This window comes from Rhinolophus hipposideros (genome assembly GCF_964194185.1).
Source record: "Rhinolophus hipposideros genome assembly, contig: HAP1_SCAFFOLD_219, whole genome shotgun sequence".
Classification (NCBI taxonomy): domain Eukaryota; kingdom Metazoa; phylum Chordata; class Mammalia; order Chiroptera; family Rhinolophidae; genus Rhinolophus; species Rhinolophus hipposideros.
In genome coordinates, this window is record NW_027668953.1 from 1 (window position 1) to 106,271 (window position 106,271).

A 106,271-nucleotide genomic window follows, 5' to 3' on the forward strand; every position below is an offset into this window, starting at 1 on the left:
GCCTAGTGATTGGAAGCAACTTGCTAGGGCTTGCTTATCAGGAGGGGACTATATCTTATGGCAGTCTGACTTTGCAGAATTCTGTCAGAGTACTGCAGAGATAAATCAGACACAAAACATTCCTATCTCCTTTGATATGTTGGCAGGTGAAGGACCTTATAGAGACTTGCAAACACAATTAAGTTTTGACCCGGCTGCTTATGCACAAACAAGTGCTGCCGCCAGGCGTGCATGGAAAAATTTTCCTATGCCTGGAAAACGTTCTGAGGACCTCTCTAAAATTATCCAGGGGCCTGATGAGACTTTCCAAGACTTCCTTTCGCGATTAATGCAGGCGGCTGGAAGAATTCTGGGAGACTCAGATGCCAGCATGCTGTTAGTTAAATAGCTCGCTTTTGAGAATGCTAATTCTGCATGCCAGGCTGCATTATGACCTTACAAAAATAAGAGTGACTTGTCAGATTATGTCTGGTTGTGCTCAAAAATAGGACCTTCTTATACACAGGGTCTTGCAATGGCCGCTGCTTTGCAAGGAAAGACTGTTAGAGAAATGTTATTCCAACAACAACAACAAAAGAAAATAAAGGGACAGGGCATCTGTTTTGGGTGTGGACAGCCGGGCCATATGATCAAAAACTTCCCTAATAAACAAGGTCAGCCTCAAAGGAAGGAGGGCCCAAAACAACCTGGATTATGCCCAAAATGTAAGAGAGGTAAACACTGGGCCAATGCATGTAAATCTAAGAGGGATGCCTCCGGTAATCCTCTTCTTCCAGGAAACAGGAAGAGGGGCCAGCCCCAGGCCCCGCAACAATGCTATGGGGCGCTGCCGCAGTTGGTCCCCCACCAGGGAAATCCATTCAGGAACTCTTCCCAGCAACCCCAGGCAGCGCAGGATTGGACCTCAGTAGCGCCGCCTACACAGTACTAACACCTGAGATGGGAATGCGAGCTATTCCTACAGGGGTCTTTGGGCCTCTGCCTCCACAGACTGTGGGACTCATCCTAGGAAGGAGTAGTATTACCATGAAAGGGATATTGGTTGCTCCGGGAGTTGTGGATATGGATTATACAGGAGAGATCAAGATTATGACACATTCGCCTGGAGGCACTTCAGTGATCCCTAAGGGCCCACGCATAGCACAATCATTGTTAATTCCACATGTCAAACCGGGTAAAACAGCAGGCCGTAAATCCCGAGGCGACGCGGGCCTTGGTTCATCAGATGCTTATTGGGTCCAGGCCATTCACCACCAGGCCAGAATTACCACTATCCATTAATGGCCGTTCCTTCATGGGCCTTTTAGACACGGGGGCCGATGTCTCTGTTTTAACTGCAGATCAGTGGCCTAGCCACTGGCCAAAGCAGCAAACACTAACCCAGTTACAAGGCATAGGACAATCTCAGTCACCAGAACAGAGCAGTGATATATTGTTGTGGAAAGATCAAGAGGGACATGAAGGATCCTTTCAACCATACATAGTGGCAGGATTGCCTGTCAATCTATGGGGCAGACATGTCATGAGTCAGATGGGAGTTTACCTGTACAGCCCTAATCAACAGGTCACTATGATGATGTTCGATCAGGGACATCTGCCTAGAGATGGCTCAGGTCCCTCTGGACAAGGGAGAAAAGAGCCTATCTTTCCCTCGCCCTTACCACAAAGAGCTGGCTTGGGATATTTTTAACGGGGGTCACTACTCCTCCTGTACCCCATGCAGATGCTATCACTTGGAAAAGCGACACACCTGTTTGGGTAGAACAGTGGCCCCTATCATCAGAAAAGATACAGGCTGCAAGGTTGCTGGAACAGGAGCAACTCGATAAGGGACATACAGCACTTTCTAACTCTCCATGGAACTCTCCCATATTTGTAATTAAGAAAAAATCAGGTAAATGGAGGTTGTTACAAGATTGGAGAAAAATAAATGAGACTATGGAGCTCATGGGGGCTTTACAACCAGGATTGCCTAATCCTTCTGCTATACCCCAAAACACATATAAGATAATCCTGGCTTTAAAGGATTGTTTTTATACCATACCATTGTGCCCCAAGGACTGTAAAAGGTTTGCTTCAACTAACTTACAAGAACCTATGAAGAGATATCAATGGCTGGTGCTGCCTCAAGGTATGGCTAATAGCCCTACTCTATGTCAAGAATGTGTGCCAGCAGCGTTAGAGTCTACCCCGTCTCCCCACATACAATCCTTAATCACACTCTTTGTTCTAAATTTTTTAAACCTGGATGCGCGTGGCAGATCTGCCGCAGATCGCTTCTGGCATCCTAACACTCAACAAGATTATGCCCAAGTGAGATGGCAGGATCCAGTTATTAACCAGTGGCATGGGCCAGACCCAGTCCTAATTTGGGGACGAGGGCATGTTTGTGTTTATTCACAGGACAAAGGAGGTGCGCGGTGGCTGCCTGAGAGGTTGGTGCGGCTTGCTGATGAGCGTCTTCAAGATCCTGCTGGTTGCACAGATCCCTCAGGGTGAGACATACTGGGCATATGTTCCTGACCCTCCCATGCTACACCCCACTGTGTGGAACGGGCCTGAAGTCATTGGTGGGACAAATGACACTAGGCTATTAGGACATCCATTCGCTCCTGCCATCCTACAAGCTGTTGGATTCAATCATAGCGGCTTGGGCTTAGGACTCCTCATATGCTTCACAAAGACTGTCAATGTTACCGGATGTTTCCGTGTGGGCAACCAGACAAGTCACGGAGACAACCAAGGACAGAGTGTCACATTCCATCAGCCAGCAGGATGGAAAAACATCAGGGATAAAAACCCACCTCCACAACAAGCCCATGGTCCTTGCGGTGAGGAGAACAGAAAAAACAACAGATCCATCATTTGGAGACAGTATACCTCCCGGCCCCCAAGACATATTTGGAAACTAGTGGGAGCAGTGGATACAGTGACTATGAGTATGGACGAGGGACAAGGCAAGGTAGAAGGCAATACCACTGCTTGTGTCAAGGCTCCGTATGTGCTTATGATTGGTAATTCTAACATCACCCCTATTGACAGGGTCCAGTTTAATGTATCTTGTATACAGTGTAACCTAAGTAATAGCATCAATTGGTCAAATGACAAAAGTAGAGCTATAGTTCTCCACCGATCATCTTTCATTATGGTACCTGTTAACATTTCAGGTCCTTGGTACTCGGACCTCAGAGGAGAATTCCCCTCCTTTCTAGCTCTGTTCCATTTGCTACTGCCTTTTGTAATAATCTTTGTTGGTGTTCTTCTATTCATGTGTTTTACTCCGTTGCTCAGAAAGATAATACTCAAGGGCTTCATCAATCTCCAAACAAATGTTCATGAGTTGAGATTATCTGCCCAGGTTCACCGTGTCACTGACACCCGTGTATAAAGCCCCTACAATGGGTCGGCAGCCAAAGACGGGTAAGGATTTGGTAAGAATGTACATAACCTAAGACAGGAACCGTTCGCTAGAGGGATGGTCTCCTATGATGGGTAAATGGACATATCTGTACCAACCACCTAAGCCAGGCGCGCGACCCTTGTGTTAATTTTATATATATATATATATATATATATATATATATATATATATATATATATATATATATATATATATAACAAAGAAGGGGGACCTGTGGGAAACCGTGCTGAAGTGCTAGCAGGTGTTGTTTTGTGAAATGTTGAACCTTTGACTTCCTTGAGTGGTTTGTGCTCCCAGCAAGGCAAAACTTGCTACTTTGAGAACACAGAACTAGACAAGGTCAGGAAGTGTGCAGCTGGCCAAAAAACAGGCCCTTGTGTATTACCTTTATTGTAACTACTAGATTGCAGACAGTTCTGTTACTTTTTGATGCCCAGAGTATATAAGCTGCAAAAATAAACTTGGACTGAGGCATTCTACTTAGAACTGCAGCAGTCAACTTAGAACTGCGGCAGTCAACTTAGAACTGCGGCAGTCTACTTAGAATTGCCTGCCCTCCCGATCCCATCTTTGTCTCTCTTCTTTTTTCTCAATCCTCACTCCCCACTTCAGGGAGTGTTCGTCTCATCGGCAGGCACCGACAGGGGAAGACAAATTTGTTTTCCAATATTTGCATAACACTTTTTTTTGTGAATGGCCTGATAGAAAGGGCTTATAACGTGAATAATGTGACAACAACATCACCAGACAGACCGTGTAAAATCAATAACTAAATACCATAGGAAGGGAAAAGACTTTCATGAAACAGTTTTAAGTTATTGTTAATCAACAATATAAAATGTAAATCACATTTTTACACGACTTGAATTGAGGAACTACCAACGTAGCATTATTATTATTTTCCCCCAAAACAGCTCTTTTCTTAAATATTTACTTCAGCACTTTCTATCGTGTTTCCCCGAAAATAAGATGTAGCTGGACCATCAGCTCTAATGCGACCTTTGGAGCAAAAATTAATATAAGACCCGGTCTTATTTTAACATAATATAAGAACGGGTCTTATGTAATATAAAATAATATCAGACCAGGTCTTATACTAATTTTTGCTCCAAAAGACACATTAGAGATGATGGTCCAGCTATGTCTTATTTTCGGGGAAACACGGTATGTTTATTTCTAGGTGAGGAGTGTGTTCAGATGGTGGAAGTAGCTTGAAGTCCAACATGAATAAGGACAACATTTCTGCAGTCTTATTTATACTTTCCATTTATCAAATATATAGAAAGGTGAGAAAATTATACACAAAAAATGTATCAGCAAACTTTAATTCAAAGGATTTCAACTAGAAGGATTTTCTCATTACTGGCAGTTCTCACTAGACTACGTCTCGGAGAAAGCTCAGGTTCCACTGGGGACACCCATGGGATAGCACAGCTTAGGAGTCTGCATCCCTCCTTTAGCTAGGTAGCTCTACACGTCTCTGCTTTGGTTTGTTTTGTGTTAATTGGGGACTACTGAGGAACAGTTTGCTTTTCCTAGATGTCAAATTGTTCTTTTTTTCAATCTAGTTGTGGATTGTACATCTCACTGGCCAATGTGGGACTTGAACCGGTTACCTTGGTGTTATGGGCACCTCGCTCCAACCACTGAGCCAACAGGCTCCCCACCAGCAGCCCTATTCCAAGCTCAACCCATTGCTTCTCACGGGTCTATGTGGGAATCGAACTGTCAACCTTGGTGTTATGAGCACAGTGCTCCAACCACTGGGCCAACCGGCTGCCCACCATGGTTCATCTCCAAGTTCAAGCCATTGTTTTCAATCTAGCGGTGGAGGGCGCAGTTCACTGGCTCATGTGGGAATCGAACCCACAACCTTGTTGTTAAGAACTTGCACTCTAACCAACTGAGGCAACTGGCCACCCTTGGTCTCTGTTTTTATATACCGTGTTTCCCCGAAAATAAGACCTAGCTAGACAATCAGCTCTAATGCATTTTGGAACAAAAATTAATTAAGACCCGGTCTTATTTTACTATGATATAAGACCGCGTATGATATATGATATGATGTGACGTGATGTGACCGGATCTTACATTAATTTTTGTTCCAAAAGACACATTAGAGCTGATTGTCCGGCTAGGTCTTATTTTTGGGTAAACAGAGTCATTAAACAAAAAAAATTTTCTCAAAGAACGGTACTATTCTTTGATAAAAAGAATATTTTTCAGGTCTGAAAGTCACTGATTTAGTGAAAGTCCCTAATTTTGCATAAGAGGCAACCAAGACTCACAGAGATTATATAGGTCACCTGAGGTCACCAAACCAAGGAGCTGCGGGCCAGGAATGGGATAAGTCTCCCTATTGAGGCTAGCCTGCTATGCCAGCTACTACCTCATATTCCGGAAAATTCCATCAATTTCTGAGTACAACTCAAAGAATATGAATATGTAAAACTTTGTCATGTAGCTCAATAATGTTAAAGCATGAGAAACAAAATAGTAGCTTTCTAACTCAAGTATTATCTTTAAAGTCATTAATAAAAATAAAGACAGATTAATATCACAAGTCCTATTAACAGAAGTCAAACACACTCAATTTATAAAGCATAAACATTTCTAAACACAGAAAAGGGAACTTGAAGGAGAAAATCATGAGTTAAAGAAAGCAAACTCAAGTTGAGGAAATTCTTCCTTAAAATGACTTGTCTTTTCCTCAGAATCAAATTTGGCTGACCAATATAAACCAACACAGGTAATATTCATGGTGGGGGTTAAATATAGCGAAATGGGAAACACAAAACAGATTTCTCTTTACCATCTAGTGCACTTGTGTCCAACCTCACATCATCACAACTGCATCATCAGTCTTTCCAGTGTTCCCTAGTGATTTGGGACACTTATCTCTGGATCTCGACAGAGTGGGGCTTTTCCATCTCTTATTCAGCCCTGCATGATTGGGCAACCCAACGCCTCACAAGGGAACAACGTTGGCCTTGGAATGAGGGCATTGACTTTAACATAAACAATTTTCCAATTTATGAGGAAATACTGAAAACTAAACACCTCTTTCCTACCAAAAAATAATTAAAGGAAAAATGTCCACAAGCATATTCTCTCTCATTGCTCCTGCCTTTACACTCTTTCATCTTCTGATTTCTGTGGTGAAACCACTGAGAACATTTTAATTGTGCATCATGCTTAAGAATTTACAGAAGCGTTGGCCATTCACTTTCTTTTTGTACCCAGTCCTTCCTCCAGGTTCACCTCTTTGAAGGACTTGGACTCCATTTAGCCGAAGGGCTGTCCGAAAATCCTTGGCTTTGTTCTCCTATGATTTATTAAGGGGAAGCTAAATGAAAACACAAGGTTGGAGCTCCATTTAGAACAGGCCTGTGCTATGTTTCTCTGCATTAAGAAGGCCACAGTTGTTAGATGGGTGGGGGGGAGGGGGTTGGAGATGGGGGGAAGGGTGAAGGGATTGGGGGGCGGTTGGTGACCACAGGATGGCCTCAGGGTCTTTTAAGAATTACTTTGGGGAACTTACTCAATAGTGTTTGGGGATTTTGTTGGGTGTCCAATGGACATGTGTCCTGTTTGGGAGACCACCTCAGGGATGCGGTGGATGCTTGGTCATGGCATTGTACACCAGAGACTGGACATTAATGAATGCCAACTATAATTTTATGTGTATAATGTGATGGCTCGGTGTGAGGTCGGGGTGGTGGTGGATGGGGAAAGGGGGGTTCACGTTGTGAGGGATGTAAAAATAAAATAAAACTAAAAAAAAAAAAAGGAGGCCACAAAACACCATCAAAACCACAAACCACCTTGCATTGATCAAAATGGATATTCTTTGGAATGATGTAAACATCATGTCAAGAGAGACAACCCCTTTCTATCTCCACGATATCTACAACTCATCGGGCATCTATAGCCCAAGAAAGGATCTTCTGCTCAACACACTACGATTCCTTAAAAGACCACGCATCTGTAAAAGGGAAGGAGGGTGCACTGGATGTGAAAGGGAGGCAGGATGGAGGAAAGCACAGGGACAGCCCACAGCTGCAGTTCCAGGGGGACAAGGCTGAGCCTGAAGCCCCAGCAAAGGCAGTGGCGGTGGAGGGGACGGGGTGCAGCTCCCACATCACTGCCCAGGGGAGGCTAAGCGGGGCAGCAGCAGCATCCCCCCACCCCTCTCCAGATGCAGCAGTGCTGGCACCACCAGGGACCAGTAGCAGCAGCAGAAACAATTCTCCAGGCTCACGACCACACACAGTGCTACCAGTAGACCTAGGGAACCAGGTAGCAGCGCAGCGGGCTCAAGAACAGGCCTCCTCAACCACCCACTACCCCCACCTGCGTGGTGGTGGTGACCAGAGACCCTGGAGACCCGGATACAGTTGCAACACCCATCTCCCTGGTCACCCAGGCTTGGACTCCCACACCCACAGCTAAGCCCCCGCCCCTGGAACCCCCATACTCAAGGAGCACCTGTGGGAGAAAACAGAAACTACACTCTTGTACCATCTACTGAAAACAAAAGAAAGACCCCTAATTATATACCTGTTTAATTGTTCAAATCGAAATGTACCTACATAAGAAAGTATTCACTACTTCAAATGTGCCTGTAGAGGAACAAGCCACTCAGCAGCATGAAGAAGCAAGGTGACATGGTTAACACTGAGAGAAGATGACACTTCTCCAGAAACCAAGTCAAAGTCACGGAAGATTGTGATCTCTGTGACCGCGATTTCAAAACAGCAGTCATGCCCTCTGCTCATCACACAGGGCAGCTAAGAGACTTGGAGGAGGATGACGTGAAGGTGGGCAAACTGGGCGAGCAGGGGAAGTGGGAAGGGAGACGTGGCCCGCATCCATGGCTGCGGAGGCGCAGGTGGTCCCCGGACAGAACAGAGACCACAAGAGCCAGGAGGTGGGCTCTTTCCCTGTGTCCCACAGCTCATCTCCCTGCTCAGAGAGCAGCATATCCAGAGTTTGAGGCAGTCACCTCACTGAGACCTCCAGCTGGGCCCTAGGTAGGACAAAGGAAGTAAGCACCATACCTGGGCCCCTCCCCCGACTCTCCCAATCCTACCCCCACCCTTCCAGAGACTCACGCTGACCCCTGATCTGAGGAGTAGTGTCAGATTACAGAGGACCCATAGTGCTCAGGATCTGGGAGGACCCGGTTTGTAGCTACTGCGACCCAGGGAAGAAGCTGGGAAGTGTGTGACACTGCTGGGCTGAGAGAGAGAAGACTCCTCCATCCCCAGTCCCCACCTTCTCTGACCTGCCCAGGGCAGGGCAATTACAACTGTGGAGACATGCCCAGGGGTTAGCAGTAGGCAGCAGTCGCAGCTCTGGGCTTTCAGCAGCTCAGAAATCTCCCACCACACACGCACACATGCACGCACGCACACACACACGGAAGGAGTGACCTAAGACTCAGGAGACCTGGGCACAGGGCTGGTTGTGTTACTCTCAGTGCGCATATGTGCAGGCAAGAGCAGAAACTGCACTGACTTTGTAGAAACTACCATCCAGACCCAATAGCCCCACTCATCTACATCTGCCATCCCAGGGTCACTCTGGGCACCAGGTGACCGGCTCTGCCTGAACAATACACAGAGGACTCTCTGGTACAGCAGAGGACGGCCTGGAGATTACTTGGTGGGCTTAAGCCAAGACTGGCGCTGGGTTTTTTTTTTGTTTTGTTTTTGTATCTTTGATATTTTTGCCTGTGTTGAGTGTGGGTTACTGGTTGTTTTCACACGTGAGTGTATTTGGTTTTGACTTTGTTGTTGCTGTTGTGCTTGGTGATTGGCTTTGTTCTGAAATTGCCCTACACCAGGGCCCAGCCCAAGAGTCACAAGATTCGACACCTCCTGACACCAACTCCAGACCCAACCAGAGTATTATTGGGTTTGACCTACAAGTGACACACCCAGAGGGAATTCTCTACAGGCACAAGAGCCCATAGAGGCCAAGTCTAATCGGAGTGGTCCACCCTCACGCAGCAGATCATCCACCGAGGGCAGAGCTAAGTCTCACAACTAGGCAGCCTAGGATCAACCCCACCTACTGACCAGCCAAAAGCAATGGAAGTTCAACTTTACACAGCACAATATACACAACACCAGGGTCACCTTTGGAGCACACGCACAGGAGAATAGGGAAGTGGTGCAAGTCAGATATAAAGGACACACACTACATAAGATAAGCCAGCAAAGACCGAGAATCCTAGGGGATCTACCTAATACATCGAAGCAAACACGGAGAGTCAACCAGAATGGGGAAACAAAGAAACATGTCCCAAATAAAAGAACAGAAGAAACCTCCAGAATTGGAACCAAATGAAATAGAAGTAACCAACCTATCAGAGACAGAGTTCAGAACACTGACGATAAGAATGTTTAAAGAGCTTAGTGACGACATAAAGAAGGATAGAGAAATCATAATGAACAACCAGTTAGAACTAAAGAATACAACAAGTGAAATAAAGCACACGCTTGAAGGAATTACCAGTGGGTTAGATGAGTCAGAGAATCGAATCAGCGACTCAGAAGACAAGTTAACAGTGAACACACAAGCGGAACAAAAATAAATCCACGCCTATATGGCCATTTAATCTACGACAATGGAAGCAAGAATTTACGGTGAGGTAAAGACAGTCTTTTCAATAAATGGTGCTGGGAAACCTGGACAGACACATGCAAAAAGATGAAGCTGGACCACCTCCTTACACCATATACAAGAATAAATTGAAAATGGGTCAAAAACTTAAATGTAACATCTGATACCATAAAACTCCTAGAAGACAATATAGGAAGCAACTTTACATATATGACCCGGAGTAAGATTTTTACTGATACATCATCCCCTTGGGCTAGGGAAGTAACAGAAAAAATAAACATATGGGATTACATCAAACTAAACATTTTTTTCACAGTAAAGGAAATCATCATTACAACAAAAAAGGGTCCTACTGAATGGGAGAAGATATCTGCCATTGATATATCCAAACTTTATTAAAAAACTCACTCAACTCAGCTCCGAAAAAACAATCAAACCAATTAAAAAATGGGCAGAGGACATGAAGAGACATTTTTCTAAAGAGGACATACAGATGGCAAACAGACATATGAAGAAATGCTCAACCTCACTAACCATCAGAGAAATGCAAATAAAAACCACATTGAGATACCACCTCACCCCAGTCAAAATGGTTATCGTCAATAGATCAACAAACAACAAGCGCTGGTGAGGATGTGGAGAAAAGGGAACCCTTGTGCACTGTTGGTGGGACTGCAGATTGCTGCAGCCACTATGGAAAACAGTATGGAGGTATCTCAAAAATCTGAGAATGGAACTACCTTATGACCCAGCAATTCCACTCCTAGGCATCGATCCGGAGAAATCCAAAACTCTAATTCAAAAAAATGTATGCACCCCTATGTTTATTGCAGCTCTATACACAATAGCCAAGATATGGAAACAATCAAAATGCCCATCGGTAGAGGACTGGATTAAGAAACTGTGGTACATTTATACAATGGAGTATTACGCAGCCATAAAGAAGAAGGAAATCTTACCATTTGCAACAATATGGATGGACCTAGAGGACATTATGTTAAGTGAAATAAGTCAGACAGAGAAAGACAAATACCTTATGATCTCACTTATATGTGGAATCTAAAGAAAACAATAAATGAGTGAACTAATCAGAAACAGTCTCAGAGACACAGAGGAAAAACTGAAGGTTGCTAGATGGGAGGGGGGTGGGGATAAGGGGGAAGGTGAGGGGATTACAAAGCACAATCGATAACCCCAAGATTGCCATGGGGATACGAAAGTCAATTTGGTGAATGTAATCAATAATGTAAAGATTTTGTAGGGTATCTGATTACACTTGTCTCTTAGGGAGAGCACCTCAGAGATGATGTAGATGCCTGACAACTGCACTGTACACCTGAAGCTGAAGCTGAACAATAATGAATGTTAATGTTAACTACAATTGTTATACACACACACACATATATATGTATGTATATATATGTTTACAAGAAGTAGAGTACAGCCTGAGGGATAGAGGCAGTGGAAATGTAATGGCTGTATGTGATGTCAGAGGGGTCGTTGATGAGGGGAGAGGGGTCATCATTATGTGAGGCATACAAATTATAAATGTGTAACTATTACATTGTTTTGTACACCTGAAACTAATAATAAAAAAGAGTTAAAAATAGTAATACTCATTCACTGAAAAAAAAGAAGACACCCAGAACTAGTTTCTGCACAGTAAAACAAACAAACAAACAAAAATAGCACTTCTTGGTGACTTTCAGGCACATATATAACACCTGTCAATCAGCAATCTGGCCCTCAGCTTAAAATAACCCAGTTCAACACAGTCGAGTCATGGGCAAAGAGAAACAGGGCTGAGCTATTTTCAGCTGTAGCCCCAGCAAGAAGCTGAGTATATTATATACTATATTATATAAAATACTATATGTCAATAGTCAAAAGACATACAGTATTTACTTCTAGGGCCAAAGATTAGCACGAACCAGGGAAAGCTTGTTCACCTGAAACTAACGACATACATTATACTTCACTTAATTTTTCAAATACAAAGGAGATAACAGACTCTCTGCCACATATTATATACTCCCCCATGAAAGAATTATTATTTCATTATCCTTTTTATGCCTACTGCTGCCTAGAGAAAAAAAATCAAACTCACTTAAAGCCCTCCTCAATTTGACCTCCACTAACCGTTTTAAACTAATTTTCTATATTGTATGCTGCATATAAATTAGACCAATTGTTCCGAGCAGATGATTTGTGCTTTCCTTCCTGTATTCTCCACGTTGCTTAAATGTAATAAACATTTTGGAGGGTAAAACAAAACAAAGTAACAGCATGAAGAATGTCACTGAGATATAACAACACTCACAAGGCAGTTCAATGAGTTCAGGAGTAAAATTAATGACCCGGAGGAGAACTTTATCAAAGAGATGGAAACTATGAAACAGAACCGAACAGAACTCCTGCTGGTCAAGAACTCAAGAATGAGTATTTTTAACAACCACGTCACACGAAGAAAACGAGTTGTGATTTAAAGACTCCCTAGCACTGCCACCTTATTCATCAATTACCCAAATGCTGTCAAGACATATAGACATAAGTGAACTTCATTTTAAAAATTCAATTATTTGCTTAATGTCCCTATTTAGAATATGTACAACTGTGAAGCAACTCATTTTAAAACACTGAAATAGATAGTGCTATGAATAAAATAAAAATTAAGGATATACTCTCTTGTTAGAAGATAACATTAACCATAAAAACAGAGACTAATCTTTCTGCAGTATTATAAGTTTGCCGAATTAATAAAAAGGATTATATCTGTTTCATTTAATAATAAACATCCATTTGTGGTTAGGTGTTTGGCCAGCCATCATTCACTTACACTTAGGGGAAGAAAAACTGGGATGCACAAAACTTTAAAATTTTTATGAATCATCTCCAACTAAAACCAATTAAGAAGCCAAAGCATCTCAAAGCATACCATTGGTTATTAGGCAATGATATTTAACATCTGTAATAAAATTTAAAGGCAAATTTTCAAGCATTTTAAATGTATCACTTTAGTTACATTTATTAAATAATAATAAATAACTCAACACATGAGAGCTCTAGGGACTTAAAAAAAGACTGTAAAATTTCTATCTCCTTTCTATGCATATTAGCACACATATTATGCCTTTTACTTCGTGTGCATTAGTCAATGAAACAACTCAAAATTTCATCAACGACAAACAAAGAAACAAAAACTCATAGACACAGACAACACTTAGTGGGTGAGGGGGGAGAGAGAGAGGTAGAAGAGGGAAAAGGGGGTCAAATACATGGCGATGGAAGGAGAACTGACTCGGGATGGTGAACACACAGTGAAATATATACAAGATGTATTATGGAAATGTACACTTGAAACCCATATGATTTCACTAACCAATATCACCCCAATGAATATATAAGACAAAACAAAACAATATTATATCAAAGAAATAAAAAAGAAAGAAATCTGAAACGCAAGGGAAAGAAGCTAATATAACTAACCTTGGGACAGTAATACCCCATGATGTCATTTGAAGCCCGTGCGGTTGACTTAGGAATCACCAAATTTTCTCTTGGAGCAGGATTTCCACTGAGGAGTAACTCAGTATTCAAACTCCCAACACATGGTGGCTCAAGGACTCCCCTCCTAAGAGCAGTGCTGAGAAACTCCTTGGGCTGTTCCTTTGCCTGAAGATCGGTTCTAGCCTCTGCCAGTCTTTCATTAGCACTGTGAAGATTGTAAGACACAAAGCTTTGAATGTTATTTTTCCTGAATGACTTGCATTTTTTTCAAGCTGCCATAATAAATAGTAAAAGGAATTTCCCATTAAACAGCATTTTAACATTGAAAATGCGTCAGGGCAGACCTACCATGCACAAGGATAGGTTTCAAATTATCCTAAACAAGCACATATGTTTCTATGGGGACACCAGACTAAGAAGAAATTCAAAGTAGGGAGGGGAGGAAACGGGCTATCAGTGACATCCACGGCTTCACAGATAATACTTGCTGCCTTCTACAATGGCTGAACCAATAAGATTCTTGAAGATTGCCATGAGACATACATAGCAAACGAGTTTAGAATTTTTAAAAAATCCCACCAAGATATTTTCAAGCCTTTGCAGTCACCGCCCTTGGGTAACGCCCTCATTACCATGAGGACTGAGGTGTCATTTAGAACAACAGCCTCTGGGGGAGAAGGAGGGAGCCTGGTTGGTGATCCTACTGAATGAAACCGCTCAGCAGGCCTGTAGCTTATAATATAACACTGTGGCCAAGGCGCTGGGCGTGGGCTCTGCGCTTCCTGCCTCCACACACCCCCTCAGGCTCACCACCTTATCTTTTTAGCCACTTCTTGGGTTATACTACCCTCACCCCTACGTTGTTAATCCTCTGCTATATTTCACATGTATGCCTTTGTGGACATCAGAAAGACTAGAAAGAAGAGCTTGTCTGAAAGCGACCTCTAGAGATAATAACACAGAGCACAATGGAGACAGTACATGTACCAAGTGCCAGAACATGCGGAGTACTTAACCCTTTGGGTTTAAGTTGTTATCTTATAATAAATAGTTACCTCACTAAAAACTATTTAGGGGAATTCTGACAAGAAATTTTATAATAAATAGCGTTGTCTAAATCATAAAGCTTCAAAAACACTTTGCTTAAAGACTGGTAGATCAGATTAACTGTATGAAAACCGCGAGAAGGAGAAATACAATCATGTAAAACCAAAAATGGAGAGAGATGCAAATGTCCTGAACTAACTAACATTTTAAAAGTAATTTATTCACTAACATCATTTTCCAAAATTATACTATTTAGTAAGCTTTCATTTCCTATCAATCTCGGGAATCTGCCTGGATAAAAATTATACTTTAGAGGCAAATTAATGAGCTCGATTGATTTTCTCTGACTTTGTTTGGACTTACTTGTTTAGTTTGTTTTCCAATGATGTGATAAGTTTTAATTCCTCTAGGTAGAGGTGTTTACATTCTTCCAATTCTATTTTACGAGAAGTTTCCACTTTGGAGAGTTCAGATTCCAGACGTTTAATTCTGAGTTCCATGTCACTTAGGGAAGCGCCATCATGGTCATTTAATGGGTGTACGTTTTTTTGAGATGCTGCTTGTTCCTAAAGCCAACAGAAAGGATACATTTTAAAAATAATTATAAACTGAATAATTACAGTCTATTTGTATTCTTTAGTTTTAAGTCAATGATTTGGACGGCAATTTAAATGTGAAAAAAGCTGAAGTTTAAAATATTTATCATCAATACGGAATAAAATAAATCTGAATCATGAAAATATTTTGAATCATCTCATCTAACAATTCCAATAAGAGAATCAATTTTAAATTTTAAAAATTGAACAATATGACTTAATAATCTAAGAATATGGTGCATTTTATTTTCTGTATTTCCTAATAGTCTCGTTTTATATCAATTGGTCTTAAAAATCAAACGATTTTTCAGAAAGAACAAATCTCAAACATCAACTGAGTGACAATAATGATGGGAACTGAAATATTAAAAAGGAGAAGCAAATACCACCTTTGTTCCAGAAATCTAAAAAAAATAAAATAAAAACAACTGCCATTAAGGGGAGTAGAAGAATCACATACACTATGCATATTGAAAACGTAATTTGCAGCAAAATGAATTAAGACGTGTTAAAAATTAATGAATTAACCTGTAAAAATAGATTTAAAAATTTTTTTCTACTACATCCTGTCTTGCTCAGTCTTCAATATCCCAGAATTTACTGTGTTCTGCTTCACTCTTTTCTACCACATTTGTGACTATATGAATTTTGAGGTTTAATAATTTTTATCTCCACTCTTTTTATTCTCACTTTTTCACATGACTTTTGTACTCCTTTCATAGATAATAACTCTTGTTTAAGATTGATTTTCTTCAATAAGCTATAGATACCTTTTTATAAAAAAACTTTTTAAAACAAATTTTTTTTTTATAACTGGGGAACAGTGTTTTTTCCAGGACCCATCAACTCCCTGTCAAGTAACAGTTTCCAATCTAGTTGTGGGATGCGCAGCTCAGCTCCAAGTCAAATTGTTCTCTTCAATCTACTAGTTATGGAGGGTACAGCTCACTGACCCATGCGGGAATCGAACCGGCAACCTTGGTGTTATGAGCACTGCGCTCTAACCACTGAACCAACTGGCCGGCCGCCCACTGGGGGCTCAGCTCCAAGCTCCAGCCATTGTTTTCAACCTAGTTGTGGAGGGTGTAGCTAACTGGTCCATGTGGGAATCGAACCATCGACCTTCGTTACCAAGGATTGGAACCAGCACGATGCTCTAACCATGGAGCCAACTGGCCACCCCACAGATGGAGACATTCTGAAGATGCAGTTTCCAGTTTTGCTTTGAGAGCCTCATTCTGAATGAGTAAGATAGTATGATTTGGTTACGAAGGAAGTTGACTGAGAATAGTCTAACCCCAAACCAGTATCAACTTGTGAAATAAACTCAGTTGCCATAAAATGTCATCCATACTATAGTAGATCCTTGGAATGTGGAAACTTGAATTACTCAGAATGGAGAACAAAGAGAAAAGCACCAGGAGACTCAAAAATGTATCCTTTATTGTCATCAACTTTGCCACACAACATCTGTACTTGATTTTCTACGATTTCCTGAATGATTGGTTCATGTTTTTCTTCTATAAAATCACTGTAAGTCACCTCTGAGTTGATAGTCTCTCACCTGTTCCCCATTTTAACTGTCCATAATTTCTTACGAAGTTGTAGGGAGTTACGAGTAACTCATCTTGAGATAGTTAGGTCTCCGTCAGCTACAAATGTTTCATGGTAATTTGAATTGCTTTCAAGAAGAAATGATTCCCAAGGTTAAGGAGAAATCACATCTCACACTGTGATGTTTAGTGAGATGATCGCTACATTTTTTTCAACAACAAAAAAGTGTCTTAATTTGATAATGCTATCTTGTAATCCTCTCTTTCCACAATATACAAGAACATCCTAAACAGCAATAATAACAACAAATCTGCTGGAATTTCAGTGATACTGAGTTGGGTAGAACTACTTTCCTGTAGATACAATGCTTATTTTGTAAGATGAGGTGATTGGATAGATGTAGTGTTTTTAAAACATGGCTACAAATTCTTGACATTTCTCCATGAAATTCCCTCCCTTTTAATATGTGCTGGCCTTAGGAAGTAACTGGATTCTAGTGCATGGAATAGGGCAGAACTGCTGTGAGAATGCTATGCCTGCGGCAGAAAATGTGATATAGGTTCCATCTGACTTTCTCTCGGGAAGCTCGCCCTGAGAACCCAGCCACCATGTTGTGCAGATGAAGAAGCCCAGGACACACAGTGAGGCCTCCTACAGATGTTCGCGCTGAGACGGCCCCAGTGGGCATCCCGGCCAAAACCCCGCTTCAACTGCTACACGTGTGTGTAACAGCCTTTAGATGATTCTCATTCGCAGCTTCATGGCAACGCAGCTGATGCCAAGTGGAACAGAAATGAGCTAGTCTGACTGAGCTTCACTCAACTGCATTACTGGTGAACAAAACAGATGCTGTTTTGAGCCACTAGCTTTTGAGTTGGTTTCTTGAGCAGCAATGAACAACTGGCATTGATACTGATATTCAAAATGGTGTGAGCCACAAAGAAAAGCAATCTAAAACCTGTAGGAGTGCCTTTCCACCAGGAGGTAGGTGGAACCCGAAAGGATGTGGAGAAGAATGAGAACGACACCCACAAGAGCCTCCAAGAGACGGTTATTGGGGGCTTGCGGGCCCCTAAAGAGGCTGGCCACAAAGACTTCTCAGCTAGTGAAGAAAATGAGTCTGAAATCCGGATGAAAGGGGACTTTTGCTGTGAAGTAACCAAGTAAAATCCATGAGATACATGAGCTAACGAAAGACTGTGAACTGTAAAGGAACCAGGACTTATTGTGTTCAAATGTGTTTCCCATTACAGCCTCTCCCACATGCCCTGTTGTCAAATCATGCTAAAATAAAGAAATGGCTTCTGAGTGAAGATCAAATTCGCTGTGCTCCCAGGAAGACATGATCTACGGATGAGGACAAGACTGTAAAGCCTTCCTCAAGACTTCGAAAGAGTTAAGGTGGGGCCTTAAATTCCTGGAAGGCTCTTAAGAGGAAAAGAATTTTATAGGCATGGTCCTACAACAGCTACAGGAAGCCCAAGAGCTTATCTCAAAACGATGTATGACGGTGGCTTTTCTAATGGCACGAACCCCAAGAAACTCTCACGCAACTCCAAGTTTTTAGGATAGTCAAGTAGCAAAAAACCACCTTGTTACCTTGGACTAATAAAAACCAAGAGAGTGAAAAATAGAGGAGGCCTGTGGGTCTTAGACATTTGGGTGGAGGAATGACGCTGAGGGAAGAGCTGCAAGCACAGGTCATTTCTTATGAAAAGGACAGAACAAAGAGCTCACAGGGGACAGCCAAGGGCCATGGAGAAGCATTGGCATGATTAGGACTAAGTCCTAATCAAAGAACGGACAGCACACATCAGGCTGTATTTCAGAATTGCTATGGACTAACGTGCCTTCCACTTTCTATTTCTGCAGGGGAAACTTCAGCAGTCGAGCAGAATGTTGGGTGTGTGGGTGGTAGATAACTTGTCTCTTCCTTTCTCATGTTTTCATATTGAAAGGAATTGTCCTCAAGGAGCTTTATCCTAGAAACCAAAACCCAGGCCCTTCACCCCCATTTGCACCAGACTAAGATGGTGAAATCTTAGATTCGAACCTGAGCCTGATGCCATTAAATTGAGACCTGTGGCGAGTATTGTGTAGGGATGAGTGTATTTTCCATGTGGGGGGAATGTAAAGAATTGTGGCCAGTGGACAGATCAAGGTGGTTTTTAAATGTGTCCGTAAATTTTGAAATATTCATTGCATAAAACCACTAGAATATGGGTCAACATTAGTGACTGGCTCCTAATGAACAGAATATGTTGAAAGACATTCCCTGTGAATTCCAAGACTCCTTCACAAAGGACAACACAACTCCTGTTGGTTATGTCTCTGAGGATCTGAACCTTGGAATCCAGCCCCATGTTGTGGGGAGGCTCGGGCCACAATGCGAGCTGGGTGTTCAGGTGTAGGTCTTCCTGCTGTCTGCCCCAAACAAATCTTTTACTTGTTTCTGATTGATTAGTTACTTCCTAATTTTTAACAGCTGTACTCTTGAAATGTTTTCTTTGGATGGGTGAAATATTTATTCCATTAATTATATATGAAGCTAAAGGTACAACTATGCATCTCAATGTGTTTCTGAGAATGTGGGATCTATGCCAAGAACAAGACTGGCACCAGTGTTTCAGAAAAGAACCGGGTCAAACAGAATCTACTTTTCAATTGCAAGATGATGGATTAGAGAGATTTCTAAAGAGGAAAGCAGATGGTCCAAGTTTCATCTTCTCCTTCCTAGACAGTGAAATCTATGGAAGAGGCTATGGATTAGGAGATAGACAAAATGAAGAAAGTTGTCCACCAAGTATCAGATCCTATTACCGACATTTGATGGAAATGGGAGTGAAAGGGAGGCACTGGGTTAAAGATTAATGTTTTGAATGAAGAAAACAAAAGGAATGAGTCGACTTTGTAAGCCTAATATCCCATCATGTCATAAGGTCACCAAGGTCTGCGGGCCACAGGCTCCATCCAGAAGCAAAACATCTCCATAGAAGTGGAATTAAAGATATTCACCTACATTGACATTTTATTATTCCATAAGGCATCTGGTAATATGCAAGATGACTGGGGAAGCGTTCTCATAACATTTGATTTGGTAATGGCGTAAGGACAGATCTATAGACCAATAAATTGGAAAAGATGATCCAAAAATTAACCCTCATATATATAGTCAAGTGATTTTTGACAAGGGTGCCGAAAAATCCAGTTGGGCATGAACAGTCTTTTGAACTAACGATACTGGTTCTACTGGATATCCACATGCAAAAGAAAAATTAAACCTCTACATCATACCATATATAAAATTATTTCAAAAGGTAAAAACCAAAACTATAAAAGCTTTGAAGAAGCTTCATGTCTTCATGACTGGAGTTGGCAATCGTGTCTTAGATATGACAGTACCAAACAAAAGTAGATAACTGGACTTCATTAAAATAAAAAAAAAAAACTCTATGCTTTAAAGGACACCATTGAAAAACTGAAAAGGCAAGCTAATGAGAGGGAGAAATATTTGAAAATCCTATATCTGATAATCGATTTGTATCTAGGATATATAAAGAATTATTACAATTCAACAAGAAAAAGACGAATCAATTTTAATGGGCAATGGAATTGAATCATCAGTTCTTCAAAGAAGTTATACAAATGGACAATAAGCAAGTGAAAAGATAGCTCAGCATCATTAGTCATCAGAAAATACATCAAAACCACAATATGGAGCAGAGAGTTCACTAGTGGTTCCCTAGGGCTAGGAAGAGTGGGAAGGGCAGACGGGCACACGGTGAAGGCTAACAGTACACAGATAGTTTCCAGGGTGATGAAAATGTTGTAAAACTGATTGTGATGATGACTGCATAAAGCTTTGAATACACTAAAAGCCACTGCTCTGCATACTTTAAATGAGTGAACTGCATGCTATGTTCATTACATCTCCTTGAAGCTGTTACGAAAGAAAGGAAGGAAGGAAGGAAGGAAGGAAAGAAGGAAGGAAGGAAGGAAGGAAGGAAGGAAGGAAGGAAGGAAGGAAGGAAGGAAAGAAGGAAGGAAGGAAGGAAGGAAGGAAGAGCAGTGCTGGCACCACCAGAGACCAGTAGCAGCAGCAGAAATACTTCTCCAGCCTCCACCCACAGCACAGTGCTACCAGGGCCACGGGGAACCAGGTGGGCTCAGTGGACTCAAGACAGGCTCTCCCTGACCACCCCCTTCTCCTGTTCCCTCCCACGGTGCTGGTGCCCAGACTCCCTGGTGATCTGGATACAGCGGCAACACCCATCACCCTGGTCACCCAGGCCAGCACTCCCACACTCACAGCTAAGCCCCCACACCTGGACCCCCCAGGCTCAAGTAGCACCAGTGAGAGACAACAGAAACTGTGCTATTGCATCAGCTACTGAAAAACAAAACAGAGACGTCTAATTATCTAGCTGCTGAATTGCTCGAATCAAAATGTACGTAAATAAGAAAGTGTTCACTACTTCAAATGAGCCTGCAGAAGAACAAGCTATCCAGCAGCATGAACAACCAAGGTGACATGGTAACACTGAGAGAAGATGACACTTCTCCAGAAACCAAGTCAAAGTCATGAAGATTGTGATCTCTGTGACCGAGATTTCAAAACAGCAGTCATGAAGAATCTCAATGAGATACAAGAAAACTCACAAGGCAGTTCAACGAATTCAGGAGTAAAATTAACGAACAGAAGGAGTACTTTATCTAAGATATGAAAACTATAAAAAAGGTCCAAACAGAAATCCTGGAGCTGAATGAAGAACTTAAGAAATGAGATTAAAAATGGACATTTTAATAACAATATTACACAAAGAAAACAAGTTGCTATTAAAGATGCCATATCATTGCCACCTCAGTCATCAATTATTCAAGTGATGCCAAAATGTACAGATATTGGAGTATTACGCAGCCATAAAGAAAAAAGAAATCTTACCATTTGCAACAACATGGATGGATCTAGAGAACATTATGTTAAGCGAAATAAGTCAGAAAGAGAAAGACAAGTACCATATGATCTCACTTATATGCGGAATGTAAAGAAAAGAATCAGTGAATGAACTAATCAGAAACAGTTCTGGGGACAAAGAGGAAAAAGCTGAGGGTTGTTAGATGGGGGGGGGATAAGGGGGACGGTGAGGGGATTAGAAAACAGTCGGTAACCACAAAATGGCCTCAGGGTTTTTGAAAAATAATTTCGGGAACGTAATCAATAATGTTGTAAAGATTTTGTAGGGTATCTGATGGACACAGGTCCCATCTGGGAGACCACCTCAGGGAAGATGTAGATGCTTGATCAATGTACTACTGTACGCCCAAAGCTGAACAATAATGAATGCCAACTATAATTTTATATATATAATGTGAAGGCTCGGTGCAAGGTCGGAGGGATAGTGGAAGGGGAAATGGGGGAGGAGGGGTTCACAGTGTGAGGGCAATAAATGATGAACGTCTAAGTATTACCTTGTCTTGTGCACCTGAAACTAATTAAAAAAAATTCTAGAGCTACAACTTCTATTTCTTTTTAATCTCCTTAAATCTCCATTTAAAAAAAAAGATGTACAGATATAAGTGAACTTCATTTTAAAAATTCAAATATTTGCTCAATTTACCTCTTTAGAAAATGTACTGTTGCTTAGCAAGATATTTTATTTTATTATTACTTTTTAAGCAAAACATTTTAACTCATCAAAATAAAAAATGCTATAAGTAAAATAGAAATTAAGGATGTACTATTATGTACAAAGAGAACAACTTTTAACTTAGAAAGAACAAATTAATCTTTTCAGTGTTACAAGTTTGCAGAATTCATAACAAGGATTTACCTCGGTTTCATGGAAATAAGAAACATCAACCTATAGTTAGTGAATGTCAATCATTCACTTACGCTTAGGGGTGGCAAAACTGGGCTGTAGGAAAACTAAAATTGTTATAAACCATCGCCAAATTAAAACCAATGCAGAAGTAAGCCAAAGCATCTCAAAGCATACCATTCGTTGTTAGGCAATAACATTTCATTTGTAAAATCTAATTGAAAAGCAGCTTTTCCAGAAATTTAAAATGTGTCAGTTAATTACATTTATTGAATACAGTTAATGACAGGTAGCTCTTAAAACATGGGAGATGCAGGGACTTACAAAAGATTGTAAAATTTCTGTCTCCTTCCTACATTAACACACATAATTATGCCTTTCACATTGTGTGCATTAGTCAATGAAACAACTGAGAATCTCACCAAGTTAAGAACAAGAATTATATCGGACATCTGAAACCCAAAGGAAAGAAGATAATATAACTAACCTTCATGAAGTAGGTGAACGTGTCATTATTATTAGAAGTCTGTGGGGTTGACCTAGGAATCACCGACTGTTCTCTTGGAGCGAGATTTCCTCGAGGTAGGAACCCATCACTTATCCTTCCAATACAAGGTGGCAGCAGGACAGGCCTCCCAGGAGCGCGGCTGAGTAAAGTGTTCCGTGGTGTCTTCATGAGAAGCTGGGCTCTCATCTCTGCCAGCGTGTCATTAGCACTGTGAAGATTGTAAGAACAAAGGCTTAGTATTTTATTTTTCCTGAATGACTTGCATTTTTTTCAAGTTGCCATAATAAATAGTAAAAGAAATTTCCCATTAAACAGCATTTTTTTTTAATTTTTTTTTATTTTTATTTTTTTTTTGGTTTTTGAGAGCCCACTGGCCCATGTGGGAATCGAACCGGCAGCCTTCGGAGTTAGGAGCATAGAGCTCTAACCACCTGCACCACCCGGCCGGCCCCCATTAAACAGCATTTTAACATTGAAAATGCGTCAGGGCAGACCTACCATGCACAAGGATAGGTTTCAAATTATCCTAAACAAGCACATATGTTTCTATGGGGATGCCAGACTAAGAAGAAATTCAAAGTAGGGAGGGGAGGAAAAGGGCTATCAGTGACATCCACGGCTTCACAGATAATACTTGCTGCCTTCTGCAATGGCTGAACCAATAAGATTCTTGAGGATTGCCATGAGACATACATAGCAAACGAGTTTAGAATTTTTTAGAAATCCCGGGGGAGATAAAAAAAAATGGCGGCGTGAGGTGAGCCTCTGTAACGCTCCCCTGGAATTTACAACGAATCGGACAACAATAACTCCACAAAGGACTCCTTGCACAGCAGACAGGCAAGACGAAGAGGCCGACTACTGAATTCACCTCCAGGTGGGTGAATCGCGCGAGCGGGGGAGGAGGGAGAGGAGAAGTGCGGAGACGGAGCCGCGCGGGCGCAGGACACAGACCTAGCTCAGTGCTCGGAGCCCGCTGCGCCCGGATCTTCCGCAACTGCGGGAGAGGGAAGGACTCGGACTGCTAGGGCTCCTCTTACGGCCCACAGGGCTGAGGGGGCAGCATACAAAACCGCTGAACCCAACGATCACGGCAGACCTCGGAGCAAAGACTGAGGGAAGAGGGCTGAAATCGGTGGTTTAAGCCCTCACTGCCGAGCGGAGAACGGAAGCCTTAGGCACGGAGACTAGCCGCCCCCTCCTTACCCTCCCAGAGCTCGCCCCGCCCCCACCAGCCCGGTGCTAGAAGCGATAAAGTAGCAGTGTCGGATCAAAGGACAGAATATTTGCTGCTCTGAGAACTGTGGACCGCAGACACAGATTCGCAGCTCAACTAGTTCTGGCAAAGGGGAGGGAGCTGTGGAAGCAGGACTGGCTGTGGTGGTGGTCGCCGCCATTGCTCTGGGCCACCTCTCACAACTCACCCCGCCCCTGGCCCCACCTATCTGGGCGGATCCCTGCGGGAGTAAACAGAACTGCTGAAACAAACGGGCTCTGAATCTGGTGCACAAAGAGCTTTGGAACTCCAAAAGCTCTTCGCATACCTATCAACCTGTTGCAGAAGACACTCCTGTAGATGTCTAGGAAGAGAAATAGTAAATCAGTGATTGCCATGAATAACCAAGGCAACAAGATAGCTCAGAAAGAAAATGAAAAGTCTCCAGAAAAGGAACTTAGAGATACGGACCTTTGTGATTTAAATGACAGAGAATTCAAGATCGCAATTCTGAAAAAACTGAACGAGATGCAAGAAAACACAGAAAGGCAGTTTAATGAACTCAGAAACACAATCAAAGAACACCATGAACATTTTACAAAAGAGATTGAAATCTTGAAAAAGAACCAAATAGAATTTCTGGAGATTAAGAACTCAATAGAAGAAATTAACAATAAAATATCCAGCTTAGGTAGTAGAGTTGACCAGATGGAGGAAAGAATCAGTGACATCGAAGATAGGAACCTGGAATTTACACAGAGGGAAGAAGAAAGAGACTTGAGACTTAAAAGAAATGAAAGAACTCTACAAGAACTTTCTGACTCCATCAGAAAGAGCAATATAAGAATAATGGGCATACCAGAAGGAGAAGAAAGAGGGAAGGGAACAGAGAATATATTCAAACAAATCGTCGATGAGAACTTCCCAAAGTTGTGGACAGAACTGGATCCTCGAATCCAAGAAGCAAATAGAACACCCAATTACCTCAATCCCAACAGGCCTTCACCAAGGCACATTGTATTGAAGCTGTCTAAAATCAATGACAAAGAAAGAATCCTCAAGGCAGCCAGGGAAAAGAAGACGGTAACTTACAAAGGAAAGCCCATTAGATTATCATCAGATTTTTCAGCAGAAACTCTACAAGCTAGGAGGGAATGGAACCAAATATTCAAACTATTGAAAGAGAGAAATCATGAGCCAAGAATAATATATCCAGCAAAGATCTCTTTTAGATATGAAGGAGGAATAAAGACCTTTCCAGACATCCAGAAGCTGAGGGAATTTTCTAATACACAACCTGCACTACAAGAAATACTAAAGGAGGCTATTAGACCACCATCAACAGGGACAACTTGTGGCAACCGAAACATAAAAAGGGGGAGCGTAAAGGCCTGAACTGGAATATGGGAATAGAGAAAGTAAGCGTACTGAAGAAACTGGAATACTCTAAATATCAAACTTTCTTTTACATAAACTCAAGGGTAACCACTCAAAAAACATCCAATCTGAAATATATACTGTAATAAAAGAAGAAACAGAGGGAAACATCATAGAATACCACCACACAGAAATAACAGACAACAACAAAAAGGCAAAGAAACAATGGAGACACAGCCTTACCAGAAAACTAAAGACAGAATGACAGGAAATCCTCACATATCAATAATCACCCTAAATGTAAATGGACTGAACTCACCAATAAAGAGACACAGAGTAGCAGATTGGATCAAAAAACTAAACCCAACCATATGCTGCCTACAAGAGACACATCTCAGCTACAAGGACAAGCATAGACTCAAAGTGAAAGGGTGGAAATTGACACGCCAAGCAAATGGTACCCAGAGAAAATCAGGTGTAGCCATAATGATTTCCGATGAAACAGACTTCAGGGTGAAAAAGATAACAAGAGACAAAGATGGACATTTCATAATGGTAAAGGGGACTATACAACAAGAAGACATAACAGTCATCAATATTTATGCCCCCAATCAGGGAGCACCGAAATATACCAAGCAACTACTAACAGAACTAAAGGGAGAAATTGACCAAAACACAATTATACTAGGGGACTTAAATACATCATTGACAGCTATGGATAGATCATCCAAACAGAAGATAAATAACGAAATCGCAGCCCTAAATGACACATTAGATGAATTGGACATCATTGACATATATAGAGCACTTCATCCTAAAACATCAGACTATACATTCTTTTCTAGGGTACATGGAACATTCTGAAGGATAGACCATATATTGGGACACAAAATCAGCCTCAGCAAATTTAAGAAGATTGAAATCATACCAAGCATATTCTCTGATCACAAAGCTTTGAAATTGGATATCAACTGCAAAAAGAAAGCAGGAAAAAACACAAATACATGGAGATTAAACAACATACTATTAAAGAACGACTGGGTCAAAGAAGAAATTAGAGGAGAGCTCAAAAGATACATAGAAACAAATGACAATGAAAATACATCCTACCAAAATTTTTGGGATGCCGCGAAAGCAGTTTTAAGAGGGAAATTTATATCATTACAGGCCTATCTCAAGAAACAAGAAAAATCCCAAATAAATAACCTCATGTTACACCTTAAAAAACTAGAAAAAGAAGAACAAGCGAAACCCAAGGTCAGCAGAAGAAAGGAAATAACAAAAATCAGAGCAGAACTAAATGAAATAGAGAACAAAAAGACAATAGAAAAAATTAATGTGACAAAAAGCTGGTTCTTTGAAAAGATTAACAAAATCGACAAACCCTTGGCTAGACTCACTAAGATAAAAAGAGAGAAGACACTAATTAACAAAATCAGAAGTGAAAAAGGGGAAGTTATCGCGGACACCACAGAAATACAAAGGATTATCCAAGAATACTATGAAGGACTATATGCCACCAAATTTAATAACTTAGAAGAAATGGACAAGTTCTTAGAAACATATAGCCTTCCAAGGCTGAATCATGAAGAACTGGAAAATCTTAACAGGCCGATCACCAGTAACGAAATTGAATCAGTCATCAAAAACCTTCCCAAAATCAAAAGTCCTGGACCAGATGGCTTCACCAGTGAATTCTACCAAACCTTCAAAGAGGATCTAATACCAATCCTGCTCAAACTCTTCCAAAAAATTGAAGAAGAGTCAGTACTCCCTAACTCATTTTATGAGGCCAACATTACCCTGATACCAAAACCTGGTAAGGACAACACAAAAAAAGAAAACTACAGACCTATATCTCTGATGAATACAGATGCTAAAATGCTAAACAAAATTCTAGGAAATCGAATACAACAATGCATTAAAAAGATTATTCATCACGACCAAGTGGGGTTCATCCCCGGGGCACAAGGATGGTTCAACATTCGCAAATCCATCAATGTGATACATCACATAAACAAAATAAAGGACAAAAATCATATGATTCTATCAATTGATGCAGAAAAAGCATTTGATAAGATACAACATCCATTTATGATTAAAACACTTACTAAAATTGGTATAGAAGGAAAATACCTCAACAAAATAAAGGCCATATACGACAAGCCCTCAGCTAATCTCATAATTAATGGTGAAAAGCTGAAGCCCTTTGCTCTACGTTCAGGAACACGACAAGGATGTCCCCTATCACCTCTGCTTTTCAACATAGTGTTGGAAGTCCTCGCCAGAGCTATCAGGCAAGAGAAAGAAATAAAAGGCATCCAAATTGGGAATGAAGAAGTTAAATTGTCACTCTTTGCAGATGACATGATGCTATATATAGAAAACCCTAAAGACTCCACCGAAAAGCTATTAGAAACAATCAATGAATACAGTAAAGTTGCTGGCTACAAAATCAACGTACAAAAGTCTATTGCTTTCTTATATACCAACAATGAAATCTCAGAAAAAGAGATAGAAAAAAACAATTCCTTTTGCAATTGCAGCAAAAAGAATAAAATACCTAGGAATAAACTTAACCAAGGATGTGAAGGATTTATATGCTGAAAACTATAAGACATTTTTGAAAGAAATTGAAGAAGACACAAAGAAATGGAAAGACATTCCGTGCTCATGGATTGGAAGAATCAACATAGTTTAAATGGCCATATTACCCAAAGCCATATACAGATTTAATGCAATCCCCATTAAAATCCCAATGGCATTTTTTAAAGAAATAGAACAAAAAATCATCAGATTTGTTTGGAACCACAAAAGACCCCGAATAGCCATAGCAATATTAAAAAAAAAGAACAATACTGGAGGTATCACACTCCCTGATTTTTCCTTGTACTACAGGGCTACAATAATCAAAACAGCTTGGTATTGGCGGAAAAACAGACACATAGACCAATGGAATAGAATTGAGAACCCAGAAATAAAACCACATAAATATGGACAGATAATTTTTGACAAAGAAGCTAAAAACATACAATGGAGAAAAGACAGCCTCTTCAATAAATGGTGCTGGCAGAATTGGATAGCTACGTGCAAAAGAATGAAACTGGACTGCTATCTGTCACCATGTACCAAAATTAATTCAAAATGGATCAAAGACTTAAGCATAAGACCTGACACAATAAACTGCATTGAAGAAAACATAGGTACTAAACTTATGGACCTTGGGTTCAAAGAGCATTTTATGAATTTGACTCCAAAGGCAATGGAAGTAAAAACTAAAATAAACAAATGGGATTATATGAAACTGAAAAGCTTCTGCACAGCAAAATAAACTATTGACAAAATAATGAGGCAACCAACTGAATGGGAGAAGATTTTCGCAAACAGTTCCTCTGATAAGGGGCTAATATCCAAAATATACAAGGAACTCATGAAACTCAACAACAAAAAAACAAACAACCCAATTGAAAAATGGACAGAGGACCTGAAGAGACATTTTTCCAAAGAGGATATACAAATGGCAAATAGACATATGAAGAAATGCTCAACATCGCTAATCATCAGAGAAATGCAAATGAAAACCACAATGAGATATCACCTCACCCCAGTCAGAATGGCTTTCATCAACAAAACAAATAGTAACAAGTGTTGGAGAGGCTGTGGAGAAAAAGGAACTCTCATACACTGTTGGTGGGAATGCAGACTGGTGCAGCCGCTATGGAAGGCAGTGTGGAGGTTCCTCAAGAAATTACGAATAGAATTACCATATGACCCAGCAATCGCTCTCCTGGGTTTCTACCCCAAAAATATAAAAGCATTTCTCTATAGAGGCACGTGTACTCCAATGTTCATTGCAGCTTTGTTTACGGTGGCCAAGACATGGAAACAACCAAAATGTCCTTTGATAGATGAATGGGTAAAGAAGTTGTGGTACATATACACAATGGAATACTATTCGGCGTTAAGGAAAGATGATATAGGAGCATTTGTGACAACATGGATGGATCTCGAGAGAATAATGCTAAGTGAAATAAGTCAGACAGAAAAAGCAGAGAACCCTATGATTTCACTGATATGTGGTATATAAACCAAAAAGAACAAGACAAACAAATGAGAAACAAAAACTCATAGACACAGACAATAATTTAGTGGTTACCAGAGGGTAAGGGGGTGGGGGGTGGGTGATGAGGGTAAAGGGGATCAAATATATGGTGATGGAAGGAGAACTGACTCTGGGTGGTGAACACGCAATGGGATTTATAGACGATGTAATACAGAATTGTACACCTGAAATCTATGTAAATTTACTAACAATTGTCACCCCAATAAAATTAATTAAAAAAAAAATCCCACCAAGATATTTTCAAGCCTTTGCTGTCCCCGCCCTTGGGTAACGACCTCATTACCCTGAGGACTGAGGTGTCATGTAGAACAGCAGCCTCTGGGGGAGAAGGAGGGAGCCTGGTGGGTGATCCGACTGAACCGAAACCGCTCAGCAGGCCTGTAGCTTATAATATAACACTGTGACCAAGGCGCTGGGCGTGGGCTCTGCGCTTTCTGTCTTCCACACACCCCCTCAGGCTCACCACCTTATCTTTTTAGCCACTTCTTGGGTTATACTACCCTCACCCCTACGTTGTTAACCCTCTGCTATATTTCACATATATGCCTTTGTGGACATCAGAAAGACTAGAAAGAAGAGCTTGTCTGAAAGCGACCTCTAGAGATAATAACACAGAGCACAATGGAGACAGTACATGTACCAAGTGCCAGAATATGCGGAGTACTTAACCCTTTTGGTTTAAGTTGTTATCTTATAATAAATAGTTACCTCATTAAAAACTATTTAGGGGAATTCTGACAAGAAATTTTATAATAAATAGCGTTGTCTAAATCATAAAGCTTCAAAAACACTTTGCTTAAAGACTGGTAGATCAGATTAACTCTATGAAAACCGCGAGAAGGAAAAATACAATCATGTAAAACCAAAAATGGAGAGAGATGCAAATGTCCTGAACTAACTAACATTTTAAAAGTAATTTATTCACTAACATCATTTTCCAAAATTATACTATTTAGTAAGCTTTCATTTCCTATCAATCTCAGGAATCTGCCTGGATAAAAATTATACTTTAGAGGCAAATTAATGAGCTCGATTGATTTTCTCTGACTTTGGACTTACTTGTTTAGTTTGTTTTCCAATGATGATCTAAGTTTTAATTCCTCTAGGTAGAGGTGTTTACATTCTTCCAATTCTATTTTACAAGAAGTTTTCACTTTGAAGAGTTCAGATTCCAGACGTTTAAATCTGAGTTCCATGTCACTTATGTAAGCGCCAACATGGTCATTTAACGGGTGTACGTTTTTTTGAGATGCTGCTGGTTCCTAAAGCCAACGGAAAGGATACATTTTAAAAATAATTATAAACTGAATAATTACAGTCTGTTAGTATTCTTTAGTTTTAAGTCAATGATTTGGACGGCAATTTAAATGTGAAAAAAGCTGAAGTTTAAAATATTTATCATCAATACGGAATAAAATAAATCTGAATCATGAAAATATTTTGAATCATCTCATCTAACAATTCCAATAAGAGAATCAATTTTAAATTTTAAAAATTGAACAATATGACTTAATAATCTAAGAATATGGTGCATTTTATTTTCTTTATTTCCTAATAGTCTCGTTTTATATCAATTGGTCTTAAAAATCAAATGATTATCCAGAAAGAACAAATCTCAAAGATCAATTGAGTGATAATAATGATGGGAACTGAAATATTTAAAAGGAGAAGCAAATAGCACCTTAGTTCCAGAAAATCTAAAAAAATAAAAAATAAAAACAACTGCCATTAAGGGGAGTAGAAGAATCACATACACTATGCATATCGAAAACGTAATTTGCAGCAAAATGAATTAAGGTGTGTTAAAAATCAATGAATTAACCTGTAAAAATAGATTTAAAAACTTTTTCTACTACATCCTGTCTTGCTCAGTCTTCAATATCCCAGAATTTACTGTGTTCTGCTTCACTCTTTTCTACCACATTCGTGACTATATGAATTTTGAGGTTTAATAATTTTTATCTCCACTCTTTTTATTCTCTACTTTTTCACATGACTTTTGTACTCCTTTCATAGATAATAACTCCTGTTTAAGATTGATTTTCTTCAACAAGGTATAGATATCTTTTTTTAAAAACACTTTTTAAAACAAATTTTTTTTTTATAATTGGGGAACAGTGTTTTTTCCAGGACCCATCAACTCCCTGTCAAGTAACAGTTTCCAATCTAGTTGTGGGATGCGCAGCTCAGCTCCAAGTCAAATTGTTCTCTTCAATCTACTAGTTATGGAGGGTACAGCTCACTGACCCATGCGGGAATCGAACCGGCAACCTTGGTGTTATGAGCACTGCGCTCTAACCACTGAACCAACTGGCCGGCCGCCCACTGGGGGCTCAGCTCCAAGCTCCAGCCATTGTTTTCAACCTAGTTGTGGAGGGTGTAGCTAACTGGTCCATGTGGGAATCGAACCAGCGACCTTCGTTACCGAGGATTGTAACCAGCACGATGCTCTAACCATGGAGCCAACTGGCCACCCCACAGATGGAGACATTCTGAAGATGCAGTTTCCAGTTTTGCTTTGAGAGCCTCATTCTGAATGAGTAAGATAGTATGATTTGGTTACGAAGGAAGTTGACTGAGAATAGTCTAACCCCAAACCAGTATCAACTTGTGAAATAAACTCAGTTGCCATAAAATGTCATCCGTACTGTAGTAGATCCTTATTATGTGGAAACTTGCATTACTCAGAATGAAGAACAAAGAGAAAAGCACCAGGAGACTCAAAAATGTATCCTTTATTGTCATCGACTTTGCCACACAACATCTGTACTTGATTTTCTACGATTTCCTGAATGATTGGTTCACGTTTTTCTTCTATAAAATGACTGTAAGTCACCTTTGAGTTGATAGTCTCTCACCTGTTCCCCATTTTAACTCTCCGTAATTTCTTACGAAGTTGTAGGGAGTTACGAGTAACTCATCTTGAGTTAGTTAGGCCTCCGTCAGCTACAAATGTTTCATGGTAATTTGAATTGCTTTCAAGAAGAAATGATTCCCAAGGTTAAGGAGAAATCACATCTCACACTGTGAATGTTTAGTGAGATGATCGCTACATTTTTTTCAACAACAAAAAAGTGTCTTAATTCGATAATGCTATCTTGTAATCCTCTTTCCACAGTATACAAGAACATCCTAAACAGCAATAATAACAACAACAAATCTGCTGGAATTTCAGTGATACTGAGTTGCGTAGAACTACTTTCCTTAGATACAATGCTTATTTGGTAAGATGAGGTGAGTGGATGGATGTAGTGTTTTTAAAACATGGCTACAAATTCTTGACATTTCTCCATGAAATTCCCTCCCTTTTAATATGTGCTGGCCTTAGGAAGTAACTGGATTCTAGTGCATGGAATAGGGCAGAACTGCTGTGAGAATGCTATGCCTGCGGCAGAAAATGTGATACAGCTTCCATCTGTATCTCAGGGAAGCTCGCCCTGAGAACCCAGCCACCATGTTGTGCAGATGAAGAAGCCCAGGACACACAGTGAGGCCTCCTACAGATGTTCGCGCTGAGACGGCCCCAGTGGGCATCCCGGCCAAAACCCCGCTTCAACTGCTACACGTGTGTGTAACAGCCTTTAGATGATTCTCATTCGCAGCTTCATGGCAACGCAGCTGATGCCAAGTGGAACAGAAATGAGCTAGTCTCACTGAGCTTCACTCAACTGCATTACTGGTGAACAAAACAGATGCTGTTTTGAGCCACTAGCTTTTGAGTTGGTTTCTTGAGCAGCAATGAACAACTGGCATTGATACTGATATTCAAAATGGTGTGAGGCCACAAAGAAAAGCAATCTAAAACCTGTAGGAGTGCCTTTCCACCAGGAGGTAGGTGGAACCCGAAAGGATGTGGAGAAGAATGAGAACGACACCCACAAGAGCCTCCAAGAGACGGTTATTGGGGGCTTGCGGGCCCCTAAAGAGGCTGGCCACAAAGACTTCTCAGCTAGTGAAGAAAATGAGTCTGAAATCCGGATAAAAGGGGACTTTTGCTGTGAAGTAACCAAGTAACATCCATGAGATACATGAGCTAACAAAAGACTGTGAACTGTAAAGGAACCAGGACTTATTGTGTTCAAATGTGTTTCCCAATTACAGCCTCTCCCACATGCCCTGTTGTCAAATCATGCTAAAATGAAGAAATGGCTTCTGAGTGAAGATCAAATTCGCTGTGCTCCCAGGAAGACATGATCTACGGATGAGGACAAGACTGTAAAGCCTTCCTCAAGACTTCGAAAGAGTTAAGGTGGGGCCTTAAATCCTGGAAGGCTCTTAAAAGGAAAATAATTTTATAGGCATGGTCCTACAACAGCTACAGGAAGCCCAAGAGCTTATCTCAAAACAATTTATGACGGTGGCTTTTCTAATGGCACGAACCCCAATAAACTCTCACGCAACTCCAAGTTTTTAGGATAATCAAGTAGCAAAAAACCACCTTGTTACCTTGGACTAATAAAAACCAAGAGAGTGAAAAATAAGAGGAGGCTTGTGGGTCTTAGACATTTGGGTGGAGGAATGACTCTGAGGGAAGAGCTGCAAGCACAGGTCATTTCTTATGAAAAGGACAGAACAAAGAGCTCACAGGGGACAGCAAAGGGCCATGGAGAGCATTGGCATGATTAGGACTAAGTCCTAATCAAAGAACGGACAGCACACATCAGGCTGTATTTCAGAATTGCTATGGACTAACGTGCCTTCCACTTTCTATTTCTGCAGGGGAAACTTCAGCAGTCGAGCAGAATGTTGGGTGTGTGGGTGGTAGATAACTTGTCTCTTCCTTTCTCATGTTTTCATATTGAAAGGAATTGTCCTCAAGGAGCTTTATCCTAGAAACCAAAACCCAGGCCCTTCACCCCCATTTGCACCAGACTAAGATGGTAAAATCTTAGATTCGAACCTGAGCCTGATGCCATTAAATTGAGACTTGTGGCGAGTATTGCGTAGGGATGAGTGTATTTTCCATGTGGGGGGAATATAAAGAATTGTGGCCAGTGGACAGATCAAGGTGGTTTTTAAATGTGTCCGTAAATTTTGAAATATTCATTGCATAAAACCACTGGAGTATGGGTCAACATTAGTGACTTGCTCCTAATGAACAGAATATGTTGAAAGACATTTCGTGTGAATTCCAAGACTCCTTCACAAAGGGCAACACAGCTCCTGTTGGTTATGTCTCTGAGGATCTGAACCTTGGAATCCAGCCCCGTGTTGTGGGGAGGCTCGGGCCACAATGCGAGCCGGGTGTTCAGGTGTAGTTGTTCCTGCTGTCTCCTCCAGCTAGAGAGCCGACCAACAGTAGGCACCAACTACCGGACACATTGCTGTACAAACTTTCAAATGATTGCAGCCTCCAGCCATCGAGCTGCCCCAATTGAAGCTGAGGGGAACGGAGACAGATGGCCTTGGCCACACTCTTCTTAAGTATGGATCTGTGAGTCAAATAACTGTTGTTTATTTCAACCACTCCATTGGAGAGTTAAGGAAAAAATAGCCACACCTTCTGGATTAAAAAAAGAGATAATAGTAAACGTAACTTATAAGTTATTAATTACAGTTATCTTCTTTTATTGCACTTTGCTGTATTCTGTTTTGCAACTATGTTTTACAAATTGAAAGCTTTGGACAATCATGCATTTAGCAAGTGTATGAATACCACTTTTCCGACCAAGTTGGATTATGTTTGGCAGTTTAGCAATGAAGTACTTTTTAATTAAGGTATGTACACTGTTTATTTAGACATAATGTTACCACACACTTGATAGACTACAGACTAGTGTAAAATAAATTTATATGCACAATTCTTGTGATTCACTTTATTGGGTTACTAGTGTATTGCTGTGGTTGGAACCAAATCTGCAATATCTCCGAGGTATGCCTTTAGTCTCCTTTATGGTGTAATCTAAGTAATGTGGAGATTGACTTATTAATGACACACAATGCTAAAGAGAAGAAGCAGTGAATACAAAAAAGGCATAAGAAGTTTCTCAAGGGTTCCCTTCAATGACAGCTAGGCAGGTAGGCATCTTTAGAAGCTTCCCTCAACGTACAGGATAAGGAAGACTGGCAAGGAGACATATGATTTCTAGTATGATAGTTGTAAAACTAGAAATAGCCAGTTAATAACCAAAATCAAACCTTTTTCCTGATTTCCATTCCCTAAAATTCTAAAAGAGATAGGCAGCTTTCAATATTTATTCATCAATCTAGTACTCAATCTTCACTTCCTTTTCCTCGGTGAGAAAATAGAGAGCATTATGGAATAATTTTTAATCTCAGTAGTAAAACAATCATAGTGTCCTCTGGCACTATTTAAATACAATCTCTCCTTTACCATACTTCAAGCTTGTTTGTATGAAAAGGGAAGACCATGTCTTCTGAATCTTATACTGAAATGCTTCTCCGTATCACATAAAAAGGCTTTGACATTTTACAATTCACATCACGAATCTATTATTTGTTTCTGATTGATTAATTACTTCCTGAATTTTAACAGCTGTACTTTTGAAATGTTTTCTTTGGATGGGATGAAATATTTATTCCATTAATTATATATGAAGCTAAAGGTACAACTATGCATCTCAATGTGTTTCTGAGAATGTAGGATCTATGCCAAGAACAAGATTGGCACCAGTGTTTCAGAAAAGAACCGGGTCAAACAGAATCTACTTTTCAATTGCAAGATGATGGATTAGAGAGATTTCTAAAGAGGAAAGCAGATGGTCCAGGTTTCATCTTCTCTTTCCTAGACAGTGAAATCTATGGAAGAGGCTATGGATTAGGAGATAGACAAAATGAAGAAAGTTGTCCACCAAGTATCAGATCTAATTACCGACATTTGATGGAAATGGGAGGGAAAGGGAAGCACTGGGTTAAAGATTAATGTTTTGAATGAAGAAAACAAAAGGAATGAGTCGACTTTGTAAGCCTAATATCCCATCATGTCATAAGATCACCAAGGTCTGCGGGCCACAGTCTCCATCCAGAAGCAAAACATCTCCACAGAAGTGGAATTAAAGATATTCCCCTACATTGACATTTTATTATTCCATAAGGCATCTGGTAATATGCAAGATGACTGGGGAAGCGTTCTCATAACATTTGATTTGGTAATGGCGTAAGGACAGATCTATAGATCAATGAATCAAAATTAAGGATCCGGAAATTAACCTCATATGTAGAGCCGAGTGATTTTTGACAAGGGTGCTAAAAAATCCAATTGGATGTGAATAGTCTTTTGAGCAAATGATACTGGATCAACTGGGTATCCACATGCAAAAGAAAAAATTAGAGCTCTACATCATACCAGATATAAAAAGTATCTCAAAATGTAAAAGCTAAAATTATAAAAGCTTAGAAGAAAGCATAGGTATACGTCTTCATGAAAGAGTTCGTAATTGAGTGTTTAAAAAAATAGATTAACTGGACTCCATTAAAATAAAATGCTTCTGTGCTTTAAAGGATACCATTGAAAGACTAAATAAGCAAGCTAATGAAAGGGAGAAATATTTGAAAATCCTATATCTGATAAGCGATTTGTATCCAGGATATATAAAGAACTCTTACAATTCAACAAGAAAGAGACAGTGCAATTTTAAAAGGGCAAAGGAATTGAAACAACAGTTTTTCAAAAAAGTTATACAAATGGATAATAAGCATGGGAAAAGATTGCTCAGCATCATTATTCATCAGAAAAAACTACATCAAAACCACAATATGGAGCAGAGAGTTCACTAGTGGTTCCTTAGGGCTAGGAAGAGTGGGAAGGGCAGACTGGCACACGGTGAAGGCTAACAGTACACAGATACTTTCCAGGGTGATGAAAATGTTGTAAAACTGATTGTGATGATGACTGCATAAAGCTTTTAATACACTAAAAGCCACTGCACTGCACACTTTAAATGATGGAACTGCATGCTATGTTCATTATATCTCAATGAAGATTGGAGCCAGTGCTTTGGGGTCATGCAACGGTGTCCTTCTTGGCTTTAGATCACTAGCCAGGGTTGAGACATAGGAGAGGTAACAGTATGCCCTTTTATAGAAAAATGATATAGAAAATAAGCTATCTTTTTCACTGCTTGAGTCTGTAAAATTAAGAGAGAAATCAGTATTGTACTGCTCAAAGCATTGAGTGGTTTCTATTTCCCCAAATTAAGTGATTTCTGGGTCCCAAACGGATTACAAAGTACCTTCTGTTTTAACCTAGCCATCTGAATATCCATTTCAGATTGATTGGGTTCTAAATCTCCAAGGAAACTAACCTCTCCATTTTGACTGTCATGTAGCATCCTTGTATTCTGAAAGAGGGTCTTCAGTCTGCAGAATTGTAGAAAACGAGTAAGTCAAATTCTTTAAGAGTAAATGTTTAGGAATTATTTAAAGAGATGATATGTCTATCATACAAAATAAACAAATCTATAAATTATGATCCTCTCCTATTTGTTCCAGTATAAGAGTTTGAAAGCATACTAATTAAATTATAATCTTAGGTAAGTAACATAAAACAATTGTGATACATATGATACAGACTTCACATTGTAACAATGTAAGGTTCTTATAATTAAAGTATTATTAATATCCACTTAAGATTGTTAGTATCAAACATATTAAATATCAGCTATAAACCAGAGATTAGTATCCAAGGTGAAGAAGAAAAGTATAATATATGTGGATGTTTTGAAAACACGCCAAAATACCATTCGGTGCCTACTGACCACAGTCTACCAGAAGAAAAGAAAGTACGTACCAACAAGAGATCATTCAAAATAGAAAGAGAAACCGGAAAGAAAAATCTGAAGTCTGAGTGGAGGGGAAAGGAAAGGGGCAGGGCTTTAGAAGAAAGGAAATTGGAGAGATAATGTGTCACAGTCTCTTCGAGTCTGTCTTACGAAGAGATCTTTGCTAGCACAAAGTTAACAAAATGAGAATACAAAACAATGCAGAGAAAGACAGTGACATGGGAGAAAAAACACTGAGGAGAATCAGAGAAAGAACTTCATTCAGTAAGCAGCAAGTAAACAGAAAGCAAGCCACGTGCGGGCTTCCCAGACGTTGGGAAAGATTCCATTATTATTTGAGTGAGATGATTACTCATCTCATTCTTTTTTAAGTTATACATATGGTTTGGTATGTATGACATATTTTATAACTGACAAAAAAGTAGAAAGAACATAGAAGCCAAATCAATAACAATTCTGATGTTGTTAAACAATACCACAGATAGGTTTTTAGACATTAAACTGTTAGAATGCTGAAGGCAAGAACACTACGAAAAGAAGGAAAGATTACCAAAGAGAGCACAGACATCCTGCAGAAATAAAGATTCAAGGGAGACCAGGAAGAGTGCAGTTGACAGTATATGCAAAAGACACGGTCATTATAGTTTTAGGAATCATTCAAAAGTAGGTATAATATTTTGGCATTCACACAAGTTTGACTATGCTGAGTTTCTGATGTAAATTTGTAAGTAGGATAGCTTTTTTAATTATGAAAATTACAGGTATGAAATACATTTGTACTTAGGTTTTCATAAAGTGAGAATTATAATGAAATAGTAATTAATGGTTGACATGATCTGAAATATTAAAACCTTACCTGGTAACCTCTGTCTCTAATTCATCATTTTTCTTCTTTTGTTGATTCATATTATATTGCAGAGATTCTAACTTCTCATAGTACTTTAATTGTTCCTTTTCATCCTCAGACTTTGAAAAACATTTTTAAAGAAAGTTAATTTTAAAAATCTAGAGACTCACTCTTCTTTCTTTAAAATATGATTCCTCATGAGCTCATGAGTAATATGTGTACACAGGTGTATAAAATGTAGTTGTAGACCTGATACCAATAAGGACAGAGTTCAAAAACAATGACATTTCTTAAAGCAGCTGAAATGGATTTTGCAGTGTCATCATTGGTTTCCTGGAATTTAAATTGCCAAACTTTCTTAAAAACAGAGGCTTTTACATGTAAAAATACTAAGTGTTAAAGAATAGATTTAAATAGTGGTTCTCTTTACATTTTAGTTTCAAGAAATGCTCCCAGAGACATTTTCATCAACATTTCAAGATTTTACAGGGTTTATGGAATCACATTTTCGTATGATAATCTTTGAAAACTTCCTGTGCAGTCCCCCTTAGATTGTGATAATCTGACATGAGCATCAGATGAAGACTCTCATTCTCTGTAAGCGTTCTTCCATAGGTTTCAATTTCTCCTTTTCTAGTAAATATTTTTCTCTTTAAAGTTTATCTTCTCTATATTATGTAAAAACATAACTTTTTCTTGATTCCTGTAACTTTTTCTGTCATCCTGTTTTTCTTCTTAGACTCTAACCCTCTTTAATATGTGGTCTCATCCCCAGGTCCATATTTTCGCCACTTATTCTCTTCTTTTACATGAGAGCCTGACTTTCTGTCCTTATAATTGCGCGAAAACATTTTTCAGGGTCATCTCTTTAGTCCTTGTCCTGCTTTACTTCTCAGCAGCAACTGATAAGGATGCCCACACCCTTTCTATAGTCTTCTCAGCCCCACTCATCTCTAAACAGCAGTCCTGGTGGGCAGGCCTTGACCCTTTTCTATTCCTCTTTTTAAATGCTCTCAGGTCCTTAAATCCTAGTGCTTCAAACCACATTCCCTCATCTACAGTGGCAGCCTTGACCCCTTTACTGAGGTCATCTGTACTTTCCTTTTTCCCCTCGAGCTCCTCATAGACAGTGTCCCTCAACCACACACTCATAAACCATGACTTGCTGTGGATCAGCTCATCTGGTACATTTCATGGGGATTCTTATCACTGTTACTACGAACATAGCGTTATTTTCAGATCTTGGCAGCTCCTCACCCTTAGGATGTTGACCAGCATACTTTGTCCTATTTTTCTCTCAGAATGCATAAGTTTTTTCATAAGGTTCACATTATCTACTATTCGCCTTTCCATTTTTGTTTGCTCTATTGAATAACTTCCTATTCCTTGGGACCTGACCTGACCTATGGAAGTGTTCTGAAATTCCTTTTGCAAGTACACTCCACCATCTTGTTTGACAGCTTAAGTCAGTTGGAGCTATCCTTTCTTCCCAGTCCAGATGCTTCCTCTCACATTGTGTGAATCAAATATCTTAACCCAGGTACTCTCTCACCTTGGGGGCTATTGATCGAATTCGTTGAAACCTGTCATAATTAAACTTTTGATTTACAGGGTAGACCTTATGGTGGCTGATAATTCTGTCGAGATCCTAATTACTTCCCCTAGGAACCTATCGTCCCTCATTATTTTGGTATAAGCTTAATCAGTTGTGGGTGTGCTTACAAATTTTTCTATTTTTTGACATTCAATATTATTTTATATTAATTTTAGGTGTACAGCATAGTGGTTAGAATTTAAGTAATTTAACAAAGTGATTCCCCTGACTCATCCAGTACCCACCTGGCACTATACATAGTTATTGTCATAGTATTAACTATATTCCCTATGCTTTACATTACATCCCCATGACTATTTAGTAACTACCAATTTGTACTTTTTAACCCCTTCACCTTTTCCGCCCTGCTCCTAACTCCTCTCCCATCTATCACCCTAAATTATCTAGTACTCATCTGATGCCATGTGTTGTTATTGCAATATCATTAATACATGCCTTATACTATACCCTGGATCCCCATGACTACTTTGTAACAACCAATTTGTACTTTTTAATCTCTCCCCTTTTAACCCACTTCACAAACCCCCTTCCAGCTGGCAACCAACAAAATGTTCTTTGTATGTATGAACATTTTTCTGTTTGTTTGTTCTGTTCTTAAATCCCACTTAGAAGCACAATCACAGTGCATCTTTCTCGGTCTGACACACTCCACTCAGCACTGTACTCTCCAGGTCCATCCACACCGCCACAGATGGCCAGAGCCCATTTCCTTCTGTGGCCAAGCAATATTCCATTGCATACATGTATCATCTCTTCTTTATCCATTCATCCATTGATAGGCTGCATGCACATCTTGGCCATTGTAAAGAATCCTGCAGTGAACATATTGATGTACACGTCGCCTCGAATTGGCATTTTTCGGTTTCTTTGGATAAATACTCTGAAGTGGGATATCTGGGTCATTCTTCAACTCTTGTGATAGCCTTTGTTTAAAAGTCTATATTGTGTGATATAAGTATTGCTCCCACAGCTTTTTAAATTTTATTTTGTTTTCATGAAATATCCCTTTATTTTCAGTCTCTGTGTCTTTTGATCTGAAGCAAGTCTGTTGTAGGGAGCATATGTAAGGATCTTATTTTCTTATCCTTTCAGCCACCCTGTGTTTTGATTGGAGAATTTAATCTATTTACACATAAAGTAATTGTGCATAGATATGTAGTTACTGCTATTTTATGATTGATATTTTTGTTCTTCCTTTTTTGTTCCTTTTAAAGAAGTCCCTCTAATATTCCTTGTAATACTGGTTTGGTACTGATGAACTCCTTCAGTTTTTTTTTTTTTCCTCCTGAAAGCTCTTGATCTGTCCTATGATACTAAATTATAGCTTTGCTGGGTAAAGAAATCTTAGTTGTAGGCATGTCTTTCATCACTTTGAATATTTTGTGCCAATCCCTTCTGGCCTACAAAGTTGCTCTTGAGAAATCACCTGCTAGTCTTATGGGTGCTCCTTTACAGGTTACTAACTGCTTTTTTCTTGCTGTTTTAAAGTCTTTATTTGCCTATAAACTTTGGCATTTTAATTATGACGTATTCTTGGTATGGGCCTGTTTGGGCTCATCTTCTTTGAAATTCTGGGCTTATATGTCCATTTCCTTTACCAAGTTAGGGAAGTTCTCAGTCATTATCAAGTACATTTCGAATTCCTTCATTTCTTCTTCTCGTAGTACCCCATATGATAATGTTGGTATGCTTGACATTCTCAGAGGTCCCTTAAACTGTCCTCATATTTTGGATTCTTTTTGCTGTTCTGACTGGGTATTCTCTGCTACCGTATCTTCTAAATCACTCATTCGATTCTCTGCTTCATCTAGTCAGTTTTCATTCCCTCTAAGACATTCGCTTTTTCAGTTATTTTATTCTTTACTTATGACTGGTTCATTTTTATGTTTTCTATCTTCATTTTTATGTTTCCTATGTCTTAGTGGAAGTTCTTCTTGAGGTCCCTGAGCATCCTAATAACCAGTGTTTTGAACTCTGCATCTGATAGATTGCTTGTCTCTATCTTGCTCAGTATTTTTCTGGCGGTTTCTTCTGTTCTTTTATTTGGCATGTTTCTTTGACTCCCCATGTTGGCTCCCTCCTTCTGAATGTTTCTGTGTATGAGGTAGGACTGCTGTGTCTCCCAGGCCTATCTGAGTGGCCTTATATAGTAGGTGTCCTGTGGGGCCGTGTGGCACAGCCTCCTTGGTACCCAGAGCCAGGCGCTGCAGCTCTGCCCCTTGTGTGAGTTCTCTGTGCTCTCCTGTTGTAGTGCAGCCTCTGTTGCTCTTTGTATGTCAATGGGAGGCATTGATCGTCAGACTGTGTGGTTGTGAGGACTGACCATGACTACAGTGGAGGAGCTGTTTTGCAGGGGCTGCCCCTACAGAGCAGGATTTGCTTTAGCAGGGCACTGGTGTCTGCCCTGTGTACACTTTGGTTGTGTCTTTCTGGGAGGCACCAGAGCGGTGATGCTCCTGCTCTGTCCAAAGATGGCCACCAGGTATGTCAGCCCTAGGGACTCCTAGAAGTGGCCCGGCCACAGGCCTAGTTCAGCCGCAGCCTATGTCCTGCGAGGGCCACCTAGCTTGACCACAAAGCAGGATGCAGATGGCTGCCACCTGCACCGGCTTTGGAGGTGCCTCAAGAGTTCCAGTTATGAACCATAGCCAGCTTCCATTAGTGCCATCTTGGGTCTACACAGCAAGAAGTAAAAGACAGCTGAGGCCACGTAACGCTTATTTAGGTTTTGTGAACCTTTGAGAGATTTTAGGCAAGTCTGCAGCATGAGCCAAGACAGGATGTTTTTTTTTTGGAAAAGTCACTGGAAGAAGCTTGGGTTGGCTCTCAAGTTAGGTGGGGCAGGTTCTCAGGGAATCACTGTTCTCAGGGACAGTGTTAGCCAGGTTGATGTAGACTCAACTGATGGAGGCCGTCTATGTCTCACACTGCGACGGGTGATGGATCAGTACAGAAACAATGGATTCTACAAGCACCTCTGTGTGGGAAGAAGCTCCCCTCCAGCCATCACCCTAAAGGCAAAAAACTTAGTTCCCCCCCTTATATCCCTGAACTACTGCCCAGTGTTAGAGTTCAGGGCAAATGAATCTGTCAGTTAGTAAGCCCATTCCAAGCCCTATAAAAGAATCAACTGGGACTCTAGCCATCCTTTTATCTCACCCAACCAGAATGACCAGTGGTTTCCACAGCCAGAAGCTATGGGGACATCTCTCTCTAGCATTGGAATCCTGGGCTAGGATGCCTGGTGTGGAGCTGGGACCTCTCACACCCCTAGTGGACCTCGACAAGCAAGATATCCCTCTAGACTTCTGACAGTCGCACAAGTGTCTGGCATCAGCTCGTTCTGTTTTTCTGCTCCTCCTACCAGTCTCGACGTGACTTCTTCTGTATGTCCCTAGAGGTAGGACGACTTTGGTTGAGCTTGACTTCAGGTGATGCTCAGTGATGATAGTTCTGTAGTTTAGTTGTAATTTTGATGTGGTCGTGAGAGGAGGCAAGCATGGCATTTACCTACTCTGCTATCTTGACCACAAATCCCCAATTTTTCAATTTTTGATACCTTAATATAATAGATTTCTCTATAAAGCTGTGATGTGACAACTCATGGAACTCAAATTCATGTAAGACTCCTTATCAACACATTATCATGTCACTCATATGAAAAGTATGTTAGCAACATAATGTGACTTAATTGACAAGAAGTCTAGACAAAAATTTTTTTTCAAAGTTTCTTTGGCCACAAGAAGGACCATCAGAACAATCTTCTGTTTCCCTTGATGGGCATGACTGTCTAATGAAATTGCTTAGCCCTGGCTACTGTGACTGAAAGACACCAGCTGGAAGATACATCTATGTCATTGGTCCACCTCAGGGGTCACAATGCGATCTTGTGATGGGAAATCCTAGGGAGCCTCTCCTACAGAGGACAGAAGGATGGCAGGGGAATGTTGTTCTGCTTAGGAAAGATAGTGACACGGTTTTCACTGTCCATCAGGAAATTGTCATCCTGGATGACACATCAATCTTTTCTGACATCGAACTGTTAAATTTTTAAAAGCGTATGATTAACTCAAGTGAATGGAAAAAGATTAGTTTCTAAACTTGCAAAGCTAGAAGCACTATGTTACTATGTAAGGACTTGATTGGGCATTCATTTCTACTTTTACACTGGCATCTCTTTTCTTTTTCAAAATCCAACAAAGAGAAAAGTATATTCTTTTCAGGAAACATTTGCCTAATGACCCAGTATTCGTTAATGATGAAGAAAACAAATTAGAACATTAAAAGTAATTCATTCTCCAAATCTCACTAAAGGGTTTAGATTTCAAGGGAAATTTAGAATTCTGGATCAAATCATTACTCAAATGCCTGGACTCAAACAGATATTTGTACTCCGATGTTTGTGGCAGCATAAATAGCAACAGCCAACAGTTGGAAAAACCCAAATGTTGTACACACGAAAGGATAAATGAAACATGGTGTATATCAAATGTTGCCTTTAGACTATCACAATCTTTTTCTATAAAAATCTTACTACAAAAATCATTAATTTTATGAACTGAGATTTCTTTCTCTGTGGAGAGGAATTACGTTACTCCCAGCAAGTAGTATCAACATGAATACAGTACTTTTATTAATGAGACTGTTCTTATTGTCTAAAATATCCTTATATGCTACTATGACAGACATAGAAATTCCTTTGCAGTATGACAGAAATGAAGAGATTCACTTACCAAACTTGTACCTGACAGGTGCCTGAGAAGCTGTTCGATTATGCCCACTAGCTTTTTATTTGTCAGTCTTAGGTCAGTATTTTCAGCTGCAAGCCTAAAGTGAATATTTTGACATAATTATTCTCACACCTTGACTTTAAAGCATACCACATAATCACTGAACAAATATCTAAGGTGCAACTACATAAAATCTTACAATTTGAAAAGCGCATGATTTGGCAATTGTGCTATTTTTCTAGTTGTGAATTTTGCATAATATGCAAAATTAGAGATAATGTACACAAATTATTCTTTTCAAGGTAGCTCAAAGCTGACATTTTGACCCAGCTTCACACTCATGTGTTTATTGTTATAACTGATCTAATAGTCATACTACACTACACATCTGCTTTATAAATACTCAAGTTATTTTCTGTGCTGCTTTAACTTATACTTTTGCACGTGATCTTGCATCTTCTCAGTGCATCGTGCATCCTCTGGATGTCGAGCTCCTGCTTCTTGCAGCTAAAATAAAGAAAAAGTTATGTTTACTGATGATCTATGACATCTGACAATTAAGTTCGCAAACTTGTTGCAATGATGTTGCTCCCCTTTTTTTATATATATGTGAGGGACTGTTCATTATGAATTTCTACCAACTGGACACACAGTTAACCAAGTTTACTCTTTGGAATTGCTTAAAAGATTGTGTGAAAAAGTTAAGATGACCTGAACTTTTAGCCAACGACTCATTGCTCTTGCATCACGACAATGCACCAGCTCACAGGGCACTGTGTCTGAGGGAGTTTTTAGCCTGTAAACAAATAACTGTATTGCAACACCCTCCCTACTCACCTGATCTGGTCCCCAGTGACTAAATATGTCATTATCCAAAGATAAAGAAAATATGGAAAGGAAGACTATTTGATGACATTCAGGACATCAAGGGTAATATGATGACAGCAATGATGGCCATTCTAGAAAAAGAGTTCCAATGTGCTTTGAACTGTGAACTAGGCGGTGGCATTGGTGCAGAGTTTCCCAAAGGGACCGTTGTGACCGCAGTGATATTCAGCAACGAGGTATGGAGCACTTTTGCTTGAATGAGTTCTCACACTTAATTATCATACCTTGTGGTACAAATGACCCAAGAAATCAAACATACTGTATTCCAAGCATCCCATCAACTCTAATTTTAAATATTCACATACGTGAATTACCAGGCTAGTCCAGTGATTATGAAAGTTAACAGGCTACTCTTGGGGGCAGTCAGATAGTCATGGAATAGTTTGAGGGGCAGTAACTAAATAAGAGCCAAAATGCCTGGGTTTTTATCCCAAGTCCATCAGTTATTAGCTGGGTAACCTTGAGCAAAATGTGGGAAACCGTGCTGAAGTGCTAGCAGGTGTTGTTTTGTGAAATGTTGAACCTTTGACTTCCTTGAGTGGTTTGTGCTCCCAGCAAGGCAAAACTTGCTACTTTGAGAACACAGAACTAGACAAGGTCAGGAAGTGTGGAGCTGGCCAAAAAACAAGCCCTTGTTCATGCAAACATTGTAACTACTAGATTGCAGACAGTTCTGTTACTTTTTGATGCCCAGAGTATATAAGCTGCAAAAATAAACTTGGGCTGAGGCATTCTACTTAGAACTGAGGCATTCTACTTAGAACTGCATCAGTCTACTTAGAATTGCCTGCCCTCCAGATCCCATCTTTGTCTCTCTTCTTTTCTCTCAATCCTCACTCCCCACTTCAGGGACTGTTGTCTCGTCAGCAGGCACCGACAGCAAAATACTTAAATTTTGGGGGTCTCAGTTTCTTCATGTATAAAATGAGACAATAGTGGCATCTACCTCACTGAGATATTGGGAAGATTAAATTAGGGAACATATGTAATAGAAAAGGACATGGCACACAGTAAAATCAAAGGGTTTGCAGTTAGCATTATTGTTGCTGTATTTTAGGTTCTAATAAAATTTGATATTTTACACAGATGGGATGCCAATGGAAGTGGAACCAGTGTAAGAGTACACCAGTTACACTGAAATCATTCATCAAACTATCGGCAATGTCAGCAAATGGGGAGCATTAAGCCCAGAATATAACCCCAGTACTAAAATCCTTTTACCAATTCCAAGAGCCAATAGTACATTTTCTCTGCTTGTAATAATGTATACGTTCCTATGTACACTCAGTGTAGTCCATAATGAGTATGGACTACAATGCAAATACCACCTCCTGGATTGAGCATACAATTTATATGACCGTGAGAGGCAGGGTAAAGCCACTGATATGGAAATAACGGACTCTAGTGCTAAAGCCAACTTTCCAAATCAATTCCTTCCCAGCAACTGGTTCTGTGGGGATGTGTCAGAACTCAGAGGAGCAGATGGAAGCAGCACGCTCTGGCAGATCAGAAAAGCTGTCCTCAGAGCTGTAGTTAGAATGTGCTATCCACCTGTACACCCTGGCTGGCTGTAGACAGGAAGGGCTGGCTCCCTTTTATTTTAGTTTTTTATTTTTATGGAGAGGGGGAACATGAGCATTTCACTGAACAATTTTCTATTAGATTCGTGCTTTCAGTTTTATATATAATTGTGAGAAATACTTTCAGAATAAAAGTTTAATTATATCAATGTCTCCAAGGGGAAGTATTGGTTTGGTATAAAATATTTAATTTTATCCTAACAACTGTTGAAGAAAACATTTTCAATTTATGCAAGGATAGGTGCCATCATATCAAATACTATTTCCCCTTAGACAAAGTTATACTTAGAAAGACAGAATTCTCTCTCATGAAAAATTGAAACTATGTCAAATTTAGGGCTTGATTGCTCTGCACAGACTATCTGACAAGTGCTGAGGAACACGAGTTCAATGAGAGTTCAAACAGTGAGAGAAAGCTTCATGGAGAGGCCAGATTGGGAGCCAGAAATCCGGGGGGCAGGGAAATCAAAACACTGGCTCCCACCATAACTTGTAAACTCATGTTCATAGCAGAATTATTAACAGCCAAAAAGTGGAAACAACACAAAGTTCCATCAGCTGATGAATGGGTAAGTATTTTGTCCACAAGGTGAAGCAACATTGGGCAATAGGAAGAAATAGCTCACAACTGATGTGTGCTACAACAGGGTGGAACCCTGGAAACGTGATGTTACGTGAAAGAAGCGAGTCACAAGGGACCTCACATCGTGTGATTCCATTTACATGAAATATCCAAAGTAGGCAAATCTACAGAGACAGAAAGTAGATTGGTGGTTGCCTGAGGCTGGGAGAGACAGGAAGATAGGGTGACAGCTAAGGGATGTGGGGTTTCTTTTGGGGGTAATGGAAATGTTCTATAATTGTGGTGATAGTTCCACATCTCTCTGAATGTAACAAGAGATATTGAATTGTATATTTTAAATGGTGAAATATGATATGGGGATTGCATCCCAATGAAGATTAAAAAAACACAAATATAGTGAATCTGGATTATTTTCTTAATTCTCTATTGTGGGTGTGCATACTATAATGATCAACATATTTCTACACTTTTACAATATTTCAAAAATGAAAACAAAATGAAGGAAATGCCTACTTCAACTGGTTTGTATAATGAACTTTCTGTACAAGTTAGTTTGAAGTCCATGAAATATATACCAATGCTGTAACCATTTACAAAAGTGATGATAAGAAATAAGACAAATTTCTGAATCGTTCTAGTAAGCATTATCTTCTGATTTTAAATGGCTGCTTCATCCTGGTAATGGAGATATCACTACAAAATATTGTTTAGTAGGAAGAAAGTCTCTCGATTTCTATGAGGAATGCTGCCTATTTCTCAACGTTACCAAGGGTATAGATATAAGAAAAAACATACGTTGCAAATAGCAGGATAGAAGCCAGAGTTTAAGAAGTGCATTATAAAGACAATAAAATTATAATAAATTAATTACACCGAAAACACAAAAGAAAGCTGCCCTTGAAAATCAGGATCTTAAAACACTTTATATTAATCAACTATAGATGAACTGTTGACAGGTTACATTTCACACATACCTGATGTCTGATTTGCTCTAATGTCTTGAAATCCTGTGTCTCAGCTTCTGAATTCATACGGTAACGTGATCTATCCTCCAGTGAAGCCTCTGACATAGACAGTTTTTTTGTGGAGTCAGGTAGCTCTTGTTGAAATCGTCTCCCAAGCACCTAGGAAGATGATTCTGTTAGTGATCTCATAAACACACCTATTAAATTATGTTAAAATTTGCTAACTCTAACATATTAATATAATATGTAACTCGAAAAAGATCACCCCATGCATCAGTTCACCTTCTTTTCTTCTTTTGGACACAATTCTGTCTACTGAATCTGGGTAAGACACAGAAGGTGTTATCCTGCTGCCCACTCACTATTACGTAGGTTACTTGAACAACAGATTCAGCCCCACTCTCCACTTCCCCTGATGAAGCCGCAGAGTTTAACAATCTACTGACATCTCAAGGGGAAATTGGTATGTCGGTGGGACTAGCGGTCGTCAAGTATACATTGTGGAATGTTTTCCCCTTTTTTTATCACAGGCTTAAATTGACTTCACAGGTCCTCACATATGCAGTCCACTGCTCACAACCTTCCAACAGATTCCTGTATCTTAGAAGAAAAGCGAACTCATTCCAGTGGTCTTCATGGCCTGGACCTCTCTCCCTGCTACACATGAATCCTGCCTCCCCTCACTCGTCTGAAAATGGAGACCCAGTGCCAAATTAATAAATCAGAGACTGCTAAATTCTCTTTGAAATGGACAAACTTATGTCCAAATGATAGTAAATGGGCCTTGCGATGAGAAAAATGAATTTGTAAAAATATTCAAGGACAATTATAGATAGCAGTGGGAAGATTAAATCAAGTAGAGTTTTGATAAAACTCCTCACATTTGTCCCAAATTATGATTTAATGAAAAATTAGCTGCCTTTAAAGAGGTCACAGGTCCTAAGAATACATTATTTGAGACTGAAATAGTTCCAATTTATATCAAATTGACATGAATAAAAACAAAATTATACCAACTAAAATGTGGAAGAAACTACTGAGGGAAAGGGACAGCATCTACACTTCAGTTCATGTGGGAAATCTAGAATTAACTCTCTAGGTAATCCACTTAATTGAACCTTTATCTCTAAAAACTCTGTTTGCATAGGAGCATTTCCATTTATCTGCTTCATAATGGTATTACAGTGTGGTAACAGAAAGATGAAAATTATTATTGTAGCAGTATAAGACTAAATCATTCATATCAATATGTATCTAATAACAATTTATACCTTAAAATTTCATAGTCAACACAATGCCTTTACTCAAAGTAAAGCTCCTCACAGGTCTAAGTTTTGTTTGCTGGATACAATGGACGCTTTTAAGCTGTTAGAGCAAATACATTTGTAATCTATATATTTTTAATATTCTGCTAGATTCAACATTTAGCCATCATCAAATATTTGAACACTGAATTTTCTTTCAGGAAATCTGAAAACTATCTTTCTGGATACTTACCTCTCTTTCTGATATATCGTTTTCATACTGGCACATTCTTCCTTTCAAGTGATTCAATTTGCTGACTAACTCCTTATGGCTCTCTTTCACCACTGGATCTTGTTTTTCACATTCAGCTTGACGCACTTTTCTAAGCCCCTGAAGCTGCTCTTCAATATTCATTCCTGAGTTTTCATTATTGTCACTTTTGTGGAACGCATCATCCAGTTGCCTTCGAAGAAGCATGTTTCCACTCTGTAGGTCAGATCCTTCCTCCTTTAGGGATTCCAGCTTTCCAATATACGGGTTCATTTTTCCTTGTTCCCTTTGATTCATGTGTTCAATTTCCTCCTCTTGACACTGAGTTTGGTTTAGGTCTTTCAGTACAGGTTCAGCAACCAATGTCCTTTCTCTGACATCGTATCTTGCGTGAGGGAGCTCAGTGTCTAAGCTATTGGATTTACTTCCAGCTTTAGGAAGTTGCTGAGAATGAATCTCACTGTTTTCTTTTAGGTTACACACAGCAAACCCGATGTTGTCCACGAAATGCAAGCATTTATCTCTTAATCCCTGGAAAGGATTTTGTAGGTGTCTTAATTGCTTACTAAACTCATGATGATGGTCGGATTCCGCTTCTGTTTTCAATCTTTCTTTGCTTTGTCTTTCATTCTCCAGTTGAGAGTTCAGCATTGTATTCTCAGCTGTTGGGACATTAAGCTGTCTGTTATATTCAAATACTCTTTTTGTTAGCGTTTTGTCATTCTGTTTTACTGTCTTTTGAAGACGGTCCTTCTTTTCTTTTACATTTGCAGTGTCCTCAAAGTATTTTTTTTCCATTTCCTGCTTCTGAGTTATGAGTGTGTCCCTTTGTAGTCTTAGTATGGCGATTTCATCCTGCAACACGTGATTTTCATGCAACAGGTCTTTTGCTCTTTCGTAACTCTCAGAATCCTAAGTAAAACAAAGGAGACTTGTAGCTAGCACTCAATGAAATGACATATCATGATATCCTCTGAAATTAAAGAAGAACCTAAATGTTTATATAATGAAAAGGTGGCAGTAAGTGGATATCCCACTGGGAAAATACAAAGTTGAATCCAAACCTCCAACTTTATATAAGCATAAATTCCCCAAAGTTAAAAAAAAAATAATATAAGATGCTGAATCCATGAAAGTGAACAAGAGAATTTTAAAATCATCAGAGCATTTTAAGAGTCTCAGAACTGGAAAGGCAGCAAACCCAGAAGGCATCAAATGGAAGATTAAGAAGTCTGACTACATTTTAAAATAGAGGTCACCGTGTGAATATACACCTATCCCACAGTAAGAGTATTCACTCTGCATACATTTGGACTGATTACATTTCCTAGAATTTTTTTTCCCAAGAATACTCAAAAGATATTCTACTTTTCTAATATTTTCAGAGTCAGTTGTAAGATGAAATCTACTAATCACTGATAAATCTAGGCATTACGCTAAGCACTTCTTTATACATCAATGAACTCTTCGTTATCACAGTTTCAAATAGAATGATTACAAAGATGAGCAAGTTCAGGATTTTTTCCCAGGACTTTGGACTCTACAATAGTGTGCTTGCTGCTCTTCTAGTGTAAATATATAAATTCAAAAGAAGCCTTAGATTTCAAAAAAAAAAAAAAAACTCAGGGTAAATAGGCTAAAAATTATAGAGCTCTTCTTAGAAAATAGAAAATTATTGTTAGAAAATATTTGCTGCTGCTTAAGTGTTGTTTCCTTTTCATAATGTTTAAAGGAGAAATAAATGTGTAATAGGGGAAAACACACTGACTTCTTTGAATAAAATACTCACCAATAAATTATCGCTAAGTATGCATCATGGCATACAATTTTCTTCAAAAGTTCCTAGCACTGAAATAGGACTCTACTTGGAACAAATTGTTCCTTTTCTCAAAAGTAGATCTAAAAGACGGTCTCTGCACTGGCTATACTTCTACTCCTTACAATCAGCGGAAGTGAAAACTAACCTCTCTACTAATACAGCAAGGGGATGAAATCACTGCCTCAAATTGAAACTTCTGTTATTAGTAACAATAGTTTTGAGATTGTAGAAAGCTCATTGATCCCTGTAAAAAGTATTGAAAACCTCCCCTTTAGATGACACATTGGGAACGTCACTACTTGACTGTTGGACATAAAAGGATTTCAATCAAGAATATCATTTATTGCAATGGACCAAAAATGTCACTCTCCCTAAAATACACACACACACATACACACACACACACACACACACACACACACTTTTAAAATCCTCTACAATTCCCATATGTACAACATTGGTTTTTAAAATATGTACATAAACACACATTTGAAAATGACTAAACAAAATACCTCAGAATTCATTTTCTTAAGATTTATTTCTGTCTCCTTTTGTTGTTGAAGGCAATTGGTCAGAATTGTGTCATGTAATATTTTGTTGTCCTGTTCTCGGGAAAGTGTTCTCGGGAAAGTGTTGTTTTCCTCTTGTACAAGCTAGAGAATCGAATATGAACAAAGAAAAATTAGAATATAACTAAAATTTAACTGTTAAAAATCTTAATCTACGTTTACTTACTCCCAAATTATCGGACTTTAATTAGAAAGTGAAAAATAACTTGCCTTAGTCTAAATTAGAAGAAAAACATGAATCCGCAAAACTAATTTTGTCACTGTTTGAACTAAACAATTGGTTATATGTTAAATCCACCCAAAAAATGAAATAGTAGATGATTTTTAATGTCACAGAGGCTTTCTCATTTAAAATAGTTCACCTCACCATGTCTTAAATAGTGAGCCCCTACAGTGAATTTAAGAATATTTTTTAAAGATTAATAACTGGAGAATAGGCAAACTTTAATTAGAAGCCCACATCATTAACATCAATCAGTAAGAGAAGTAAATTCCTAAATATTAATTCACATTATACACTATGAGTGTTACACATTGTGTTATACATTGACATAATTATCTGTTGCATCCAATTCTAACTTATTCAATACCCACTAGTAAGAGCAGACAAAAAATTAAATCATATTTACTGATTTCCTACACTGAAAGGAAAGATATTAGAAAGTTATTGTTTGTGTCCTAACAACCAAAGGTTCCATCCTGAGAAGATGTGATTCTCTTAAAAAGCAGTTGAGTTGAGTGCATGACCCCTTTCTCTCCCTCAATGTAGACGCAGAGTCCATTACACAGAGGTCACAAGAAAGAATCCATCTCTAACCTTGGCCTTAGTGACCAGCCATACGGAACTGCACATTTTGAACCCCTGAAAACCATGACTCCTTTCACGTGAGCCTGAATCAGTGGCCATCATTTTTACATGGTTCATAATTTCAACTGTCTCATCATGTGATTCAATATTTGATGTTACTTTCTTTTTTATTTAAGGGACTTATAAAAATTAAAGGAGCAAACAACATTCAGGACTTTATTATTATTATTTTTGCCTCAATCCAAAGATAAAGTTGAGCTATGAATATCTATAGTTTCTAACAATATTTTAAGTTTTGTAACTAGTTCAAATGTTATAAATATCATTCAGTTATGACCTTTTGACTCTAAAAGGCTAGCATGAAAGGTAATTTCAATTGGACTCTATTATATTATTAAAGCACAGAAAACCATATTATACTAGAAATTTAAAATTAAATTCCACATACATGTGTGTAGTTCTTTTCATTTCCATCAAGCCTCGCTTGTCCTTCCTCTGATGTCATTCCTAGGTGTTGTCCTGCTGACAAATCTATGTATTAGTTAAAACGAACTGCTTAGAACAATTAGATAAAAGCTATAATCTTTATAAATACAGAAAATAACATCTTATCAACTGAGACTTCAAATTAAGCGTCATCTTTTCCTGAATATTTACTTTACTTAAGAAATACTTCTAATTAGCTAACACTTCTAATTAGCTAACAAACCATTTGGGAAATATGAGATGTCACAAAGTGAAAGGCATACAAACATGTCAAAAATTCATCCACAAATTCATTCATTGAACATCGATGGAAAAACAATCAGAAAAAAAAAACCTACAATTTAGAAATGCAGTACAAACATATCGAGTTGCACTATATACTCTGTTCTCTACCTCGTAATATACCTTTTGAACAACACCCTAAGATTCAACTGCAATGTCATTCATTGTTTCCAGAATGACTTACTTCTGATGCATTTATCATCACCCTTCCTTATATCTGAAATGTTTTCCTCCACTATTCTGAAAATTTCTTTTCACCTTTGAGGATTCAGCACTGGGGTTTAAGGAAGAAGACAGAGAAGAGGAGACAGACTGCGGACACAGCTGAGATTCCCATCACTGCTGGGAAAGTCAATTCTAAAATATATAAAGCCATAGAAAATCCAAGAAATATTTGATTGTTGGTTTCGGAAGGTGCTTTTTCATTTACAATACATACAGTTTTAACTGATACTTTTGAATTCAGAATATGAAACTAAAGCTAAGAAACTATGTTTTGTTTCACTAGGCAACCTTTAGATCTTTATGAAGTTTTCCCATCTGGTCCTAATGTTCTAAGTATAATTCTGCTGCCCGCTCCCCAGAGTACGCTAAATACTAGTCTAAAGGAAATCACGCTTTCACCTCATTCTCTTTCTTATTTCCATATGTTATTGTGGTTCCGGAAGAATGCCAATGTCTTGCTAAAAGTCATTCTGTTTGGCTGTTAAGTTCCATAAACAGAGTAAACATGAAGTAGATTTTGCCACAAAATGACTGTTGGAAAGTCAGAACTACGATCAACCTACATAGAGGTGGGCTAGAGTTGAACACTTTCTGTTTCTCTATTTCCTTCTTTGCTTTCTCTGTTTTCTGGTAGCTGTGATTCACTCAAGTCATGGAGCCTATAATTACCTAACAGAAACACACCTACAATCTGAGTCTCTAGTTTATCTATTACGGTCATCTGTCCAAACTCTGTGGATGCTGACAGAGTTTTGCTCATGGAGTGTGATGCAAATGGCCTTTTATCACCAAATTTCCAATCCCTGCATCTTTGACCAGTTTCATGATTGGAGGTCAAAGAAGTAGAATCCCAATCTGAATTCTGGGATTAAGTTTTCATTTATTAGGATGTAAAAATAACACAAAGTTGACTATCTTGTAAAACTTCCTTTTTCAGAGAAGCAGTCACACGTCCTCTTTTCCCCCAAACACCTATTCCTTCAGAATACATTTTATTTTAGGTGTCCTATACTTGCCATTTACATAGGTAAGTTTAATTAACTATTGTCACGCAGCAATTTCTATTACATAATGTGTTTCCAATTAAATATTTCCTTCTTAATAGTTAAGATGGTGAAGGGTATGATTTTTTTTGTTACTGTCAAAAGTTATGTGTAACCACTTATCTTAAGTTTAAATATGCATGACAAACATGGGTTTACAAAAACTTTTAATGAATCGTACTACTTCAAATAAGAAACTATTTATTATAAGAAAATGGTCTTTTCTAAATGCTCCAATATCTTCAGAATTCATTTTTAAACCTTAGATAAACAGATATTCATATGACAAATTACAGTCCTGGGCGACCTTATTGTTTCCAAGGAAAAATGGGATCAAACTAGGTCATTTAAATCGGTGGTTTCCAATGTCATGTGAGAATCCGTGAAGTCCCAAGGTCTGTCAGTCGAGGGGCCCGAAAAGGTCAAAGCTATTTTCACAGAAATACTGAATGTCATTTGCCATTTTCACTCTCATTCTCTTCTAAGTGTACAGTAGAGTTTTCCACAGTCGTGATATCACAGCTCTGATGGTGACATCATAGCTCTATGGTTACTGGGTCGTAGCTCCAATGGCTCACGAAATGCATGACTGTGTGTGCTCGTATTTTAAATTGTTCAGTTTTTATTTCTAATATTGTAACTATCTATGGAGACTACCGACTTAAAAATATTCTTTGGAATTCTCAATAATTTTTAATAGCATAAAAGCATCCCAAGGCACAAAAGCTTCAGAATTCCTATTTTCAAAGATTGTGTCTATCAAATATTCATTACCATTAATTACTTCTCCCATTTTTAATAATCGAAGACACCATAGGCGCATGTACACACATAGGCAGTGTATGCTCAGCAGAACATCTGGTTTTAAGACCATCAGTGTTACAACACTAAGAGGAAGTAAAGTTAAAAACAATTGTCATGGTAGCAACTGAAGCTTACTTGGGTAAACGTCAAAATTCAAATGACCATTTGAAAACGCTGGAAAAATCTTCCAGTGTGATCATTGGTAACCCGTATTAAGTACAGGGATTCCAAACTGGGACATTTAGGGTATCGAACAAACGGAGAACTATCTTAGTGAAGTCACCGTTTTAAAATCTCATTTTCTTATTCCTGTGAATACCTTTTCTCAAACACCGATACTAAGAATGACATCACGTTATTTATGTCAAATCCTTCCATTAAATTTGTAACAAAAAAAAGGAATGATGAAGAGAAGACTGCAAGCATGTCACATGTCCTTGCGTACTCCTTCCCAAAATTAAATTGGTATTACAAAGTGTACCTGGTATGAAGGGTTGCACATCGTCCATTCCTATAGGTCTGTAAGGAACAGGATCTTCCACTTCAATGCTCGGCTGAAGGGGTTAGGAAACAAGATGATTAGTAACTAATGGACACTTCATGCAATCTCTAGTTAACAATTCAGGATAACAATATTAATGTTATAATCTCCAAGAAAAGGACTTTTTGAAAAATATGTATTTAAGCAAATATTAGTTTGGTACAACTGATACTGCAGTTTGTGCAATTTTTTTTAAACCTTGTAAACCGCAATTACTCTTGCACCGAACTAATACCTTGAAAAGCGTATTTCCTATAACTTGAAATATTTCTAATGATACATTCTTTTTGTTTGTTTGTTTTTTTAGTGTTAAAACAAGATACTTGCTTGACATGGTAAGAAACCTTGGTGTATGTCCTGTTGAGTCTAAATAGAACATTTTAGAACCTACTTCATCTAGGTCAACAAGAGCTTGGAAAAACCAAACTCTTATTTGATAAAAATTTTGATAGGAAAAATGATTAAATAGAATGACAAAGCTGTAAGAAAGCTTTTCGTTAAATTATATTTAAATAAATAATAGGAAAACGTTATATATAGTTATGCAACTTTTCAAAAAAGTTTAATAAATTCTAATCAGGAAAAGATAAGAACATTTATTTACTAACCATCTCAAATGTACCAGGCATCTGCCATGCACAGTTTATTTCTTTTCCACACAAACAACAAATATAAAAATGGTTTGATGCTGGTTAGCCCTCTTCCTGCTTCCTGACCATTCCAAGACACTAGAATAAAATGATGAACCCACATGATCCATTGCTGTCCCTGCCCAGCAGGTTTCACTCCTAGACCTTCACATGACTGGGTCCTTTTCATGCTTCACGTGGCACTATCCCACACAGACGTTTACTTCAGGTCAAAACACTGAGCTCGCACCAACAGAGCCTCAAGTACCGAAACACTACACATCAACAGGGTATCGCCTATCACAGTCTCCTGAAGTTTAGCATCCCCCAGATTAGAAATCCACATGCCCCTTCTAACTTTTCCACTCTGTTCTTGACACTACTGCCATTTGATTGTCCTTCAGGTTTACAAAAAGTGTCCCCACCATTTGGTAAGTCACTACCGCCCACTGTGATCATTGATTTTACATTTCTATAGCTCCCTTTACACTTCGCAAAGTGTTTTCACATTTGTTACCACATTAGTTCATTCCACATACCTGAAAGGTAGGCATAAGTACCTTTATGATGAATGAGGTCACTGACATCCGACAGGTTAAAAAGAAGTTTCCCCCAGATCCCACAGCTACTAAGTGACCCATCCAGGGTTCTAGTGTGTTCTTATCGTCAAACACAGTGTCTACACCAGTAGGCAGCAGCTGCCTATATCAGAAGATCACACTCCTCCTGTCTCTTTTCACAGCTGTCATCTCACATTGGCTCATCATTACTTTGTACTTCTATTACTACAAGCATGGTTGCCATCAAGATACTCAATGCATGCTATTTTAACTGAACAAGACAATTGTTGTGTATTAAAGCAGCACTCAGCCGATTGTTGTTAGTATAATCCTGCACAGTATTACTATTAACAATGCTCTTCCTTCCCTGGAAAAGTTCCTTGCAGATCTATTTGAGAATACCAATACAATAATACTTTCATGTATCAGGCATTATCTTTTCAAGTTCCAAGGTATAAAAAACCCTAAATTCCAAATTCTTTCTTTCTGAATCTCATTAGGACATTTACACAACCATAAAAACCACATAATCAAGCATTTGGGCATACTTCAAGCTGGAATAATGCTTTAGCTTTTAGGTAAACTTAACTTCAGAACCCAACTGATTCCTTATGACTTGGAAGACTTCTTGTTTTATACTATTCTACACCGACCGCCTTAAGTGAACCTTGCAAGTTAGCAGAATTGTACTACGCTGTCTCATTATATTAAGCACATATGTATTTTATTAATTATAGGCTAAACCATAAGAAAATAGTTAGTGTGGGGAAATGCAGAGGTGAGAAAGTATAGTCAAAGCATACCTTTTACGTTTTAACATCACTGAATGGTGATATTTAAAATAATAATGATAAAAAATTACAGTACCTCAGAATCCCAACATGATTTTACAGCTCCTTTTCCGAATCTTAATGCTGATATTTTAACTATAAAATGTAGTCACAGAACATTAATGTGAACATATATTACTACACATTTTAAATACACATTCAAGTCATGAATATTTACATGAAAGTAATAGCAGAAAAGAATATCAGGGGGCCGAAGCATTTGCAAGAAGAAGCAGTTGTTAGTAATGGGGATACTTTTGCAAAAAAGACAGGAACAAATGCTTATAAGAAATGAAAATCACAGTTGGATCTACACGTGTTAGATTTGTGTATAGCAGCACTTAAGCTAGAAAGAATTCATAGATAGTCACTAAATTATCACTTGTATTATTTTGGTGTGCTCCATCAACAGAGGTCAAGATAACAGTTTTTGTTTGCTCTTGTGGAGCACTTTCAATAATATCCACACCATTTTCTCTTTTTCCAATTGGCGGCTTGGTTGCTTCTTTCTATTAAAAAAAAGAAAAGAAAAACCCAACTTCAGCAAACATCGTATTCATTTACTCGTTCACTCGCTCACTCAGTCCTTCAGTCAGTAAGACAACAAACCGCTATCGTAGCCATCGAATCATAGGCATAGACCCAGGGAAAGCTGGAAATAGAAATGAAAGATTTTTGTCCTATATTCTAGTAGGGGTCGATATATTACAATTCGTGAAAACAATCAGAACAGAAAAGTACCACTCTCCAGTTCTACACCTCAGATGAAGAAAGTATAGTACGGGCACAAAAGAAACAACAATCAGTTGTACCAGATGCTGCAAAAATAGGGCTGCATCTTGAAAGACATACGAGGTACTGAGGGAAACCATGAAGGGGAGTCCAGAAAGGGCAGCGGGCGCAAAAGCCTGCGTATAAAATAACATATTGTAGGTGAGGGCAGAAGAAGAATGGGGTAAGCCTGGAACTCTGAGAATGGGATGGAGAGACAACTGCAGAATCAGAACCAAATCAAAGAAGGCACGTGTCATGCTAGCAGATGAATTCTACCCTCACGTCATGGGGAGTCACTCAGTAAACAAAGGTTTGCATCATCACAATTCTAGTTTACAACAGCCACTCGGGCTGCAATTTATGATATTGAGGACTTCCGTTTCTTTCTAGGATCCTATCCATCAGCCTGTCTTGCTTCACAACATAGCGCCTCGCAGGTGCCTACAAACTCACAAACGCAGCTACCCACAGCACGTCACTTTGTAGCTTCCCCTAGGTGGCTCCCGGTTGGGCACAAGCAGCAGCTGACCTGGGCCTGCCCCACAGTCCCTCCCAAGAGGCCCCAAATCCAACACACCTTGGACCAGCTTCAAATGACACCAGAACAGCACCAAATTAGCTTCACAAATGACACGCCCAAGCCATGGACTGACCAGACACCAGAGCCCTGCTACAGCCGATCTCACTCTGTGGGGTCAGCCCACACACAGGGGTTCATCTACTGTAGTCACAGCCAGTCGTCCTGAGGGTCAATTCCACACCCAGATGTGCCAACAGCAATAAGGCTCAAGTACAACAGGAGGGCACACATCACCCACACGAGCTTCTGGAACACAAGGCTCAGGTAACCGGGGTCTGTACCACTGGGCCACACACAACACCTGGTATGTAAGGTAATACTGTCCAGATGAGGAGAATTAGCAATCTACAGAATACAGAGAAACAACAATAAAGATGCAGTGAAAAAAGAAGAGAGAAAGAAACATTTCTCTAATGAAAGACCAGGAAAAAACTCTAGAGAAAGAACTAAACACAAGAACTAATGGACACAAGCTATCTACCAGACACAGAGTTCAAAATACTACTTCTAAGGACGCTCAGTGAACTTTGGAGAAAAATAGATAAACGTTGTAACACTTCAACCGAGACAGCAAACATAAAAAATGGACATGGAAATCATTAACAAAAGTCAAATATGAAAAATACAACATCTCAAATGAGTAATTAATAGATGGAATCAGCACCAGATTTGGTTGAGGCAGACGTTCAAATCAGTGATTTGGAAGACAAGGTAGCAGAAAACACACAATCAGAACAGAAGAAAGAGATATGAAAAATGATTATGAGTAAAAAAAAAAGAGAGAGAAAATACTTTAAGGGACTTCTGGGACAAGATAAAGTGTAACAGAACTCGTAGGGCTATCAAAAGGAGAAGAGAGAGACAGAAAGGAATTGAAAACCTATTTGAATAAATAATGACGGAAATCTTCCCTAACCTGTTGAAGGAAACACAAGTGTAGGAAACACAGGGAGTTACAAACAAAATAAAGCCAAACAGGCCCACACCAAGACATACCAGAATTAAAACGCCAAAAGGTAAAGACACAGAGAGAATATTAAAACCAGCAAGAGAAAAGCAGTTAGTTATATACAAGGGAGCTCGCATAAGACTGTCAGGTGATCTCTCAAAAGTAAATCTGAAGGCCAGAGGAATGGACAAGAAATATAGAAATGTGATGAAACGCAATAATTTACAACCAAGAGCACTGTATCCAGCAAGGCTCTCATTTAGAATCAAACGAGAGGTAAAGAGCTTGCCAGAGAAAAAGGAGGTGATGCAGTTCAGCCCTAGGAAACCACTATTACAAGAAATGTAAAACCACGACGAGAAAAAAAAGGAGGAGGAGAAGGAGGAGGAGGAGGAGGAAGAGAAGGAGGAGAAGACGGAAAAAGAGCAGGAGGAAGAGCAGGAGGAGGAGAAGAAAAGTGAATAATAAAATGCCAATAACTATGTACCTACAAATAATTACTTTAAGTGTAAATAGATTAAATGCTCCAGAAAAGACATAAGGTAGCTGAATGGTTAAGAATGCAAGACCCATATACACGACAATCTAACTACAAAATATCTGCACAGCAAAGGAAACCAACAACAACATGAAGTCACGAGCGGGTGAATGGAGAAGATATTTGCCAATGATATATTTGATAAAGGGTTGACATCCAAAACATATAAGGAACTCATAAACCTTAACACCAGAAGACAAACAATGCTATTACAAAATGAGAAGAGTACCTGAATAGACTTTTCTCCAAAGAGGTCACACAGATAGCCAAGAAACATACGAAAACATGCTCAGTGCCACTAATCATCAGAGCAATGCAAATTAAAAACACAATGAGCTACCACCTCACAACTGTCAGAATGTCCATGATCCATGAATCAACAAGCAACAAGTGTTGGTGAGGATATGAAAAAAAACGGAGTCCTCGTGCACTGTTGGTGAGACTGCAAATCCAGGCAGACAATGGAAAACAATATGGAAGTTCCTCAAAAGTTTAGAAATAGAAGTACCATGTGGCACAGCAGTCCCTCTTCTGGGTTTTCCTCCACAGAAACACAAAACACTAATTTGAAAAGCAATATGCATTTCTATGGTCATTGCCACATTATTTTCAATAGTCCAGGTAAGAAAGTAACCAAAGGATCCATCATCTTGGATAAAGAAGAAGTGGGACATATATATAACAAAATACTACTTGTCTGTAATAAACAATAAGTACTTATCGTTTGTGACGTGTGTGGGCCTAGAGGGTATTATTCTAAGTGAAAAAAGTCAGACAGAGAAAGACAAATACCACCTGATTTCACTTATTGGTGATATGCAAAAAAAATAAATGAACATAGAAAAGAGAAACAAACTTATAGATGCAGAGAACTAACTGATCGTTGCCCGGTTCGAGGATTGTTGGGGGAATGCTTGAAATGGAAAAAGGATTAAGAAGTACAAAGTGGCAGTTATAAAATAGTCATGAAGATGTCAAGCACAGCACAGAGAATACAGTAAATAACATTGTAATAACTAAGTACGGTGTCAGGGATACCACACTAATCGGGGTACCAGTTTTCACATTATATAAATGCCTACCAACTATGCTGTATACTTGAGGCTGACATCATGGAATGTCAACTATAACAGAAATGAAAAATTTTACATTTAAGAAGCGAAACTAAAAACCTTCTGAAATTTGACATTTTAGTATATGGTTTAAGAACCTCTGCTTCTAAAATTAGTTATTATTTTAAGCAAAACATGTACTCTTCAATTAGATGAAGACAGTTAAATATATTCATAATGTAATGATTGAGGACATAGTGGAATCCCTTTGTAATATGGGTTTTGAGATAGAGAACTTGAGTTCTAAATTTTCAAAGTTTCTATTATTTTAGTCTAAATGATGAACCCAGAATACCTGAAACTAATATAAAATAATACTGAATGTCAACTGAATATAACTTAAAAAAAGAAAAAAAAACATAGAGAAAACACTCACGCCTACCAACTATGTGATACCAAAATACAAAGTGTAATAAAATAAAAACTATATATTACATGCTACATAGTTTTAAAAACTGAAATGTACCAGGAAGATTTCATGACTATTACAATAAGTAAATGAATCCATTACAGATTTCACGTAGGCACGAGTATTATAAAAGACCCACTGATGTAATGTAAAAGTCACATTAAGATTCCTTACCCTTAACCAAATTGCATAGCTCCATCACTGTGGGAAACCTCCCAAGAAAATTTAACTATCACTATGTATTTCCCAGCCCCTTCTTTTTTTCAGTCACCATGTTCAATACTTCCTAAAGTTAAGGGGAAAAAAGAAAGAGTGATGTCGTGAAAATGGCAGTGTGAGGTGTGCCTCTTGAAATCTTCCCTGGAATTTACAACAAGTTGAACAACTATCACTCCACAAAGGACTCCCTGCGCAGCAGACCGGCTAGACTAAGGGGCGTACTACTGCAATAGCCTACAGGTGGACAAATTGCTCGAGCGGTGGAGGAGAGAAGGGAGAAGTGCGGAGACGGGGCCATGCAGGCTCAGGACCCAGACCTAGCTTAGTGCTCCGAGCTCCCTGAGTCCGGGAACTAGTACAGCTACAGAAGAGGAAAGAACTCGTGCTACTAGGGCTCCGCTTATGGCCCACAGGGCTGAGAGGACAGCATATAACACAGCTGAACCCAACGTTAATGGCAGAGACCTCAGAGCAAAGACTGAGGGAAGAAGGATGAAAACAGTGGTAAGCCCTCACTGCAGAGTAAAGAATGGAAGACTTAGACACTGAGACTAGCTGCCCCCTCCCAGCCCTCCCAGAGCTCGACCCGCCCCCACCTGCCCAGTGCTAGAAGCAGAACAGTAGCAGTGTCAGATCAAAAGAGCAGAATATTTGCAGTTCTGAGAACTGTGGTCTGTAGTCAAGGACTCACAGCCCAAGTACTTCCAGCAAAGAGGAGGGAGCTGTGGAAGCAGGACCCGCTGAGGTGGTTGTCACCACCATTGCTCTGGGCCATCTCTCACAACCCACCGGTGCCACCCCTGTCCCCACCTATCTGGGTGGACCCCTGCAGGAATAAACAGAACTGCTGAAATGCAGGGGCTCTGAATCTGGTGCAGGAAGAGCTTTGAAACTTCAGAAGTTCTCCGCATTTCCCCACGGAAGCAGGGCCTTGTGACCCCAGCGAACTGTTCACAGAGGAGACTCCCGCCTTCCAGGGAATCCCACCACTGTGTGAGAAGCCGGAATAGCGCACAGAAAACATAACACTACAGTGTGAGACAGAACAAACGGCTGCAGTCACACAGAAAATAAAACATTATCCCAAAACCTACTGGAAAGCAAAAGAAAGACCTCTTTCTATCAACCTGTTGCACAACCCACTCCTATAGATGTCTAGGAAGAGAAATAATAAATCACCAATTGCCATGAATAGCCATGGCAACAACACAGCTCAGAAAGAAATTGAAAAGTCTCCAGAAAATGAACTTAAAGATATGGAAATATGTGACTTAAATGACAGAGAATTCAAGATTGCAGTTCTGAAAAAACTCAATGAGATGCAAGAAAACACAGACAGGCAGTTTAATGAATTCAGAAACATAATCAAGAACAAAATGAGTATTTTACAAAAGAGATTGAAATTTTAAAAAAGAACCAAATAGAATTTCTGGAGATTAAGAAATCAAAAGAAATGACATATGAAACAGCCAGTTTAGGTCGGAGAGTTGACCAGATGGAGGAAAGAATCAGTGACATCGAAGCTAGAAATCTGGAAATCACAGGGATGGAAGAAGAAAGAGACTTGAGACTTAAAAGAAATGAAAGAACTCTACAAGAACTTTCTGACTCCATCAGAAAGAGCAATATAAGAATAATGGGCATACCAGAAGGGGAAGAAAGAGAGAAGGGAACAGAGAATATATGTAAACAAGTAGTTGATAAGAACTTCCCAAACTTATGGAAAGAACTGGATCCTTAAATCCAAGAAACAAATGGAACACCTAATTATCTCAACCCCAACAGGCCTTCTCCAAGGCACATTATATTGAAGCTGTCAAAAATCAATGACAAAGAAAGAATCCTCAAGGCAGCCAGGGAAAAGAAGATGGTAACCTACAAAGGAAGGCCCATTAGATTATCATCAGATTTCTTTAGCAGAAACTCTACGAGTCAAGAGGGAGTGGAACCAAATATTCAAACTATTGAAAGAGAGAAATTATGAGCCAAGAATAATATATCCAGCAAAAACATCTTTTAGATATGAAGGAGAAATAAAGACCTTTCCAGACATACAGAAGCTGAGAGAATTTTCTAATACATGACCTACACTACAAGAAATGCTGAAGGAGGCTATTCGACCACCATCAACAGGGACAATTTGTGGCAACCAAAACATAAAAGTGGGGAGAGTAAAGGTCTGAACCGGAAAATGGGAATGGAGAAAGTAAGCATGCTGAAGAAAATGGAATACTCTAAATAGCAAACTTTCTTTTACATAAACTTAATGGTAACCACTCAAAAAAAATCCAGAACTGAAATACATAATGTAATAAACGAAGAAACAGAGGGAAAAATCATAGAATACCACCACATAGAAATAAGAGACAACAACGAAAAGGCAAAGAAACAATGGAGACACAGTCTTACCAGAAAAGAAAAGATAGAATGATAGGAAATCCTCACATATCAATAATCACCCTAAATGTAAATGGATTGAACTCACCAATAGAAAGGCACAGAGTAGCTGATTGGATCAAAAAACTAAACCCAACCATATGCTGCCTCCAAGAGGCACATCTCAGCTACAAGGACAAACATAGACTCAACGTGAAAGGATGGAAATTGACACTCCAAGCAAATGGTATCCAGAGAAAGTCAGGTGTAACCATACTGATTGATATCAGATGAAACAGACTTCAGGATAAAAAAGGTAACAAGAGACAAAGATGGACATTTCATAATGATGAAGGGGACTATACAACAAGAAGACATAACAGTCATCAATATTTCTGCCCCCAATCAGGGAGCACCAAGATATACCAAGAAACTACTAACAGAACTAAAGGGAGAAATGGACCAAAACACAATTATACTAGGGGAGTTAAACACATCATTGACAGCTATGGATAGATCATTCAAACAAAATAAATAAATAAATAGCAGCCCTAAATGACACATTAGATGAACTAGACATAACTGACATTTATAGAGCACTTCATCCTAAAACATCAGACTAAACATTCTTTTCGAGTGTACATGGAACATTCTCAAGGATAGATCATCTATTGGGACATAAAACTAGCCTCAGCAAATTTAAGAAGATGGAAATCATACCAAACAAACATATTCTCTGATCACAAGGCTTTGAAATTGGATATCAACTGCAAAAAGAAAGCAGGAAAAACCACAAATACATAGAGATTAAACAACATACTTTTAAAGAACGACCTGGTCAAAGAAGAAATAAGAGGATAGATCAAAAGATACATAGAAGAGTGACATCATAGGAATGGCAGCAGCGAAGAGTGACATCATACGAATGGCAGCAGCGAAGAGTGACATCATACGAATGGCAGCAGCGACTGCTGCCATTCCTATGATGTCATTCTTCTATGTATCTTTTGATCTATCCTCTTATTTCTTCTTTGACCAGGTCAATGGACTCTGCTCATCACACAGAAAAGGTAAGAGACTCGTTCGAGGATTACTTGAAGGTGGGCAAATTGGGCGAGCAGGGGAAGACAGAAGGGGGCGGAGTGGCGACCTCAGCCCGCATCTGCGGCTGTGGAGACACAGAGGATCCCAGGACAGAACAGAGACCACAAGAGCCAAGACATAGGCTCTTTCCCTGCATCCCACAGCTGATCTCTCCTGCCAAGAGAGCAGCATATCCAGCATTTGAGGCAGTCACCTCAGCTGAGACCTCCAGCTGGGCCCTAGGTCGGACAAAGGACATGATCAACACACCTGGGCCCCTCCGCCCACTCTCCCAATCCTACCCCTGCCTTTCCAGAGACTCAAGCTGGCCCCTGAACTGAAGAGCAGTGTCAGTTTACAGAGGAGTCAGAGCACTCAGGATCTGGGAGGACCCGGTTTGCAGCTCTGACTCAGGGAAGAGGCTGGGAAGAGTGTGACGCTACTGGGTTGGGAGAGAGAAGACTCCTCCATCTCCAGCTCTCACCTTTTCTGGCCTGCCTAGGGCAGGGCAATTACAACTGCGGAGGCACTCCCAGGGATCAGCAGTAGGTGGCAGACGCAGCTCTGGGCTTTCATCAACTCAGAAATCTCCTGCCCTCCACACACACATAGGGAAGAAGTACCCTAAGACTCAGGAGACCTGGGCACAGGGCTGGCTGTGTTACTCTCAGTGCGCATATGTGCAGGCAAGAGAGGAAAATGCACTGACTTTGTAAAAACTGACATTCAGAATTTATGGCACCACACATCTAAAACTGCCGTCCCAGGGTCACTCTGGGCACCAGGTGAGCATCTCTGCCTGCCCAAGACGCAGAGGACTCTTTGGTACAGGAGAGGACAACCTGGAGATTACTTGGTAGGCTTAAGCAAAGACTGACGCTGCTTTTTTGGTTTTGTTTTGTTTGTGTATTTTTGATATTTTTGCCGGTGTTGAGTGTGGGTTATCAGTTGTTTTTACATGGGTGTATTTGTTTTTTCTTTGCTGTTGGTGTTGCTGTTGTGCTGGGTGATTTGCTTTGTTCTGAAATTGCTCTACACCAGGGCCCAGCTCAAGAGGCACAAGATTCAAAACACCCTGAGGCCGACTCCAGACCAAGTTAGAGTATTATCGGGTTTGACCTACAAGTGACACACCCAGAAGGAATTCTCTACAGGCACAAGAGCCCATAGGGGCCAAGCCTCATTTGAGCAGTCAACCCTCACTCAGCAGAACTACCACTGTGGGCAGAGCCAAGTCTCACAACTAGTCAGCCTAGGAGTCAATCCCACCTACTGACCAGCCAAAAGCAATTCAAGATCAACTTTAACAGGACAATATACACAAAACGAGAGTCACCTTTGGTGCACACGCAGAGGAGAAGAAGAAAGTCATGCAAGTCAAATATAAAGGACGCATACTACGTAAGATAACCAATAAAAACAAAGACCCATAAGGGACCTACCTAATACATCAAAGCAAACACAGAGAGTCAGCCAGAATGGGGAAACAAAGAAACATGTCCCAAATAAAAGAACAGAAGAAACCTCCAGAATTGGAACCAAATGAAATACAGGTAACCAACCTGTCAGAGACAGAGTTCAGAACACTGATGATAAGAATACTGAAGGGGTTTAGTGACGACATAAAGAAGGATGGAGAAATCATAATGAACAACCAGTTAGAACTAAGGAATACAATAACTGAAATAAAGAACCCATTTGAAGGAATTACAGCAGGCTAGATGAAGCAGAGGATCGAATCAGCGACATGAAGACAAGTCAGCAGAGATCACCCACATGGAACAACAAAAAGAAAAAAGAGTAAAAAACAACGAAAATGGCTTAAGAGTCCTCTGGGATAACATCAAGTGCAACAACATGCGCATCACAGCAATACCAGAAGGTGAAGAAAGGAAGCAAGGGATCGAGAACATATTTGAAGTTATAATGTCTGAAAACTTCCCTAACCTGGTGAAGGAAACCGACGTATAACTCCAGGAAGTGCAGAGAGTTCCAACCAGGATAAACCCAAACAGGCCCACACCAAGACACATTACAGTTAACACGGTAAAGATTAAAGACAAAGACAGAATCCTAAAAGCAGCAAGAGAAAGATAGCAAGTTAAATACAAGGGAACTCCTGTAAGACTATCAAATGACTTTTCTACAGAAACATTGCAGGCCAGGAGGGAGGGGCAGGAGGTACTCAAAATGATGAAAAACAAGGGCCTACAACCTAGATTGCTTTATCCAGCAAGGCTATCATTTAAAATTGAAGGAGAGATAAAGAGCTTCCCAGAAAAGAATAAGCTAAAGGAATTTATTACCACTAAGGCAGCATCGCAGGAAATATTAAAAGGGCTTCTGTAAACAGAAGAAAGATGAAAACAATCTAACTACAAATTTAAAAATGGCAATAACTATGTACCTATCAATAATCACTTTAAATGCAAACGGATTATATGCTCCAATCAAGAGACATAGGGTGGCTGAGTGGATAAGAAAGCAAGACCCTTGTATATGCTGTAGACAAGAGACTCACCTCAGATCAAAAGACACACACAGGCTGAAAGTGATGGCTTGGAGTAAGATATTTCATGCAAACAGAAATGAGAAAAAAGCTGGAGTTGCAATACTTATATCTGACAAAATAGACTTTAAACTGAAGAATATATTAAAAGACAAAGATGGGCACTATACATAGTAAAGGAATTGGTCCGACAAGAGTACATAACCCTAGTAAACATCTATGCACCCAACAGAGGAGCACCTAAATATATAAAACAGATATTTACTGACATAATGACAGAACTCAACAGTAATATTATCATAGTAGGGGACTTCAACACACCTCTGACAAGGGACAGGTATTCCAGACAGAAAATCAATATGGAAACAATGGCCTTAAATGACACATTGGACCATTTGTATTTAATCAACATTTTCAGAGAATTTCACCCCAAAGCTGCAGAATACACGTTCTTCTCAAGCGCACACGGGACATTTTCCAAGATACACCACGTGTTAGGCCAGAAAACAAGTCTTGATTAATGTAAGAAAATTGAAATCATACCAATTGTCTTCTCTGACCACAGCGCTATAAAATCAGAAATCAACTACAGGAAAAAAACTGGAAGACACACAAATTCATGGAGCATGAATAACATGTTACTAAATAATGAATGGATCAACAATGAGATCAAGGAAGAAATCAAAACATGTCTCGAGACAAATGAAAATCAAAACATGACAAACCAAATCTATGGGATGCAGCGAAAACAGTCCTAGGAGGGAAATTCACAGCATTGCAGGCCTACCTAAAGAAACCAAAAAAATCACTAATCAACAGTTTATTTTCACACTTAAGGGATCAGGACAAAGAACAGCAAAATAACCGCAAAGGGAGTACAAAGAGGGACATAATAAAGGTCAGAGCGGAAATAAATGAAATAGAAACCAGAAAAACAATAAAAAACATCAATGAATCCAAGAGTTGTTTTTTAGACAAAATAAACAAAGTCAACAAACCTTTAGCCAGACTTATCAAAAAGAGAGAGAGAGAGGACCCAAATTAATAAAATCAGAAATGAAAGAGGAGAAGTGACAACAGACACCACAGAAATACAAAAATATTTAAGAAATTACTATCAGCATCTATATGCCAACAAATTAGACAATCTGGAAGAAATAGAAAATTTTCTAGAAGCATACATCCTTCCAAGGCTAACTCAAGAAGAAATGGTGAGAGTCTTGATCAAAATGGCAGCGTGAGGTGAGCCTCTGTAAAGCTCTCCTGGAATTTACAACTAATCGGACAACAATAACTCCACAAAGGACTCCCTGCACAGCAGACAGGCAAGACGAAGAGGTCCACTACTGAATTCACCTCCAGGTGGGTGAATCGCGCGAGCGGGGGAAGAGGGAAGGGAGAAGTGCGGGACGGAGCCCCGCGGGCGCAGGACAAAGACCTAGCTCAGTGCTCCGAGCTCGCTGCATCCCGGAACTACCACAGCTGCGGGAGAGGGAAGGACTCGGACTGCTAGGGCTCGGCTTACGGCCCACAGGGCTGAGGGGGCAGCATATAGCACAGCTGAACCCAACGTTCACGGCAGACCTCGGAGAAAAGACTGAGGGAAGAAGGCTGAAAACTGTGGTTAAGCCCTCACTGCCGAGCAGAGAACAAAAGCCTTAGGCACAGAGACTAGCCGCCCCTCCCTACCCTCCCAGAGCTCGCCCCACCCCCACCTGCCCGGTGCTAGAAGCGATAAACTAGCAGTGTCAGATCACAAGGACAGGATCTTTGCTGTTCTGAGAACTGTGGACCGCAGAAACAGATTCGCAGCCCAACTAGTTACGGCAAAGGGGAGGGAGCTGTGGAAGCAGGACCGGCTGTGGTGGTGGTCGCCGCCACCACCACACACTCACCTGGGCCACCTCTCACAACTGGGCCACCTCTCACAACTCACCCCGCCCCTGGCCCCACCTATCTGGGCGGATCCCTGCAGGAGTAAACAGAACTGCTGAAACATACGGGCTCTGAATCTGGTGCAGAAAGAGCTTTGGAACTTCAAAAGCTCTCCGCACCCCCACAGGGATTTGACACCCTATGACCCAGGTGAACTGTTAACAGAGGAGAGGCCCGTCTCCCAGGGAATCCCCCCATTGTGTGAGAAGCTGGAAAACTGCAGAGAAAGTATAGCACTACTGTGTCAGAGAGACCTCTTCCTATCAACCTGTTGAAGAAGCCACTCCTGTAGATGTCTAGAAAGAGAAATAATAAATCAGTAATTGCCATGAATAACCAAGGCAACAAGACAGCTCAAAAAGAAAGTGAAAAGTCTCCAGAAAAAGAACTTAGAGATATGGAAATATGTGACTTAAATGATAGAGAATTCAAGATTGCAGTTCTGAAAACCCTCAAAGAGATGCAAGAAAACACAGAAAGGCAATTTAATGAACTCAGAAACGCAATCAAAGAACAACATGAGCATTTTACGAAAGAGATTGAAATTTTAAAAAAGAATCAAATGGAATTTCTGGAGATTAAGAACTCAATAGAAGAAATTAAGAATGAAATAACCAGCTTAGGTAGTAGAGTTGACCAGATGGAAGAAAGAATCAGTGACATCGAAGATAGAAACCTGGAAATTACACAGATGGAAGAAGAAAGAGACTTGAGACTTAAAAGAAATGAAAGAACTCTACAAGAACTTTCTGACTCCATCAGAAAGAGCAATATAAGAATAATGGGCATACCAGAAGGAGAAGAAAGAGAGAAGGGAACAGAGAATATACTCAAAGAAATTGTCAATGAGCACTTCCCAAATTTGTGGACAGAACTGGATCCTCGAATCCAAGAAGCAAATAGAACACCTAATTACCTCAATACCAACAGGCCTTCTCCAAGACACATTGTATTCAAGCTGTCTAAAATTAACTCCAAAGAAAGAATCCTCAAGGCAGCCAGGGAAAAGAAGACGGTAACCTACAAAGGAAAGCCCATTAGATTATCATCCGATTTTTCAGCAGAAACTCTACAAGCCAGGAGGGAGTGGAACCAAATATTCAAACTACTGAAAGAGAGAAATCATGAGCCAAGAATAATATATCCAGCAAAGATATCCTTTAGATATGAAGGAGGAATAAAGACCTTTCCAGACATACAGAAGCTGAGGGAATTTTCTAATACAAGACCTGCACTACAAGAAATACTAAAGGAGGCTATTAGACCACCATCAACAGGGACAATTTGTGGCAACCGAAACATAAAAAGGGGGAGCGTAAAGGCCTGAACCGGAATATGGGAATGGAGAAAGTAAGCGTGCTGAAGAAAATGGAATACTCTAAATATCAAACTTTCTTTTACATAATCTTAAGGGTAACCACTCAAAAAAAATCCAGAACTGAAATATATACTGTAATAAAAGAAGAAACAGAGGGAAACATCATAGAATACCACCACACAGAAATAATAGACAACAACAAAAAGGCAAAGAAACAATGGAGACACAGCCTTACCAGAAAACTAAAGACAGAATGACAGGAAATCCTCACATATCAATAATCACCCTAAATGTAAATGGACTGAACTCACCAATAAAGAGACACAGAGTAGCAGATTGGATCAAAAAACTAAACCCAACCATATGCTGTCTCCAAGAGACACATCTCAGCTACAAGGACAAGCATAGACTCAAAGTGAAAGGGTGGAAATTGGCACTCCAAGCAAATGGTACCCAGAGAAAATCAGGTGTAGCCATAATGATATCAGATGAAACAGACTTCAGGGTGAAAAAGATAACAAGAGACAAAGATGGACATTTCATAATGGTAAAGGGGACTATACAACAAGAAGACATAACAGTCATCAATATTTATGCCCCCAATCAGGGAGCACCAAAATACACCAAGCAACTACTAACAGAACTAAAGGGAGAAATTGACCAAAACACAATTATACTAGGGGACTTAAATACATCATTGACAGCTATGGATAGATCATCCAAACAGAAAATAAATAACGAAATTGCAGCCCTAAATGACACATTAAATGAAATGGACATCATTGACATATATAGAGCACTTCATCCTAAAACATCAGACTATACATTCTTTTCGAGTGTACATGGAACATTCTCAAGGATAGACCATATATTGGGACATAAAAGCAGCCTCAGCAAATTTAAGAAGATTGAAATCATACCAAGCATATTCTCTGATCACAAGGCTTTGAAATTGGATATCAACTGCGATGAGAAAGCAAAAAGAAACACAAATACATGGAGATTAAACAACATACTTTTAAAGAACGACTGGGTCAAAGAAGAAATTAGAGGAGAGATCAAAAGATACATAGAAACAAATGACAATGAAAATACATCCTACCAAAATTTTTGGGATGCGGCGAAAGCAGTTATAAGAGGGAAATTTATATCATTACAGGCCTATCGCAAGAAACAAGAAAAATCCCAAATAAACAACCTCATGTTACACCTCAAAGAACTAGAAAAAGAAGAACAAGTGAAACCCAAAGTCAGCAGAAGAAAGGAAATAACAAAAATCAGAGCAGAGCTAAATGAAATAGAGAACAAAAAGACAATAGAAAAAATTAATGTGACAAAGAGCTGGTTCTTTGAAAACATTAATAAAATCGAGAAACCCTTGGCTAGACTCACTAAGATAAAAAGAGAGAAGACACTAATTAACAAAATCAGAAATGAGAAAGGGGAAGTTATCACGGACACCACAGAAATACAAAGGATCATCCAAGAATACTATGAAGGACTATATGCCACCAAATTTAATAACCTAGAAGAAATGGACAAGTTCTTAGAAACAAATAGCCTTCCAAGGCTGAACCGTGAAGAACTGGAAAACCTAAACAGACCGATCACCAGTAAAGACATTGAATCAGTCATCCAAAACCTTCTGAAAAGCAAAAGTCCAGGACCAGATGGCTTCACTAGTGAATTCTACCAAACCTTCAAAGAGGATCTAATACCAATCCTGCTCAAACTCTTCCAAAAAATTGAAGAAGAGTCAGTACTCCCTAACTCATTTTATGAGGCCAACATTACCCTGATACCAAAACCTGGTAAGGACAACACAAAAAAAGAAAACTACAGACCTATATCTCTGATGAATACTGATGCAAAAATCCTAAACAAAATTTTAGCAAATCGAATACAATAATGCATTAAAAAGATTATTCATCATGACCAAGTGGGGTTCATCCCCGGGGCACAAGGATGGTTCAACATCCGCAAATCCATCAATGTGATACATCACATAAACAAAATAAAGGACAAAAATCATATGATTCCATCAATTGATGCAGAAAAAGCATTTGACAAGATACAACATCCATTTATGATTAAAACACTTAATAAAATAGGTATAGAAGGAAAATACCTCAACATAATAAAGGCAATCTATGACAAGCCTTCAGCTAATCTCATAATTAATGGTGAAAAACTGAAGCCCTTTGCTCTACATTCAGGAACACGACAGGGCTGTCCCCTGTCACCTCTGCTTTTCAACATAGTGTTGGAAGTCCTTGCCAGAGCTATCAGGCAAGAGAAAGAAATAAAAGGCATCCAAATTGGGAATGAAGAAGTTAAAATATCACTCTTTGCAGATGATATGATGCTATATATAGAAAACCCTAAAGACTCCACCAAAAAGCTGTTAGAAACAATCAATGAATACAGTAAAGTTGCTGGCTACAAAATCAACGTACAAAAGTCCATTGCATTCCTATATACTAACAATGAACTCTCAGAAAAAGAAATACAAAAAACAATTCCCTTTGCAATTGCAGCAAAAAGAATAAAATACCTAGGAATAAATTTAACCAAGGATGTGAAGGATTTATATGCTGAAAACTATAAGACATTTTTGAAAGAAATTGAAGATGACACAAAGAAATGGAAGGACATTCCGTGCTCATGGCTTGGAAGAATCAACATAGTTAAAATGGCCATATTACCCAAAGCAATATACAGATTTAATGCAATCCCCATCAAAATCCCAATGGCATTTTTTAAAGAAATAGAACAAAAAATCATCAGATTTGTTTGGAACCACAAAAGACCCCGAATAGCCAAAGCAATCTTAAGAAAAAAGAACAGTGCTGGAGGTATCACACTGCCTGACTTTAGCTTGTACTACAGGGCTACGATAATCAAAACAGCATGGTATTGGCGGAAAAACAGACACATAGACCAATGGAATAGAATTGAGAACCCAGAAATAAAACCACATAAATATGGACAGATAATTTTTGACAAAGAAGCTAAAAACATACAATGGAGAAAAGACAGCCTCTTCAATAAATGGTGCTGGGAGAATTGGATAGCCACGTGCAAAAAAATGAAACTGGACTGTTATCTGTCACCATGTACCAAAATTATTTCAAAATGGATCAAAGACTTAAGCATAAGACCTGACACAATAAACTGCATAGAAGAAAACATAGGTACTAAACTTATGGACCTTGGGTTCAAAGAGCATTTTATGAATTTGACTCCAAAGGCAATGGAAGTAAAAGATAAAATAAACAAATGGGACTATATGAAACTTAAAAGTTTCTGCACAGCAAAAGAAACCATCGACAAAATAAAGAGGCTACCGACTGAATGGGAGAAGATTTTTGCAAATAGTTCCTCCGATAAGGGTCTAATATCCAAAATATACAAGGAACTCATGAAACTCAACAACAAAAAAACGAACAACCCAATTGAAAAATGGGCAGAGGACCTAAAGAGACATTTCTCTAAAGAGGACTTAGAAATGGCAAATAGACATATGAAAAAATGCTCAATATCACTAATCATCAGAGAAATGCAAATAAAAACCACAATGAGATATCACCTCACCCCAGTCAGAATGGCTATCATCAACAAGACAAATAGCAACAAGTGTTGGAGAGGCTGTGGAGAAAAAGGAACCCTCATACACTGTTGGTGGGAATGCAGACTGGTGCAGCCGCTATGGAAGGCAGTGTGGAGGTTCCTCAAGAAATTACGAATAGAATTACCATATGACCCAGCAATCGCTCTCCTGGGTATCTACCCCAAAAATATAAAAGCATTTCTCTATAGAGACACATGTACTCCAATGTTCATTGCAGCTTTGTTTACAGTGGCCAAGACATGAAAACAACCAAAATGTCCTTCGATAGATGAATGGATAAAGAAGTTGTGGTATATATACACAATGGAATACTATTCAGCGTTAAGGAAAGATGATATAGGAACATTTCTGACAACATGGATGGATCTTGAGAACATAATGCTAAGCGAAATAAGTCAGACAGAAAAAGCAGAGAACCCTATGATTTCACTGATATGTGGTATATAAACCAAAAACAAGACAAACAAATGAGAAACAAGAACTCATAGACACAGACATATTTTAGTGGTTACCAGAGGGTAAGGGGGGTGGGGGGAGGGAGATGAGGGTAAGGGGGATCAAATATATGGTGATGGAAGGAGAGCTGACTCTGGGTGGTGAACACACAATGGGATTTGTTGATGGTGTAATACGGAATTGTACACCTGAAATTATGTAATTTCATTAACAATTGTCACCCCAATAAATAAATTAAAAAAAAAAAAGAAGAAGAAATGGTAAACCTGAATAGACTGATTACCACCAGGGAAGTTGAATCAGTAATCAACAAGTTCCCAACAAACAAAAGTGCTGGACCAGATGGCTTTACAGGTGAATTTTACAAAACATTCAAAAAAGAATTATCACCTATTCTCCTCAAGCTATTCCAAAAAATTCAGAAGGAGGGAAGGCTCCCAAAACCTTTTTACGAGGCCACTATCACTCTGATCCCCAAATCAGACAAAGACACTACAAAAAACAAACAAACAAACAAAAAACTATAGGCCTGTATCTCTAAAGAACATAGATGCAAAAACCCTCCACAAAATATTACTGAACAGGATTATGCAATACATTAAAAAAATCATACACTATGATCAAGGGGGATTCATTCCTGGTATGCAAGGGTGGTTCAACATCCGCAAATCAATTAACGTGATACACCACATTAACAAAATAAAAAATAAAAATCATATGATCATATCAATTAGATGCAGAAAAAGCATTTGACAAAATCCAGCAGCCATTTATGATAAAAACTCTTAAGAAAATGGGAATAGAGAGACCATATCTCAACATAATAGAGACCATATATGATAAACCCACAGCTAACATCACACTCAATGGGGAAAAGCTAAAATATTCCCCTTAAGATCAGGAACAAGGCAAGGTTTCCCACTTTCTCCACTTCTATTCAACATAGTGCTGGAAGTCCTAGCCACAGCAATCAGACAAGAAAAATAAATAAAAGGCATCCAAATTGGTAAGGAGGAAGTAAAATTGTTATTATATGCAGATGACATGATACTATATAGAGAGAACCCTAAAGACTCCACCAAAAAACCATTAGAACTGATCAATGTATTTAGTAAAGTAGCAGGATACAAAATTAATATTCAGAAATCAGTTGCATGTGTATATACCAATAATAAAATATCAGGAGAAATTAAGAAAAGAATCCCATTTACAATTGCTCCAAAGACTATAAAATACCTGGGAATAAATTTAATGAAAGAAGTAAAACATCTATACTCAGAAAATTATAAGACACTGAAGAAAGAAATTAAAGAGGATACAAATAGATGGAAGCACATACTATGCTCATGGATAAGAAGAATTAATAGAGTGAAAATGTCCATACTGCCTAAGGCAACATACGAATTCAACGCAATTTCCATCATATTACCAAGGATGGTTTTCACAGGAATAGAACGTATAATCCTGAAATTTATATGGAACCATAAAAGATCCTGGTTGGCCTCGGCAATCTTGAGAAATAGGAATAAAGTGGGAGGTATAACGATACCTGACATCAAATTATACTACAAGGCTACAGTAATCAAACACCACGATACTGGTATAAAAACAGATACATTGATCAATGGAACACAATAGAGAGCCCAGCAATAAATCCATGCCTATATTGTCATTCAATCTATGACAATGGAAGCAAGAATTTATGGTGGGGTAAAGACAGTCTATTCAATAAATGGTGTTGGCGAACCTGGACAGACACATGCAAAAGAATGAAGCTGGACCACTTCCTTACACGATATACAAGAATAAATTCAAAATGCATTAAAGACATAAGTGTAAGATCTGAAACCATAAAATTTCTAGAAGAAAATATAGGAAGAAACTTTAAAGACATTACCTGGAGTAAGATTTTTACTGATACATCCTCTCAGCCAAGAGAAGTAAGAGAAAAAATAATCATGTGGGATCACATCAAACTAAAAAGTTTTTTTCACAGCAAAGGAAACCATCAATAAAACAAAAAGGGATCCTACTGAATGGGAAAAGATATTTGCCAATGATATATCTGATAAGGGATTAATATCACAAATCTATAAAAAACTTACTCAACTCAACTCCAAAAAAACAAACAACCCAATTAAAAAATGGGCAGAGGACTTGAGGAGACATTTTTCTAAAAAGGACATACAGAAGGCAAGAAGACATATGAAGAAATGCTCAACCTCACTAACCATCAGAGAAATGCAAATCAAAACCACAATGAGATACCACCTCACCCCAGTCAAAATGGCTATTATCAATAAATCAACAAACAACAAATGCTGGCGGGGATGTGGAGAAAGGGGAACGCTAGTGCACTGTTGGTGGGATTGCAGATCAGTGCAGCCACTATGGAAAACAGTATGGAGGTATCTCAGGAATCTGAAAATGGAACTACCCTATGATCCAGTAATTCCACTCCTAGGCATCTACCCGGAGAAATCCAAAGCTCCAATTCAAAAATCTGTATGCACTTCTATGTTTATTGCAGCACTTTACACAATAGCCAAGATATGGAAACAACCGAAATGCCCATCGGTCGATGACTGGATTAAGAAGCTGTGGTACATTTATACAATGGAGTACTACGCAGCCATAAAGAAAAAAGAAATCTTATCATTTGCAACAACATGGATGGATCTAGAGAACATTATGTTAAGTGAAATAAGTCAGAAAGAGAAAGACAAGTACCATATGATCTCACTTATATGCGGAATCTAAAGAAAAGAATATGTGTATGAACTAATCAGAAACAGTTTTGGGGACACAAAAAACCGAGAGTTGTTACATGGGCGGGGGGGAGGGGGTTGGGGATGGGGGGAAGGGTGAAGGGATTGGGGGGCGGCTGGTGACCACAGGATGGCCTCAGGGTTTTTTGAGAATTACTTTGGGGAACTTATTCAATAGTGTTTGGGGATTTTGTTGGGTGTCCGATGGACATGTGTCCTGTTTGGGAGACCACCTCAGGGATGCTGTGGATGCCTGGTCATGGCATTGTACACCAGAGGCTGGACATTAATGAATGCCAACTATAATTTTAGGTGTATAATGTGATGGATCAGTGTGAGGTCGGGGGGGTGGTGGCTGGGGGGAGGGGGGTTCACGGTGTGAGGGATGTAAAAATAAAATAAAATAAAATAAAATAAAACTATAAAAAATAAAAAAATGATAATAAAAAAAAGGGATCCTACTGAATGGAGAAGATATTTGCCAATGATATATCTGATAAGGGGTTAAAATCCCATATTTATAAAAAATCTCAGTCAACTGAACTCCAAAATAACAAACAACCCAGTTAAAAAATGTGTAGAGGACATGGAGAGTAATTTTTTTAAAAAGGACATACAGATGGGAAACAGACATATGAAAAATGCTCAACTTCACTAATCATTAGAGAAATGCAAATAAAAACCGCAATGAGATACAACCTCACCCAAGTCAAAATGGCTTTCATCAACAAATCAACAAACAACAAGTGTTGGCCTGGATGTGGAGAAAAGGGAACGCTTGTGCACTGTTGGTGGGATTGCAGATTGGTGCAGCCACTATGGAAAACAGTATGGAGGTATCTCAAAAATCTGAGAATGGAACTACCCTATGACCCAGCAATTCCACTCCTAGGTATCTATCCGGAGAAATCCAAAACTCTAATTCAAAAAAATTTATACACCACTATCTTTATTGCAGCACTATACACAATAGCCAAAACATGGAAACAATCGAAATGCCCATTGGTAAACGATTGGATTAAGAAACTGGTACAGTTATACAATGGAGTATTTCTCAGCCATGAAGAAGAATGAAATCTTACCATGCAACAATATGGATGGACCTAGAGAACATTATATTAAGTGAAATAAGTCAGACAGAGAAAGACAAATACCATATGATCTCATATGGGGAATCTAAAGAAAATAATAAATGAATGAACTAATCAGAAACAGTCTCAAAGACACAGAGGAAAAACTGAGGGTTGCTAGATGAGGGGGTGGGGATTAGGGGGAAAGTGAGGGGATCAGAATGAACAGTTGGTAACCACAAGAGTGCCACGGGGATACGAGAGTCAATTTGGGGAATGTAATCAATAATTTCGTAAAGATTTTGTAGGGTATCCAATGGATACTTGTCTCATTAGGGAGACCACCTCAGGGATGATGTAGATGGCTGATCACTGCACTGTACATCTGAAGCTGAATAATGAATGTCAAGTACAATTTACATATACATATAATACATATACATATTTTATATAAAAAATATATATACATACTATATATATATCTTATATAAATATATATATTACATATATATTACATATAGTTACAAGAAGTGGAGTACAGCATTAAGAATAGAGACAGTGGAAATGTAATGGCTGTGTGAGATGTCAGAGAGGCAGTGGAGGGGAGAGGGGGTTATGACTGTGTGAGGGATATAAATGATACATGTCTAGCTATTACATTGTTTTGTGCACCTGAAACAAATAAAAGAATGTGAAAAACCAAAAAAACAGTAAACTGGAAAGGGAACAATGAAAAGCTTCAAAAAAAATAAAAAAACAAAAACTATCTTACAGAAGAAAAAAAGATACATAGAAACAAAGGAAAATGAAAATACATCCTACCAAAATTTTGCGGATGCAGCGAAAGCAGTTTTAAGAGGGAAATTTATATCATTACAGGCCTATCTCAAGAAATAAGAAAAATCCCAAATAGATAACTTCATCTTTACATCTTATGGAGCTAGAAAAAGAAGAACAAATGAAACTGAATGTCAGCAGCAGAAAGAAAACAATAAAAATCAGAGCAGAACTAAATGAAACAGAGAACAAAAAGAGAATAGAAAAAATTAATGTGACAAAGAGCTGGTTCTTTGAAAAGATTAATACAATTGACAAACCCTTGGTAGACTCAGTAAGATAAAGAAAGACTAATAAAATGAGAAATGAGAAGGGAAGTTATCACGGACGCCACCGAAACACAAAGCATCATCCAGGAATACTATGAGGGGCTACATGCCACCAAATTCAATAACCTAGAAGAAATGGACAGGTCCTTGGAAACATATAGCCTTCCTAGGCTGAATCATAAAGAACTGGAAAATCTAAATAGATCGATCACCACTGAGGAAATTGAATCAGTCATTCAAAACCTTCCCAGAAGCAAAAGTCCAGGACCCGATGGCTTCACTAGTGAATTCCACCAAATCTACAAAGAGGATATAATACCTGTCCTACTCAAACTCTTCCAAAAAATTGAAGAAGAGACAATACTCCCTAAATCATTTTATGAGGCCAACATTACCGATACCAAAACCTGGTAAGGATAACACAAAAAAAGAAAACTACAGACTATTATCTCTGATGAATGCAGATGCAAAAATCCTAAGAAAAATGCTAACAAATCGAATGCAACAATATGCTAAAAAGATTATTCATCATGACCAAGCAGATTCATCCCAGGTGCACAAGGATGGTTCAACATTCAGAAATCCATCAATGTGATTCATCCCATAAACAAAATAAAGGACAAAAATCATATAATTATATCAATTGATGCAGAAAAAGCATTTGACAAGATACAACATCCATTTATGATTGGATCACTTAATAAAATAGGTATAGAAGTAAAATACTTGAACATAATAAAGGCCATATATGACAAACCCTCAGCTAATCTCATAATTCATGATGAAAAACTGAAGCTCTTTTCTCTACGTTCAGGAACACCGCAGGGCTGTCCCCTATCACCTCTGCTTTTAAGGATAGTGTTGGAAGTCCTCGCCAGAGCAATCAGGCAAGACAAATAAGTAAAAGGCATCCAAATTGGGAATGAAGAAATTAAATTGTCACTCTTTGCAGATGACATGATGCTATATATAGAAAACCCTAAAACTCCACCAAAAAGCCATTGAAAACAATCAACTAATACAGTAAAGTTGCTGGCTACAAAATCAATGTACAAAAGTCCATTGTATTCCTATATACTAACAATGAAATCTCAGAAAAAGAAAGCAAAAGAACAATTCCTTTTGCAATTGCAAGAAAAAGTATAAAACACCTAGGATTAAACTTAACCAAGGATGTGAAGGATTTATATGCTGAAAACTATAAGACATTTTTAAAAGAAATTGAAGAAGACACAAAGAAATGGATAGACATTCCATGCTCATGGATTGGAACAATCTACATAGTTAAAATGCCCGTATTACCAAAACAATATACAGATTTAATGCAATCTCCATCAAAATCCCAATAGCACATTTTAAAAAATAGAACAAAAAAATCATCAGATTTGTATCGAACCACAAAAGACATCAACAGCCAAAGGAATCCTAAGCAAAAAGAACAATGCTGGAGGTATCAAACTCCCTGACTTTAGCTTGTACTAAAGGGCAATAATAATCAAAACAACATGGTATGGGCAGAAAAACAGACACATAGACCAATGGAATAGAATTGAGATCCCAGAAATAAACCCACATAAATATGGACAGACAATTTTTGACAAAGAAGCAAAAAGCATACAATGGAGAAAAGACAGCTCCTTCGATAAATGGTGCTGGTAGAATTGGAAAACCACATGCAAAAGAATAAAACAGGGCTGAAATCTGTCACCGTGTACCAAAATTAATTCAAAATGGATCAAAGACTTAAGCATAAGACCTGACACAATAAACTGCATTGAAGAAAACATAGTTACTAAACTTATGGACCTTGGGTTCAAAGAGCATTTTATGAATTTTATGACTCCAAAGGCAATGGAAGTAAAAGCTCAAATAAATGAATGGGACTATATGAAACTTAAAAGCTTCTGCACAGCAAAAGAAACCATCGATAAAATAAAGAGGCAACCAACTGAATGGGTGAAAAAGTTTGCAAACAGTGCCTCCGATAAGGGGCTAATATCCAAAATATACAAGGAACTCATGAAACTCAACACAAAAAACCAAACAAACAACCCGATTGAAAAATGGGCAGAGGACCTGAAGAGACATTTCTCCAAAGAGGACATACAAATGGCAAATAGACATATGAAAAAAAGCTCCACATCACTAATCATCAGAGAAATGCAAATAAAAACCACAATGAGATATCACCTCACCCCATTCAGAATGGCTATCATCAACAAGACAAATAGTAACAAGTGTTGGAGAGGCTGTGGAGAAAAAGGAACCCTCATACACTGTTGGGGGGAATGCTGGCTGGTGCAGCCGCTATGGAAGGCAGTGTGGAGGTTCCTCAAGAAATTACAAATAGAATTACCACATGACCCAGCAATCTCTCTCCTGGGTATCTACTCAAATAATCTGAAAACTTTTAATCATAAAGACAAGTGTGCTCCAGTGTTCATTGCAGCTTTACTTACGGTGGGTAAGACAACGGAAACAACCAAAACGTCCTTCGATAGATGAACGGATAAAGAAGTTGTGGTACATATAAATAATGGAATAGTATTCGGTGGTAAGTAAAGATGAAATAAAACTATTGCTAAATGGGGTCTAATGGGGTGATGGAAAGAGAACTGACTGGCTGGTGACCACACAATGTGAGATATAGATAATATATTACAGAATTGTACACCTGAAATCCATGTCACTTTATTAACAATTGCACCCCAATAAACTTTAATTTAAAGGAAAAAAACCCTCAAGTGGTGATATTTTATAAAATGGTTCACAGTGACAAATTTTCCATTACAAACATAAAACAATGATAGGGGGAACACTATTAAATTTTACAAGTGCTACACAAAACTAAATTCTGAGTAAAAAAGTTAATTTCACACAGGAGCCTTTTACCTTGGTACCAACATCCAAGAGTCCATCGTCTGATAGAGCCCGTGAATCATTCCTGCCAGGTTTCCAGGAAAGACTTTAGGGTAAAAATACACAACAAAAACAGTGAGTGCATTCCTTTACAAAAACAACAACAACAAAAGGAGTAAAATTCAGCTATCTGCATAGGAAATGAAGTTTCTTGATATGATTAAAATTTAGACGATGTTCTAGAAAAGCTATCAGTTATCTATTGCTGCCTCCACCACTCCCAACTCGTGCAATATTTAATGAAGATACACTCCAGGTTTCCATTACAAAGAACGACAGCAAACATGTTGGCAACACCTGAGAGTACCTTGTTTTCACCAAAAGTCCCCAGGGCTGAATTGAAAACGCAATTAATAGCTGACAAGAGGAACCTGAACTGGGACAAAAGCAATGACCTAAATCAAGGTAGAACGATACACTGAGCCTTCTCCACGGTCTGTCCCTGGTTCAAAGATTAATCTGTGTGGGTCACAAACGGCAGTCTTGCTTCTTTAACATAGAAAGCAGTTACTAAACTCACCCCATTCCTTGCTTTCACTCAAAAACACTACAGTGAGGTCCCTGAAATGCATGAAATGTTTGCAACTTACATGTACAAAAGTCAAAGAACAAATATGTACGTTGTTAGCCTCCCCACTCCCAGATCACTTGTCCGCACAGCTTCCTGGCAATCTCCAACCTTGAAAACTTCAGCCTACGAAGGCATAGACTCCTGAAACAAGGTTGGGCTCAAATGACCCACAGTAGGAGTTCTCTATGTCGCTGTTCCTGGAAAACAAGCTAAATGGAGCCTCAGTCATCCACTCCCAACACAGGCATGTTACCACCTACCCAACTCCATTACTGTTTTCACAATCAGTCCTCCCTCTGCCCAACCCTCCATCTCCATGGGAAGGACATCAGCGCGTTGGGCAAAGAGGTGGAGGTGACGAGACACCGGCCGTGGGCCATAGATCTATGTAGTTCAGCAATCTCCAGTGCCTTTGGACTCGAGGGGACCCCCTCTGTAATTTCGGGTGCAGGTGGATGATACCACATTCCTACTTGCTATAAAGAGAATGTTTCCACAGTCTCAAAGGTTTAATATGTTTTCATACAACCTTAAATTTTGCTGGTTCCTCCAATTCAACAAACGAAAAAGCACCAACCTGTTCAGACGCCCTTGAACCCATTACTTTAATCTGCTTCTTTAGACAACTACCAACATCCGGTGTCCTTCTTGTTTGTAATTTCTCTTTACCTTGTCATACCCTACTATTCTGATCTCTTTTCCCTTATCTGATCTGTGATCTCTATTCTAAAAGCCTTATTCCTATTCCAACCCAGTGTTGGTCCTATTGAGACTTGGATTCCCCTGCTAATTCCATTCTTATCCTCTTCCACTGCATTCACTAGACCTTTCCATAATTAAACCCTCACCCAAAGGATGATAAAGAAGGAAGTGTACTGGGCTTAGAAACCTACACTTAATCTCATTTCATCACTCACTGTACTCAAATAAGTCACTTTAATCTCTTGGGGCTCAAACTCCTCATGTGATCAACCACTTGACCAAAACATTAATGGCAGCATGAAGTACTAGGGGGTGTTTTAAATAATTAATTGATAACATTCCTTTAACACCTGGAATTCTATGTACTTTTGATTCTGTCAAGAAAAATGGAGAACACTTAGCTGGCAGAAGTGGAAAAAAATAACACAACAACGGCAACAATAATACCCCGAGAATGCAGAGAAAAAGGGGAAAAAAATCAAGAAAACTCATGGAAGAGGGAAGAAAGACTCTGGAAAAAGAGAAAAAACTTCCTACAACAAGGGAAAGGTATTAGCCAGAAGGGAAACACAGGCTGGGAAGTCAGTCAGTAGAGGAATCAATTAGAAATATCATCTCAATTTGTGCTGCATTAACACAACATGGTCTATACATAGATGATCTTCACTTACAGAACAACGATTCATCCCAAGAAGTGTACGTCGCATTATCCCTGAAAACATTTATCTGATTAGGTCTTGCTTATGTACAACCTGTGGTTCTGTGGCCACAGTGAACTGAGATCTGCCCTAAACACTGATGGTGAAAACAAGGTTCTCGTGACTGCTGCAACTGTCAAGTACATTCAGACAAGAGCTTGGGCTAACTGGGCTTGGTAGGAAACTTCTAAATCAGCACTAAGGCATCACTAAACGGGACTCTCTGAGGCCACCTGACGTGCACCTGAATCTTGAATCCAGACCTGTCCAGGCACTTCTCAGTACAGGCTGAGGGACAAGAGAACGGACTTGGGAAGCCAAGCAGGCTGAAGGACACATCACAGGTCAGCCTCTTGGTAACAATGGAACCAGGGGTCAGTTAATCCACCTCCCGGAACCACACTCGTCTAATGAATAAAAACTAGGCCGAACAGCACAGCTACTTTGCGAATCTACTGTGCCGACGACCTGGGATAACGAATGGTAGGCACATAGTATAGGGTCTAGGCCAGAGCAGAACACTCATTAAAGCTTACTGGCTTCTCTCGGCAGTTTCTTAGTTAACATGCAATTTTAGAAATCCATAAAATCCTACCTGCTTGCAGGGTCGCATTTAGGACACTCATCCACTGTTAAAGAAAAAATTTACATACATTGTAAATACACAATAGAAAAACACAGAACTTTCAAAGCGTCCGATTCAAGTGATGTAAAAATGTTTCTTTGGGAACACCCCTGAAGACTATAGTAGAGTGAATGTTACTGATACAACTGGTGGGCAATTAATACATGAAGAACTTTTACTTCCTCTGCTGTATGTCTCTGTGTGTGTGTGTGTGTGTGTGTGTGTATGTATACACACATATATATATTAATATATATTCATACACATACACATATGCACATATATATATATATATACATATATACGTATGTACCTATCTATATATGTGTGTATGTATGCATATATACTCCCCAGTGTACGCTAAATACTAGTCTAAATGGAATCACACTTTCTCCTTATTCCCTTTCTTATTTCCTTATGTTACTCTGATTGAGGAAGAATGCCAATGTCCTGCTAAAAGTTATTCTATTTGGCTGTAAGTTGTGTAAACAGAGTAAACATAAAGCAGATTTTGCTACAAAATGACTGTAGGAAAGTCAGAACTACGATCAACCTATACAGAGGCGGGCTAGGGTTGAACTCTTTGTTTTTTTATTTCCTTCTTTGCTTTCTCTGTTTCCTGGTGGCTGTGATTCACACCAGTCATGGAGGGAAGAATTATGTAAGAGGAACACACCTACAACCTGCGTCTTTCGTTTGTCTATTACGGCCATCTGTCCAAACTGTGTGGATGCTGACAGAGGTTTTCTCATTGAGTGTGTGGCAAATGGCCCTTTATCATCAAATTTCGAATCCCCGGAACTTTGACAAGTTCCATGATTGGAAATCAAAGAAGTAGCATTCCAGCTGGAAGAATCTGAAAATAAAATTTTCGTTTATGAGGAGGTAAAAATAACACAAAGCTGACCATCTTGTAAAACGTCCTTCTTCAGAGAAGCAGTCCCACGTCCTCCTTTCTCCCAAACACTCTACTCCTTTAGAGTGCATTTTATTTTAGGTGTCCTATACTTGCCATTCACGTAAGTTAAGCTGAATTAAGTATTGTCACTCAGCAATTTCTGTTATATAATGTGTTTCCAATTAAAGCTTTTCTTCTTAATAGTTAAAATGGTGTGGGTGTGAATTTTTTTGTCATTATCAAAAGTTATGTCTAACCGCTTAAGTTTAAATATGTGTGACAAACATGGGTTTAAAACAACTTTCAATGAATCGTACTATTTCAAATAAGAAATTACTTATTACAAGACAATAGTCTTTTCTAAATGCTCCAATAGCTTCAGAATTCATTTTTTAAGCCTTAGGAAATTGAAATTCAAATGAAAAATGACAGGCTTGGGTGACCATATGGTTTCCAATTAAAAATACGATCAGGGCCAGACCGGTGGCTCAAGTGATTAGAGCTCCATGCTCCTAACTCCGAAGGCTGCCGGTTCGATTCCCACATGGGCCAGTGGACTCTCAACCACAAGGTTGTCGGTTCAGTTCCTCGAGTCCCGCAGGTGGGCTACGCCCCCTGCAACTACTAATGGCAACTGGACCTGGAGCTGAGCTGCACCATCCACAACTAAGACTGAAAGGACAACAACTTGACTTGGAAAAAGGCTTGGAAGTACACACTGTTCCCCAATAAAGTCCTGTTCCCCTTCCCCAATAAAAAAAAAAAATATCTTAAAAAAAAATACGATCAAACTAGGTATACATTAGCTCCAAAGAATACAGGGCACCATGAGACAGAAAACAAATACATAACAAAACATTTTCCTTTTGCTTTTTAAACAAAATCTCAGCTTAAATCTACGAGACAAGTGAAAGAAAACCACACTGTAGAAGTGAAGCTTTAAAGCCTCTTTTATCACTTCACATCCAGGAAGCCCATACATCATTTAAGACGGTGGTTTCCAATGTCATGTGAGAATCCGTGAAGTCCCAAGGTCTGTCAGTCGAGGGGCCCGAAAAGGTCAAAACTATTTTCACAGAAATACTGAATGTCATTTGCCATTTTCACTCTCATTCTCTTCTAAGTGTACAGTAGAGTTTTCCACAGCCGTGATATCACAGCTCTGATGGTGACATCATAGGTCTACGGTTACTGGGTCGTAGCTCCAATGGCTCACAGAATGCATGACTGTGTGTGCTCCTATTTTAAATTGTTCAGTTTTTATTTCTAATATTGTCACTATGTATGGAGCCTACCGACTTAAAAATGTTCTTTGGAATGCTCAATAATTTTTAATCGCATAAAAGCATCCCAAGGCACAAAAGCTTCAGAATTCCTGTTTTCAAAGATTGTGTCTACCAAATATTCATTACCATTAACTACTTCTCCCATTTTTAATAATCGAAGACACCATAGGCGCATGTACACACATAGCCAGTGTCTGCTCAGCAGAACATCTGGTTGTCTTAAGACCATCAGTGTCACAACACTAAGAGGAAGTAAAGTTAAAAACAATTGTCATGGTAGCAACTGAAGCTTACTTGGGTAAACGTCAAAATTCAAATGACCATTTGAAAACGCTGGAAAAATCTTCCAGTGTGATAATTGACCTCTGGTAACGCTATTAAGTACAGGGATTTTAAACTGGGACATTTAGGCTATGGAACAAACGGAGAACCATCTTAGTGAAGTCACCAATTTAAAATCTCATTTTCTTATTCCTGTGAATACCTTTTCTCAAACACCGGTACCAACAATGACATCACGTTATTTATGTCAAATCCTTCAATTAAATTTGTAACAAAAAAAAGGAATGAGAAAGAGAAGACTGCAAGCATGTCACATGTCCTTGCGTACTCCTTCCCAAAATTAAATTGGTATTACAAAGAGTACCTGGTCTGAAGGGTTGCACCAAATCCATTCCTAAAGCTTTGTTAGGAACAGGATCTTCCAATTCAATGCTCGGCTGAAGGGGTTAGGAAACAAGATGATTAGTAACTAATGGACACTTCATGCAATCTCTAGTTAACAATTCAGGATAACAATATTAACGTTATAAACTCCAAGAAAAGGACTTTTTGAAAAATAGGTATTTAAGCAAATATTAGGTTGGTACAAATGATATTGCAGTTTGTGCAATTTTTTTAGACCTTTTAAACCGCAATTACTTTTGCAGCGAACTAAATACCTTGAAAAGTGTACTTCCTATAACTTTGACTTATTTCTAATGATACATTCTTTCTGTTTGTTTGTTTGCTTTTTTAGTTTTAAAGCAAGATACTTGCCTGACATGGTAAGAAACCTTGGTGTATGTCCTGTGGAGTCTAAACAGAACATATTAGAACCTACTTCATCTAGGTCAAGAAGAGCTTGGAAAAATCAAACTCTTATTTGATAAAAATTTTGATAGGAAAAGTGATTAAACAGAATGACAAAGGTGTAAGAAAAACCTTTCTTTAAGTGATATTTAAATAAATAATAGGAAAATGTTATATATAGTAATGCAACTTTTCAAAAAGTTTGTAAAGATTTTGTTGGGTATCCGATGGACATGCGTCCTATTTGGGAGACCACCTCAGGGATACTGTGGATACCTGATCATGGCATTGTACATCAGAAGCTAAACATTAATGAATGCCAACTATAATTTTATATATATAATGTGATGGTTCAGTGTGAGGTCGGAGGGATAGTGGATGGGGGGAGGGGGGTTCACAGTATGAGGGATATAAATGATGAACGTCTAAGTATTACCTTGTTTTGTACACCTGAAACTAATAAATAAATAAATTTATGAAAAAAAAAAAAAGAACAATTTGAGGAAGCCCTTCCCTTCCTCTGTAAGGTAACAGGGTTCCATGGTTGCGGCTGCCCTTGAATACAATTATATTAACATTTAGTTTACATTTTCAAAACTAAGAGTTAAGTTTATATATTAGGAGTTTGGGTATTGTTCTAGTACAGAATATTAAATTTATTACTCTTTTTACTTCCTTTGGCTTTTTAAAAATACATTAAAAAAAAAGATCTAATTAGGGAAAATAAGAACATTTATTTACTAACCATCTCAAATGTACCAGGCATCTGCCATGCACAGTTTATTTCTTTTCCACACAAACAACAAATATAAAAATGGTTTGATGCTGGTTAGCCCTCTTCCTGCTTCCTGACCATTCCAAGACACTAGAATAAAATGATGAACCCACAGGATCCATTGCTGTCCCTGCCCAGCAGGTTTCGCTCCTAGACCTTCACATGACTGGCTCCTTCTCATGCTTCACGTAGCAGTATCCCACACAGACGTTTACTTCAGGTCAAAACACTGAGCTCGCACCAACAGAGCCTCAAGTACCGAAACACTACACATCAACAGGGTATCGCCTATCACAGTCTCCTGAAGTTTAGCATCCCCCAGATTAGAAATCCACATGCCCCTTCTAACTTTTCCACTCTGTTCTTGACACTACGGCCATTTGATTGTCCTTCAGGTTTACAAAAAGTGTCCCCACCATTTGGTAAGTCACTACCGCCCACTGTGATCATTGATTTTACATTTCTATAGCTCCCTTTACACTTCACAAAGTGTTTTCACATTTGTTACCACATTAGTTCATTTCACACCCTGAAAGGTAGGCATAAGTACCTTTATGATGAATGAGGTCACTGACATCCAACAGGTTAAAAAGAAGTTTCCCCCAGATCCCACAGCTAGTAAGTGACCTATCCAGGGTTCTAGTGTGTTCTTATCGTCAAACACAGTGTCTACACCAGTAGGCAGCAGCTGCCTATATCAGAAGATCACACTCCTCCTGTCTCTTTTCACAGCTGTCATCTCACATTGGCTCATCATTACTTTGTACTTCTATTACTACAAGCATGGTTGCCATCAAGATACTCAATGCATGCTATTTTATCTGAACAGGACAGTTGTTGTGTATTAAAGCAGCACTCGGCCGATTGTCGTTAGTATAATCCTGCACAGTATTACTATTAACAATGCTCTTCCTTCCCTGGAAAAGTTCCTTGCAGATCTATTGGAGAATACAAATACAATAATACTTGCATGTAGCAGGCATTATCTTTTCAAATTCCAAGGTATAAAAAACCCTAAATTCCAAATTCTTTCTTTCTGAATCTCGTTAGGACATTTACACAACCGTAAAAACCACAGAATCATGCATTTGGGCATACCTCAAGCTGGAATAATTCTTTAGCTTTTAGGTAAACTTAACTTCAGAACCCAACTGATTCCTTATGACTTGGAAGCCTTCTCGTTTTATACTATTCTACACCGACCGCCTTCAGTGACCCATGCAAGTTAGCTGAGCTGTACTACGCTGTCTCATTATATTCAGCACATATGTATTTTATTAATTATAGGCTAAACCATAATAAAATAATTTAGGTGGGGAAATGCAGAGGTGAGAAAGTATAGTCAAACCATACCTTTTATGTTTTAACATCACCGGATGGTGATATTTAAAATAATAAAGATAAAAAAATAGTAGTGAATGACAGTACCTCAGAATCCCAACATGATTTTTCAGCTTCTTCTTTCAATCTTAATGCCGATGTTTTAACTATAAAACGTAGTCACAGAACATTAATGTGAACATATATTTCTATGCATTTTAAATACACATCCAAGTCATGAATATTTCCATAAAAGTAACAGCAGAAAAGAATTTCAGGGGGTCAAAACATTTGCAAGAAGAAGCAGTTGTTAGTAATGGGGATACTTTTGCAAAAAAGATAGGAACAAATGCTTATAAGAAATGAAAATCACAGTTGGATCTACACGTGTTACATTTGTGCATAGCAGCACTTAAGCTGGACAGAATTCATAGATAGTCACTAAATTATCACTTGTATTATTTTGGTGTGCTCCATCAACACAAGTCAAGATATCAGTTTTTGTTTGCTCTTGTGGAGCACTTTCAATAATATCCACACCATTTTCTCTTTTTCCAATTGGCGGCTTGGTTGCTTCTTTCTATTAAAAAAAAAGAAAAGAAAAACCCAACTTCAGAAAACATCATATTCATTTACTCCTTCACTCGCTCACTCAGTCCTTCAGTCAGTAAGACAACAAACCGCTATCATAGCCATCAAATCACAGGCATAGACCCAGGGGAAGCTGGAAATAGAAATGAAAGACTTTGTCCTATATTCTAGTAGAGGTCGATATACTATAATTTGTGAAAACAATCAGAACAGAAAAGTACCGCTCTCCAGTCCTACACCTCAGATCAATAAAGTATAGTACGGGCACAAAAGAAACAACAATCAGTTGTACCACATGCTGCAAAAACAGGGCTGCATCTTGAAAGACATACGAGGTGCGGAGGGAAACCATGAAGGGGAGTCCAGAAAGGGCAGCGGGCGCAAAAGCCTGCGTATGAAACAACATATTGTAAGTGAGGGCAGAAGAAGAATGGGGTAAGCCTGGAACTCTGAGAATGGGATGGAGAGACAACTGCAGAATCAGAACCAAATCAAAGAAGGCACGTGTCATGCTAGCAGATGAATTCTACCCTCACGTCATGGGGAATCACTCAGTAAACAAAGGTTTGCATCATCACAATTCTAGTTTACAACAGCCACTCGGGCACCATTTATGATATTGAGGAGTTCCATTTCTTTCTAGGAGCCTATCCATCAGCCTGTCTTGCTTCACGACATAGCGCCTCGCAGCTGCCTACAAATCACGAACACAGCTACCAACAACAGGTCACTCTGTAGCTTCCCCTAGGTGGCTCCCGATAGGGCACAAACAGCAGCTGACCTGGGCCTGCCCCACAGCCCCTCCCAAGAGGCCCCAAATCCAACACACCTTGGACCAGCTTCAAGTGACACCAGAACAGCACCAAATTGGCTTCACAAATGACAAAGCCAAGCCATGGACTGAGCAGACACCGGAGTCCTGCTACAGCCGATCTCACTCTGCGAGGTCAGCCTACACACAGGGGTTCATCTACTGCAGTCACAGCCAGTCGTCCTGTGGGTCAATTCCACACCCAGATGTGCCAACAGCAATAAGGCTCAAGTACAACAGGAGGGCACACACCAACCACATGAGCTTCTGGAACACAAGGCTCAGGTAACCGGGGTCTGTACCACTGGGCCACACACAACACCTGGTACATAAGGCAATACTGTCAAGATGAGGAGAATTGGCAGATCCACAGAATACACAGAAAGAAACACAGAGAGGAAGTGAAAAAAGATGAGAGAAAAAAAATTTCTCTAATGAAAGACCAGGAAAAAAAAACTAGAGAAAGAACTAAACCTAATGAACACAAGTTATCTACAGGACACACAGTTCAAAATACTACTTCTAAGGACACTCAATGAACTTTTGGGAAAAAGTAGATAAACGTTGTAACACATCAACAGAGACAGCAAACATAAAAAATGGACATGGAAATCATTAACGAAAGTCAAACATGAAAAATAGAACATCTGAAATGAGTAATTAATAGATGGAATCAGTACCAGATTTCGTTGAGGCAGACGTTCAAATCAGTGATTTGGAAGACAAGGGAGCAGAAAATACACAATCAGAACAGAAGAAATAGATATGAAAAATGACTATGGGTCAAAAAAAAACAAGAGAGAGAGAAGGCTTTAAGGGACTTCTGGGACAAGATAAAGTGTAACAGCACTCGTAAGGCTATCAAAAGGAGAAGAGAGAGACAGAAAGGAATTGAAAACCTATTTGAGTAAATAATGACGGAAATCTTCTCTTACTTGTTGAAGGAAACACAAGCGTAGGAAAAACAGAGTTCCAAGCAAAATAAAGCCAAACAGGCCCAGACCAAGACATACCAGAATTAAAACACCAAAGGGTAAAGACACAGAGAGATATTAAAACCAGCAAGAGAAAAGCAGTTAGGTACATACAAGGGAGCTTGCATAAGACTGTCAGGTGATCTCTCAAAAGTAAATCTGAAGGCCAGAGGAATGGGTAAGAAATATAGAAATGTGATGAAACGCAATAATTTACAACCAAGAGCACTGTATCCAGCAAGGCTCTCATTTAGAATCAAACGAGAGGAAAAGAGCTTGCCAGAGAAAAAGGAGGTGATGCAGTTCAGCACCAGGAAACCACTATCACAAGAAATGTAAAACCACGACTAGAAAAAAAAGGAGGATGAGGAGAAGGAGGAGAAAGAGCAGGAGGGGGAGAAGTGAATAAGAAAATGCCAATAACTACGTACCTACAAATAATTACTTTAAATGTAAATAGATTAAATGCTCCAGAAAAGACATAAGGTAGCTGAATGGTTAAGAATGCAAGACCCATACACACGACAATCAAACTACAAACTTTCTTCACCGCAAAGGAAACCAACAACACCATGAAGTCACGACCGGATGAATGGAGAAGATATTTACCAATGATATATTTGATAAAGGGTTGACATCCAAAACATATAAGGAACTCATAAACCTTAACACCAAAAGACGAACAATGCAATTACAAAATGAGAAGAGTACCTGAATAGACTTTTCTCCAAAGGGGTCACACATATAGCCAAGAGACATACGAAAACATGCTCCGTGTCACTAATCATCAGAGCAATGCAAATTAAAAATACAATGAGCTACCACCTCACAACTGTCAGAATGTCCATGATCCATGAATCAACAAGCAACAAGTGTTGGTGAGGATATGAAAAAAAACGGAGTCCTCGTGCACTGTTGGTGAGACTGCAAATCCAGGCAGACAATGGAAAACAATATGGAAGTTCCTCAAAAATTTAGATATAGAACTACCATGTGGCACAGAAGTCCCTCTTCTGGGTTTTCCTCCACAGAAATCCAAAACACTAATTAGAAAAGCAATATGCATTTCTATGGTCGTTGCCACATTATTGTCTTTTTCTCTTTTTTTATTGTTTTGCCGCATTATTTTCAATAGTCCAGATAAGAAAGTAACCAAAAAATCCATCATCTTGGAGAAAGAAGAAGATGGACATATATATATAACAAAATGCTACTTGTCTGTAATGAAGAATAAATACTTATCGTTTGTGACACATGTGTGGACCTAGAAGGTATTATTCTAAGTGAAAAAAGTCAGACAGAGAAAGACAAATACCACATGATTTCACTTATTGGTTATGTCCAAAAAAAAAAAAATAAATGAACAGAGAAAAGGGAAACAAACTCATAGGAGCAGAGAACGAACTGATCCTTGCCCGGTTCGAGGATTGTTAAGGGAATGATTGAAATGGAAACAACACTAAGAAGTATAAAGTGGCAGATATAAAATAGTTGTGAAGATTTCAAGTACAGCACAAAGAATACAGTAAATAGGATTGTAATAACGAAGTACGGTGTCAGGGATACCACACTAATCGGGGTACCAGTTTGCACATTATATAAATGCCTAATCACGATGCTGTACACCTGAGGCTCACATCATATTGAATGTCAGCTGTAACAGAAATGAAAAATTTTACATTTAAAAAACAAAACTAAAAACTTTCTGAAACTTGACATTTGACTATATGGTTTTTAAGAATCTCTGCTTTTGACCAGAGTAAAGAAAGGATCCTATCTTTTGTAGACACTGCTCCTTTCTTTACTTTGGTCAATGCATCATGGACATGGGCATAGAATCTCACGGACATATTTTTATAGGGAGCAGCCAAGAGCATCATCAGCTTTGGAGCCAAGTGGATTTTGCATCAAACCCTCAAACTTCTCCCTGGCTACTGCAAGTCATGCTGCCTAGACTGTCTTGGTCTCCATTTACTTATCTCTGAAGATGAAGATTCCCTTCCTTCACAAAGCTATTCTGAGGATTAACTCACATCGTGCTGGTTACAGAATAGGTGCAGAACAAGTGTTGATTTGACTATGGACTATTTCACCATATCAGTGAAAAGAAAATCTGTGTCGCTCTTGCTTATACGGGCCAGGGCCCATGCATCAATACCACATAATAAAACACGCCATTAAAACACTAAACTTGGGAAAAAAAATCTCTGCTTTTCAAATTGGTTATTATTTTATGCAAAACATGTACTCTTCAATTAGATGAAGACACTTAAATATATTCACAATGCAATGATTTAGATCATTGTCCAATCCCTTTGTAATATGAGTTTTGAGATGGAGAACGTGAATTCGAAACTTCAAAACTCTACTATTATTTTAGTCTAAACGATGAACCTAGTATACCGGAAACTAATATAAAACAATATGGAATGTCCACGGAATGTCAATGAAAAAAAAATGGAGAAAACACTCCCTCCTAACAAGGATAGGATACCAACATACAAAGTGTAAAAAAATAAAACTATATGTCTTATGCTATACAGTTTTAAAACTGAAAACTACCAGCAAGATTTCATGACTGTTACAATGAGTACCGGAATCCACTAAAGATTTCATTTAGGCACGAGTATGATAAAAGTCAGGCTGGTATAACGTAAAAGTCACATTAAAAATCCTTACCCTTAACCAAATTGCATATCTCCGTCACTGTGGGAAAACTCCCTGTAGAATTTTACTATCACTATACATATCCCAGCCCCTTCTTTTTCTCAGCTCCCGTCTTCAATACTTATTAAAGTTAAAAGAACAACAACAAAACAATGAAGCGTCAAATGGTCATATGTTATAAAATGTTTCACGCTGACCAATTTTCCATAACAAACATAAAACAATGATAGGTGGAGCACTACTAAATTTTACAACTCAGTGCTACACAAAACTAAATTAAGAGCACAAAAGTTAATTTCACACAGGAGACTTTTACCTTGGTATCAACATTGAAGAGTCGATCGTCTAATGTAGACCATGAATCATCACTGCCACGTTTCCAGGAAAGAGTTCAGGGTAAAGATACACAACAGAAACAAGTGAATTCATTTCTTTACAAAAGCAACAACAACAACAACAAAAGGAGTAAAATTCAGCTATCTGCATATGAAATGAAGTTTCTTGATATGATTAAAATTTAGATGATGTTCTAGAAAAGCGATCAGTTATCTATTTCTGAATGCACCACTCCCAACTCATGCACGAGTTAATGAAGATACACTCTAAGTTTCCATAACAAAGAATGACAGCCAACATGTTGGCAACACCTGACAGTACCTTGTTTTCACCAAAAGTCCCCAGGGCTGAATTGAAAACGCAATTAATAGCTGACAAGAGGAACCTGAACTGGGACAAAAGCAATGAGCTAAATCGAGGTAGAACTATACACTGACCCTTCTCCATGGTCTGTCCCTGGTTCAAAGATTAATCTGTGTGGGTCAAAAACGGCAGTCTTGCGTCTTTAATGTAGAACGCAGTTATTAAATAGACTCCATTCCTTCCTTTCACCCTGAAACACTACAGTGAGTTCCCTGAAATGTGTGAAATGTTTGCAAGTTACACGTACAAAAGTCAAAGAACAAATATGTATGTTGTTAGCCTCCCCACTCTCCGATCACTTGTCCGCACAGCTTCCTGGCAATCTCCAACCTTGAAAACTTCAGCCTACGAAGGCATAGACTCCTGAAACAAGGTTGGGCTCAAATGACCCACAGTAGGACTTTTCTATTTCCCTGTTCCTGGAAAATAAGCTCAATGGAGCCTCAGTCATCCACTCCCAACACAGGCATGTTACCACCTACCCAACTCCATTACTGTTTTCACAATCAGTCCTCCCTCTGCCCAACCCTCCATCTCCATGGGAAGGACATCAGCCCGTTGGGAAAAGAGGTGGAGGTGACGAGACACCTGCCGTGGGCCATAGATCTATGTAGTTCAGCAATCTCCAGTGCCTTTGGACTCGAGGGGACCCCCTCTGTAATTTCGGGTGCAGGTGGATAATACCACAATTCTACTTGCTATAAAGAGAATGTTTCCAGAGGCTCAAAGGTTTAATATGTTTTCATACAACCTTAAGTTTTGCTGGTTCCTCCAATTCAACAAACGAAAAAGCACCAACCTGTTCAGACGCCCTTGAACCCATTACTTTAATCTGCTTCTTTAGACAACTACCAACATCCGGTGTCCTTCTTGCTTGTAATTTCTCTTTACCTTGTCATACCCTACTATTCTGATCTCTTTTCCCTTATCTGATCTCTGATCTCTAATCTAAAAGCTTTATTCCTATTCCAACCCAGTGTTGGTCCTATTGAGACTTGGATTCCCCTGCTAATTCCATTCTTATCCTCTTCCACTGCATTCACTAGACCTTTCCATAATTAAACCCTCACCCAAAGGATGATAAAGAAGGAAGTGTACTGGGCTTAGAAACCTACACTTAATCTCATTTCATCACTCACTATACTCAAATAAGTCACTTTAATCTCTTGGGGCTCAAACTCCTCATGTGATCAACTACTTGACCAAAACATTAATGGCAGCATGAAGTACTAGGGGGTGTTTTGAATAATTAATTGCTAACATTCCTTTAACACCTGGAATTCTATGTACTTTTGATTCTGTCAAAAAAATGGAGAACACTTAGCTGGCAGAAGTGGAAAAAAATAACACAACAACGGCAACAATAATACCCCGAGAATGCAGAGAAAAAGGGGAAAAATCAAGAAAACTCATGGAAGAGGGAAGAAAGACTCTGGAAAAAGAGAAAAAACTTCCTACAACAAGGGAAAGGTATTAGCCAGAAGGGAAACACAGGCTGGGAAGTCAGTCAGTAGAGGAATCAATTAGAAATATCATCTCAATTTGTGCTGCATTAACACAACATGGTCTATACATAGATGATCTTCACTTACAGAACAACGATTCATCCCAAGAAGTGTACGTCGCATTATACCTGAAAACATTTATCTGATTAGGTCTTGCTTATGTACAACCTGTGGTTTGGTGGCCACAACGAACTGACATCTGCCCTCAACACTGATGGTGAAAACAAGGTTCTCGTGACTGCTGCAACTATCAAGTACATTCAGACAAGAGCTTGGGCTAACTGGGCTTGGTAGGAAACTTCTAAATCAGCACTAAGGCATCACTAAACGGGACTCTCTGAGGCCACCTGACGTGCACCTGAATCTTGAATCCAGACCTGTCCAGGCACTTCTCAGTACAGGCCGAGGGACAAGAGAACGGACTTGGGAAGCCAAGCAGGCTGAAGGTCACATCACGGGTCAGCCTCTTGGTAACAATGGAACCAGGGGTCAGTTAATCCACCTCCCGGAACCACACTCGTCTAATGAATAAAAACTAGGCCGAACAGCACAGCTACTTTGCGAATCTACTGTGCCGACGACCTGGGATTACCAAAGTTAGGCACATAATATTGGGTCTAGCCCAGAGCAGAACACTCATTAAAGCTTACTGGCTTCTCTGGGCAGTCTCTCAGTTAACATGCAATTTTAGAAATCCATAAAATCCTACCTGCTTGCAGGGTCGCATTTAGGACACTCATCCACTGTTAAAGAAAACATTTACATACATTGTAAATACACAACAGAAAAACACAGAACTTTCAAAGCATCAGATTCAAGTGATGTAAAAATGTTTCTTTGGGAACACCCCTGAAGACTATAGTAGAGTGAATGTTACTGATACAACTGGTGGGCAATTAATACATGAAGAACTTTTACTTCCTCTGCTCTATGTCTGTCTGTGTGTGTGTGTGTGTGTGTGTATACACACATATATATTTTAATATATATTCATACACATACACATATGCACAGATATATATACATATATACGTATGTACCTACATATGTGTGTATGTATGCATATATACTCCCCAGTGTACGCTAAATACTAGTCTAAATGGAATCACACTTTCTCCTTATTCCCTTTCTTATTTCCTTATGTTACTCTGATTGAGGAAGAATGCCAATGTCCTGCTAAAAGTTATTCTATTTGGCTGTAAGTTGTGTAAACAGAGTAAACATAAAGCAGATTTTGCTACAAAATGACTGTAGGAAATTCAGAACTACGATCATCCTACACAGAGATAGGCTAGGGTTGAACTCTTTGTGTGTTTTTTATTTCCTTCTTTGCTTTCTCTGTTTCCTGGTGGCTGTGATTCACACTAGTCATGGAGGGAAGAATTATGTAAGAGGAACACACCTCCAATTTGCGTCTTTCGTTTGTCTATTGCGGCCATCTGTCCAAACTCTGTGGATGCTGACAGAGGTTTTCTAAATGAGTGTGTGACAAATGGCCATTTATCACGAAATTTCGAATCCCAGGATCTTTGACAAGTTTCATGATTGAAAATCAAAGAAGCAACATTCCAGCTGGGAGAATCTGAAAATAAAATTTTCGTTTATGAGGAGGTAAAAATAACACAAAGCTGACCATCTTGTAAAACGTCCTTCTTCAGAGAAGCAGTCCCACGTCCTCCTTTCTCCCAAACACTCTGTTCCTTCTTAGTACATTTTATTTTAGTTGTCCTATACTTGCCATTCACGTAAGTTAAGTTGAATTAACTATTGTCACTCAGCAATTTCTGTTATATAATGTGTTTCCAATTAAAGCTTTTCTTCTTAATAGTTAAAATGGTGTGGGTATGAATCTTTTTGTCATTATCAAAAGTTATGTCTAACCGCTTAAGTTTAAATATGTGTGACAAACATGGGTTTAAAACAAGTTTCAATGAATCGTACTATTTCAAATAAGAAACTACTTATTACAAGAAAATGGTCTTTTCTAAATGCTCCAATACGTTCAGAATTCACTTTTTAAGCCTTTGATAATTGAAATTCAAATGACAAATGACAGGCTTGGGTGACCTTATTGTTTCCAAGTAAAATACGATCAGGGCCCGACCGGTGGCTCAAGTGGTTAGAGCTCCATGCGCCTAACTCCGAAGGCTGCCGGTTCGATTCCCACAGGGGCCAGTGGACTCTCAACCACAAGGTTGTCGGTTCAGTTCCTCGAGTCCCGCAGGGGATGGTGGGCTACGCCCCCTGCAACTACTAATGGCAACTGGACCTGGAGCTGAGCTGCGCCCTCCACCAATAAGACTGAAAGGACAACAAGTTGAAGCTGAATGGCACCCTCCACAACTAAGATTGAAAGGACAACACCTTACTTGGAAAAAAGTCCTGGAAATACACTGTTCACCAATAAAGTCCTGTTCCCCTTCCCCAATAAAAAAAAAATCTTAAAAAAAAATACGTTCAAACTAGGTATACATTAGCTCCAAAGAATACAGGGCACCATGAGACAGAAAACAAATACATAACAAAACATTTTCCTTTTGCTTTTTAAACAAAATCTCAGCTTAAATCTACGAGACAAGTGAAAGAAAACCACACTGTAGAAGTGAAGCTTTAAAGCCTCTTTTATCACTTCACATCCAGGAAGCCCGTACATCATTTAAGACGGTGGTTTCCAATGTCATGTGAGAATCCGTGAAGTCCCAAGGTCTGTCAGTCGAGGGGCCCGAAAAGGTCAAAACTATTTTCACAGAAATACTGAATGTCATTTGCCATTTTCACTCTCATTCTCTTCTAAGTGTACAGTAGAGTTTTCCACAGCCGTGATATCACAGCTCTGATGGTGACATCATAGGTCTACGGTTACTGGGTCGTAGCTCCAATGGCTCACAGAATGCATGACTGTGTGTGCTCCTATTTTAAATTGTTCAGTTTTTATTTCTAATATTGTCACGATGTATGGAGCCTACCGACTTAAAAATGTTCTTTGGAATGCTCAATAATTTTTAATCGCATAAAAGCATCCCAAGGCACAAAAGCTTCAGAATTCCTGTTTTCAAAGATTGTGTCTACCAAATATTCATTACCATTAACTACTTCTCCCATTTTTAATAATCGAAGATAGCATAGGCGCACATACACATGCCGCCAGTGTCTGCTCAGCAGAACATCTGGTTGGCTTAAGACCATCAGTGTTACAACACTAAGAGGAAGTAAAGTTAAAAAACAATTGTCATGGTAGCAACTGAGGCTAACTTGGGTAAACGTCAAAATTCAAATGACCATTTGAAAACGCTGGAAAAATCTTCCAGTGTGATAATTGACCTCTGGTAACGCTATTAAGTACAGGGATTTTAAACTGGGACATTTAGGCTATGGAACAAACGGAGAACCATCTTAGTGAAGTCACCAATTTAAAATCTCATTTTCTTATTCCTGTGAATACCTTTTCTCAAACACCGATACCAACAATGACATCACATTATTTATGTCAAATCCTTCAATTAAATTTGTAACAAAAAAAAGGAATGAGAAAGAGAAGACTGCAAGCATGTCACATGTCCTTGCGTACTCCTGCGCAAAATTAAATTGGTATTACAAAGTGTACCTGGTCCGAAGAGTTGCACCAAATCCATTCCTACAGCTTTGTTAGGAACAGGATCTTCCAATTCAATGCTCGGCTGAAGGGGTTAGGAAACAAGATGATTAGTAACTAATGGACACTTCATGCAATCTCTAGCTAACAATTCAGGATAACAATATTAACGTTATAAACTCCAAGAAAAGGACTTTTTGAAAAATAGGTATTTAAGCAAATATTAGGTTGGTACAAATGATATTGCAGTTTGTGCAATTTTTTAAAACCTTTTAAACTGCAATTACTTTTGCAGCGAACTAAATACCTTGAAAAGTGTACTTCCTATACTTTGAAATATTTCTAATGATACATTCTTTTTGTTTGTTTTTTTAGTGTTAAAACAAGATACTTGACCGACATGGTAAGAAACCTTGGTGTATGTCCTGTGGAGTCTAAACAGAACATATTAGAACCTACTTCATCTAGGTCAACAAGTGCTTGGCAAAACCAAACTCTTATTTGATAAAAATTTTGATAGGAAAAGTGGTTAAACAGAATGACAAAGGTGTAAGAAAAACCTTTCTTTAAGTTATATTTAAATAAATAATAGGAAAATGTTATATATAGTTATGCAACTTTTCAAAAAGTTTAATAAGATCTAATCAGGGTAAAATAAGAACATTTATATGTTAACCATCTCAAATGTACCAGGCATCTGCCATGCACAGTTTATTTCTTATCCACACAAACAACAAATATAAAAATGGTTTGATGGTGGTTGACCCTCTTCCTGCTTCCTGACCATTCCAAGACACTAGAATAAAATGATGAACCCACAGGATCCATTGCTGTCCCTGCCCAGCAGGTTTCGCTCCTAGACCTTCACATGACTGGCTCCTTCTCATGCTTCACGTGGCAGTATCCCACACAGACATTTACTTCAGGTCAAAACACTGAGCTCGCACCAATAGAGCCTCAAGTACCGAAACACTACACATCAACAGGGTATCGCCTATCACAGTCTCCTGAAGTTTAGCATCCCCCAGATTAGAAATCCACATGCCCCTTCTAACTTTTCCACTCTGTTCTTCACACTACAGCCATTTGATTGTCCTTCAGGTTTACAAAAAGTGTCCCCACCATTTGGTAAGTCACTACCACCCACTGTGATCATTGATTTTACATTTCTATAGCTCCCTTTACACTTCACAAAGTGTTTTCACATTTGTTACCACATTAGTTCATTTCACACCCTGAAAGGTAGGCATAAGTACCTTTATGATGAATGAGGTCACTGACATCCAACAGGTTAAAAAGAAGTTTCCCCCAGATCCCACAGCTACTAAGTGACCTATCCAGGGTTCTAGTGTGTTCTTATCGTCAAACACAGTGTCTACACCAGTAGGCAGCAGCTGCCTATATCAGAAGATCACACTCCTCCTGTCTCTTTTCACAGCTGTCATCTCACATTGGCTCATCATTACTTTGTACTTCTATTACTACAAGCATGGTTGCCATCAAGATACTCAATGCATGCTATTTTAACTGAACAGGACAGTTGTTGTGTATTAAAGCAGCACTCGGCCGATTGTTGTTAGTATAATCCTGCACAGTATTACTATTAACAATGCTCTTCCTTCCCTGGAAAAGTTCCTTGCAGATCTATTGGAGAATACAAATACAATAATACTTGCATGTAGCAGGCATTATCTTTTCAAATTCCAAGGTATAAAAAACCCTAAATTCCAAATTCTTTCTTTCTGAATCTCATTAGGACATTTACACAACCGTAAAAACCACAGAAGCATGCATTTGGGCATACTTCAAGCTGGAATGATTCTTTAGCTTTTAGGTAAACTTAACTTCAGAACCCAACTGATTCCTTATGACTTGG

At 39.0% G+C, this 106,271-nt stretch overlaps 2 protein-coding genes across 4 annotated transcripts; both read right to left on the reverse strand.

Annotated features, from left to right (window-relative positions):
* Positions 1-13,537: 13,537 nt before the first annotated feature.
* LOC308495729 (ankyrin repeat domain-containing protein 26-like) lies at positions 13,538-60,246 on the reverse strand (the record flags this gene model as incomplete). Its single annotated transcript, XM_081080714.1, has 11 exons — positions 57,780-60,246; positions 54,907-54,977; positions 53,594-53,734; positions 51,245-52,174; positions 49,757-49,906; positions 46,168-46,238; positions 45,735-45,828; positions 30,858-31,060; positions 23,062-23,290; positions 14,969-15,171; positions 13,538-13,763 (listed from the first exon to the last, which is right to left on the reverse strand). Coding segments are annotated over exons 1-11 (2,346 nt in total), but the record flags the coding sequence as incomplete, so codon positions are not given.
* Positions 58,145-104,476, reverse strand: LOC308495730 (ankyrin repeat domain-containing protein 26-like). 3 transcript variants are annotated; one of them, XM_081080716.1, is made up of 11 exons: positions 104,408-104,476; positions 102,206-102,385; positions 101,513-101,546; positions 98,916-98,967; positions 94,097-94,136; positions 93,665-93,723; positions 91,037-91,109; positions 88,883-89,062; positions 88,177-88,210; positions 85,584-85,656; positions 58,145-60,367 (listed from the first exon to the last, which is right to left on the reverse strand). In XM_081080716.1, exons 1-11 carry the CDS (start codon positions 104,433-104,435, stop codon positions 60,200-60,202), a joined length of 921 nt encoding a protein of 306 aa, XP_080936842.1. In that variant the 5' UTR covers positions 104,436-104,476; the 3' UTR covers positions 58,145-60,199. The 3 variants fall into 3 exon arrangements, with proteins under 3 accessions (XP_080936842.1, XP_080936841.1, XP_080936843.1); XM_081080715.1 differs by having other exon boundaries at positions 94,010-94,136; XM_081080717.1 differs by lacking the exon at positions 88,883-89,062.
* Between the last annotated feature and the right edge of the window lie 1,795 nt (positions 104,477-106,271).

Bases quoted from the DNA above. Each gene is read 5' to 3' on its own strand.
- LOC308495730 (XM_081080715.1), bottom strand. From the start codon at position 104,435: ATGGATTTGGTGCAACTCTTCGGACCAG. The intron at 98,968-101,512 runs GTAGGATTTTAT...GAAACGTGGCAG, and splicing joins AAATGCGACCCTGCAAGCAG to TGATGATTCATGGTCTACAT. The intron at 91,110-93,664 runs GTACTGTCATTC...TAACCCCTTCAG, and splicing joins AATCATGTTGGGATTCTGAG to CCGAGCATTGAATTGGAAGA.